Consider the following 128,889-nt stretch of genomic DNA (forward strand, 5'->3'; position numbering starts at 1 on the left):
CAAAATGGACTCAGCTATATTAATGAGTTAATTCTCTTATGAAATAAAGATATACTAGATTTACATATGAAGTTTTTATTTGGCTTTATGTACCCTTTTAACCTTGCTCTTGGCTACACATTTCTCTATAAGAAGCCTCATTCTCTCTGAGTTTGGGCACTATTCTTGCAGTTTGCTCAACATAGGCACATCTGTATGTTTTAGTGAGCACCTGAGAACAAACCTCCTCCCCTGTAAGCACAGGCTTCAATTGTAATTCCTTTCTGCAGTATTTTCATCAGGTTGTGTGGAAAGGAGGGTTGCATGCTCCCTTTACAGCCATTAGCAAATTTTTCTTTTTACATCCTTCGTGTTGGTCTCCTGTCTCTGCTCAGCATATTCATCCTGTCTGACTACAGAGATTTTTTTCTCAGAGCAAGTTCTCAGCCTGAGCCTGAGCAGTGAGTGTTCTGTTTCTTGGCTGGCTAGTACCTGGGTCTCGCAGGGGGTTGCAAGGCTCCCAGTAGCTGCTGATTCAGGAATGCTATATTTTAGGCCCTTTGCATGAGAGCGATTTTTTTTTCCCTGAGGCAAGACGAGTCTCAATTTCTTTAAAACTCAAAGGATCTCATTACCCAGAAGTCTAGCAGATTCCTAATTCCTGTTCTGCCAGTCAGGGGAGGGGCGAGAAAGCCCCGGCAGTGCTCCAAACCCAGCCTGATAGTGTCCCTTGTGGCTCAGTGAGGAACCTCGTACTCTTCCCTGCATTTACAGGCACCTTGTGAAGTGACAAGCGAACAAACACACATCGATGCAGGGAAGCTTCTCTAATACTTCAAAATTTGTCTAAAGTTGTCACTCAGAAGTGTGAGAGGATAGGAACTCTGGGTGTGCAGGATAACCGTAGGAATACCCAAACCTGGATAAATACCTACAAATGAATAATATGAATACCTACAGAATAATCTGTAAAACCGGCATAGCAGAGAAGTAAAATCAAGAATTCCATTGTCTCTCTAATCTCAGAGATTGTTCCAATACAAATTTTGCATGTGCACAAGATGCTTTCCAAACTCGGTCTGCTCATGCAGGGTACATCTACACCTGCAGGACTCCTGTCCCTGCTCTGAGTCATTTTCACACATATTTTTGAAGGAAACAGGCTTTGTCTTTTTTTTGTCTAGAACTTTGACCACATTTTTAAGTTCTGCTTGGCAGGTTTCCAACTTTTATGGGGTTTTTTTGCCAAACAGTAGGAGGAAGGGGTGATTAGGAAAGTGAACTTTTTCTGTGAAATAACAAATCCTAAAATGTTATTATCTGAATAGAAAATCTACTTCTTTTCAGATCTGCATTTCTTGAAGCATAAATAATTCACAGTTTCTTTCAGCTTAGGGAATTAGTAAAAAAGAGTCTCTTTTGATACAGGCATATCCTCGCACACAAGTCACTAATTTGTGCTAATGTTCACACTCCTAATCATATTAATTTAATGAAATAATGAAGTTAAGTAGCATCTAATCTGGAATTTATAAGGTCCTGTTTCCTCTCACACTCCTGATTTCCATGTATAATAGGAGTTGCAGTACATGCGGTGCATTTTAAATTAGGATAAAGAAGAAAAAGTAGCAAGTAACGTGCAGAGCAAAATACTTTCTGTATTAATAAACACTCAAGCAGTGCTGCAAAGTCTAGCTTTACAGTTATCTTTGAAGAAAATAAGTCCAAAATATTTTGTTTTGATCAATCTTTCACACTGAGATATCCACAAGAAACACAGAAAGCAGATAATTCATGTGGTTAATATGGCTTTAGGGTATGCAAAAAAAAATTAAATAAAAAAAATCAAATGCACCATGTTAAGCCATTACAAAACAGAGAAATGTTCTCTTTTTTGAAGCACTTCTTTCCTGATAACTAGTGTCAGATAGTTCGGAAAGCATCCATAACACATTTGGATTCCTCCTATTTGTGTATGTTGCATCACAAAAATCATACCCATGTAATGAATAGAGATCAATTTGTTGCCCACAGTCTATAAGAATGCTGAATGTTTTCCTTCTTGTTCATATGTATGACTAAAAATAGGATTATTAGGAAGTTCTGATTTTTCTACTTTCCAGGGTGACATCTTCCTGCAATTAGTTTATTCCCAAGTAAGGAGAAATTCTTATACTGTGAGCATGTGTTAGTTATTTAAGTCCAACCAATTTGTCCCATATTCTTATGCTGCCGGGAAAAAACCTAACGAGACACTCCTCTTGAATTCTGACTACAGTTTTTTTTCTCAGAGCAACTTCTCAGCCTGAGCCTGAGCAGTGTGTCCTGTTTCTTGACTGGCTAGTACCTGGGTCTCTCAGGGGTTGCAAGACTCCCAATTTGTCCCATATTCTCATACTTCAGGGAAAAAAACCTAACCAGACACTCCTCTTGAATTCTACTTTTGTGATGATTGCTTTGCCTCCAAGAACAAGTTCACATCAATCATCTTTAGTTTTCTTAAACCACATGGGCTGTACAAAATCAGATTTTGAAGGGTTTTGTCACCTACAGATATCCTGCAGAATTTGCAAATGCAGCTTCATAAAGCCAGCTGGATTTAGAGTACAGCATTCCATTTGTCATTTTCTTGCATTTTTCGGTGCCTCTCTGGAAAGCTCTGGCTCAAGTGACCACTATGATCTGCATCACAGATCTGCTTTGAGCACCGGTATTGTGTAGCCATTGGAGTTATGCACTTCAATCCCAGCTGCTCTTCAGTAGTGGGGCAAATGACAATGGCAAATTCTGGCAAAGATGCAGCTGTAACAGCACAGTGTTCTCCACTGATTGCAGATTTTGTCTAGGACCTTGAGTTAGCTTGAACTCAACCAGATAAATGGTGCAAGGAGTCATTTCGGTGCAACCAATTTTCCTTGCTGTTTTTTGGTTTTGGGTTTTTTTTTTTTTTTTTTTTTTTTTTTTTTTCCTGCAGTTACACATTGCAATGTGCAATTAGCTCAGTAGTCTGACCTTCCTGCTCTGAGTTCCAGTGCAACACAGAACCTTTGGGTAGCAACAGGGCCTCCTGCACAGTGAAGAGAAGTTGAGGACTGGTACAGAGGGGTAATGTGATCTCCATTGTCAGAAACTGAGACCTCAAATAGAGAGGGCCCTGAATACCCAGATTTAGACTGGCCCAGGTTTCAGCAAGACAGTGGTCCAGAGACATCTGGAAGTTCCATTCAAACTAAAATGAAGCTGTTCTCCTATCCTGTTCTCAGTTCTTGTGTTTCTGTGCTGCATGAGGCAAGATACAGACCAAAAGGCCTCACTGGCACAACAGGACAATTTTCCATATGAATATGCCTGATTTCTACCCCACTGAGATGCCACTATTCAACCTTAAATTGAAAATGGTTGTCCTATAATGCCACTTACCAACTGTAAGGACAAACAGATTCCTTTGGAGAACCTTAGGGAATGATGGCACTAGATTGTAATTACAGTTAAATATTTGTTTTTTAAAAACGTCATTTTATGATCAGCACAGTATAGAATTTTATGATCACAGTAGCACAGGATTTTTTTGTAAATGGTATCAGTGTAGCATGATTTTATAAGTATTATAACACCAAATTTAAAATCACATCTTAATTGATGTTTCTTAATCGCCTGGGCTCTCTGCAGATCGGGTGGCTGGCTTGCAGTGTAAATAAAACAACCTAATCTGTAGTCAATCTTCAGAGGAAGCAGACAACAGTGGAGGAGTCCCTGACCACTGGGGGATCATGGGTTTTGCTGTCAAAAAGCAGCTGTGGGCCAAGTCCCACTTGGGGCTTGTAACGTCTCAATTTTATAGTTCTCTCTCTGTGTGGTGTTACATTTCATTTTTCTGTGATTGAGTCATTACAATTTCTTTGTCCAGGTGCCTGAGACCTTCAAGGCTGTGAGGAGTGAGAAGGTGGCTTGTGCCCAGGCACACTGAGGATGACATGGAGGTGGATAAGTCTGCGTGGTGTGTGGTATCTTCAAGAGTTGATAAGGGGGAGGAAGGGAGCTGACACGTGACCAATAATCACAGGAACAGCTCTTTGCCATATTAAATGGCATGAGTCATGCTAGCCTTATTGCCATGTGTCAGGAGCACAGGAGTGGGGCACCAGAAATTGTGCAGGGAAAGAACAGACCCCTAGATTCAATAATGAGGGAAAATTTTGATACAGCACAGGAATAGATGAAAGATCCTGCTGACAGTGGTATTGTTGCATTGCTTTAGGTACATTGTTCAGGAACCATAATTTTAAAATCATTACAGTTAAATTCCATAGCCTTCTGGTAACAAAAAATTAAATTAATGTATTAAAAAGTTCCCCTTTGTTCTGAATTTGTTTCTAGTTTCTGAGGACTAAATAGGTTTTCTAATTAGGAAACACATCCGTTTTAAAGGATTTCACATCATATTGTTGGAATCTGTGGAAGCAGCAATTTGGAGACTCACAAAGAGCTTTCAGATTTGCTGAAAAATTCTCCATTCCTTTTAACTCTTGTTCACATCAGGCTTGGAATACCTAATTACTTTTTCAATATGATAATGAAGAAGAAATAGTACTTCAGAGGCATCAACCTGTGTACTTCTCAAGAAAATTATCAGAATAATATCAGAGCATCAGGATAATTCCTCGTCAGGATAATCCTCAACACTTATTAATGACCAACTTTCACTAGTCAAAGATTGGAAAAATTTCTCCATAATAAGCTTCTCAGCAGAGGATTAGAACAGAAGCAGAGACAGTTCTGCATGCTAAAAAAATATTTAACAGCCTTGATCAATTGCAGAGAACTGAGGTATAGCTCAAATACAGAGACTCCGGGAAAATAACACATGCACCCATAAACATTCCTCTGAAAGGCTGAACCAGACAGTGCAGCACAGTGAGTACTCACCAACTGGGCTGTAATCATGCCTCTGAAATACATTAGTGGCGACTACTGTGACAAGAAATGTGAGAAATTTCATAATCTTCTTTTCAAATTGGTCTTTATGAAGCAGGAAAGTAATATTGAACACAGGCTTCCAACAAGCAATCCATACAGCTGATGCAGTAATTGAGTCTGGATGCTATGAAAACACAAAGCATAATTCTGAAATTAAAGGCTAAATCATTGCAACTGCAAATAAGATATTGAATTAAGTTTCTAACATTTCCAAATCTACAGTGCAGACAGAGTATTTCTTATGTTATTGGTTATGTTGTAACATTTCCCTATTTCAAGCAGAACAATGAATTAATGAGTCTCAGAAGTCTTGTCCTACCTCATTTTTATGAGGTTTTCATTATCATAGAAAGAGGAACAGTTCTGCAGTTCAATTTTTCAGATTGGCCATACATGTACCCTAATACTGATATTGGAAGATGGGCCTGCAGATTTTGCTGTTAATTTCTTGCTGTTTATGGATCTAATGAAAAAGAATTCTATTCTTTTATATTCTTTCACAGATAATCTGTGTCAAGTGTTGCTTCAGCCTCTGAGGGCCAGCAACAGTAATTTACAACACGTTTGTCTGTTTTTGTGCTCTTCTGGGCAGTAAACAGTTCCTATTGTCTTTCTCTGGTTCATGAGTTCCCTGATGCACAGTTTTCCTGTCAGGTTCTGAATATCCAACAGGAACACAAACCGTGTTTGTAGCTCCTGATTGCACTGTGTTGACAAAAAGGACTTTGCCTGCCAACACCTGCACTTTCCTATAAGTACATTTTGTAGGTCATTTTTCTTCTGTAGTTTGTACAAAAGAGAAAAATTATCTGTAACCAAACCAAATACTGAGGAGTTTCATAATAATCAAGCTCCTACAGTGGAAGCATACACACAGTAGTTGCTGAAGCCTGAAATTCTGACTCTATAGAGGGAGATAGTTTGGTGACTTGTATACTGGTGCATGCTGCAAGGCAACCAAGAGAGCTCTGATTTTTTAATAAATTACTCCTATGCCTTGAGTCACTGTCCTCTTCTCTGACATTTCATTCCATTGGACTCAATATAAGGTTAATTGCTCCTATTTAATGTCTGCTGGCTTATGGATGTCCAGATGTGGCTATTTTACACAATGAGAGATTTTGCAATTGCCTTGCGAGTAATCCAGATACATATTTGCATTTTAGCATGCATGGAAACCATAAAAGGAGCTTTAAACAGAGTCAAATTGTTTAAATGCAGTCAAATGTCTGACTTCTCAATTAGGATAATGTAACTCACACAAATAATAAAGTTCACCCAAATGCCAGGGACTTCTGCACACACCTGTTACAGCCTTTACACTTGTGTTTGGTCTGGCTGAGGTGGAGTTCGTTTTCCCCCAGCAGCCCCCCAGCTCTGTGCTTGCATTAGTGCAGGAAAGGTGTTGTCAGCACAGCAGTGCCTTGGCTGCTGCTGAGCAGCGCTGGCACAGCCCCGGCCTCTCTCTCCAGCGTTCCATCCCACACAGGCCAGGAGGCTGGGGCGGGCAGGATGCTGGGAGGGCACGGAGCTGGGACAGCCAGCCCAAACTGACCAAAGGGGAATTCCTCATCATGGGATGTCTGTGCAGGTACGAAACCTAAGGGGAAGGAGGAGGAAGGTGTGGCCTTCATTGCTTATGGTGTTCGCCTTCTGGACCATCTGCTCTGTGTGCTGAAGCCTTGCTTCCTGGGAAGTGGCTGAATATCATTCACTGATGGGAAAGAAAGAATAACATCTTTCTGTTTCTCTTCTCCCCTTTGCTTGCACACATGCAACATTTTCTTTTGTTTTATTAAACTGACTTTATCTCAACCCATGTGAGTTTGTTTACCATCTTATTTTCTTTCTGTTCCCATTGTGCAGAGGAGAATCATAGAAAGGCTTGGTGGACTCCTGCGTCCCAGACAAGGTCAATCTACCATATCACTGTTACCTTGAAGCCCCCAGAGTTCACCAAGTTTCCAAATATTCATAGTTTGAACCACAAAGAGACAAGAGGCTGCTGATTATCTACTGAGGACTTAACAGTCCATATTTGGCAAAGAAATATTTATTTTTGAGAAAAAGTGTTGGTGACCCTTGCTATCTCCCTTTAAAACTTTCATTGCAAATTTGAGCGAAGAATGTCTGTCAGCTGGTGTCTATGATCACTTTTAATAAAGAACGGTGAAATGCAGTGGTCTTTTAAATATAAAAAACAGTTCTAGGGTGTTTTATACTTTCACCTCGAAACATAAATGATACCTTGAAAGAATATAGATTAGATGTTGTGTCTTCAACAACACAATGTGAGGTATTGAATAATTTGAATAGTTAAGGTTCGAAGGGGCATTTAAAGGTTATCCAGTCCAGCTCAGCCCTGCAACACATCTGAGCAGCGACATTCTTCAACTAGATGAAGCTGCTCAGAGCTATGTCCAAACTGATCACTTCTGGAATGGACCAAAGCAAAAAAAAACAGTGTTTGCAAAAATTTTCCTGAGGACTGCATCTCTTTAACTATCTCAATCCCCTATAAAATATTATGTGTGGAACAGTAAGCAAGAAGTATTACATCAGCTGTTATAACTTGGCAAAATTCCATCCTGTCAGTGCCAACAGTCACTCACTTTGAAGGAACAGACCTACCAAAACTGGAGTTCTATCTACCTATTGCTAGCCATGAGACATAATGCTCTGTGGACAGAAAGTATGAGATAAGAGTGTACATGCACTCTGCATTGCTCTGAAGCAGCAAATATTTACTCATTCTTAGCTTCTCAAACCATCATTCATCTGGAATGCAGAGAGAAGGTGCAACAGAAGCTTTCAAAGTGAACTGACAGAGAAACTTTCTCTGCAGGCTGTGAATCTCATGGAGCCTTATCTGTGACACTGGTTCTGACATTATTTGACATCTGCTGGCAAAAAGAATTAAAGAATAGACTTTGCTACTATTTCTACATGAACAGACAGAAGAAATGTGCCATTTGTTACCCAGAGGAGACACTGTCACAACTGTGGTCACAATGCAGCTGCCTGGAAGAGGGGATCTCAAGTGTATACAGATGGTTCCTCAGTTTTCAGTAGCCAGTGTGGTGGGTTGAGCCTGGCTTCATGCAGGGTGCCCATCAAAGCCATTCTATCACTTCCCAACTTCTCAGCTGAAAAGAAGAGAGAAAACTAACCAAAGGCTCATGTGTCAAGATAAGGACGGGGAGAGATCACTCACTAATTACTATTAGAAATAAAATCTAATTGGGGAAATTTGTTTAATTTATTTCCAATCAGAGTAAGATAAATACAAAGAAACATACATTTTAAAACACTTTCTCCCATTCTTCCTTCCTTGCTGAGTTTAATTTCACTCCCTATTTTCTCCACCTCCTCTGTTTCCTAGCAGCACAAAAGGACAAGAAATGTGGGCTGAGGTCAGTTCTTCACCCATCTCTTACACTTCTTCATCACAGGAAGGACTCCTCACAGTCCTTCACTGCTCCAGTGTAGAGGCAGAGGAAACAGTTCCTCAGTAATGTTTCACACACTACAGCTCATCATGAGCTGTTTCCTCCCTGGCAGAGGAAACAGTTCCTCAGTAATGTCTCACACACTACAGCTCATCATGAGCTCTTCCAGCCTGGGTCCTTTCACTGGATGCAGTCCTTCAGGAGGAGACTGCCCCAGCATGATTCCACCATGGGGTCACAAGTCCTGCCAGCAAACCTGCTCCAGCATGGGCTCCTCTCTCCACAGGGCCACAGGTCCTGCCTGGAGCCTGCTCCACTGCACATTTTCTGCAGGGTCACAGCCTTCTTCAGACATATCCACCTGCTCCAGCATGGATCTGCTGTACGCCAGCACCAGAGTGAACCAGCACTGCTAAAGAGAAGGCATGTTCTGCACCCACACTGCGCTTTTCCTCTCCTCAACAACACTTCTACTTGCAGGCCACTGGAAAGCTGCCTGACCACGTGCTCAGCAGCACAACAGTGGTGGCTGGGATTATGAATCTGCTTTCTGTCCATCACAAAGGTTTTGGTAGGATTTTAGATTATGTCTGGATTGTGGACCACTACTGTGGTTCCTAGCACAGACTTTCCTACTGCTGAAAAAAGCATCATATGTGCAAGTCTCTGATGACTGAATCCAGCTTTGAGGAATAACTCCTGTCATAAAAATTAACTAGAAAGTACAGATATATTTATTTTTCAAGACTGCAACTTGTAAACTTTAACACATTAACCATTTTGTTTATCACTCTTTCACTCATGAAATTACATTCCCTCATGAGCTTGCCTTTTACACTAACTCAGTAAAACATTATTATTTCAGGTACCAGAGCTTAATATCCTTTTAATTCCTGGCCCTGAGTCCAAACGGTTGTTTTCCAGGAGTTACTCAGTTATGACCATAAACTTACTTAACTCAAGGCATGTAATAGCCTTTATGTCTTTAATTTGTATTATTTCCCAGTCATTCTAATAGAGTCTAAATATTTGTTTTAATTTAATAAAAAACCAAAGACAATCCTGTCTCATTGTAATCTCATATGGTCATCTGCTGCTTTCCCAAATTGTGATGTGGTATTATGAGAGGAAGAAGTATCCTCATATAATTGCACAGCTGCAACAGTATATGTGTGGTTGCAGTCAAAGTAATTGCTGCCTTTCTAGTAATAGAACAGTGAGGAAAAGAGAAGATTTTTTCATAAGAAACAATGACATTTCCTAATTATATAATTGGTGAATCATCATTAAAAGTCAAAGCATTCCTGAAATATCAAAGGTGAAAGATGGGTTATTTACTTTGCCATGCAAGATCCTACACCTGGGTCATGGCAACACCAGCCGCAACTACAGGCTGGATGGAAAAGTGATTGAGAGCAGCTCTGAGGAAAAAGACTTTGGGGGGTGATGGTTGATGAAAAACACAACATGACCCAGCCATGAGCACTCCCAGCCCAGAAAGGTAATGGGATCCTGGGCTGAATCCAAAGCAGTGTGGCCAGCAGGGAAGGGAGGGGATTCTGCCCTCTGCTCTGCTCTGCTGTGTTCTGGGGAGACCCAGAACACTGCGTCCAGCTCTGGGGTCCTCAGAAACGTCTGGAGGAGGGCCATAAAGTATGAAAGAGGACTGGAGCACCTCCCCCAGAAAGACAGGCTGCGAAACATGCACCTGTTCATCCTGGAGAAGGCTGTGTAGACGCCTTATGGCGACCTTCCATTATCTCAAGGGTCCTACATGGAAGCTGGAGAGGGATTCTTCATAAGGTAGTAGAGTGATAAGATATTGGAATATGAATCCCAATATTACCAGTTAGATGGTGCCTCGGCCAGTTCTGACCCTCGCTGCTGGGCCAAAGGCAGCACTGTGGTGTAATTCACCCCAGAGATACCTTGGCTGCTGGAGATTGCAGCAGAGCACTGAACAAGTCCAGGCTTGTCAGGAACTCCGTTTACCTCAGGAGAGAGGGCTTCTGGTGATGGTGAAGAGAAAAAGGAGAGGATTTCACTGGAGGGTTGAATGTCCAGATGTTTATTCCATGGTTACAGAGGTCTGAACCGGGGCAACTGCTCCAACAGAATCCCGGCTGCATGGTCTGATTAACCTTTTAAGCTCGGGAACAGGGGAAGGGGAGGGGACAGGTGAGCTACCAACCAGGTGAAAGGGGCAGGGTCTCAAGGGACTAGGGACACCTATCCAATGTCCCCCAGGAATTGACCAATCACACGACGCTTTGCTGGGATGTCACACTCAGCAAGGGGCGAGGGGGAAGGGAGAAGGGAATATTGGCACACCTGAGGAAGGGACCTGGAAACTAAAAACACACCACAACAATAAGACAAGAAGTAATAGGTACAAACTGAAAGAGGGGAAATTTAGGTTAGATACTATAAAGAAATTCTTTACTGTGAGGAGATGAAACACTGGAACAGGTTACTCAGGGAAGTTGTGGGTGTTCTTGGCACTATTCAAGCTGAGGTTGGATAAGGCCTGGAGCAAACTGGTATATGGGAAGTGTCCCTCCCCATGGCAGCAGGACTTGGGACTAGATGATCTTTAAGGTTGTTTTCAACCTTAACATAACTAGCAACTTAAGTACGTAAATATATTTCATATGGCATAACTGGTGTAAAACTATTTTCAAAGAGTAATAATATTAACTGAAAAAAAATTACAGGGAAAAGAAACAGACTTAATCCATATTTTCCTGCAGAAGTTTTTTCTTCATAGAAATTGAAGAAATTATGTAACATTATTATCTTTTTTAACTAAGAACTGGACTTTGGTGACCTCAGAAACTTGCCACAGTTCACATTTTTATATATATCTGTCTGAATACCACACCTGGCTGGACAACATTTTTTGCCTGGGAGACTGGTAAGAATGAAAAGGTCTAAATGTTAGTAGTATTAATTTGAAGGTTTTTTTGTAATGGATTGACCCTAGCTGGATGCCAGTCACCCACCAATGCTCACTCACTCACTTCTGCAGCTGGACAGGGAGGGAAAATATAACAGAGTTTATTAGTTGAGATAAGGTCTGGGAGAGATCATTCATCAAATACCATCACAAGCAAAACAGAATTGAATTACAGATATTAATTGAATTTATTATTAACAAAATCAGAGCACAATAATGAGAAATAAAAAAAGACCTTAGAAACACTTTCCCTCACTTCCCTCCTTCCCAGCCCTAACTCCTCCCACTCAGAGGCACAAGGAGACAGGGAATGGGTGTTGTGGTCAGTTCACCACATGTTCCTGCTGCTGCTCAGGGACAGGCATCCTTTCCCTTCCCTGCTCTAGTCTGGTGTCCCTCCCAGAGAAGACAGCTCTCCATGAGCTTCTCCAATGTGAGCCCATCCCACAGGCAACAGTTCTCCACAAACCACTGCTCCTGTGATCTCATGTACTGAGAAGCTTTAGCTCACGTGTTAATATGTGCTACCCCAGCTCAGCAGTGAGTGCCATTGCTGGCTAACAATTAGCTTGCTCAGGAAGGACAGACTGCCAGAAAGGCAGAGCAATAAATGTCCGGTGAAATCATCTCTGTCTTGTATATTGGACAGAATTCCATCTGCTTGAACAAATGCAGTATGTGTGTTCATTCAGGTATTGACTTGAACTGGAATCATTAGCTCCTAACATGAAAACTTGGCTGCCTTTTGTATTAGTCAAGTGTAAATGCTATGGAAGATTATTAATGAGTGAAAATATGACCTTGTTATATACATGTGAAATATTTACTTTGCAGATTTAAAATTCTGAGTATTTTCTTTAGTTTTTACAAAATCCATATTATTTTCATGAAAAATCCTACAAAATCATAGACAGTCATCCTGCTGCAAGCTATTTTCTGAATGCAAAGACGAACTTTTATAATGCTTCACCATGAAGTCAATATGAGAGAAAAATATCAAGTACATTAAAGTGCATTAAACAAAATCATAGCAAATATTATGTAAATGGTTGTCACAGACACACTTGACCCTCAACCATGCCTTTGTTCAGACTGACAAAGGAGTGAAGCAAAGTGAAAATTTTCCAGGATAGAAATCCATTTTAATGTAGGTGAAGTGTACATTTTTTGAGTTGAGTCTGTGGTTAGAAATCGTAGTTATTTAGCCAAGCTGCAAGGACTAAGCTCAGTGAAGTTACTTCAGTGAAGGACAGAGATAAAGGGGAGGAGACAGAGGATGATAGAGAGAGACAGGGACTGCTGTAAGGGCAAGTCAGCCTGACCTCAGAATTCTTTCTGATAAAAAGGAACTAGTGCTAAAAGTCACAAGAAACCCATAAAAATGAATGTGTATGAACCTACTGTGAAACTGCATGCATATGTATTTGAGAGGGGGATAAAAGGAGATCTGAAGTTCTCAGAGGTATGCATGCCTTTTTGAGGAGAGTTTTCTCCACATGTGTCCGGCGCCGCCGTAAACAAACATACTGAGCTTTACAACTTTTATAAAGTTGTGAGGCTTCTTCTTTTCTCCGCAAAACAGGAGCAAGAGGCCTCATGCCCTATGGTGAACTTGAATGCTGTTAAGCTCCTGGCCCATGTATAAAGGAGTGAAAATGCCTCATGATGATTTTTCCAGAGATGGTTTCAAACCCCAAAATTACATGACAGCTAAAGCACAGAACAAGATAGTACAGCCAAAATGAAGACACCTGTCTTGTCTTTATTACTGACTAGGAGCCAACTACTTCATTCTGCAAATATCACTGTCAGGATGGGCCCAGTTTGAGCTCTCCCTGAACTGTAGCTGAACTGAATGGCAGGTGACTTCCCTCTTCAGCACAGATGCCTCATGAGGTTTGAAATTCCTTACCTTGGACTAGGATAGCCCTTCCTACCCAAAGTGGAGAGATCCCTTATATTTGACAGATCCTTGGTAAGCAATTGAAATAATGCTGATTTAATAGCAATGAAATGTTGCTAATCCATGTAGCTGACTATTATTATTATTACTATTATTATTATTATTACTAATGTTGCATCGGTTAATTTCATTGCACATAAACCCAACACTAAGATTGGACTTAGCCCTCCCTAGGATTCATAAGGAGTTTAGAAAGGAAGGTGACCTGTTCTGAAACTTGTGACTTAACAAGTGGAATCTCCCTTTTTCTTTGTGTCTCTGGTCTTTGTGTGACTTGGTTCCAACTCAATTCATTTATATTTTAGTTTTGTTTTTTTTTTTTTTTTTTACTTCCTGACAGATGTTCTACCGTAATACTGTATCTTTCTTGTTCCTTCAGCTCAAAAGAGTTAAAAATGCTGGAGATGACTAGTACCAACAAGCAGCCTGTACTTTGAACTGCTCAGTAAGTAGTCCTCAATGGCATATGCTCTCACCCAATTTAAGTGATTTGCAGCTCTTTGAACCTTCAAAGGAAAAATACACTTGCAAATACAGGCTTCTAAAATGATGTCAAATCTCTAAAATCCTGTCAACGTGATAATGCTCTGATTATCACAAATGGTGTTCATCTCCCCAGCGAAACTCTGCGGAAGCTGTAGCTGCTTCTCTTCTCCTTAGATTACCTGTGCCAAGCAATGTAGTGTAATCCAAGTTGCATCAGCCTTCTGGGACAAACAGATAGCTACTGAGCTAGCTACTAGCCAGATTTACTACTGAGAAGTGCTTCTCAATGTGATTCTAGCTTTTTTTTCGAGGTAAGTCAGTTTAATAAACTGCATTTTCATCTTTTTTTCTTTTGCACTTTTAAAAATATCAGTTCATAAGCAAACAGCTGTCAGGACCAAGGATCTGTCTCTATCATAGAGGTAGAGAGAAATAAAATAGAAAGTATGGGTGGTTATCTACTGCAACTGCAGAAGAAACATAAGCATTAAGTAAATATATTCTTCTGGCAAATGAACAAAGAATTAGATAAAGGCAACAGTTTCAACTTAATTTACAGAGAGATTAAACTAATATAGAGTAATTATTCTAATAACAAAAAATTAATTCATTTTACAAAAACTTTGTCTGACAAGTCACTCTTACTGGCTGTCATGGTAAAGAAGTGCTTTTAATTAGAATTATGTTGCTGTATATAAAGGGAAATTAAAAAGAAACTCAATTATGAGAAACACTGCAAGGATACAGTTCCAATATTATAATTATTGCTGAAAAATATTTATATTCATCTTCACACATTTGAATCAGCTTTTTTCTCTGTTAGAACTAATTATACTGGGAGTGCATTTTACTTTTTCTGGGGGTGAGTTCAAAGATGTTTACACACACCAAAAAACCAAAAGCCCAGAATACCACAATTAATCCCATTAAATTTGTGTCTAATTGGAGTATTGGAGCATGACTGGATGATTAGAGGAAAGATGTTTGGATATTTAGCTAATCAAGGGTAACAGTTAAGCACAAATTCTCTATTGGTTCAGTCTTCATCTCTGCAGTATGATGAGCTAGTGTCTTCCAAATGTATTGCCATAGCCAATATTTCCTACTACTGCAGTATGTGTAGCCCTTTTTAAATTATACAGAAAGAAAATTAGTCTTCTGATAATTGTGTTTGTGTTCAGGCTTTACTTTAGAAAACATACATAGCTTTACTTTAGAAAACATACATCACAAAACAGACATGCATATGATCAATAATCACTGTCTTGCACAAGTTTTCTGGAAGCTGAAAAAGTCATGTTTGTATTTATTCCTTTGTTTTCTACACTTATTTATTAAACACTGGAAATGGGCTACCTTTATGGATCATATACTCTGCCAAAGGATTTAAAACCAAATGCAATTTTTACACTAGTGAGCTCTTATTAAAATCAAACTGAATTTCTTATTGAGAAAACTGCCCCAGAATGAGTTATTTTAATCACTATTAAAAAGTTATACAAAACTCAGTAGGTGCTCTGTTGCATGACAGGATAACATCCTCTGTTCTTTGATATAAAACCTATCTCAAGAACGAGGTAGTCAAAAGACATGAGCAGAACTTATAAATTAGAGCCGTAATGGGCTGGAGCATTGCTTTGCAGAAAAACAAGCTTACCTTACTACTGTGATCTTACAAATTTTCACAAGTCACTGGTTAGGAAGATGCACCCTCTCCTCATGCACAGCCTTAGAAGTTAGGATAAGGAAAACTCACAAGTGTGGTTACATATTTTAAAGTCATGGTTTACCTTGTCTACTGTATTTGATAGAAAATGTTCTTCTGGTAGAGGTGCTTGACTAAAGCTGACCCAGATCAGGCACAGATTGACATGTCTTTATTTAGCTGTCTGTAAGCCTCTGGAGAACCACGGATTATGGCTGTAAATCAATGGGATTATCATTAGATATCATCATTAGCAGCATCAGATAGCAAGGCAAAAATCTCATCAGCCTCAGACCAGCTGCTGAATCCAAGTTAAAAACTATTGATACGATGCATATATATTATTTAAGCACCATATCTCAGCAACATCTTGATGGATCAGATGACTCTTTAGATTTACAATGAGTATTATGCGAGTATTTTACAGGCATGTCCTAAACCAGAGAACATGGCTGATCCAAGTTCTACAATTCTCTGTCTCCAGTTATCCTGCTCCCCAGTTTCTGCCCATAGTGATACTACAGAGAGAACAGAGTGGACAGCCTAACACGGACAGAACAAATCATTGGTACCTCTTATTCAGCACAAAGACTGCCTTCTTCAAGCTGAGTTAAATAGCCAATGCAGAAATATCCTAAGACACTTGGATTTTGGACGACTATTGTAACTGCAAAGTAATTAATTAGATAAATTTATCTTTAAATCCATCTAGGAATTCCACATCAGACGTCAAAACACTTTGCCAACTAACATTTTATTGCTAACAGCACATTCTGAGGGAAAATTGCAGTTTGGCAAGCAATACTTCTCCAAATGATATACTGTACTTTAAAAGCTCTCAACTGGTTCTAGGAAGTGCCTGAGTTTTCCTCTCATATTTGGCTATTTATCACTCCCAGTATTTCCAAGCATAAAGGTACAAGACATATGTCAGTGTACCCCAAATTTTTAACAGCTGAAGCCTACAATTTTTTCTGTAGCTTAAATAAATTGTCCATAGGATGAAATATACCAAATAATTGGATCTCAAAAGTAGTTAGGCACATAGAAATATTTCAACATTATCAGGCACATGACACAATAATTTGTTCTAAGAATATTGTACTTCTGGCCTGCAATTCATCAGTCAGCATTTGAAAGGGGGATATTAAAAACCCTGATGTGATATCGTGATGTCACCTCATCTTGCTAGCATAACCTCAGGGTTTTTTTTTAAAGTTTCTTTAATCCAACTTTGTGATGGTATCTTATCACAACTGAATGAAGAAAAAGTTCTGTGCCTTTCCTTGGCATCTGTTTTTTTGGTAGGATGGTATTTTCTGGATGGCATTTTTTGCAATCGAAGTAAAATTTAATAAAACTAAGTATATTCAAATCTCAAACAAATACACACTGTAAAACCAACTAACATCACATATAAAGAGTGTGTGTAAAACCACCTCATCGTACATGGAGAGTTCAGAGCCTAAGAACTTTTTGTCTTTCTACTTGACTTCTTTTTCACTTGGATTTGTAAGAAGCTAAACACCTGTGTTTGCAAGACTTTCGAAGGGGAATCTGGATGAAAGAAAATTCCTTTGTAGTAGACTCCAGTGCCTTCTGAGGAATTTTGTCCAAGGGTTTAATTCAGCTCAGGTGCCACATTAGCGCCATAAAGCTGACTGTCTTGGGGAGGCAGTATGCTCCCACTGCTTCCCAGCCCCAGCCTCGCTTGTTTATGCTCAGCTCAGATTTCTCCTTGTGTGGGTGTGCCCAGAAACCTTTGCCATAGAAAGGGATCATGTGAGGCAATGCTATTATTAGACACCAGCGTCCTTCAGGCTCCCACTCGTCTCACAGTATTTTTTGTTAAATATGGAAGTGACATCTTGTCTGCTGCCTATGGAGGCTTTTTTCTCCTTAGTAGCCTTCTCATATTAATGTGACTCTTTTTGTTTGCAGTTTGTCTTCACATTTGGCAGTTGTAAAGCATTATCTATGTTTGAAACATACTGCTGTGAATCAGAACTTAATGATTCGAGGCAGTTGTTGGATGTTCAGTTCACTACCCTTGACATTGTTATGTGCTGATTATATTGCATATTCCTTGTGTTATATCTCTTCACAGAACACTGCTGTTTCAAAATGCATGCTCTGCATTCCAGACAGACTTTCTATCAAGCATCATCCTGTTCTAATACTGCATGCATCTCCTGCTATTCATGAGGGTTTTGTAAAATTCCCTCCAGACATGCAAAGTACTTTGAAAGTTTCACATACAGCATAGTCTTACAAGCCTTCTTATAGCCTTTACACAGTTCTCCTCCTTCAAGAAACTGGTATTTTTCCAAGGCAGCACTGGTGAGTGCTAAACTTATCAGAACAGCAAGCACAAACAGGCTGCTGCACTTAAAATCCAAGATGTGAATTCCTCAGGAACAGGACTGCAAGATTCTTGGATGTTACTCACAACCATTTATCTTATTTTCAATAGATATGCTCTTCATAAGACTGTTGAAGTGACTATAACCACTATTTGGTCACCGTTGTTGCTGCATCACTGTGGATGACTCGGGGTTAAGTGTGAAAAGCTCAAAGATGTAGGCTTCAAGTGAGATGTTCTCTATACACCATTCTTAGGAGCTTGGTCCAAGGTTTCTGAACAGTAGCTTAGGTTTTCTGTCTAGTTTTCCTATACTCTTGAGGTTAATGAAATGGGTGAAGAGAGTATGATAGAAAGAATGGCATTTTAATTATGATAGGGACTGATAAGTGTAGACATGCCATGGGTATTTTGGAAAACAAGCTAGGATGTTGCAACATCAGGTTAGTAATTGCATAAGTATACTAGCAGTTAGTTGTTCTAGAGAATGATTGCCTTGCTTTGCCTTGCCTTGACTTCTCCTGAGTTGGAAATGTACTGGTGCAATGGACTATCCTAGTTCACCAAACATGACAATTAAAAATACTGTGAAATGTAGAGCTCTGTTTCTCCTCTCCCTGCCTGGCAGCTATCCTGGAGACATGTTATTGCTAGATCATAGTGGTGATGATTCTACACTTACATAGAAATTATCTGAGTGAGAGCTAAGCGTATCTTTCAAGAAGTGTGCAGGTCATATGTTTTATTCCCATGGCTTCATTTTCAGGAATAGCAATTTTCAGGATAGCAATTTTTTTACTCTACCATACCAGTCAATGGGAAAGCTAGTCATCAGTCTGGAAATTATGGAGTTAAATCATTAGCTTTCATAATTAATTGTAAAACTACTGGGGGCCAATTGAGCTACATCACTATACCAAATCATATCATCAGTGTGGCCTGTTAACCCTATAGTATACACACACAGTCTTGAGAACTGCGGTCTATCCAATAAGTTTTCAAAAACTGATATATTTAAAGTATTGCATAAAGGAATAAAAGTAGACAGGACTAGTTAACTCTGAGTGCTTAGGCTGACATTTATTATTATTTGATTCTTAAGTTATGCTCTATTTCTTTCTTGTGGCTTTTTTTTTTTTTTCCCTCTGCAACAATATCTTTTTTTATTGTATGACTCAGTCTTAAAAGAACTACCAGAGTGAAAGATGTCAAGAAAATAAAAGAAGCACCAACCTCTTTATAGTGCATGAGAATTTCAGATAAATCCCCTCAGGAAAGCTGAACTACAAAATTACTTGGTTTTTTAGTTCAAGGGCTTGTCAATACTTGAAAAGTATTCCAGAAAAAATGTCATTATTCAGTACTATGTCTTATGCCCAGAAACAGTTTTGTACATTAATGGTGCTTTCATTATTGGTAATTATTCCCTTTTGGAGCCAGAAGTGGGAGGATTACGAGTTTCTAATCCATATCAAGTTTTTCTAACTGATAGTGGTAGCTGCCCCGTAAATGATGTTACTTTTCAGCTATTTGGATTGTCTATCAGGGCACATCTATATCACCTACTGGGTCAAAGTTAGCCTGACCAAATGGCCAGTTGATTTTAAAAAAATGTTTTGGTACTCTGCCTAGAACTATCATTCCCATCTGCCATCAGCTGTAAATTTCACATACCTGTGTGTGTGAGATCATATTTCTTACCCATGAGGATTCATGCCATTATTTTGTTTCTCAGACTGCATTTACTTTCTCTGCAGAAATCTTGTAAACATACTGCTATGAAAAATCACATGAAATCAGTATTTCTTAATGTGGTTGTGGATAAAATGCATGAACAGAGACTTTTCAAAGGACAGATGCAGACTATAATTTTAATATCAGCAACTATTCTATAACTAGTTTCTCACAATAGCACATAACGTCCATAAAGCAGCAGCACAAAAGCCCCATTAAGTTCAATCTACTGCTTAGAATGGATAACAGGAATAAAAAGGGGCTAAAAGCATTAAGATTTAAGCATTGGCATTAGCATTTAGCATGAAAGCATTACCATTTAAGCATTATTCCTTAAAAGAAAGAAAATAAAAGGATTGTATTAATACTTGAAATTGTTTTCCATTTTTATTTAAAAAGTTAGTAGAGTAATTACAATATTTGATCAAAAGCGAGGATATGTCTCTTCAACACAGTGTTATCAAGTAATTTCCTACCTGCCTTTCTTGAAGATTTGCTCTTAAAGGAACACTGCCAACATGGGGATATACTTACAGTGAAATAGATACACCACTGAAAAATTCACCACAAGCAAATGGAAAGAACTCTAGTTTCTGAATATATACTTGAATTAGAGGTCAAACACATTGGCCAGAATTTTGTTCCTTGTTATCTTGAGATGCTGTAAGTTAGAGTACTGTGGCTTAATAGATGCCCCTGGCATGTGCACCGCGTTTAGCATATGGTATGTTCTCAATCTTTTAACATATGCTATGACTGAAGGCTACATTTTTGTTTCAAGTACAAGCTCTGCAGTTTACTAAATAATTTAAGATTATGAGAGAGTATTTTACTACAGAAGTATTAGTCACACTGTTTTTGCACAGTTTCTTTTTATAATCTTTTTAATGGTTGCAAGGGGTTTTGCCCTCATTGGCCTGAAAGCAAATAGAATCAAATTAGAGGTGTCAACACTGAACACTTCAGAGAGGTATGTGTAATAATACGGATGTTTTGAACTGACCAGTCCACTACACCTTGTGCTTACTTCTGCTTTATGGAAGATTGAGAACACATCAACTAGCTTAGTACCTTATGGAAGGCGTGTTCACCAAACTCAGAGTATCAGGAGCAAAGTTACTTTGGATGGTTCATCAGTCTCATATTTCTCATATTCAGTACTTGCCTGGTTCACTAACTTTGTAGTACCAGACAAAGATTAAAAAATACATTAATAAAAATACATGAAATAGATAGTGCTAGTTTTTCACTGCATCTGATAAGTGCCTGATAATTTCAGATCATAGCTTTTCAGCAGCTCTCCAGTTTGTAAAGGAGAAAGTAGTATTACTCAGTTGCTAAATGGAGTACTTTGGATATGAGTCATGAGCACAGATGACTTCTCAAATTTCAGTGTTATCCTGGTTATAAAAAATGGGATGCTTATGCTTGTATCTTATTTATTAATCATCCTGTTTATATCTTATTCATTAAGAACAGTAATTGAAGCTCTCAAAACTCGATAACCATTGTTGCTTTACTACTGTTTATGTCATTTAGTGTTGATTTCAAGAAGAAATAAGTCTTGTCAATACTAAGTGGTTTTAAAATGCTCAGTGTGGATTTATTCTGGGCAGACTTCCTACTTTATAAAACTTCTGTCTTAGTGAATCAATTTGCTACCATTTTTTCTCAGTCTTGAAGAATGGTTATTTTCAATACTGTATAGCTTCAATTTACAGTGGATAAGAGGAAATTACTGCTTCCTGAGCTGAGCTGAGAATGGAATCACTGGAAAGAGAGTCAAATCTAGGGATGATCTATGGATCAGCTGACGAACAGAGCCTCAAGAGGCAGACTGGCATAGACGGTTTATTAATGGAAGCAAAGGAGAATTCTGAACTGAGGTTGCTTAGCTGCATATTTATGAGCCCTCCTGCTGCTATTGTTATCCAGATACTTTGCAGATTCCAATAAAACTCTGTGACCCAAAATTAAATTATCTACTATTTTGGTGAACTAGTTTTTTGCCAGATTAGGCAGCTGAAAAGTTGAAATCAGCCTGTAGAGGAAGATAAGCATTAGAGTTGGTGTAAGGTAAGCAGTGAAACATGAGGCAAGAACTGAGCAGGGGAAAAGGACTCTGCCATTTTGGGAAGCAGCAAGCTGTTAGATCTGCCTAAATCTTCACACATAACTGTATCCTAAATTCTCCTGTGGAAAAAGCAACTTTTGAATCATGCCCCATAGCATTCCAGCCACAAAAACTGGCAAATTACTTCTGAGCTACCTGGTGGATATGTTTACACTACATGATAGTTTCTAGCTAGTACATGCTTTTTTAAAGAAATGAAACACTAGATGTAAATCTTTAGAACTGAGATATAAACATGCTAACAATATTCCAAGAGAAAGATAAAAATACACTGGCTTAATTTTAGGACCTTAAAGTTCTTACAGTAGGTTATTTATTTTAATGACTTAAACAAAATCAGCAAAGCAAGAAAAGCATTTATGGCAAAGTGACTATACTACAATAAAATGCTCCAGTGTTCTAGCCCTGCTATGACTCTTCCTTACAATAGCTTGTGGGTTTTTATCTGTAATGTACCATTACAGATTCAGAGGCAAGGTAACAGTGTGAACTTAAACACATTCTATTAAGAAGAGAAGCGTACATCTAGGAAGTATTGCTGAAAGGTAGGTTGTAAGACAACACAAAGCAGATAGCAACGACACTTCTGTGGAAGCAGCTGCTTCTCCCAGCAAGAATCTGCAGTGAGTTGAGATATGTGAAAACAACCATGCCTCATTTAGCTCTGCCATTTACAAAATTATTTACTTTAATTATTTAACTGGTTACACCTGTAGAAATAGACAGACACATAGATAAGGATATTTATTTAGCAAACACAGTGCTATGGATTTCTTGGGACAGTACTCTGCAAAAAGTGGTTACAAGTGGCTGTAGTTCCTGCTGACAGGGGATGAGGGTGTCAGGTTTGTTCTTTGGTGTGCACACCAAAGAAACAATTTTGGCTGTAAATACAAAACCTCATATTCAGGAAGAAGTTAACAAATTAATCAGTAGGATTAACCATTTCAGTCAATGAATAGAAAGAACTTCCCTGTTCTTTATCTCTCAGCTCAAGCTTTAGGCACAAGTATTTGTTGGGACAATTTTTTCATCGTATTTTAAGGTTGTCAGACAAATGATTCACCAGTTGTATGCCTAAGTCTGCTACTTCTGACATGTTTTAGCAAGACTGATGAACCCTCTTCTCCTTCCAGCTCCTGGAGGCCGTGCAACTTCTCAGCTACAAAGCTTTACTGTGTGTAGTTGCTTCTGATGTGCAGATCTGGTTGAAAACAATTGAAGACTTTCCACTGGGTCAAAAGAACCTACATGTCTACTGACACTTGTACTGTTCATGAAATCTCTGTGCCTTTCACAAGAAAAATAAACTGCAAAAAGACAGCCTGAGTCATATTTCCAGGTGTCTAAAAGCTGGAAGATCTAAAGCATTCTTTAGAGATGGCTTCTCTTCAAAGTTAAAAAAGGTGCAGGTTTGCTGGCAAACATATTTTAACCAATGGAAAGGACTCATTTAAGATATTGTTGAATGGAAGCTGCCAAACTAATGCACAATACAGGTTATTGCAGATGCTCTAAGGATATACTTAGGGCTTTAAGCAATAACAGAAATGTTTTATTCTGCATATTAAAAAAAAAAGAGAGAGAAATTGTGGTAATAGTTGACTTAAAATCTGAAGAAGAAACAATTTAAAGTTCTTCACTTTTACAAATCACTCACAAGCTATAACTAAAAACTGAATATATTTTATAGTGGAAAGAACCTGTAACCTTTAGGCACTTTTAAGAAACTATTTTTGTAGAAATTCTAGCTTTTTACCAACACAAGATGGACCTTCAAATCCATTAATTTTTTTTCTAAATGATGTTATACAAAACTACAATGAAACCCTTATTCTTCTACTATAGAACAAACAGCGCTACTGTGAAATGAGCTCTATACCTGACTTATTCTGTATGACTAATTCCCATTGTATTATCTTAAAACTTGATGTTAATACGAAAATCTCAATATGGAAATCTCTGCACATGTAATAGAGCATGATCTTATTTTAGCTTTTTAGTTTCCCAAAGATGTATTATACTAATTAAGGCTTTTTGATTGGCAGAAAGGAAGAATGGTGAAAGCATGTGATGAGGTGCTCAAAAAACCACCATTCAGGCCTCTGCAACCTCTGCATGACTCGGTGTAGAAACCCAGCAAAGTTAGCTACATAGGTAATGTTTCTCTAATATATTTAAATATAGGCCAGACAGGGTTAGTGCTTTGAAAAAAAAGATCTAGAGACCTGTCATCCTATTGAAAGAAATAATTTGGTGATTTAATAATTTAAAGAAGTTTTTCTTTAAATTATTTTTTTCTTTTTATGATGGGCTGTTGTGATATGTTAAGAGAATATGTAAATGGTTATTAAAACTCACCTAGCTCTGTGCTTACATTAAAGCCGGTGTTAAACTCCAAGGATTTAGTATGAAACATGACTTTGACCTAGATTGTACTACAAGGTTGTCACCATAACTAAGCCTGTGAAACATGATCATGTGTGAAAAAGGGCACTTCTCGGTTTATGAAACACAGAGAAGAGGTACAGGGCTGCACAGCGCCTGGGCTCTGGGGATCCCTGGACAACTAACCTCAATTTCTTTTCATTTTTAAAATAAATATGGGACATTAAATTTGTGTTCTTTGGGAGTAATCAGTTTCCATTTTCTCCTTTCCCAGAAATCATCCTGTGTTACGAAAAAAACGTGACCAGTCAATTGATAACAGGAGTGTAGCTGTAAGGGAGCAGGGGACAAGCAAGTCAAAAAGGAGGCTAGATATTGAGCACATAATAATTTATGTAAGTTCCTTTTCCAAGTTAAGTATAGATGGCCTGGCCACTTTGATCAACATCAGGAAAATTTTGTCCCAAATTGATATATCACACCATGATTCCTCTGTCATCTCTACATACAATCCCTCCCTAATGCCAAGAGGATCACAGTGTCTTTAGGTTCATGGTGTTCGCCTTCAATCTCATGGCTCTTTGTTGATGTTCAGCCATAATAAGAGATAAGCTTTTGTCTCTCATGACCCTACTCCTCTGAGGTACAGGGCTTGGCAGCAGGTGTTACTGTCACCTATCAATACTTCATTATAGGCATTAATACATACTACAATAAACTCAGTAGTACAAGATGTTATGTAGATATTAACTATTGCATAGATTAAGATGATATAATGGTATATGCTTTACCAGCAAACATGTACACAATGCCCACAGAAGTAAAAAGTGCCCTGAAAACCAAAGCATGGGCAGTCCTCTGTCCTCAAGCTACAGAGACCCAGGGCCTTCGAAAGTTCAGAGTTCCCACATGAGCCAAACAGAAAACCCATAAATACAATATTTGTAACATTTTTTAGTTATAGAATTTGTTCTTGAAGATGTTTATACTTCTGTACTTTTCCCACAGCAGCCACTTCTAATAATGTTTCAATACTTCCATATTTCATGGTGACATCCACCGTGTATGGCTGGTTCTCCTTCACAAATACCAGGTTCACTTTGTATAATTAATTGTTTTGATCTTTTGTGTTTGGTTCCTGGAACACTATCCAGTCTTTCTTTGTAGCATCGTTTGATCACATTTCACACAATCGCTTGTGCCTTTTGATTCTTGTGTCTTGCACAGCAGAACACTAAGGGAATTATTTGTTTAAATAAAAAGTAAGGTTAAATTGCGACGGCAGGCGCACGGCAGGGACACGCAGGCAAAGTCGGCTCCGCAGCAGCGCCACGGCCTTCGCGGCGAGCCCGGTGCGGCAGCGGCCGTGTCACCCACTCGGCGGAGCGGCCCGCGGGACGCCGCGATCCGACACTCGGTCCCTCGGGGTCCGGAGCCCGCCCCGGCATCCCCGGCGTGAGGCGGGCCCATGCGGGGAGGAGGCGGTGCCGCGGGGCCCAGCCAGGGGCGAGGAGGAAGCGAGCGCTGAGGCAGCGGCGGGCGGTGGTTGGTCGGTGCTGCCTCGCCTGAAAAGGCTGCCGAGCGGGGAGGGAGCCGTGGGTTGATAGCTCTGCGGCCCCGGCGGGGCGGTACGGACTGAGCCCGTCCTAGGAGCATGCGGCGGCGGGAGGAGGAGGAGTAAAGAGCCGTGGCAGCGCCTCCGCTGAGAGCGGACTCCGGGAGGAAGATGGAGCCCTTTCCCAGCGGTGAGTACCTGGGCGGCCGTCGGAGTCCGGGACGGGGCCGCGGGGCCTCCCGGCAGAGCCGCGTCCCGAGGAAAACGAGAGGCTTCGTAGTGTTGCTGCCCTCGTTGTTTGCGGCTTGAAAATTGTCTCATGTTAATTAGGAATAGGTGTCTTGAACGATAGAGGGGAAGGGAGCTCCCTCGCCTTTTGGGCGCTGTTGCGCTTCTCACTGCCCGGCCGGGGTCTCACACTGGGAAGCCGGGGCCACTTGAACTCCAGGTGTACGCTCGCCGTGTGTGGCACCACCGAAGGCGCCTTATAGGTGTCTGGAGTTCCAAAGCTATCATGATTCTGATGGGAAGTAGGAACCAGCCCCCCTGTTCATGGCGTTTTCCTGATCGGGGTATTCTCATCAGAACGCACCTCCAACCGCCCGCCCCCCACCCCCCCCAAACCCGAGCGGACGGAGAAATAAAATACAGAAGTATAAGCCGTGTACGAAATAGCATTTCAGGGTGTTCTTGAAACCCAGAAAGCTTTCAGAGCGCCCATGCACTGACAGAAGTGCTTGAAATTCCGACGTGGTTGCATATGCTCAGAGATAGGCATACGGGAGCGTTTGCTGGCCTCGTAATACAGCAGTGTGTGTGCATCCTGTGCTTGTGCCTGAAATGAAGCCATGAAAAGTCTGTATTGCTTGTGCCTCTACTAATAGTAACACATTCTACCCGTCCAGGGCAGAGGAGGAAATGAAGCTCTCAGATCAAACTGAAACTGAAGTATGTTTGGTTAGATTCACAACCATGGCCAAATATGGAATTAGACAGTGGGTAAAACAACAGCCTTCCTGCTGAAAACGCAGCACTTTTGTTACAGGTGGGATTTGGTCTGTTAAATGGCAAGCATGTTGGATAGCCATCGGTAAAGTATCAGGTAGACTTTGCTGCATCGTATTTTAAAAAAAACCCCATGTGCTAAAAAATAAATTTTCTGTCTCATGGCAAAGAGGTTGGCCCTAAATGATCTTTAAGGTTCCTTCTAATCCATTCTAAGGTTCTATAAACCATGTTGTGAATCTATAAATATATCTTCATTGCCTTGCATTTCCCCTTTTTTGAAACACATGAAATATCCCCTGCCATTGGATGCTGCCGTTTAGAATCTGAAAGAAACCGAAAGTCATGAGCTCTGGGCATATTTTGGTGTTGTAACTTGCAAGAGCAACACCCCCCCCCTTTTTTTTCCCCTCTTCATATTGTCATGCTAAAATTACAGTTTTTACAAGCAGTTGATATTTCGGTTCTCTAGTTAATCCTGGCCTTGGTGTAAGGTCTTTCAGCTACAGCCTCTTTCAGTCACAGCGTTGTTTTGTGCGTTCTTGTATGCATCATAAAAAGATCTTGTCTTTAAGAGTAGTGCATTTTGGGGGAGAATTTAATTTTGAAGTCATCTTGCTAAGGCCATTCTTTTTCAAAGAGATGAAATGTTGTTTTAAAGCTCTGTTTGGCATAATGCTATTGCTGCATTGTGCAATAAAACGTTTTAAAAATTCTGCTCCATGCAACTGGAAGAAATGTACCTGCAGGCTTTAGCATGTAGCTTAAGGTGCTGAGAAGCAATATTCATGCACTGAGCTTCCTAATTTTGTTCCCTGAAATGAAAACACTAAAGATCGTGGTAAGACTGGAAGAAAATTTGGAGCTGAAGTTGGTCAATAAGTTTTTTCCTGAGGGCTGGCTCTGCTGGAATAGACGCCGCAGAGAATATGCAAATATTAGAGCAAAAATGTTGCACCTTATTTCTGATGATCTTGGGGCATATTTGGTGCTCAATAGCAGCAGCAAAAAATCTGAAGTGAAGAGGGTGCTTACATTATTGGCTTTTTGAATAGAATTTTTATTTTTATGCCTGGTGGTCTGGAACCATTTGTAGGCATCAAATTTTCCAAATAAACTGGATTTTTGTTTTGCCTTACACAATACTTATGAGTTCTATTTGTGAGTCGTGTTGACTTCCTGTGCAAAGCACTGTTTAAATTGAGAAGACAGCATGCCTATCACAGGAGGCTTACAATATTATACTTGTAGCTCTCTGAGTTCTTTGGGGTTTTTACCCTTGTAAAACGTGGGGAAGAGGGACCAGGCTGGATCTTAAGATTTTGCAAAAGCATTTTAGTTGGATTCAGCACTCTGATACCCATTGGTCAAACTAGCAATGAGACAATTTCTTGTTTTTATTTATGGGAGTAGAGCTGTGTCTGAATGAGTATGTGTCTTAAAATAGACTTTAAGGCAGCAAATGTACTAAAGTGGATACAAATTCCTGCTTTTCTAGTTCAGTATTTGGTTGGAATTCTTTTTCTTAAATAAAAGAAAAAACACAGTCATAATGCATTTCAAAGTTCAAAGAAACCCTTATCCTTTCCTTGAAATCCTAGTGGGTGTGCTGAATTCTTTACTGTTTGAATGGCTTCTCCTGTGGAAATGCTCAGATAAAGTAAATAAACTTGGGATTTTTTTTTTTTTTTTTTTTTTTTTTTACTTCTTCCCCCATCCCTGCACTGTAAACTTAGTTTGGGACCTCTCTGAAGAGATCTAGGCTGTGTCTTCCTCCCTGCTTAGGACTTTGGGTGGAAATGGTGTATGAGGTCTGTAGCTCTGGAAGAGCAGTTAATTGCATATTTAGTTTTAGCTCCTGGAATAACTGAGTTAATCATAGAATATCTCAGGTTGGAAGGGGACTATAAGGATCATTAAGTCCAACTGCCTGATCCTCTCAGGACTACCTAAAACTAAACCATGTAACTAAGAGTGGCATCTAGACATTCTGTGATCTCTGGTAGGCTTGATGCCACAACCTGTTCCAGTGACCAGCCACCCTCTAGTGAATAGAATGACATTTTCCTGATGTCCCATCTGCACTTCTTCTTGAAAGTTATGAATGCTATAAAGTAGTAAATGTTCCAGAAATGGTTACTGGTAGGATTTTTTTTTTGAGATGGATTCCTCTGTTTGCATGACTGCTCTTAATTTGAAATTTTTCCCCCAGAACAAATAATCAAAGTTTAATTAAAAGCTCATAGAAGTTTTGCTTATTTGTTGCACAGAATTTTTCCACCTAAGATGTATGGTTTCCCATTCCTTTGAATTCTGCTTTGAATTCTGCTTTTAATCAATGAGCAGATTTTTTTTTTAATTTTGACTAGTCATTTGTTACTTAAACAGTTTCACTAAAATGTAAAGAAACAAAAAAGCAAGTGAAAGAAGTGAAATACAGATTAAAGGAAATATGTAATGTAATTTTGGACATCTGCATCTTGGACATCAGTACAAATTATTTTGCAAGTCTTTTGCTTGTTTTTTAGATTGTATGTGTTTCTGAGAGGTCATTTCATAATTTCCTGTTTATTACATTAAATATGTCACTTCTCTACTTAGTATGGAAAAAAGAGAAGTGAGCTATTACAGAGTTTCTCATTTAAGACAGGTGGCATGCATGAACTTGCCACTGCAGATGGGATAACTTGTGAGGATCTGAAGTGCAAATAGCACTCACTTTCACTGACATTCCTGAATTATTTTTAACCTTTTCATACGCAACAGATGCAAACTTTGATATTAATTACAGGACTAGATTGATGAGCAAACTAAAAAGACTCTCATGGGAAGAAGTGGGGGGGGTTTTTGGAAAGCAGAAATAAAACAAGTTGGGTAATGTTCTTTACAAAATGAAAATGTTACTTGCAAAGTCTAGTTATTTCAGGTAGTTTTGTCAATTCTAAAATAATTTTGTTCTTTGTGTTAATTTCAGTACGGAAGTGTACTGGAGGTTGCAGGAGCATGTTCTGTGTGCATAGCTTTAATTCTGTCGGGGACAGCAGGCATAGCCTTGACTGCCAATGTTTTACAATGTTGTGTCATGGGGCAGAAGGATTCCTGTTTGTCTTAAACTGTTACTCAGTCCTAGACAGCATATTGGGTAATTTAATTTTTTTTTGTACAGTGGTAGATAGAAAACATCAAAGAAGTCTGTTCTTAATGTCTTCTTTTCTGCCCTGTGGTTTGCCTATCCCATCAATTACTACTGGAAAAAATTCTGATTTAATCTGTTCCTGAGTGTGAGTTTTACATTGTCCAAGTGCATTGTGCTGGCTTGTAGTTTTCCACAAAGCCATGTTATAGTATCTGTGCTTGTGTTCCTGTGTCAGCTGAGCAGAAACCTGTTTTTTCAATGTATTTGATATGTGTTTGCTTTTGCTGATTCTCTGTGAACCCCTGCCAAGCAGTGGATGTTCAGAAGGGGAATTCAATGAGTTAAAGAATGTCTGAAGATGAGAGTATAAGTGCTCATTATTGTCCATTTGTTAGTATTTTTCCATTAAGCAGTTGGTCTTCCACTTGCAGAATGAAACCATGGAGTATCTGTGTGTTTACTTCCTAAGTAAAAAACAACGAAAGCTTGTGCTGACCTCAGTATCTACCTGTAAAAGTATTCCAGGACTGTCTTGCCATCTTTTTTGGGAAGATGATGTAAAGTTGAGCAACCATGTTTCACATTGCTGGGGCTACGTGAATGCTGCATAAAGCTCTGTAACAAATGCCATAAAAATAGTACAAACAAATAAAAGCAAGGATAAAACCACCTCTGTTTGTTTCACTAGTCAGAATTCACTATTTTCATATTAGATGGGCATTGGTGTAACAATTCCGTACAAAGAAGCTGAATTTATCTTTATTTAATGTATCCCCTGATTAAAGTAGTGATGAATTCAGAGAGTTCAAGTTTTTCATCTTTTACTCAGTTATTTAAGAAAGTCCAGTGAAATTCCAGTTCTCCTGCACAATGGTGTTTTTTTTTTTTTCATTGAGTACAAAAGCAAAGATTGTGTAGAAGAGCAAAACCACTGAGATTTCTTTATGTTTGGGAGCAGTATTATTCCTTTGTCTATCAGAGAAATATATGCATGGTAGCTGCTGCTTAGACTTCTGTCCAACAGTACCTTAAAATAAGATCATATTAACTTTTAAAATAAACCAAGATCTTGTGTGATCTGGGTTTTAGTTGCCTCAAAGTATTTTAAAGAGTACATATGTACCTTTTGAAGTTGTGTTTTGACTGTTTATGATACTGCTTTACATAGTGGAAGTATATTAACCTTAAAATGTAATAATCACAAAGAAATCGTGTGCCATCTTGCACACAGAAAAATGGATACTCCTGAAGGAAATTTGGAGTAAGGAAGGGAGGGAACATGTCTGGAGAACTCATCTGGTTGATCAAACGGACAGGAATTTCAGGGTAACGTGGTGTGTTGGGTTCTGTGCAGTTTGTGTCCCTAGGGCACAGCTGGTCCTTTATTGCTTCATGAGTGTTGTCTCAAAATAGATGTTCAAGGAAGACCTTAGAGCCAGCTCTTCTGGGTTATTTAGGGCATGCAGTAGTCTGTTGAAGCAGAAGTCTTCTTTACCGCATCAGGTGGAGAGTGAAAAAGTGGAATCCTGATTTCACTGAAACACAAGATGCTTTCAGTCAGTTGTTTTGTTCTTGTGGAAATAAGGTGAGTTTTGATTTTGGGATTTGTTTTTTATTCCAATCAAAACTACCACCAAGGTGTTTGGAGGAGTGTTTCAGCGTGCTTTACTAAGCATAACTGTGTGCAGAGAGCTTTCCTTTGGTTGTAATTGCTCTGACATTGAAGGAATATTTTCTGTTAACTGGAGTTCTTGTGTAACAGTACTTCTACCACAGTGCCATTGACTTTTATGGGGAATTGATTGTGTTCAAAACTAAGAATGTGCCTAATTCACCTACTGTTCTAGGGCCCAATGGTGATTTTTACTTAAGCCTTTCTGTTGTATATAGTTTCTTCAGTAGCAATGAGCCGGTAGCACATTAGTAGAACCACTTTTACTATTTCTCATGAATGAAAAAGTTCTGACTTCTGTTAGTGGGAGATCAAAATGCTTTGATATGCTTTAGAGGCCTCATAATTCTGACCTGTAAACCATTATAAGAGAACAACAAACAGTAGGTTTTTAGAAAATGTGGCTGTCAATACAACATATATAAACTGTCAGCTGCTGTCCAAATCTGCACTTTTTATCATTGCTGGAGATATTAATGAAGCTTTAGTGTCTCTTTTGGAACGAAGGAATAATCATAATTGTGAATCGTTGAATGATTTCGTTTGCGAGGGACCTTCTGAAAAGTGTCTGATATCTGAGCTTCCCACACCCCTCATGGTGATGGTTGTTATGATGTTAATTTCAAAGCTGATATATGATACCTGGATAGGCTTTTGAAGCAATGTAGATTTCAGTATGTCTTAAGCTACCAGGCAGACACACTGCTACTTCTTTCTTTTATCAATTCTCTTTCTCTTGTTGTATTATGAGACTGAGAAAAATGTAGATAGATGTATTTTTGCTCCATTAAGTTGATACAAAACTTAGTGTGTTAGGCCATAACCTCTAGCCATTATTGCATCTTGCTTTCTGTGAACCGGACTACCAGTTACGGAGCAGTGAACACGTAACGTGTGACTGCAGATAGCTTGGGATGGTTGGAGTTGTCAAGTGGGAATTAACTAACAGTAGTAATCCAGAAGGCATATCGGGTTGCCTCTGTAGAGAGTGTTCAAGACAAGAGAATATGTTTCTATTCATTTATTGCTAAAAGCAAACAAGAGAACGAAAAGATTAGGCAGCCATCAGTTGGTATATAGTCTGTCCGGTTCTATACCTAACAGTTAGATGTTTCAGAAAACTCTCAAAATTTTTTTTACTTCAAAACAACTGGTACCAGCAGAGAGATGTTTTGTATTCTCAGCAGTGATGAACGAGGTATTTATCAGACGTGAAATTAATGGACAGGTGTTGTGAAGAGGATTGTCAGCAGTTCTGAATATAGGAGTTGAGTAGCTCAAGAAATCTGAGACAGAACTTCCTCTGTGTCTCTTAAGATTCAGGACCTTTTCCTGAGGCCCCTGTGGTTAAACGTTTTATGTGATTTTAATTGCAAAATACACCTTTGGTGAGTCTGGAAGCAGGAAACTAAAGCAATCATATTCTGTAATTAAAGCAGAAACTTCTTTCCTATCCCATTTTTTGTTCAACAAGTGGCTGAGGATTGAACACTGCGTCAACCTTGTGGAAGGTTTTCCTTCTCAGAAATATCCAAAGATGAAAATGTAATTTAAAACTATGTCCTCTTTCTTGCCCTCCATTTCCCCTGCATTTTCTCATAGGAAACCTAACTGGTACCAGATTTAAACTTGAAAATCTGTTAATGTGAGCAGACGTGATATTGCATCTCTTGGATATCAAAATCCAGACTAACCTTGGTTTGGTTAGCCTTAAGTTCTCCTCTTATTTCCTCATAGCTCCTCATTGCTAATGGACAACACCTGTCCATTAATTTCATGTCTGATGAATAATTATGACAAAAATAAGTTACAAATTTTTACCAGTTGTTTAGGTGGAGTATTCACTAAATGATCTATTCACTTTTTCCCCTTCTATGATATTTTCTTTTTGTTGATAACATAGAAGGCTCCATAGTATCCTGGCTATTTACATTTAAATCTAATTGGTAAATGGTGAAATGTAATTGATCCATGTAGTTCTTCAATCTGAGGTGCTGACAAAGCAAATGCAATGGTACTTTGCTTAAAAATCAGGAAGAGAACCTTTTAAAAGCACCCAAGACTAATAAATACTGACTTCCTTGAAATTACACTCCTCGCTCATATTTGTTATGGCAACTTCAGATAAGAGAGGGTCTTAAAATGCATAATCACACATAGTTTTAATTTCTGTTATACAGTTAATTGGCAGGGTTTTGTTCCAGTCTATGTACAGAAGCTAGTCACTGCACTGTTTATCTCACATTGATTTTTAAAACCCACATAAACAAGTAAAAAGCAGAAGGAGACCTTGGAGTATACCTTCAAAGGGCAAGTGACCTTGTAAGGCTTGGAGCTTGAGTTCTCTTGTGTAGTTTGGAGTGGAAAGCAAAATGTGTCCCCCTTTGCAATACAGGAAAATCTATTCATTTTCAAGTTAGGAGTTTTTTTTGAGAAAGAAGGGGTTTTTTTCTCCCAAAACCAGCATCTGTTTTGAAGACCTTTTGTCTGTCCATTAGAAGTCATGATATATACTTAACTATACAGAGTCTTCTAAACCTCTACCAGTTAATTGTATCTTGAAATCAGCCCTTACAGAGTGGCATATGTGGCTCAAGTTGTGAGCAGATGTTAGGTACAGTCTGTCTTTTAAAAGTATTTATTAAAGAGTGTAACAGTATTTATTAAAATCATATGGAGTCATCATATCTGTTTGCATGTAGATGTTGATACACAAAAAACAACAAACCCTCTTTTGTTTTACTGGAGTCTGTGTGCCTTTTTTAAAATTTCTTCTTTAATGTTTTTTTAGTTGCATTCAGCATATGAAAGTGTATATATAAATGTGTATGTGTCCAGTTTTGGTCTATTAAAAATATGCAATGCATATATAATCTTGCTGCATAGTGGGAATTAAGAACTTGCTCTTAGCTTACCTGTACCTTCTGTTCTGTCTCTAAAAAGCAGGAAAATCCCATGGATGATTCAGATTCTCATAGCAGTGCTTCATATTGCTTAATACTTCTTCATTTGTTTGGGATTTTTTCCCCATTGGATTATTTCCTTTTCCTGTTTGAATTCAGTAATTTGCAAGAGAAAAATGGTGACATCTATTTTGTAGCAGCCTAGCCTTTCTTTTTCCCCAGAAATATTGTTCTCCTGTAAAGGTTCTTAAAGTAAGGTTTAACAGATTTAAAATAACTGCAGCATGAAAGTTTTTGTTCCTAAATGCAAAGACTTATGTTTTCCTCTGAGTGGCTGTATATTAACCCTTTACACTGACTATACAGTAAGTAAAAATTCTGCTTAAATCTTCTTGTTGTAGGTAAACCATGATAGGCAGCTAATCCCCATGTAGCCAAATGCTTAATTCCATGCAGAAGGATGGGGGAAAGAATCACAAGGGCAAAAAAATGGAAAAGTTGGGAGATGAAGACGAGGAAAGCAAAAGCTGCGTACATGCAAGCAAAAAGAAGCCCCAGCTCCAAAGTTGTAGGTGAAACTGCGGTGAAATGAAGGCACAGGGCTGGCTTTCCACTAGAACTTGTGATTTCTGTGACATTCTGTCGGAGAAGGGAGACCAGGACACCAGTTGGTTCATCATGGCCCGCTTTATTGAAAAAGTATCAAACACTTATACAGCAAATAATGAGCTTCTGAATATTCTGTAAGCCAAGCAATCTGTTTGTTAAACTGTAGCATTAACTCATCCACATTCCTTTGAGACTACGTTCTCTATCTCTCCTGCCTCACTGTCCATTTCTTTATCATGTTTTGCGAGGATCCAGGACACATTATCTCACACCTGCAAGATTTGGAACTAACCATGGTCTTGTACTTTTCCATTCTCTGTCCTGCTACAGACACAAAAAGGCCTCTGCCTGTCTCTGCCCTAGTTAGGACATCTTTCCCAAATTAATTCAGCTGTGTCCTCTCTCCTCAAGCCACTCTGACAAAACTCTCCACAACATTCCAGTGGCTTGCTTTGTCTTTGTTAGCTGAGTAAAGGTTATAACTGTTCTCTTACTGCAGACAGATGCAGGTTTGAAATTACATGAATGACTGTACAGTAGTTGTGTACTGTCCTGCTTTAGTAAGAGCAAATAATTTTTCTGTGTAGAATTGAATTATTTTCTTGCTCGAGAGGAACTTATAATGTATGGAATGATTAGGGAGACATGGTAGAGAAGAAGGAAATCTTTAGTAAGAATCTTAACATAAGTAATGTGTTTGTGGACATGGGCTTTGTTTGCTGAGCAAGCTTATTGGAAGAGATAAGATAAGCTTTTCTTGATTCCCTCCAAACACAGAATTTTTAATGGATGAGTTGAGACAGCCCAGGGCATAACAGTGAAGGAAGTAATTTGCATTATAGAAGGAAGGGCTAAATTGATATGACAAGGAATAATAATAAATAAACAAGTTCTTGAAGCATGCTGAAAATATTGTAAAATTAAAAGGCTGCCTTGTCAAAAGTCACTGCTTATTACAATTCAGTGATTTTTAATGTCTGATGTGATGTATCTGTTGACACTTACCCACAAGATGAAATAGTGTAATGCAATATTTAAGTGTTAATACAGTGACGTTAATCCCTGCTTCTAGACACAATTTTGCTGAAAGTTTTTAAATTATGAAGATTTTTACTTGTTTTATTCTTACGTTTTACTTACACATTTTTCACTAACAAAGTACATTATCTTTCAAAAATTAGATTTCATAAGTAAATCTTCAGGATTTTTTTTTTTTTTTGCCTGTAAATGTGTGAACTCAAATTTGAGCATGTCTTGAATTTGAGGAGTTGTGCTTGTCTCCTGTAAGATCCATGTAGCCAGTCTTTGGAGTTTTTATGTTGAGTTCAGGGTCCAGAAATGCCATGAGTAATTTGCTTTCATGAACACTCTGAATAAATATAACTTTTTGCTTGATGTTCCTCCTTACTCTTCCTTTCCTCTGTGGGAGGGAGGATAGGACTACAAACACCACTGCTTGCCCTGACCCATTAAAGCTTGAGGTTTTAGTTAGCATTTTGGATAGGTTTCCTTTGAATTTCTTTGTCCCAAAGAGTAGGCAGGTGGCAACAGGGATTATTTACTGACTATGCTGTAAAACAGTTGTCTGTGAGAAAAGTTCAGCAAAACTGATATAACTTCTGTGGGGTGATATTTTAGAAGAACAGAAAAGCAATTTTTAAAATTAATATTTGTTAGTTAAGTATTTTTTCCACTTCAAAGTTTTTTTTTCTAATTGCTTCTTCTAAAGTTTTGAGGCATTTCTTTTCAAGCTATGGCCAGACAAGACATATACAGTGGGAGAGCAGGGAGTTAGAAGAGCTAAGCGAGGCTTGTATCTTTGCATGGAAACCAAGGTAAGGAAGGGGGTAGTTAAGAGTTGGTGGCTGTTGCAAGCTTTCAGAATAAGGAACTACACTAATTCCTGTGTTAACTGCTCCTGGAAATAGGCATACAGTCCTACAGTGAGTCAGTGAATGTAGTGCTCACAGGAGAAGTAGGAAGAGCTTTCTTCTTTTTAATTAATTAAATTAAATTAAATAATTTTTAATTATTTAATCTTCTGCTGGATAGCAGCAGTTGGATGTCCAAACCTGTTGTTATGAAAGGAGAAAAAGAGAAAAGAGGAGAATGAAAAACAAAACACTGTCCACATTATCCTCAACACTGGTATCTGAGAAAGGATAGTGGGATGTGCTGAGGGGTTGATGTACCTTCTGTTACAGGAGGTGGTGAGCTGGGTGGGGGAATAGGCCCAGTAATGCTCAGAGGGGTGTTTTGTCAGTTTCAACTGCTAGGAATACAGTATGGCATCAGCAAATAAATTGAGATGGTCTACAAATTGTACAATTTACTTAATTAGATTAGATTTATAGAATTTATACCTAATATTAGAAGTCCCCATGCTAAGCAATTATTTATCAAGTCACAGAATCATTTATTTTGGAAAAGACCTTTAGGATCATGGATTACATCCACTAAGCTAACACTGGCAAGTCTACCACTAAACTATGTTCCTTAGTGCCGCATCCATGTGTCCTTACATACCTCCAAGGGTGATGACTCCATCGCTTCCCTGGCCAGCCTGTTCCAAAGCTTGATAAACCTTTTGATGAGGAAATTTTTCCTAACTTGAGGCCATTTCCTCTTGTGCTGTCATTTGCTACCTGAGAGAAGAGACCAACACCCCACCTCACTAACCACCTTTCAGTAGGTTGGAAAGAAACTAAGTAACGTGGTTAGTGGTTTCATGTGGTTTTTGTTTTTCTCCAGAATATGTTGTTGAAATCTGGTGTAAAAATGGGAATTCTTTATATTGTATGGAAACTAGTGTAAAGTTAAGTAACTTAACTCAGCATTTTGGCTCTAAATTTTCCCTTGTTATTTCAAGTCACTTAGATTTAGAGTAATTTACTCTAGATTTAGAGTAATTGATAGAGTAAATAAAAAAAGAAATATCCTAAACCAGATTTAACTAAATAAGAATTAAATTTCTGGATAGAAGACATTAAATCTCTATACTGACCTCAGTTCCTTCATCATTCAGCACTGGCTCTGTGAGTTGATGAGGTGACTTTAACCAAAGTTCTGCTTCGTTTTTATCCCTATGAAGAGAAACTGCTTACTGATCATCATTTTTTTCCAGAAGTAACAGCAACTGAATGTTTAAGCTATACTTCTTTAGGTGTTTTGACCCCAAGCCCCAACAGTAACTCAGTCTCTCTGAGAACTGGTTATAGAAATGCAAATGGGAAAATTGCCTCCAAATTGTGGGTTTTCTTTTTCAACAAGAAATTAATTTTAGACTTCTGTTTGCTTGTTTGTTTTTTTCTTTTAAATAACCTACTCTTTACCTGTATTTTATGTATTTGAACTGCAGAAATTGTTATGAACACAGCCTGGGTATTTTCACGTAAGTTTTAAATTGGACAGCTACAAAAGCAGAGCAGCTGAAAAGTGGAAATGTCAGTAACAAATAATTTTCTGAGTGTTTTTGTTGCTCTTAGCTGGAGTTGACATATAATGAAATTGGAAAAATGGCTGTATAATGAAATTGGAAAAATGGCTCTAGGAGCCAAGAAAAAACGATCCATAAACACAAGACACTGCATGACTGTTTTGGGAGAAATTTGAGGACATCAAAATAACTGCTACGTAGAGGAGAGCTCAGATGAGATGCTGTTTTCACTTGGACAGCTAAGATTCAAAGTAATTCCTCCCATAAAAGATAATTGTTGAACTATCAAGTAACACCTTTATCTCTTTTTTAAACCTCTGTTTTAAAGAGGAAAAGAGAGGCCTATGTCTTTAAGAGCGGGTATCATTAGGACAGCTGTTGTTAAGCATAGCCTTTGATTTTATTTTTCTATTGTCTGCATCAGTGACTTTCAGCACCAGTGTGAAGATAAATTTGTCGTACTTATTCTACAACTTCAAGACTTGTTGAGCCGCTAGAAGCCTTTTGTGTTCAGTTAACTTTTGCTCAAACCTCTGAGTGCTGCTTCTGGCTTAACAGCTGTCACTGAAGGTGTCTGCTCTCGCTGCAGCCTAAGCTACAGGCCTGCATGCTAAACCTGTAGGCCAAGGGTTGCCTTGCAGCAACTTACTCTAAATGTAGTTAGAATAAGAGCAAATATCTTTAGAGGAATTACATCAGTCCTGAAATAGACAGTTTGTAAACTAGGAAAAGCAATTTTAAATGTGTTAGATATTCATTTTTTATAGAATGCTGCTTGCTCAGACTGTCCTGAAGAGCTTATCAGCAAGCAGTGAATGAAAAATTCAAAACTAAGTTCTTTCAAAAGTAAATACCTCTCAGACAAAATCATATAGCAATTCTCCTAAATGTTTATAAGTACAGGTCTGATCAACTATTACTACCATTTTCTGCTAAATGTATAAAATGCCTGCCTTTTTTTTTGCTTGATTTCAACACTTTTGTTCTTTGTTTTTTTTAATCAATCTATAGCAACCACTGTGCTGATTTTAACTGTGCTGATGTACACAATTTATCAAGTAAAAATAAGACACTAGACCACAGCAATTAACAGTTCATACAAAAGGCAAATTTAATCCTTAAAGAATGGTTGCTAGGTAGTAGCAGGGAGCCGGCAGTACTGGGAATAATTGCATGCTGAGCATGGAATATTGCTACCAAATAAGCTACAGAAACTTTCCAACACTGTCTGTGGCATTACTGATGCTACTGAATGTTTATTTTTCAGTGTGCCTTTTTTTTTATATGCAAAGGTTGTGAGATATGGCGTCAGATTCAGTTTTTTGCTTTTGAGGGGAATGGAATTGCATGTAAAGTCTGTCTGATTGATCATAACTTGTTTGCATGTCTGTGACAAAAACTGTATTACATAGGTCCAGTCTGGGTCCATCAGTACTGTGCTCCTACTGTTAAATTTTCTGATTGAGCAGAGATAGGATGCAATTCTGCTTCTTCTCTTTTTGGAGATGCTTTCAGATGTCAGAAGGTAATGCAGCTTCTGTGTACTTAGTATTCAGGTGGATTGAGAGGCTTCAACCCATAGTTCTGGTCTGGCCATGAACGTTAAGATGACAATCATTTCTGCGTATGAGTACATATGTTTGTTTATCCTTTTGCTTAATTGCCTTTAAAAATTCAGGCTTCATATTAATACTCAATGGTGAGAAGGCCTGTCTTTCCTTTTCCTAGCTGCTGATGCTTCAACAGTGAATTACAGTTTAAAGGTTAAATACCAGTATGGTTGCTTTTAGCCATTTGATTTAGGTGTCTTTTGTATAATTGTTCAGATTTTGAAGCGCTTGCCTGAGCAAGCAACCTGTCATAAACTTTATTGCAGAGCTACAGTTATTTCTGATTTGACCAGGAGGTTTTGAAATTCTGAATCTGCATTCCAAATGTAACAGAAGGCTTTTGATAGCAGGAGGTTTTTTCATTGTAAGCACTTATTTGTAGACTGAGCATTTACTGGCAGATACTGCCAGAGATCAATCAATGTCAATTATTTGTATTCTTTGAGAATTTTGTAATAAAAAATTAGATGTCACCTAGTGATGAGATAATGTCATCTATGTGTTCAAATCCTGTGGCAGATCTCTTACAATACTGCATACAGACGGGACATAATAGATATATATGGATTTGAATAGTGCCTAAATAAATAGGGCAATGTGACTCTGAAAAACAAAAAAACATATTGTATCAGTAATGTGTTGAGGGTTTTATTCTTAAAATATTTTATCTTCCACGAAACTATTGATACAAAATACTGTTAGTTTTCTAAGTGGTCACTTCTGTTTCTTGATCTTTGGTTTTTTTTTCTCATTTCATTTGCTGAAGTAGTTAAGTAGGGTAGAATGTTGCCTCCATCTCTGCTGGAATTTTGAAACTCATTTCTGTCATATTAGATTATGCAATTCATAAACAGCATTAGCTAAAGTTTCCAGCCTTATTTCATCTTTAGGTTTAGAAAGATGAAGTTTATATCTTAAGAAAATGTTAATAATTAATGTTTTAAGTGCCCATTTTCAAAGTCTACCAATTCAGATGTGTAGCTGTCCATTAAACTCACTTCTTTGCTGGCCATTTTGTTCTTCATCTGTTGAAAAAAGAATCTGATAGACAATTGTGTTTTATCTGCACCCCTGGATGTTCCTATTTCTGTTTACTTAAAACTCTAATGCTGATCTGCAGTAATAAAAACCCTTAACAAATGATGTTTGGAACTAGTGATTTTTGGTTTCCATTGAGGAAGTGATTGCACTTTCTGAAATATTTCTCAAGTTTGGATTTCCAGTGTAGTATTTGGAACCAAATTTTCTTCAAAATGCCTTTGTATGCCAGTTTGAGTATCTGTGACAATGAATCTGTTTTGGAACTCTGCTTTGGGCTGTCCATCTCTCTTCTCTCCTCTCAGACAGCTTAGAAACAATAACCAGGACAATAGTTATGGGTGAGGATAGGTTGTAAGATTCGGAGAAAGTCTCAAGCCATGAGTCCAGCGTAAGGTGCACAAGTAACAGTGCATGTTCGTTTCTGTTTTCTGTAAAAACATTAATATTTTGCAGTTTGGAACTGGGGTGATTGATCTGCTTCTTCCTGTAAAGTAGAACTGGTGAACTGCCATAGTAAGAGCAGAGCCCAAGGATATAGTTTTAATTTTTACAATTCTGTTAAAATCATATTTTTACTAAGTAACTCAGCATAAATACATAGATTTAAGTTATATGTGTAAGTTTGGTCTAGGCTGAATTTCATTTAAAAATCCCCCAAACTTAAAAGAGGTGACTGAATACCATATGCTGTGTTGCTTTTCCATAGTGCTTCTATGTACTTGCATGGCACATCAACGCTTCGGAAATTTAGATAGGACAGTTCAGAGATTTGGTGTATTAAATATTTCTCTGTCTCTACCCTCCTCCTGCTTGAGGTAGAAGATGCAGATTTGCATCAGACAGTTCAGGAAGAAAAGTGTAAACCTTTAATAGTGTTTCCATATCCTTAGTGCCTCAGATGTCCTTAAGCACATTTTAGATGACTCTTTAATGTGAAAAATCACAGTTTTGTTTCTACAGTCAAGTCTAGTCTTTCTAGGAAAGAAGGGAGCATTAAGATTTTTTTCTTACAGTGCCAGCCTTAGTTTGTGGATTTAAAATATTGAATAATTTTAAATTTATATAGAAACTAGTAATAGAAACACATAATGTTTCTGAAAGCTTTTTGAATATTCATTGTACTTTCCTCCTATAGCTAGTTTTGTTCCTTCTTGTATGCAAACTGTACAATACTAGTACATCTGGTTTTAACTGAGTCTCATATTTCATCTTGTTCTGGTCGCTAGCTTGACATGACTACAGACATAAGATATGTATGAGAAATTTCACTAAGTAGGTCTATTTTTGGTTTCCTTTCATAAATATAGATGAGTACTGTGCTGTGAATAATGACTTAATCTTTTCCCTAAAATAACAGATTCTGTAGCAGATATACCTATTATTTGCAAACTTTCTGGAGCCATGCCTGCATAAGTCATATTACCTCTTAAAGACAGTGCAATTGTGGCAGAAAACTGTCATGGCTAGTAGGTTCTTCTAAATTTGTGCTGTTTCTAGTTGGTTTTTTTTCGGATACAATGAGAAATTATTATTTCACTAAGCAAAATATAAATTTTAAGTTACAGTGAAAGCATTTTTTTGCTGTCGAATTTTCAACCTTTGTTTTTTCTTCTTTTTCTGGGAAATAATTGTACTAAATTTACTGCTTTTGATGTGGGGGAAGGCAGTGATTCTGTATGCGTCATTATTTCTGCAGAATTCCCTCATTGGCTTTTCCAAGTGACCTACTGTTAGTACTGACAAGGACTAAACAACTTAAAGAGCAGTAGCATTTCTTCAGTTTTGTATCCATGGCTATGTATGAGTGACTTGCTTCAGTCGTAGCTGCCACATTTCTTTCTGCTTGTCCCAAAGACCAAGTAAGGGAGAGAAGGTCAGGTTCCATGCACTCTAACCATTCTTACTATTTTTACTGATGAGTTAAATGTACATGCAAGCATGCATTTCTCTGCTTGGAGCGTGCTTACATGCCATACACAAAATATTTGCAAGTGCTCATAAGTGGTTCAGATAGTTCCTCAGAGTCCTGGAAACAAGGAATTTTATGCTGTTTCCCAAACATTAACAGTGTAGAACTAATTCTCCAATTCCTAAGTATTAGTAGAGCCTTTGTTCTTCTAGTTTTAGACTGTGTCACACAGTATTTGTGCCCAACAGCATCTTCTCCTCCAACTCACTTTGCTGTCCTGGTGGTAAGCTCATTCATGTATTAGGAGTAACATACTCTGGTCGTAGTACCTGTGCTGAAACCTTGCAAGTGTTTCACCATTACTTCTAGCTGAGGTGGCATCTAGACAGATAGGTAAAGATAAAAAATATGTTTAAAGGGAAAAAAATCCATCTTGGAGTTGCTTTTTGCCCTGCTGAATAGCTTTAACCAAAGCAACCAGGCTTTTAATAGGAGCAAATTTATGTGGTTTGTTTATGGAATTTGCTGTTTTGTCAGCAGCTGTTTCTGCAGAAAAAAGGGCCAATGCTTTTAAATTTGAGCATAAAAGTTATCTCTGCAAAACAGTATTATAACTCTTAATAGCCAATGGCATTGTTAAACATCTATTCCTGAAATCATTGAGCAAAATTATTCTTTGACCTACTATCAGTGAGTTGCTTGATAGCAAAACAAGTAACTTGGCTCACGGTTTTTCTGTTTTTCTTTCTTGACCCACAACGCATGGATGTCTTATTTTGGGCAGGCTTAACTCTGCACCTTCTCTTCTATTATTTATATGCAGCTGAAGTAGTTTACATTCAGTGGGAATCAGTTTTTATTCCAGTTTGTTGCCACACTTTATACCCCTTTACAAGTTTGGTCTGGGTTTTGCTACTTCTGCTGGTACATGCTACCCAATAGTTGTTTTGCTCCTATTCCAGAATTACAGAAAGGTTCTTGCTTATTTTCAGTGGGAGTTTGACTGCTATAATGTGTCAGGTGTTACTGTAATTCCTCTAACATTTTTTCAGTTAAAATATTTTATTATAACTTCTCGCTATTTTAAGATTGTATTGTGGTGAATTTCAGTCTCAGAAAGCAGGAACAGTCTGTCTGAATTGAATAGGATGTTTAGCATTTTTTTAGTTTTAGCTTCTTAATCAGAATTGAGAAATTGAAAAATAAAATCCCTTTGAGCATTTTCTGCATATCTTTTAAAAATGAATGAACTCAATTAATAGGTCTCTTAGATCCATGTAAGACATTTGAGTATTGAGATTTCTGCTCTGAGGTAGAATACCCAGACGTGATCGACATAGATAAAAGACTACTGATTGTGTTTTGCAAGGGAAAAGTACATACTTCTAGAACTAAAAAGAGATATCAGTAGCATTACAGGAAGATACTGTCTCTGAAATATAAAGGAATAATTTCTTTCTGTATTCTGCAGAATATTTATAATGTATTCCAAAAACCAAACATCAGGAGATATTTTGTTGTTGCCCACACTAAAATTCAAAACAGTGCATTGTCTATTAAACTTCAGGAAAAAAGCTTACGTTCTTCTCCTTACTGAGATTGGACCTCTTCAGACAGAATGAATGCTGGGAGCAAATGCTAGACTAGTGTTTTACTTCAACACCTGGTTGTTCCTGCAGGATCATGTGACATGCTGAACATGAGTATTGTGGTGAAGTTGCTTCGTAAGTTTGAGGACTGATTTGTGAGAAGTGAAGAGTGTGTGTTTTGCAGGAGCAAGCTGTGTGCTGCCTTTGTGTCCTTAAGTCACTCTTTACCGCCTGGGTCACATTATCAGAGCCTGTGGGGATTACAGTGTCAAAGACCGCAGTACATACAGCAAGCTCGTTGTACTGATGTCTTGGCGCAAACTGCATTTGAAGTTCACATCCTAAGCATTCTGTCCTCTTCAAAGAAAATAATAGACCCAGCTTTTTACCATCCCTGAATATTGTAATGAGGAGATATCTTGCAATAGATTTTTGGGAATCTGTGCTGTAGGAGGCAGCTGTAAAGAAACTTTCAGAACCATCAGTTTTGAGAAAATATCTGCCTGCCTTAATTTTTTCAGCATAAGGAAGATTAGTTTTCTGGATTTGTCAGTCATATAGTAGTTAACCTCACATCTTTTCTCAGAATTGTTTCTAACTGTGAGTATTCATATTATTCACCATTAAATGTGATAATAGATCATGTATTGGGGAAGATGTTTAAAATCTCTTGCTTTCAGAATAAAAATTTGTAGAAGAATTGTGTAAAATTACTTTTGTTTGGGTATATTTAAGCTTTTAGCTGATGTAGCTAAAAGCTTAAGCTTTTCACCTTTAGGTTCCTAGCATTTTATTAGGACTATTTAGAGAACTGCAAGATTCACTTCCAAGATTTTTTTCTTCTACCTCCTTGTTTGCTCTCATACTAGACTTGTGTTTAGCAAAGATTTAGATTCAAGTTGCCATGCTTGATGGCAGTTGGCTTTTGTAGCACATTTTAGCAGCTCAGATCAGTACTTCCATTATTGTGGGCTCATGTGACCACAAATGTCTCTAGTGCACCTGCAGCCTCTGGCATGACAGTGGTAGTTCACTGGAACCCTGCAAGTTCTTTCCAGGTTAATTTTCCTACTCCTGAATTTATAACAATTTATCCTGTGGTATATTTGGAATATGAATTAATTTGCTTGATATGTGTTTTAAAATGGGAATGTTTGTTGCTTGGCCATACATGATATGAGAGATGACCGTGAAATGTGATGCTTGCAATCATGCTCCTCAAGATGCTTCTTATTCCGTGTGGCATGTTTCAGTTTAAGAATACTGTGGCTTTCCTCTTCGTGTGTCTGTTTATCTCATATTGTAACAGCTCATGGGCTAAAATTGAAATATCATAAAAGTTCAGTTCACTCACACTGTCATGTTATCAATGTCAGTGAACCAGCAGGAAGCAAAGAGTTCAGAATTGATCTGAGTGTTAAAGTTTTAAACAAATTTTCTGTGGTTCATCTCCTAAAAATGTGTTCTGTGAATAAAGGATAAAAAGACTTTTATGTCAGCATAAATAGCTCTAGTAACCTTTTGATACTTGGTCTGTGTTCTTTCCAATGGAGAGTAGTTGTCTGGTGATGCTTTTGATATGCAGTAAAGTTTTGATCTTACAGATTTTGATTACTTCCAGTTTGTGCAAATACTTCTGTAGAAATTGCCTGTAACTCTTGTTTTCCTAGAAATTAACGTCTGTAGATATTAAAACTGTGAATTGTCTTGAAGCTAACTTGTAGTTTAACTTTTCTATCGTAGTTTTAGTTTGAGATTTTTTAGTATAATTCTTTTTCACTGAAAAAGTTGTTACTACATGCATGCAACTTTGAAAATACTGTCTTTAGAAGTAATTTACTAGAGAATAAGTTCCTCAAAAAGCAAACTGTACTCTGAACCTCAGAGCTGATGAAACCTACTTTCTGCTAGATTTATGCACTTTATCTTTCTCCTCCTTCCCTCTGCAGTGCCTCCCATGTCTTCTACCTCTTTTGCTGGCCATGCAACTGCACATGCCATGGCTGGGCTTGGAGCTGTGTACTGATTGACTGCTACCTTTTGGAGTGGTTAAGATGTGAGTCTTAATACCTGCCTTTTCTACATAGCAGATATGGATTTGGGTGTCTTCTACCAGCCCCTGGTTGTTTTGGGGTGGGATTTCATTGGGTCTTGAAGAAATTTGGTCTTAAGCCTGTTTTCAAATTTGATTGAAGCTAGTCAGCAGATTTTGAAAGCAGCCAAGAGTAGTCAAGAAATTATGTTAAAAGTTATAGTGAATTTTTGATTAACTGTTCTTGGAAGGAGAGGAATTGTAAAAGAGTTTCTGTTGCACAATACTTTCTTTACGCATTTTTTCCCTCCACTAGTTTGCCTATGTGTTTTCATTTCTAATTTAACTTTAGCTTTCTGTCCTCTCAGTTGTGTGTGGCTCCCAGTCTGACATGCAAGTGCATGTGTTCCAGTGTAGAAGTCATGGTGCTAGAGCACTGAATGCAATCTCAGCCTGAAGGCTGGCTTGTGAGCCCTGTACTGGGAAATGGCATAAGAATAGAAAATTCTGGAAGCTGCTTTTGCCTAGAGGTTGGAACAGATGGCGCCCTGAAATCCCTTCCAGCCTCAGATATCTTGTGACCCTCTGATCATTTTCCTTCTTAGAGAAGGTAGATCCAAGTTTCACCAAACTTCCTGCTTTCATACATTGCTGTATCTCCTGATCAGGTTGAGTAGTACCTTTCTCTTACTGGATTTTCTGGGGAAGGATTTTTTAAATTTTGTTTTTACCTTATTTTAAGGCCTTTTTGTTGCTACAGCTACTGAACTCCAGTTCTTCTGATTTTGTGGCTTTGAAACAGGAAGTCTTGATACATTTAGAGTGAATGTTGAGGAACTTAGTATATTTAGTTTGAAATATTCTTGCCATCTTTTCTTTAAAATGTTTTATTTTCACTTCTGAGGTTTTCAGCCATATAGAAACTTGACTTTCATAAAATGAAAAATAAAATAAATTATACATTGGAGGAACAGTTATATTCTAGGTTGTTGATAGATTGGCAAAATGTGCATTCTAGCCAGAAATTAATACAAGTTAGCCTACTTTATAGTAAGCTTACATGCAGAGCAAAATTCAGCTTTCTTCTTCTGGAAACAAATAATGTGGAAGATAGAGATGTGATGTGAATATTGGTCAGTTGACTGTAGACAGGCGTGTCCAAAAGATATTAGACTAATTTCTGAATCCTTGCAGTTGGGCAAGAGTGTTTTCTAGTCCCTTGGATAGATAGAACTGTGTCTGGAGACTGATTAGCTAAAAGATAACCTTTTGCATAAACAAAGATACAGAAGATACGATCAGAAGTTTGATCAAAATGTAACTCTATATTGTAAAAATGTGATTTTAAAATTTGATATGAATTTCAATTCCTCATTTATATTCACTGGTCCATTATCTATTAGGACAAATTTTATAGAGGCAAACAGTCTGATTGGCACTGATTTGACTTCTTAGGTGGCTGGATTGTTTAAAGGATTATCTTAAATGAAGATGTCAGTTGGAACTCTGACTTTTATACTGCTGTTTTTCTGTGAGAAGTATTTTTATGGTTTTTGCAATGTTTGTGAAAAACTTAAGTTTAAAAATGTCTAATGAGTGTGTTATTTGTGTGGCTGCCCTCACATTGGCAGATTTTCTCCTCTGCTAAAGAACTCAAAAAGTAGCATATTTGAAACACTTCTAGAACTGTATTGGCTGTTGTGCTTTACTGTGCAACATAAGAAATAATCCAACTTGAAGAATTTAGTTGAGTACAAATATAATTTACTGAAGTAGAGGAAATGCAGGCAAGCCAGTGACATCAGTGGACTGGCAGAGCAGTGCAGTGGTCTAGCTGACCTCCAGTTATGGTGTAATATGCTTTTGATTATGCCCAAGGAGAGCATCCTTTTGAAGATACTGAAAGCAAAGTTAGTGTAGGCAGAAAAGCGTAGAAATATTTCCAGGAAACAAACTTAGGAGAGAAAATGGAAGAGATCTTGATGGTATATACTGTAAAGACGTTTCCCATTCTGTAATTCAGTGAAATTTCTTGGAGATGTTAAAATCAAGCCTGTTGTTTATGATTTAATATATGGTCATTTATTTTTCAGATAAAATCCAGTTACCCAGGAATATGATTGAGAATAGCATGTTTGAAGAGGAGCCCGATGTGGTTGACCTGGCAAAAGAGCCTTGTTTACATCCACTGGAGCCTGATGAAGTGGAATATGAACCAAGAAGCTCTCGTCTCTTGGTGCGTGGCCTTGGAGAACATGAAATGGATGATGATGAGGAGGATTATGAGTCATCAGCAAAATTGTTGGGGATGTCCTTCATGAACAGAAGCTCGAGTCTGCAGAATAACATGTCTGCATATAGACAAAATCCAAATGGATCATGCTCAGTTCCCTCTACGAGGACCTTGGTGGTTTGCACAGTTGCTTTTGTGATTGCATTTTCATTAATAATAGTGATTTATCTTCTTCCCAAGTGTACATTTACCAAAGAAGGCTGCCATAAAAAAAATCATACAATGGAACTAATATATCCTTTGGCAACCAATGGAAAACTATTTCCATGGGCAAAAATTAGACTTCCTCCTGATGTTGTACCACTGCACTATGATCTTGTCTTGCAGCCAAATTTAACTACTCTGAAATTTACAGGCTCCGTAAAGATAGTGGTCAACATCCTCCATGTAACTCGGAAGATTGTACTTCACAGCTCAGGACTTAATATCACCAAGGCGACAATTACTTCAGCACAAGGGCAGCAAGCAAAGCCAGTTGAATTCCTGGAATATCCATTGCATGACCAGATTGCACTCATTGCTCCGGAGGCTCTCCTTGCTGGACAGAATTACACTGTCGACATGGAATATTCATCTAATTTATCAGACACCTACTATGGCTTCTACAAAATTTCTTACAAGGATGAGAACTCTAAGCAAAGGTATGCCCACTAATACAGCTTCTCTGTTCTGTCACTTCTAGATTGTGCTTTGATAACAGAAATAAAAAGGTTGCTTTTTTTAATGGACATTTTATGCAACTTATTCCCGTTGAGAAAAACCAGTCTTTTATCTCTTGATTAATCTACCTGAAAAATGTCTTTCATGGATGAGTTCCTTAAGTCAGGGCAGCCTCTCCTACAGTGAAGTGTACTTCAGTGTGGAGGTTGTAGGTGGTTGTAGTGTGGCTTTTTTGGTTTGTTAAATTTTTAATTTCTCTCTTTGGAAATTCTTCCCACATTTCTTGAGCCCTTAAGTCTCAAGGCAGGGACTGAAGAAACAAAGTCCTGTCCTCATAAAAAGATTCCAGGTTCAAGACCACCAGAGGAACCCAGTGGGGCCCAAAGGGATGCACCACACAGTCGTAAGGGAACGGAGAGATGTCAGTGCCAAGACACTCTCAGTCATATGTGAAAAAGTCACAGCAGTCAGGCAGTCTCACACGACTGGAGAAAAGGGAAACATCACACTTACTTTTGCAAAGAGTAAATTAGTGCTTTTTATCAAGATTATTAAAAATTGGCCCTCCCTCCCCACTTTAGATGGGCCTTATGTTGGTCATGTACTTAAGAGTGTTCATGCCTTTGTGGGCAAGTAACTATTTGTGCAGGTCTTCTAGAAACAGTGTGATGCAATAAAAAAGAGACAGGAAGAGCAGTGTGGGTTAGCTAAGCAACTTATTGCAGGCATTAAAAACATGAATTCCCACAAAGCAAGCAGACGTAAGAGTGCAGTGGCAAGTGTAGAAGGCAAACATTACCTAGATGATTGAAGTTCAGTGGATTTTTTTTTCCTATTCCGATGTAGCTGCAGCTTTCTTTTCTGTTTGTATTTACTGTAGTAGAAAGAGAATGCTTAATTGTTCACAGAGGAAAAATACAACCTGTAAGTAGTTTTTTGAGGTTTTGTCCCCCTTCAGTCCAGTGCTACCTGCTTTTGTTCAGGAAAAGGGTGTTTTAACCTGTATGTTGAACGTGTGTTAACCTGTATGTTTTCAGTAAATCCTTTCCAGATAACTCTTCAGTGATTTCATAATTTTCACTGCCTTGCCTGCCTCTTCTTTTTGCAGGGGCATTGTGTCTGTCTGTCTGTTGTCTGTAGTTTTACAAATGCAGACTACTCTGATAAGCTCTGTTGTTACTGTACTTTCTATATAAAACTCAAACTGTCAATCGATTTTGGAAGAAAATATGTTTAGTTTAGTTCTACTTTCTTTTGAATATTTTTTAAATCAACACAAAAATACAAAATTACAAAATGGCAAAATAACTCACTTAGCTTGTTGCCCAAAACAAAACATAAAATAAATAAATAGGGCTTTATTTCTATTTTTATGCAGAATGGTTCTTTATTCTTTGCTTTTTTTCTGCACAATCTTGCAGTGAAACTGCATTAATTTGTCAGAGGTAAGAAAAGAGTAAGAAGTTAAAAGCAGACATCTTGTGAGTTGTCAGCACTGTGTCTTCTCAGAAAAGCTGTATATCCAAAAATGTTTGAATCATAATGCAGAACAAATAAACCACCTAAACATTTCTGGGTAGTCTGGCAGTAGGTTAAAAAATAAAAACAAGAAAGAAAAAAACCAAAAATGTGTACCATCTTCTCCGTGTAGCACCAGTAAGTACTTCAATTAGTAGACTTGCTGAACTCTGTGTTGTCTTGCTGGTGTGAAAGTCAGAGATGCTCTCCATCAAAAGCTGTAATTTCCATGGCTAGTTAGTGTAAAAATAGTGGAGAAGGAAGATAGACTCCTGAGAAGTCGTCTTGCAATATTAATAGCTGTTGTATTAGAGACAAGACAGTACATGAACTTGGACAGAATCCATCTACTAGCCAGCACAGGGAGCAGGCACACAGTTAGATGAACTGTGGGAACATCTGCAGGAAATGGCCTGGCAATTAGATGAAAAGGCTCCCTTGCAGCCCTATCTACTGCTGAGGTTTCCACTCTTATTTAATATTTATGCTTGCTAATTTAATTTTTCAATCTTCTTTTTGCTCCTTCTCTCTGGAAACTGTCTGGCTTATATTTTGGCAATTGTTTTGTAAGTGGGTTATTTCAGATGTTTTCTTCTTCGTTCAGAAAGCAAAAAATAGCCAAGAAGATTACTCCTCAAATAAGTATGTTACTTGGGTTTTAAAGAAAAAATTGTGAATGAAACATTTATTCTGACTGGCCCAGCCAGTCTTCAAAAAGTTATTCCCATAACAAGCTCTTAGAATGTTTGGAAGGGAAATGACTGTTCTATTGTAACTAAACTGACATTTATGCTTTTAGTAATTGTTATTTTGCTCTTCTCCACTCTTACCATTAGGTGGTTTGCAGCAACTCAGTTTGAACCTCTGGCAGCAAGGTCTGCTTTTCCATGCTTTGATGAACCAGCACTTAAAGCTACTTTTTTAATCAAGATCAAAAGGGATGAGAAACTTTCCACTCTGTCAAATATGCTAAAGGTACCTGATTTTGTAGGGCAATTTTAGTAGAGCTGCTGCCTAGGTAATCCATTTCAGTGTTTATTGCATTAATGTCCAAGTGATTTACCTGAGTGGGTAAGCTATAAACTGTATGACTTTATCAACTGTTTTGTTCTTGAAGACTTGAACTTTGCAGAGAAAACACTTGTTCAATGCATTGCACAGTGTAGGATGTTACTGACAGACATTTGAATGACTGAAGGATTCCTGTTGGAAATCAAATGAACTATTTTTTTGCAAAGGCTATGTTGTGGATGATGTTGGTCTCAACAGCCCTTGAGGTTTGCTTTTGAGTTTTCCATGTTTGCTGCTGCTGCACATGTGCAGAGTACTGGAGTACCTCCAGCAGTAGTTTGTGTAATTAGCACCAGTCTATGTGAAAGATGTCTGATCTTGAAGGATGTGCTTCTGTGGCTAAATGAGGGGAGGTGTGGTATTGTCACAGAGTCAGCTCCAGAATGTGAATGAGGAATCTGACATTCCTTCGGCTAGAATTTTTCAGACAAAATCTTTCAGGAGCTTATCTGAATTTTATGGTGATAGTTTATGTCATTATGCCTTTGACAAACTTTTATGGAAGCCTAATTCAGTTAGACAGACGAGAAAGACTGACATTACCTACTTGTGTCTGAACTAGTTTTTCTCTCATCAAAACATTACCACCATTTATCATCCAGCAGAAACTCAATACTGACGTTGGTCTGATCTGTAAATGAGAAAATTAGACCTTTGGTGTTTCTGGTGCATTTATGTACACTGTGCAGCTTGGGTTCCAGGAAGCTGTCTAAAGCTCAGGGTGCTGATGCAGATGCCTTGTTTTTGAAAACCAAGCTAATAACTACAACCTTATGAAACAGGTACCTTTTCACAGTGTACAAGCATTTGTTTGGATTTGTGGTGATTCTTAGCCATACAGGAAGAAATGAACTCGGGTGGACCACTCTTCTGTTTTATGTAAAAAAGAAAGGGTGCTCACTCAGTCTCCTCTGCTAGGAGCTGGGCAAGTGGTTAATGTGCTGGTCAAGCTGGTCAAGATGCTAATAATGCTAAGATTGTGGGTCAGAGCCCTGTATGGGCCATTCACTTGGACTTGGATTCTGTGGTCCTTGTAGGTGCCTTCCAACTCAGAATATTTTGTAATGTGTGCAGCAGACATTGCTGAAATAATCATCTATATCTACGTGACCAAGAGATCTCCGAAGTAGGCCTTGTCAGCTAGTGTGTACATCACTAACTTGGCAACATACAGTGTCTTGACATGGATTAAGGCTAGAAATAAACTCTGTATTTTGGGGCTGTCGAGCTACCTTTGTGGTTTTGTTTGTCCTGGTTTTGGTTTGGGTATGTTGTTTGTTTTTTCGGGGTTTTTTTTTTTTTTTTTTTTTGTTTTGTTTTGTTTTGTTTTGTTTTTAAATGAGGACAACTAATTTTTAAACCAGTTTATCTGCAGCTGCAGCAGATTTTCTTAAACAGACGGTCATCTCCTTATGAAGCAAAAGCTCTGATAAAGGCAGAAATTTATGAATTCACTGGAGAAATTGAAATATGGCATTCTGCTCATGCATAATGGTCAGTTGTAATAGTGGTTATGGCTTCAGGTTTAAAAATCCATTTCTTTTTAAGGCTGACAGTTAAATTTTCAGTGACAATTAAATGTCAAAACGTTTGGTTTCAAATGGTCTTGTTTAAAACTAATATTGTTGTTGTTTTTGAAGTTTGTGGGTTTGGAAAATAAAATCATATATGAAGTTTCAGAATTTATAAACTGCCATCTTTCTTTCCAGATCTTTAGTATTTTGCACTATAGTGGTTTTAAAAATTTTGCTTTGTTCTTTTTGTATTTCATGTTTGTGAAGGAATACATAGAAAAAAGAAATATAGCATGCTTTTCTAGGACTAGTATTAAAGAAAACTGCACAGACAGTAAGTTGGGTACAGTACAGTATCTTATTTCTGTATAGTATTTTACTGTGTGCTCAGAAAACTGGGCAGACGGTCACTTTTGTCAATGTGTTTAAGCTGGGCATCTTTTTGCTTTGAAGTAATTGGTCTTAGGTTTTCCTCAGTTTTTGAAATGCATTCTCTTTTGATTTATAAAAGTGCATCTGATTAATATTTTGTTCAATTTTAAAATAGCAAGTATGTCTGGTTACCTAGTTTTGCTGAGACTTATGGAGAGAGACTGATGTAACACCAATGTTTTCAGTAGGGTATGCTGAAATATGTCCATGGTCTAGCCTAATGCTCCCTTGAATCAATGCTGATCTGTGTGTTGACTTTGGATTATACTGGATTTTAAATGCAATCCATATTAGGTTAGTTTGTCCAACAGAGTAGTAGTTTGGTAATACTACATAATAAAACTTGACAAATAATTTTTGTATATATAAGTGTAAATGTTTCATGTCTTCCTAAACTTGTTACATTGTTGTAAGCATCATCAGTCCCTCTGAAATATAACAAAAGTAAAAAGATATTATGTAAGTGTGCCTATAAACTGTTTGTAGCATGAAATAATTACTTAGCATTGATTTCTTTTATGTCTTAGTGTTCTTTTGTCTGCATTAATAATCATTTCCCCTGCAGAAAGCCACTACACCTGTGACAAATGGAATTGTTCAAGATGAGTTTTTTGTGAGTTTGAAGATGAGCACCTATCTACTAGCTTTTGTTGTTGCAGACTTGAAAAACATCAGCAGGGAAACTAATGGGACTCTGGTATGTGTTTGTTTCACTTTAAGTTCTGCTTCACTCTTCCCAAGCTGATCAGGCTACTAAACGAAACAAAATGATCCCCAAGCAAAAATGCAAACTCTGTCTCTTTTAAATTTATTTATCTTCTTGGTTTCATTATGCTCATCATAGGTAGGGGACAAAAGCCATATGCTGTAAAGTGGACTGAGGTGATACCAGGCTGAATACACTTTTACAACAAGAGACTCTGCGTCAGGTCTTGTTAAAAGTGGGAATTTACAAAATGCAGAATTCTTAAGAACTTTCAGAGCCAGCAGCTTTAAACTCTTCTTTTCGATGCTTCGTCTGTCAACAGTAATGTCATACAAACCAGGAGTTGTTCTGAGAATGTAAAGAAATGTGACAAGTTTCTAGAAACACCTACACATGGTTTCAACCACTGCCACAAAAATTTTCTGTACCTGCCAAGATAACGTATCTGAAAAACTCATGCTCTACAGTAAAGCAAATTTAGGTGGACTTTAAAATCTGCATTTAGTCACTTATATACAATTATTTAATTTTGCTTTTCCAAAAGTTCCAGACATCAAAAAGTAGGTCCTGCTTGAGCTTTATCCTTTGCAAGGGTATGGCCTATTTCTGTAATGTGTGCAGTTAGAGAAACTAAAGAATAAATGTGGTAATATTAGTAGTTGTTCCTTAATCTTATTTTAGAAAGTGCAGAAGCTTCATATAGGCAACGACTTTCATGACTCGTTAGCAGAAACTGCCCCTTTGTGGTGAAATGTCAGAACTGCCTATGTACCAAGAAAATGCCAGAGGGAATAGTGCTAGTAGCATTGTAGAAGGAGAAGCCCTCTCTTTAGTCCCATAAATAAACACAAGTAAAGATGCAAGACAGGCTTTAATTCTGATCTAGACAAGTATTTCTAATGAAAGATGAATAGAAGAGGTTGTTACACTTTTTTTTTTTTTGCCTTTGTGGCTTTTATTCAGGTCTCTATTTGAACTGTATACTGCTGAAACCATACAGTCAGCTCTTTGAGGCAGATAACTTTTTAACTTAATAAGAATACTTCTTATTTATATTTATTATTTTTAATTTCTTCTTTTTTTAAAAAATGTATTAGTGTTTTAATCTTTTTAAGAATACTTGCCACCATGAAGGGAGAAAGCATAAGAATACCAAGTAAAGTCAGAGTTTTAGTAGGTCTGAAGTAGTCTCATGAGTGTCCAGCAGGCCAAGGAAGTCAGTAAAAAGGAAGCATATATTGGCATTTCCCAGGAAATAGAGACCCAGAATGCTTTCAGCTGTTTGTGGTTGGGAGATGCAAAGAATTTGAGCTTCACACAGAAGAAGTTTATTGTCATGAAAGCTTTAAGATAGTGCAGAGTTGAAGTAAAGTTGCTTCATAAGATAGTGCAGAGTTGAAGTAAAGTTGCTTCATGCTTATACTTTTGTACTCCAGGAGCACTGGACTGGATTCTTATTCATATGTGCTTCATTCAGACTCTAAAATTAAAAAGTGACCTTTTCCATCTGTTTGACATGTCATTTGTTGAATTAATTTATAGCACAGGAAGAGCGGCTCCTTTTTTATAGAACTGGAATATGATTGTCCACTTACTTCTTTGTTTGTGTACAGAAGGGTGTCCTAAACATGAATGTACCTGTAACCTAATCAAACATGTTTTCTTGATACATAAGGGGGAGATTGTAACCTCTCAAATTTTTATATAAATGCTTCTTACATCATGTCTAATGTGGCCATAGGGATGAGCTTTATGCCAACTTTTTTTTTGAGAGAGAATTTCTTGCAGATTAGACTACTACTATCATACTGTATATAAATGCTGTCATAGACTAAAGATTGGTTGAGGCATACAGGGAAGGTCACTTAATAACTTATGAGGGATTTTAAAATTTGTGTCATGTAGATCCTTCTTGGACACATTCCTTAAAGCTCTCATCCTTGTATTGTTCTTGCATACACACAGGACAATGTCCCTGTATTTTGACCTGTTAATAGGCTCTAATAAGAAAAATCAGCTTTTTATGAGCAAGTTCATAACTACTCTATGTAATTTGTGTATGTACTTTCAATGTGTCTTACCTGTTTCAGGAACTTCTGCCATGTCCTCCTTCACTTCTAAATCTTTTGTAGCTGTAAGTTTCAAAATATTTTTTCTTCTCTGTTTGGACTAGGTATCTGTCTATGCCATACCGCAGCATCTAAACCAAGTTGGGTATGCCCTAGACACAGCAGTGAAGCTTCTGGAATTTTACCAAAAATACTTTTTTATGAAATACCCTCTTGAAAAATTAGGTAAGTTCTTTAAGACTTTTTTTTTTTTAATTAAAAAAAATAGAAGAAGCTCTGAAGTGAGAAATGTATGGGAATTTTCATATTTTAAAAAAGTATTACAATTATAAGATAAATAAAAAACCTAAATATATGTTTGTCTGGCTGCAAGTATTAAGTGATTCCCAGGCTGGAAAGCTTTTGTGAGCATTTGAAAACAAATTGCTTATATTTTTACATAAATTTACACAGAAGAATTTCTTTGGTGTTACTCAACTTAGTAGTGAGGAAATTCTCAATCTGTGTACCATTTTCACAACTGCAGGACCTGCAGCCCGACTCCTCTACATGCATTAGTTTGCCTGGAAAGATAGTGAAATGCAGTCTTTTAAGACACTACTTTTCAGTAGTGTACTTTCAGGCCATCTCATTTCTATGCTACTTTTGCTCATGCAGGATCCATAGGCAGGGTCTTGGTAAGTTATGTCAGAGTACTGCTAGAGAAACATCATTATAAATCTATGTGGCATCTGTACTTGGGATTTGAGTGTATGTCCACACTGCAGTGTTTAAATAATTAAAATAGGTAGTCTTGAAAGATAGCATTGGTTTAACTAGCAATTTTCAAAATCTTTTGTCAAATCTTTTCCAGATCTGGTAGCAATTCCTGATTTTCAATCTGGTGCAATGGAAAATTGGGGCTTGATCACCTTCCGAGAAACAACACTCTTATTTGACAATAGCACTTCTTCAGCAAGGGATAAAAAGCTAATAACTGCAGTGATAGCACATGAGCTTGCCCATCAGGTAATAGTCTGGGAAGTTGTTTGTTTTTTCTTTTTTAATTTCTTTGCTTTTTAAGTGCAGTTCTGTCCTTAAATTCACCCCTCCCCTCACTGTGACTGGGTAGTGCATTGTGTCTGTTTAGAAAACCTGCAGGTGTATTTTCTACAGCACAGCAGGCAGAGTTCAACTCTCATGCCATGCTTAAGGAGATGTTGCTGCAAAGGCTTCACTGTGGTTTTGACTGACCTTCATTTTGCCTTACCTTCATTTTAGATAAGGCAGAGGATTGATGGAGTACTTCTTATTTGATTTTAATTCTAAAAAAATAATGACGTTTTTGGTCTTTCTTAGTGGTTTGGCAATCTAGTAACTATGGAATGGTGGAATGATCTCTGGCTGAATGAGGGATTTGCCACATTCATGGAATACTTTGCCATGGAGGAGGTTTTTCCAGAATTACGTTCAGTAAGTAATTTCTATAGTCACATTTTCAGTACCTTCACTATTAGCTGTTTTTAAGTGCTGCCTAAAAATGATTGATACTTATAAACTGATATTAAAATTTATTTTGGGCACCATTGAGATCAAGCATCTCTGCTTTTGCATTTTATCATATTGGAAGTGATGAAAGGATTAAAAAAAAAGTGATAAAGGCTTTGAGAAAGGTACATTGTTCCTGTGGGTTGTAAATTTTTTTAGGTTTTTTTTTGATAGTAACCTACAGGCAGTCTGCTGTGTTTTGTGAAGGTTAAAGTGTTCTGTGTAAAATAGCAGGTGTTAAAACATGTATATGTCTGTGTATCAAATTATAACTTAAAATCTTTTTAGAAGTGCAGACATGCTGTTGAACAAGTTTGTCTACTTCTGCTTTTCCTAATAGACCTAGGAAGCATTAGGTTATTAAATATGCCTGAGGTTGCAATCACATGAAAGGAGCACAGTTGCCAGTCATGGTATAACCACATTTATTAAAAATGTACATAGCTTTTATAATATTTTCACCATTGGATCAGAACAGTGTGAGCCTGGAAAGCCAATAGTATAATTGTTAATAAATTTGCTAACAATTATTCAGTTCCCTAATAGCAAAATCAGACTTTTCTCTTAAAGATAAATGTTTATATAGTAGTTCTTTCTGCAAACTAGTGTGCATCTGCTGCTTGTTACATTTTTTAAAACTTTTATATCTCTTCTGCCGTGACTGAATAGTCTTTTCTTTCTCACTAAATGCTCTTTGTTATAAATTCCCTTTGTTTTCTTTCCCTACATGAAGTAACTCCTGTCTTCCCATCATTGTGGTACTTGCTTGTGTCTGAATCAGTTTGAATTTCACAAATGACCAGACCTGGCATAAAAATACCAAATGGTCCACCATCGAGGATTCTGGGTTACACTTAATACAAAGCACTACACCCACAAGCACTTCTGTTTACAAATATGGCTGAAGGATAGAATCTTTCTGATATAATAATGTAGTGATTACTTACTAACTCACTCAGGTGCTAAGTGACCTAGCTTTTCAGACACTGGAAAACCTGATGGATTCAAATTTGGTCTCTCTTTTCCAATGGAAAGGTATCAACTGCTGCTGTAAAACTTTCTTGTCAGTGAGAATGACAGGCAGATAAACAAAGGTTAGTGGAATTAAATGTAGAGGGTAGTGGAGAGACTAATTTTTCATTCTGGGTAGAGATAGCTCCAAGTAAAGGACATACCTGAGCCCTGAAATCAACCTCTAGGAGTGTTTACGAGATTTGCCTTAGTCATGGGATTAAACACCTGATTTGTACTGAGTGTTTCCTGCCTGGTAGGTATCATCGTCTTCTCAGCATTCTGGAGAAGTGTGAGTTTGAGTTCTTAAATCACTCTTATTAGTATTAAGAAACTTGAGTTGCTAACCTAGTAGAATTATTTTACAGCACTGGATGTTTCAAAACTTCTTCATTTGGTCTAGCTTGGTTGTTTAGTTGGATTGTCACCAAAAGTATGCAGCCATTCTGCTTGTTGGGGGCATATGTGCTGAGGGTGGGACAAAAAAGTAGTGTTCTTTTTTAACAAGGTGTCATGGTTTGAGCCTGGCACAAAGCCAGTGCCCCCCATGAAAATGCCCTCACCCTGGTGTCTGCTGTGAGATGTGACCAGGAATAAGCAAAACAGGCTCCAACTTAAACATAAAGAACACTTTATTACCTAAACTACAGGAAAATAGGGAAAGACCATAAGGAAAAAGAAAAAAAGAATTGAAAACCTTACAAAAAAAACCACTTTCCTCCTCCCCACTACCTGACTTTCCCAATCCGATACATTCTCCCAAAACACCAACTGCCCAGCCCGGCACGACACTTTAGTATACTCAAACTTCAGTTCATGAAGAGGAAAGGAGTCCTTCTTGTTCCATAGGCTTCTCCTGGAAACACACTGAAACCTCGTGTGCTTCTCTGTCACTTCGGCACCGCCCGGAAAAAAAAGTCCTTTTGCCGCTTGTGACATCTTCCTTCCATGCCCAGTGCTCTCACCACCGTGCATGGACCAGAGCTGCTTTTAGGGTTGTCTTTCAAGGATGCCTTGTCTCACTCCAAAAAGGCACAGTCTCTGCTTTGGGACATCTGTCCCCCCCATATTTTTCCAACCCCCTGGGGCCGGGGGGTCCTCACGAATGAACCCTCCTGGTTTTGAGCCACTGCTTCCCCCTAAATGCAGTCTCTGTGTCACAGGAACAACTGAGTCCATGGCCACAAGAAAAGTCCAGCCAAAAGGCCACTCCAAATCATCTCTCCCCATTCAATCATCTCCACGTTCTTCGGGCCAGGTCCTTGTCTCATCTCATCTCTCATCTCCCTTCTCATTCAGCTTCGAGGAGGATTAGCATTTTTTGCAAGGCCCCAATCATGAAAGAAAGGGGTTAAAACTTTCAGTCTCTGTCTGTCCCGGAACGATGATACTCCCACACGTGCTGCTGCTGCGGCCGGCCGGGCTGCACCCTTCCCCCCCGCTTCCTCCTCCTGGGCTGGCTGCGATCACATTCCGTCTCGCCGACTCTCCCTCTCTCTCCCTCCTGGGGGGGGGAATGGCTGCCCGATGTCTCTTGGGGCTCCTCCACCCTTCCATCCTTGAGAGCTTTCTCACCCCCATCTCTGTCCAGGCCCCGGGCCTACCGCATGGCTGCCCCTCCCCCGCCCAGCAGCAAGGCTGGACAGGGGAGGGTGATCTGACCTCTTCGCCGCGACGTCCCAAGAGAGCCTCCCAAGGGCAGTGCCCTGCTTTTTAACCCCTGTGTATTCTCGGAAGTGTGTCCAAACTTCACTGGCTACACCAGGTGTCAGTATGAAACTCAGAACATCCATTGGTTTGACCACAGCATCCCAGAATTCCCACTCCTTCCTGGTCAAACCACCACAAAGGACACATCTAACATCTATGTACTTCATTCCAAATGCTCTCTGACAAGCTGCCTTTACGAATATCTCTTTTCGTTGTTTGATGATCCTAGAATGTGTTTTGGTGAAAATAAAAGACATTACCCAGAACTTCTCCATTCAAGAAGAGTAGCCTTAACATTTTAAACTTTAACAGTTATTTTCATTGTATTTAACAGAGGGTTTTTGTGGGTTTGTTTGTTGTTATTGTTGGGGTTTTTGTTGTTTTTTTAACTCTCTACTGTACAGACAATTGTTTGCTTGCTTTGATGAAATGAAATGGACACATACCAATATGATGAACTTCTTTTCACTGTTTGGGGTCTTCTTGTTCTGGTACCAATCTGTTAAATTCTAATATCCCCATTCTAGAAGAAAAGAAGTAAAGATATTTTGGTAATCACCAAATTTATCAGCAGATAAACAGCTGCTTATATTTTCCGAAACATTATTATAATGAATTATTTCTCTAAACTTCATGACATGAAAGTCATCTTTTTGTACTCCCTACCTCCTGGAAATGAACTGAAAACAGTGGTGAAATTTGACACACACTTATTTAGAAGGTGCATTTTTGTCTAGTGCCATTGACACACTTGCCTGAGACAGGGGCTTAAAGGTCTGCATAATGATGCAAACTCAGAAGTGAGAATCCATTGCTAAAATGTGGCAGGGAAATAGCTTTTAGAAAAGGTATCCTGACAATTCTTTTTCTGCCTGGACAATGGAGGAGCAAAGCAGGGACAACTTTTACTTTTCTGCTTAACATGTACATTTCAGCTCCCTAAACAGCTAAAAATGTTTCCCTTCCAGGATGAAGATTTCCTTACTTTAATTTTCAAGGCTATGATGAAGGATGCCTTGAATTCTTCACATCCAGTCTCTTCTTCTGTTCAGTCTTCAGAGCAAATTGAGGAAATGTTTGATGCTCTTTCTTACATCAAGGTAACTGTAAAAATATTCCAAAATATTTGGAAAGTGACACATTAGCTATTGAAAATATTAATGTGGAATCACAAGTAAATAGGCATATGCTGACAGACCTTTGGTTATTTACACCCAACTCAAACAATGCAGGATTTCTCAATAGTGTTTTTGAGATCTGTGTAGCATTTAATTAGGAATTTATTATGTATATGTATTTGTTGCTTTACTTAACATCTTGTTCAGTGCTTGAGCACTAAATACAATACTCATGAAGATGTAAGAGGGGAACCAATAGATGAAGCAACATAACTGGTTAGGCATATATTCTTTTGGTAGCAGAATGTAACAAGTGGTTAAAAAAAGAGTGAAAACAAAACACCAAAGTAGTCACTCAATCTTATACTCTCTCTGGTTTAAAAAACCTCCAGGATTTTAGAGATAGCCTGAACTGGACGCTTGCCTCTGAATGCAAATTATTTTACTGCATATCCTGATTGTCTGAAATGCAGTTATTTATAATGTCTAGTGAGAGTTGTGTGTGAGGTAATGTTGTTATTAAAGCATCTTGGTGCCTTGCTTAAAAATGCATGAGAGAAGTACCTGTATTTGCAAAATTTTTATTCACATTATCTCAGATTTTAGATACCAGATTTTGGTAGTGTTGGAGGAAAGCCCTTTCTTTGTTCATTTTAGATTATCTGGCATTTTTTTCCATCACCATCATCTAATTAGAAGTCATGGGGACAGCTGTTTTCTGCTGAAAAATAGTCAAATACTGCATCTTCCTCTGCTCAGTGGAATGCAGTTCCCATGACAGTCTTGGTTTGTTTCCTTTTGCAAGTCTCAGCTGGTCAACACGTCTTGTCTGGCATCCTTGAATAGTCTGGGATGCCACATAGGCTTACGGTGGTGATGTGCTTCCATTTATTTTGGACTCTGCTCTCTCAGCTGCAAGAACAGATATTTGTGATTTTCAGGTTACCTTGGTTGCCAGATGAATTTGGATTCTCTCCTTTTATCAAAAGGCATGGCTGTTGTTTCATGCTTCAGAGGTGCTGTCTAAAGTAATTCCCTTTTTGGTGAGCTTCTGGAAGCTATGCATTTGGCAGAATCATGTCTGTAGCCAACTAACTTTAGAGATACAAATTATGACAGTCTTGGACTGATTGAAACTTCTCTATATAATTTTAATGGAAAAGTTTCCTAAGTGATTGGATTGGAGTTGCAGTCAATTAGTATAACATTATATTGGGAGAATTATTTTATTACTTCATTGCTACTGATAAGTATGTGCACATTTTGAATAGAATTGTACTAACCTACACCTTTAAGAGCTGATCAAAAGAGGTTTTGCACATCGTCAGAAATAGTGTTTTCACAGCTGCTTTCTGTGTTTCAGAGGATTTCATTGCATAGCTTTTCATTCATGCATGAAGTTCCTGTGTTATACTATTCTTGTCCTTATAGCTTAGGTAGAGTTCTTGGCAATTCATGTGAGAAGACACTTGTAATGTAGTCCCTGATAGGCAAAGGATTGTCTGTTACTGAATTGTACAATGTAATTTGTTTTACTGAACTACCAATTGACACAGATTAGGAGGTGACCTCTGCATTGTACTGTCTTGAACAGAAATAATTGTGCAATATTATTTTTAGTCCGACTGTTTTGCTGACTGTCAGTAAACCTAACACCCATGTGTGGGACAAGATCCACCTGGAAGGATATGACAGTAGGAAAAACAAGGAAGCAGAGCTGTAGGTCTAGTATAGATGCATACAGGAGGAGAAATAGTGGCCATATTATTAAAAACTGTAGTAAGGGCTATTCCTGACATTTGATGAGTAATAAATAACCAGGCTGCCTTCAGTTTCAGATAAGATGTTACTCACATTCCAGAACGTGCAACTGGAATGTGTGAGAACAATGCATTATCTCTATAAAATCTTCTCCTACTTGTTTCTTTCCTACAAATAGTACCAAAAATATAAAGTGTACCTTTAAACTGTTCTTGATCTATGTCTGCTCCTCTGTGTTCAGTTTTACAATATGGAGGTCCTCAGGCAAATTACTTATTGGTGGCTATGGAGGTCCTCAGGCAAATTACTTATTGGTGGCTTTCACACAGAAACATTCACAGCCCTTTTGATACTAAAACTATACTTTCTTTTTTTTCTTTACAAGATGTTGCTGTATTTAAACACATCAAAACATACTTGTTCTTCTGCAGTCAATTCCAGCCTACCAAGTGTATCTTACATTTTTAATGTATTTTTAGGTTTTTGATTCAAATGAACATCATATGACTGTTAAACACTTACTCACAAGTGCAGTTCTGTACCATACATATGAGTATTACTAAGGAAAAATGGCAGCCAGCAGACACATATCAGTAAGAAGGCAATATTTTTCAGATTATATTGATTGGAAAAAATGTCAAATTCTACTAGTCCATTTTGTAATTTAGTTTGAGCCTTTAAAATATTTTTCCCAAAGCAGTTGGGAAAAATTTTCAAACTACATTAGTGTTTTCTGTAACTGTATTTGGAGTTTGTGAAATAGTAAAAGAATATTTTCCCAAGGAAACTGAGTTTAAAGGTAGATATTTGAAGGTTATTATTTGGAATAAAATCTGCTAGCTTCTGATTTACTCCTGTGAAAGACCTATAATATGCATATGCTTTTAAAAGTTCTGTAACTTGAATTTACTGATAATTTTTTTTTTTTCTACCTAAAGGGGGCTTCACTTCTTTTGATGCTGAAGCATTATCTCACTAAGGATGTTTTCCAAGCTGGCATTGAGGTATACTTGCGTAATCACAGCTATGGAACTGCCCAGAGTGATGACCTATGGGACAGCATGAATGAGGTATCCATCTTGGACACACTGTTCTTTTTTTTTTCCCCTCAACTTCTCTAAAGAGTATCATAGGTTTTATTTATTTCCTTGTTGATTAAAAAGATAGGATAATAAACTGGAGGTAAGCACTCTGAATTTTTTGCTCATTTTATTCCAAAATTCTTTCATATAGGTAGGGAGAAGTTTACTGAAGCTTCTAGGACTACATTGCATACCATCCCAAAAAAGCACTATGAGTGAATATGTACTGCCCTGCATGTCCATCCAGAATGGACGTATCCTCTCTAGAATTACATGGGTAGTGTGTTAAGACCAGAATGAAAGTAATAAAATACAGGATAAGATTTGCTTTCAAGGAATAGCTATATCCAGCCTCACAGAGGTCTTGTATTGTGTTGTGTCTTGGATTACTCTCTACTAATGTAACTTTGTGATATCTTCTGTTTTAAAAAGTGTGATGAAATTTTAGGAAAGCAGACTGTACAGGCAGCTCTCAAATTATAAGGCAGGTATAAGGCTGTGTCTAATTTTAAAACTAGAGTAAAGGGGTCAGTAAAGCAAGGGCTTGGGTAGAAGAGAGTGAGGACTAGAGTCAGCAAGGCTGTGGGAATCAGAGAGGCCAAGGTAGGGAGAGTGGAGAGAAGTCAAGAAGGACAAGGGAAGGACTGAGGGTCTGGGGAGCTACAGATTATTGGCGGGAACTGAGTGCCAAGGAAGGTCATGGACTGGATCGTCTTTAGTACCATTATAGGGCACATACAGGACAACCAGGGAACCAGGCCCAGCCAGCATGGATTTAGGAGGGACAGGTCCTGCCTGACCAACCTGGTCTCCTTTTATGACCAGGTGACCCACCTGGTGGATGGCGGAAAGGCTGTGGATGTTGTCTACCTGACCTTCAGCAAAGCCTTTGATATTGTCTCCCACAGCATTTCCCTAGAAAAGCTGGCAGCTCATGGCCCGGGCAGGTGCACTCTTTATTGGGTTAAGAACTGTCTGGATGGCTGGGGCTCAAAGTGGAGGGAAATTTTCAAGTTCACTGTCAAAGTAGATTGTTTCCAGGTGCAAAATCATGCAACCACTTACTTGGTAATTTAAGAAGAAAATTAAGTGTTCTCCATTTGCTTTTTATGTTATGATTCTTTTTACAGATTACCAGTGGAACACTAGATGTAAAAAAAATGATGAAGACTTGGATTGTGCATAAAGGATTTCCTTTAGTCACAGTTGTCCGAAAGGGAAAGAATATTTCAGTACAACAGGAGAAATTCTTGTATCGTGTGGAACCGGAAAATTGGACATCAGATGCAAGGTTATTACCTTCTTAATACCTTTTATCCATTAAAAGTAAGCTGCTGTCTTAAGTTTGTACATCTTTCTGTCTTGTATTCAGGCATTTTAGTGTTTCCTTTGTAGGCAGGTAGTAACAGAGATTCATCTAGTATCTGCCTGAAGGTGCATGTCTATTTCCACTGAAACAACTGGTAAAAATCAGGGACACCCTTTGTAATCTGAATTACATGCATCCTTCTCCTGAAGCTTTTAAGCTTGACATCATGAGTTGGTTTTCAATACCAAAAGGCAGATCTCATAAGTAAAGGTTTCTTTACACTTGAGAAAGTTTTGTGTGTTTAACAAGACTCTAAAGAAAGGCTGGCTGCAGAAGTTTCACAGAAGTTAGACATGCATGTATCCTTCTTTAGAGCCTCTGCTTCTAACTTCCAAAATTCAGTTGTATGCTTTGGGCTTTGCTACAACAATGTAGAGAAAGTAGAATCAATGCTTTCTTGGCTTTGAAATTTTAAGATGACACTACTACATGACAACAAATGACTGAATGTACAACAGAGGCAATATCTATTGTACCAAAACCTAAAGGGAAATACATACACTGATACTGAAGAAGCAAAGATATGGCAGTTGGTAGTTTTAAAATTTTGTTTACTGCAAATGTAACTTACCGTATGACCCTTGACAGTGTCTTCTAACAAAAAATGTAAGTGTGAATTCTTTTGATATTTTGCTGGTTTTATTCAGTTTTTTAGATTTAACAGGAGCTAAGTCCATTGCATCACCTTGCAGAAAAATATGTCTGTGAAAGAAATTTGTCTCTTGAAATGTAGGAATTTAGAGGGCTCTGTTTTATTTTTGTTATGCAGAGAAAGAAAAGCAATGTGGAGTTGAAAGGTAAGGGAAGAAGGGAAGGATTTTTAAGCTAAGTAATTTCTGCTTCTAGTTTATGTAAATTTGGGACATGTATGAAAAGGTTCAGAAAAGGAATAGTTTATGTGAGTCATACATAGAGAGGACCCCTGTCAAAATCAGATTAATATGTGCAGCTTCTTTCATCCCACTTAGATTTATGTTTTTCTCTAAATAGCCAAGTCCTTATCATCGTTATGAGCCTCCTTAGCATTTTTCTTCCAGCTTGCAGTTCACTTAAGAAAGTCTTTGTGCTGTGCAATGATTTGAGTCTTGTACTTGGATAATTTTTTAAATTTTAGTTAAAACTTGTAAAAGATCAGAAAAACAACGTTAGACTCAGGATGAATAAAAATCATACTGGATGAATTTCTGATGCAGCCAGAGATTTACTGTCTGTATGATTTTGGACTAACCACCTAGTATGCTGGAACTGGGAAAGAAGTACTAGGAAAAGTGGAATGCATCAGGGACTAGTGCAGTTTCAGATCTTACCGGTGATGTATACAGTGGGATCAAGTGCTCCCACAGAGAATTTGTAGGTAACGCCAAGCCGAGTGGTCCAACAGCCAAGGAGTTGGTGTGGCGGGGAGAAGGGATACCATCCAGAGGAATCTGGACAGGTTTGAGCACTGGGTCCTTGGTCAGGCCAACCTCTGGTATCAACACAGGCTTGGGGATGAACAAATCAAGAGCAGCGTTGCAGTGGAGGACTTGGGGGAGTCATGGTACTGGGCACAGGCCAGCAGCGTGCATTCACAGCCCAGAATTCCAGATGTATCTTGTGCTGCATCCAAAGCCATATGAGCAGCAGGGGAGGGAGGGGATTCTGCCTCTTTACTCTGTTCTGGTGAGAGCCCACTTGGAGCCCTGCAGCCAGGTCAGGAAGGACATGGACCTGTTGGAGTGAGTCCAGAGTCGATTTACAAAAACAGTCAGATGGACATAACACCTCTCCTATATAAGGACATTCAGACAATTTGGGCTGTTCGCCCTGGAGAACAAAAGGATCTGGGGAAACCTCACTGCATTCTTTCAGGTACTTAAAGGAAAGATGGGAACAGACTTTTTATCAGGTCCTGTCATGATAGGACAAAGAATAATGGTTTTAAAATAAAAAAGGGTAGGTTTAGACTAGATACAAGGAATAGTATTTTTATGATAAGGGTGGTAGAACAGTGGCACTGGTGACTCAGAGGGGTGGTCGATGCCCCATCCCTGAAAACATTCAGGGCCAGGTTGAATGGGACTCTGAGCAACATGATCTAGTTGAAGGTGTTCCTACTTATTGCAGGGGACCTGAACTAGATGACCTTAAAAGGTCTCTTTGAATCTAGTCTGTTCTATAAAATTTACTCATTTTTTCAACATGGTGGGATTTAAAAAATAATTTCTGTACATGCTGTGTATTTATTGTTTCATCATATTCTGATTAGGTAAGGGAGATTTATACTTCATTGTACCCAGCATTCAGTGATGCTAGTATTATTAGTATACAAAATTATATACATTAAATTATATTACAGCAAATTAAATTGAAACAAACCATTCAAGGGAGAGAATATGTATCTAACTTGTCAGTAAACATTTTTTTTCCTTTGCAGTTACCTGTGGCATATTCCTCTCACTTACATAACAAATAGGTGCAACTTCACCCATTGCACTAATGCATATTTACTGGATCAGAAGTCAGGTATGTGACTAAAAGCTTTGGTAGTAAGTTAATTTTGTGTTACAGGTACATGATTTTTCTGAGAGCACCCTTGAGTATGATGTGAAGCTGAAGGCATACAGAGTACAAAATAATTTCAGAGATCTGGAGCAGAGCACTGCTGATGTTGTCATCATCAGAGAGCTGGTTGCCTGTAGCATTCTGTGTATAAATACATGACAGCAACTGGAACAGAATCATAGGTTTGAAATTTGTAAAAGCCTGTGCTTTTCATCACAATGCATACACACAGTCTCTCAAACTCTCAAAAGTTCTTTAGAGAGCGAGTTATGTGAAAGTTAATCTGCCAGGTTGCTGAAATGTTAGGAAGTAACTTTCCACTGAAATGTTTATTTTATTTAACTGTGTAGGAAAATACTGTATTTGGAACTGTCGGTGGGGCTGTTTGAAAGAACAGCTGGACAAAATGAGAAAAATTAACTGCTGCAACTTGGGGTGGACTGTGATAATGCTCATTCAGTCAGGTGTAGGAAGAGGGATGAGGAAGTACAGCCTGGAATTTTTAAACTGTCTTTCAAAACCTTCTTACTGGCTTTTCCTTTGTCATTATAGGGGAAAATAGTGGGAAATTGCTGTCTCTCTGGTACTAGTCTACTTCATAGACTTTGATTTGGACAAACAGTTGTTAAATGTTTGTTTCAGCTGATAACATATTGTCTGTCTACTAGCTGTCATTGAACTTCCAGAAGAGGTGGAATGGATAAAATTCAATGTGGACATGAATGGCTATTACATAGTACACTATGCTGAAGACTGGAAAACACTGATTGATCTCTTGAAAAAAAACCACACTGCTCTGAGTCCTAAAGACAGAGCAAATTTGATCAACAATATCTTCAACCTTGCACGGTAAGACTTTGGCATTGGAAGAGGTATTTAATATGTGTTTCAAGTTTTTTCCAAGTCAGTGAAGATCAGATTTAGTTTCTAGAGACAGCTCCTTTAGAGGAAGTTTAACTCAGTCTTCAATAGCCTTGTTGGAACTGTTCACTGATGCTCTAGATGTTATCTCCCTCTTCTTTATAGCATCATCTGTTTGTTTGGATCACAGAGAGTCACATGATAGTTTCCATTTGTGGAAGATACTGTTTTCTTTAGTGTCCAGTAATCTGCCTGCTAACTGTTTTCCTGTACTCTAGTGCTTCACTTTAGAAAAGTAAGCTATTTCCCTCTTAAATTTTTACTGGTGCCCTCTCATGTGTTTCACCACCACTATCAGAAGCAGGTGAGGTGGAACATACTGGATTGTCTTTTTGGAAACTGCTATTCTATCTGAATACCCTTATTTGTGGTAAATATTTTCAGACATCCTTGCCACACTTCCTTACCCATTTCCAATTTTTAACTGGAGGCATGTTAGTGGCCATTGTTGCTTTGTTGTAATCTTGCTGAAGTTAACATGTGAATATTTCTACATCTAAGTTATTTCTTATGTCACCCCCTCTATTCACTTCTCTCTCTGTTAGTGTAATAGAAAGCATCACTTCTGATTTGTTTCAGGAAGTGCTTCTTTTTTTTGTAATCCATTTTAATGTTTGTGTTCATTGACCCATAGTCTAGGAAGAGAGTCTCTGGAAAAGGCCTTTGAGTTGATTGATTACCTCAACAAAGAGAACAGCACTGCACCACTTACTCAAGCTTTGTTCCAGCTGAGTTTTATATACAGCCTTGTAGACAAAAAAGGTGAACAACAACTGGCAGCACGAGTCATGGTATGTCTTAGGTTTTCATAAATGATAATTCTAAGTAATTAGCTGTAATGTTCTTTATAGTTACATTCTCTTTTTACATGTTGACTGCTGAACATATTCATTAATTTTACTAAGTTGAATGGGGATTCTGGAGAGTTGCCAGTCTTGCCAGCTTTTTCTAATGGTCTCTTACCAGAATGCTACATTTTTTGCACCAGCTTATTACTCTCTCCTACCCCTGTTTCCGTACCGTACACACATGCCCCAAAATGTTTTGTAGGGAGTGTGTGCTTTGTAGAGAGACAAGATAAAAAACTGGAACTGTTTTCTGTAGAAATAGAAACACAAGGATGGTTGTCATTGTCCTGTTCCAGTGGTGTAAAGAAATAATGCAATGTAATTCTACAGACTTGACAGTGAAATCAATATTGTAGGTTCAGTTCTTGATGAGTATATATCTTTCATTTCTCTGTATACCTTCTTATTATGGAGCTTCTTGTCCATATTCATCTACTGGTTTAAAATGACCTTTGCTGCTTTGCAGTATAAAACATCAGTAAAGTGAGTCTATAAGAAAATTATTAAATTATTAGATAAAATAGCAGACATTTTTTTCTTTATGCTAGGAAGGGATAATTAATGAGTGCTTAAGGAAACATAAGGAAAAAAGCAATGTTTTAATTTACCTAAAGTTGTTAAGAATCTGCTATAAACAGCCCAAGCTCTGGGTTGCAATGCAGTGTCTATACAGTTTTATTTAAGTTCAAAATTTTCAGCTGAAATATGGTGGCTGATCACACATCTGGCTGTGGTTTTGGCAAGCTACAGAACTACAAAACTGAAGGGTGTTTGGCCTATAGACATACAAAAGTTGTTTCTTTGTCCTAAATGAAGGAGTATTTACTGTGACTTGGTGAAGTTAAAAGCAGTTGAACATACAGAAGTTGTAGTGCTTGTAATTGTAAGCTGACTACAGGAGGCTCAGAGAGGAGTCTTCAGTTTCCATGTGCAGTTTAACATGTAATCTGGCCCATCTTTCAGATTTATGTGATATCTGATACTCATTCCTACAGTTAAGAAATAGCATGTGTAAGTTGTAGTATATAGATGAAAAACTACCATATTTAGCTTCCACAGTTCAAAAGCTCAACCTTTTAATTTTTATTTTTTCTTACTTTAAACTAATTTTCTATATAGAAAGTCCTCTTGGAAGGGATTAGCTATTGCTAGTAACTTTTTCCTCCTTTAGCACAGGATAGAGCACTTGCTTGGAGATAAAATGGATCAACAGCACTGGACAGATGATGGGACCCTGTCGGAACGAGAGCTCCGGTCAACACTGCTGGCTTTTGCCTGCACCCATGATATAAGAAACTGTAGAACAACTGCTGCTAGGATGTTTGAGACTTGGATGGAGTCTAATGGAACAGTAAGGTACCACAAAAACTGAGCTTCTACTTCTTTTTCCCATCTCCTTTCTTGTTACATTGCCACCATTGTACTTGGGAAAAGCACCCCAACAGCAAACAGAACAATCAAAAAAAAACCCCACCACACCACTACAACCAACTTAGTATTGATGAAGACTGTGATTCTGTCTTAAACTGTTCCATGTGTAGAAGTAATAGCTGTTTCACAATGAGAGAGTGACTGTGCTAGACTTGTCTCCATTCTCATTTAAACTGCAAAACCAGCCATAAATATTTTTTCATCTGCATTTCCTGAGCTGCATGCTGAAAGAACATTAGTGGCAAAGCCAAAGCACACGTTTTTATCATGCAGAATTCCTTCTGCTGTGGATCCATGTGCATTTTTAACTGTAGAAAATTCTCAATTTTGTGTACAATTTACTTTGTTTTCATTCACTTGTAGCTAAATGATTTGCTTTTTCCTAGTGACTGAAAGTATTAGATTGGCATGAATTCAGTAATGCCAAATCTTAACAATTGCTACAGAATCAAGTTGCTCCAAAGAGAGGCATCTCCTTCAAGTTAATATTTTAATTTTGTGACTTCTTTCTTCTTTCCTCAGGTGAGCATTTTTGTACCCCCTATGTTTATTTCTTTTGTTGTTTTTGTTTTTCCCTGTAGTCTGCCTAGTGATGTTATGAAAGCCATATTTGCAGTTGGTGCCAAGTCTGATGATGGCTGGGAATTCCTCCTGAAGATGTATTTCTCTTCAGTTTCTGAAGCAGAGAAAAGCAAAATGATTGAAGCCTTGGCCAGCACAGAAGATGCCAGAAAGCTGATCTGGTATGAAGGAGCCAAAAAGTTGTATGCTGTGTAAATTACAAGTGATAAAATCTTCCAGGAAAAGTGCATTTCCTTTTTTCTATTGTTGAAAAAATTTCTGGTTGCTAAAGAAGATCCATCCAAATGTTTTGCACAGGCTTCCATAAACACAAAGAACCTTGTATTTTTCACTTAAAAATAACTTATGTAACAGAGCAACACAAAAAATGAATATGCATAAAGAAAAAAAGAATTTAACTTACAGGCTTTGCACTACTGGTAACACAGAATTTCAGATTTTGCAGTGCAGGTAGCAAAATTGCAGACTGCTCTATAGAGCCTTAAAAGATGGATAAATATTTATAATCAAAATAATAACTAGTTGAGGTATATTTGTTGTTTGGGTTTTTTTGCTCTTCTTTTTTCCATTTCTTTATTTGAGTGAAAATTTGACTTTACATTATGTTCCTCTTTGTAGACTAAATCTTAATGCAGCATGGACAATGCAGACTTGTCTGCTAATTTCATCTTCAGCTTCCCTCTCTTACATCTTCAGTGTGTTGTTTTTCTTTTACAAGTTATTAGAATTTACTTCATCTTTTCCAAGCCCAGTGAAAATTCAGGTACTTGCTAAGGTCATTCTGACTTCTGGAAATTAAATTTACTTCTTAAGTAAATAGAGTTGTTGTAATAAAATGTAACATTGATTTCTTCCAGGTGCTAGAATTTCCTTGCTTGATGTGTTATATCATTTTTCCATCTAAATGAGGACTTTTGGGAAACCCATGTGAACATATGAATCATGGGGATTTTTCCTGTCTCTTTGCATATGCTTTGTCTCCTAGGCTAATGCAGAACAGTCTTGAAGGAGAAATCATCAGGTCACAGGAGCTTTCACATATCATATCAACCGTTAGCCAGAGTTTGCCTGGATATTTGCTGGCCTGGGACTTCGTCAAAGAGAACTGGGAAAAGCTTACACGAAAGTAAGGCTTTTCATGCAGCTGAAACTTTCAACCTCACAGTGGCAAAAGCACATGTTTCTTTGTTTCAAACAAGACCATAAATATGAGTGTTCATATAAGAATGTTCATATTAAAATTCTAAACCATGTTTTAAAATCAGAGTTTGCAAATATAACTTGCTATATTAAATTTGAACTCCCAACAATCATCCTAGAGCCTCACAGTAATTCTGAACAATCTTGATCCTAATTTGTCTTGAAAGGTTGCTGTCTCTAAAATGATTGGTTCAGTTGAAAGATATTTATGTGGATCAAACAGATTCAAATGGATTCCAGGGAAATAATTCCGCATTTATATTTTCTGAATTGCCACTCCTAAAACCAAGTAACCAAAATATCCCACTTGCTTCAGAAATATGTTGTCTTTCATTGTCCTTGAAGGATACTCAGCAGGAAAGCTGGCCCCCCAAGTCTTCAGAAAGCCAACAATACTAGAAACGTCCGTTTCTAAATCCCAGATTTGATTTTAAATAGTTTCATTCTGATTGAACAGTTTCTCCTCTATGAAAACTTCTGCTCTAGCAAGCTCTTTATAACCAATATTACAGTTATTTTGCTTGAAGGAAAACCTGGTTCCAAGTTCAATTCTGGTAGAGCTTTAGAACATATACGTACCACAAATACAGATCTTGATATTCACTGTGTGGTGTCCTCAGTTCTTTACTATTTGATCTGTTATTGATAGAAGTTTGAAAATTTTCCATGGCTCTTGCTCTGATGTTACATTTTTGAGGGAATAGGGAGCTAGAGGCTTGTATTTCTAAGAACATTTATTTCTTTTGAAAAATAAGGTATGTAATTGTAATGTAAGGTATTGTATTTAGGTGCTTTTAATATTTTTGAACTACTAAACAAAAAAGTAGAAAAAGTAGAAAAGAATGCATACATAAGACAAAACTGCATCTTAAAGTGTCTCCTGGCTGAAAATATTTGTTTGTCTTACAGATTTCACCTAGGCTCATATACTATCCAGAATATTATTACCTGGTCAACTTCTCAGTTTGCAACAAAGGCACATCTGCTTGAGGTTGGTGGCACAATCTACCAGAAAGGGTTATTTTCTAGTGCAAATGCTGTTTTCATTTAGTTGAAGGATGAGGAAAACACATGTTCGCATTTTATTTATATCCTTGACATACTGTTGAGAGTATTTATATCAGTTTCTTTCCCTATCAGTTGCTTTCCCTATTTCACATATGGTAAATATATGCATAGACACTGGGAGACCATATACTGAGTCTGTGACAGAGTTGCATTACAGAGTTGAACCCAGTTACTGGTTTATACTGCTCTGTTTTCCTGTACACTGGAACACACTGTCTCACAAAGTAATGACTTGATCTATATGTAATTTTGGTCTAGATTTTGTAGACAAGATTTGCTTTCTGTATCTCTGAAATGTGATACTGTGCCATAAAAACTGGTTTTTGCTTTTTTTTTCCATCATCAGTCCCAAAGAGTTATTGTGGAAGTTGAGTATCAGTCAGGAGTTGTTTAATAGCTTTCAGAAGGTTCTGTTGTCTTCCCTAAGAAGGCCTTGAAGTTAATGTATCAAGAATTGTTTATGGTTTAGTCTAATGTTTTCATTCAGATAATTTGGTAGAGATTGGTGTTAATGGTTTGATCCATAATATTTTAGGTGTTAGCATTGATAGTTATAATGATGATTGGGTGTGGGGGCTGTTCCAGAATGCTGGAGAGGGTTGCTTACAACAACCAATTCTTTGTCACAGAATAGCACTCCTTTTTCAGAACTCTGCATACTTTCTGTTGGCTTTGTGATATGATAAATGAATATCTGTTTATTGATGAAATGACCTATTGAAACCAAATGAGTTATTGGTGCTGTATGTGTGAAAAATGCTTTCCTTGCATTTTGGGAAATCCTTTGAGAGGTTTGCTTAATGCATAGATACAAACAATTCTCAAAAACAGATTTGCTGCAACATGTGTGTATAGCCTTTGCTACAGAACTTATTTATCTGGCTAATATTGATTTTAATTAAGATTTTCTTTTTCTTTCCTTATTCTTGCTATGCAGGTCAAGTCATTTTTTGAGTCAAAATCAGAAGAGAGTTCTCAACTGCATTGTGTAAAAGAGGCAATTGACACAATTCAGCTCAATATCCAGTGGATGGAGAGAAACTTGGCAAAGCTACAAGAGCTGCTGTAGTGCATATAGTACTGTGCTGTGTCAGCCATTTAGGAGCTCTGTGAGCAGTTATTGTGTTTCATTTGCAAAAGCCAGAGTGAAACGAGGATCACTGCAACATTGCACTATTAAGGAATCTAGATCGCTCAGGGCATGTCTCAGATAAATTTTTATTTTCCTTGAAGCATTTTGAGCAATATATAAGTACTTACCCTAAAACTGTTTTCATCTGTTGACCAAACATCTGCACAAATGATTAAATATAATTTTGTATGTGAAACTTATGCCCTTTCCTTTGAAGTTGTGTTATAGTTTCTTGGCAGAGGGTTAATACTGACAGGTAAGAAAGAAAGAGTTACCATGACTTCTTTGCAGGCTGCTCCATTGAGCAGTGGATTTTTTCTTAATGCAAAACTGTATGTGGTTTCCACATTTGTAGATATAGAAGCTGTTGTGAAACAGAATTATATTTCAGATATGTAAGTAGTAGTGAATGTTATAAAGTTTAAGAGGCGAAATAAATACAATTCCAATTCAATTTAAGTTTGGATTTTTTATTTTCATGGTGTTCTTTAGGAATTACACACTAAAAAAAAAATCTTATACTAATAATATACAATTTGATATGTAGAAGTGGCTGGATGGTAATATGGAAAAGAAGAAACAGCAAAGCCAAGCATTTTAGAGATGAGATTTCCAGAAACAGTGTCTGAATTGATCAGATAGTTTTGAGAATCTCATCATTAATTGTTGAACTTTAACTGATTTTGCAGTATTGGTCTCTGACCAGCTGCACAGAGTTGTATTTTTTCAGGTTAGTTCATCTGTTAGACTGATACTGATTTGTGCCCTTTTCACTACTGACTTTCAATTTCACCACTTGATGCAGAGCATTTGCAGTTGATAGATTAGTCAGTCACTTCATTTTTGTAAGCTTCTGGTCTTTCATTGCCTGAGAACTTGGAAATCACAGTGTAATTTGTCATCATTGTTCTCTCTTCATGGCCTTAGTTTTAGGAAGGCTTCTAATTTAGATCCTAACAATTTGTTTCTCTACTATTGTAAAAAATCTTGCGAGACAAATCCTCAAAATCTTTTAAAGAATAGGAGCTAAAACCCTAATGTGCAACACTATAAAGATGCAATACCTGCAGTGCAATCTGTGTCTTTCAGAAGTGATGAAAAAAGCCATTTTGGAGTTACAGTGTATATATATACTCAATACATGCAAGAATAAACATACTTTTTATCTTTTCATTTCACTACCGTTGTATCTTTTGTGGTTTCATGCTAGCCGATTTTTAACTGTTAAATTATGGAATGAGAATTGCAATCAAGTATATTCTTGGAATTTTTATACTCCGTGTGTTAATACTTTGATTCCTTCTGTATTTTAAATCTTTCAAATTCTACAGAAATACTATTTCCATCTTTGAATATTTGTGTATATTATGTGTGTGTTTGTATGTATGTATACATATATATGCCATCTTTTTCTTCCTAGTCACTTCTTAAATTAGAAGTCAGTTGTAAACTTCCACTTTTCTATCTCTGCTGCCCCCTCACATGTGTTTTATTTCATTCCTGGCCACAGTATTGAGTCTTTAAAAATTTAAAATCAAAACTGTGGAAGAGGATCCCATCTTCCTCCTGATTTCTGCGCTGGAATCCTAAACATTGTCACTCTTCTATTGATATGCTTTAGTGACAACTATGAAGCAGTAACATGGAGCTGAGTTTTTCAGACAAGAAAGTGTACAAATAAAATCTGGAAAATTGGGGAGGTTTTTTCATTTTACCATTTGTAGCATATGCATACTTTTGTTATGTCAGTTGTAGAGGTTTTAAAATTGTTTTTCTGTTAGGGAGTCTCCAGTCCTATTAATAAGTTGTATTGGAGTCAGTTCCTCCTTCCATGAGAAATGCTTAAATACAATTCTGCTTTTTTGAGTGCATTGGGAATTGATGAAGACTGAAATATCAAAGGGCTGGTGCAAGGCAGACTGCCTTTGCTGGCAAAGTTCCTGTTGGATATGGCTTAGGGCAGGGTGAGGGTCAGGAAAAGGGTGAGATGTCAGTGCAGGTCAGAGAGCAGAAACCCAGTGTTAGGAGGACTGGGAAAAAGCCTCCAAGGGAAGGCGAGGACTGCCACTCCACCCTGAGAGCCAGAGAGAGTTGGATGTCCCATTACCTGGATTCTGGTTAGAGGTAGTGTGAGTAAGGCTAATGAAGCTTAGCCATAGGTGTGCAGTTCAAAAACTTGAACTGTTCAAGGTAACCCAGGTAATGCAGGATTGTGGAATTCTCAGTATAGATAAGTAGTACTTAGTAAGTGAGATTACCACATGTAGGACACCACCTATTAGGGGCTGTACAAAATGCAGACTAATAGGCTGAAGTGTAGTAAGCAAATATTTCCTTAGATGCCTTAGCAATTTACTTAATGAGCCAGCCGTAGCCATGCTAGAGGGATAACTACAGAATTTGAAGATCCAGCAGGACTTCCAAAAAAGGTTGTGGCATTGGGGCAGGGTTGATTTGGGAGAGAAGGGCTGTGTGACAAACCAAGCTTGGCCACTCCCAGAGGAATATGGCTTGCACGTTACCTTCAGTGCCTTTGATATTATTGACACAGCAGCACCCTTTCATTGGTGGTGCATCTCCTCAACTCAGAGGCTGAGCAAGGACAGAGAGGCCTCACAGGGCTTGATCCTGCACTTGATACTGTCTTTTATTTCCTCTTCAGCTCCAGATCTCCAACTCCATTGCTAAATTTCAGTGGTGGCAAGAGCAGAAGGCAGAGCCCAAGGATACTGCCATTGTGGGCACTTCTCTCCCATCACAGCCAGCAGCAGGGATTTACCTTGCCATTTCTTTCCACTCAGCATCTTCAGCCTCTCTCATACAGCTTTCATCCAGCTCAGAGAACAAGTCATGAGGGATGTGCTGCTCATCCTACTTGGTCCTGAGGATGAACTGTACCACTGGAATGGGGTGCCTGGGGACAGAAGACAAAGCTCCATCCTGTTACTGTGGCTATTGTGCTCACATTCACAGTGGGCATCAGATGTGCACCAGTTTAGCCATTATTACTGGGCTAGGTCCTTACCCCTAGGTCTGTGCAGATTTGGCCAGAGCCATGGAGGAGAAACATCTGTTTCATCTCTGCATAAGGATAGATTGCTTTCTTCCCCACACTTCCATTTTTAAAGGCAGGATCCCTCTAAGGAAGCTGTGTTTAGTTAAAATACGTGCTTAAACTGCCCTAAGTGTAAAAAAAAAGTCTGGGAAAAGGTCCCTCACAAGAACAACTAGCCACATGGACCTGCCTGCAGAAGGCTCACATAGTGCCCACATAGCTCCCACGAGATTAGTGAGTGATGTGGATTGTTGCAGTAGTCCTGCTCTGTTGGAGCAAATGCCTCCTCTTTCTGATGCTTTCAGTTGTGGGGTTCATGATGCCAGTGGTTGTGTCTGATCAGTGGTATCTGCACATCCTTGCACAGGATTCAGAGGTCTGCAAAAAAGTGGCATCTGCTCTCGATACTGGGGAGCCAGCTGATGCAGAAACCGCAGTTAAATCAGTGCATCCTTCCAAGGAAGAAATACCAACTTCTCTTGATTTCATATTCATTGTATCCCTTAATGATGCAGTCCTGTTCTTTCTTTGAAGTCCAGTTTGCTCCAGCTTTGCAACAAGCGCAGGCAGCAAGTGTTCCTGAAATTAAACCTCTTCTCAAATTTCAGCTTTGGCTGAACAACTCCAATTTGTTCATGACTCATTAAATAAAAAACTCAGGTTTTTTTTTAAAAATCTTTGCATGGCACAAAGTGGCGAAATCAAATCAGCCCCATGATGATCAGCTCAAGAATAAAAAAAAATCACAGAACAATGTCTGCACCCCATCACATCATTCTTCTGACCTCTCCAAGTTAGGAGCAGCCTCTGTGAGAAATCCACCTATGAGTTGTCCAGCCCTGTGGTGAAGGCTCACACTAGAGCTTCTGGGAAGGCTTTCTCCCTTGGTTTAAAAGCTCTAATATTTTTTAGAGACTGTGGAAATAACTGTTTATTAATGTAGCATCACAGCGTATTTTGCTGCACATGCTGTAACACTGCAGCAGGTGTAGGGACTTTGTGCAATGGACAGACCCACAACACTGATGGCCCTTCTACTGATGGCCCTTAGCAGACACCCCCTTCTGACTTCTCATACTGAGTGCTGACAGCATTGCTCATCATTCCCCAGTTAGTTGCTGCCTCTTCGTCTGTATAGCAGGGGGAAGGTACAAGCTGGGGCTGGGGATGTACAGCTCTCTTATGTCCTCCCAGGCATCATCCTGCCTCCATGCAATCCATGACCATAACGTGCAATCCACACCTCGGTATGGCTTCTCCATGCGCAGTTCTAAAAACACAGGCTTGTAGTTTTTCCCATACCCATATAAAACACCCTGTACTATCGCCTATGTTGAATGCAGTAGTAACCTGAAAGTATTTATTACAGAGAGAGAGCCTGAGAGTTTCAGACCAAAAATAAATTTCCTGCCCTGTTCCTAAGGGGGAAAAAAACCAGGGGAGCAGGGGAGGAGGGGGAATTTCTAAACTGGGGGAAATATCAAAGCAAAACCAAAACCCTGCAGTTTTGACCACAGCAACTTTCAATGTGCAAAGATGACAGCTGCAGACCTCCTTAGATCACACTTGGCCATGGGATGTGGCCATGAACAACAAAGGTCCTCAAGAACCTGTAAGGGTGAAATTTGTGAAATGTACCACATGATGTTCAGGCTTCCCTTGATTCAAACACATTTTCCAGGGAAAACCTTTATCCTATTTTCCTCCTTTTTTCTCCTTTTTTCTCTGTATCTTTTTTTTTCCTCTTTTTTCTCTCTTTTCTCTTTCATTTTTTCCCCCTCTTTTTCTCCTTTTCCTTTGCAAAAGCCAAAGGTATCAAACTCATGCCCACTTTGCCCAAAATACCACTGTTGGCATGGCATGAAGAGCATTTCTGCCTTAAAAGCCAAATAAATGCAGCAACAAACCAAAATAAATATTTTTGTTTCCCTTTTGCCCTGTAACCAAGGCAGGGGAAGGGCTTTGTCAGATTTACTGAGTTCAAAGACACAAAAGCCCAGCCTCATCTCGGGCTTAAGTCAAACTGCAGCTAGAAGGCAGGCAGCCTGGAGCCTAAGGCATGCTAGGGAGGGATTGATGGCTTGCAATTCAGACTGCAGTGGACCACAACCCTTTCCTTCTGAGGCCTGCTGATCCAAAGGTTGCCTCAGTGGCAAAGGCCCACTGTGTCCTGCCCACACTCCTCCTCCACATGTGTGTAATGGGCCAATGGTGACTTAGTTGCTGTAGAAATAAAGTGGCCTATTTTCACAGATAGCCATGTGTGCAGTCCCACTCATTCTCCTGTGTGATCCAAGGCCTCCCTGAGCTGGGATTTGCAAAACGCAGCTGTGGGCAGGCAAGTCATGCCCAAAGGGAAAGGGTCCCTCCAAAGGGCTGGAACTGCCCACTCAGAAAGGAGGGCAAGGGTGCAGTGTAATAAGGGAATGCAGATCCTAGGGGTTTTCAAGTCTTGGAGACAGCAGCTGGAAATGCAGTGTCTTAGGCTTCTGACATCTGATCCTTCTGTGTGTGTGCTGTGCAGCACACCAGGGAACTTGAAACTGGACTCTGGCTATCTGGGCAGGAACCTTCCATCTTTTTGGTCCTCCCTGAACTTCATCAAAGAAAGCTAAGAAAATTGGAGTTTGGTAATCAAAGAGAGGAATTTGTTGGCAGTAACTGAAATGGCAATCAAATGCACAGCCTCTGCTGTACCTCTTGAAATAGAGGTAAGCTGTTCAGCAGTCCAATGGAAACAACTAAATGAACAGGCTCAACTGTAAAGGTGCTCTGGCTTCTTGAAGGAAAATGACTTTTAATTAGAATTCTTCACAGTTACTTTCTAAACAATACCAAAAGAGTTTAGGCATTGAGACTTTCTTTTCCTTGAGGCCTCAAGTTGCATTTGTTTAGTTGATTTTTCTGTCTCAAGTAAAGCAAATGAAAACAATTTCACAAATTGTTTTTAAAAATCCAAATGTGTGTTGCTTTTAATTGTTGTTGCTGCAAATTCTGCAGGATTTTTGGATGACAAGTAAAATCTTGTATCATTGTCACAGTGCTGGCACAGGTTGCCTGTCCAAAGAAGCTATGGATGCCCCATTCCTGTTACCATTTGAGGCCAGCTTGGATAGGACTCTGTGCAGCCTGGTGTAGTGGAAGGCATCCATGTGCATGGCTGGGGTTTGAAACTAGTGGATCCTTAAGGTACTTTCCAATCCAGACCTTTTTTTTGTTCTATGGCTGTACGTTGCCCTTCCCCCCACCACCTCCAGAGGCCAGCACCATGCCCAGAACATGGAACCAGTCCCTCTGTGACATCAGCTCCGGGGCCAAGGGCACTGCGGCTGTGCCAATTCTGTGGGCACTGCGTTGGCAGCAGCACTGGAGGTGACAAGACCTCTCTCCTTGCAGCGGACTTGTGTCTCTGACCACAATGATTCTGCTGTGCGTCCTCATCCTACTGGCTCTGTGCGGGCCTGCTCATGGCGCCTGTGGGTAAGTAGCCTCAGGCTTGACCTGAGGAGACCCAGGCAAAGGCTGAGGGGGCTCCCTCAGGATGCTTGCTTGCCACCAGTGGCCATACCAGTTTCCAAAACCCTGGGCAGAAGCCTCAGTTTATCACCAGCGCCCAGGCTGCTGGCGCCGCTTGTCTACAGGGCTCAAGCAGAAACGGGCCGACATATGCCCAGGCCCACCCACCTCTGGCCCTGCTGGCTTTGCAACCAAACCTTGTGCAAGCCTTCTCACAGGACGGTAATGACTTTCTGCTTACAGAGACACCTGTGGTCTCCGGCCCATGGGTAGTACCCTCGGCTCCACACGCGTTGTGGGTGGCTCAGATGTCCTGCCAGGGACTGGGGCCTGGGCAGGAATTGCCAGTGTCCGTTGCTACTGGAACCCACCTGTGTCTATCCATGTCTGTGGAGGGACTCTCATCAGCTCACAGTGGCTCCTCACAGCTGCCCACTGCTTTATCAACCGTACCAAGTAAGGAGGACCAGGGTAGAGGGATATCCCCACACCACCAGTGCATGCTATTCCCATCCCATTTCCTTGCAGTGTGCCTAGCACCAGGCCATTGCAGGGCCCAGCTAAGAGACTGCTCAGGCAGAAGACTGGGCTCATGCCACTGCTTCCTAGCAGCCTCCAGCTTAACATATCTTGAGTCTACTTTCACTGTCTGTAGTTCTGTCTTTCCTCTCTGCCTCAGGAAGCAGAAGGCAGGGAAGTGCTGGGCTGTCACAGCACATGATTCTACATCCCCTCACCCCTCTCTCCATCTGCCTTCCAGCGACCTCAGCGAGTGGGCCATCGTGCTTGGGGCCACCTCATTGGCCGAAACAGGCCCTAATGTGGAAGTGCGCCGGATTAAGCGACTGATCATGCACGAAGACTATGTTCCTCGTCTTGAGTTCCATGACATGGCCTTGGTGGAATTGGACATGCCAGTCCGGTGCAGGTCCAATATTCAGACCGCCTGCCTACCTGCACCTTCGGTGAAATTGTCAAACATGAACAACTGCTACGTTGCTGGCTGGGGTGACAGAATTGTAAAATGTGAGTTCCCATAAAGGACCTGTGCACTGAGGGCATGGCTGGCACAGCAGGGAGGGATGGCTGGGGCTTCCTGACAGCAGAGGCCAAAATGAGAGTTGGGCTGTGGGACATATGCCTCTGGAGAGATGGGCCTGACCTGCTGCCCAATGCCAGACAGCAGTGACACAGCACTCCAACAGCTCTCTAGAGGCAGAACCAAGCCGTAGGGAACGATTTCAACACACAGGCCAGGAGAATGGGCAAGGAGCTGCTGGGAACTCATTCCTTTCTCTGCTCACAGCATCAGGTAGAGATATCCTGCAGCAGGCCAAGGTTCATTACATCAGTAACCAGCTATGCAACAGTAGCGAGTGGCTCAGTGGGCACATCAACGACTTCAACGTGTGTGCTGGGCAGGGCGGTGTTGGCACCTGCCAGGTAGGAGCATGCTATAGTCCCCCAGTCCCAGCAGTGTGGGCAGCCCCATCACACCACCCAAGCACAGCCTAGCACCTGCTTTCCCTGGCCAGTTGCTCTCCCAGTCCCAGCTCTGCACCACCACTGGAGCTTCTGTCCTCTTTCCCATCCGTGGGTCCTTGCTCAGTGAGGGTCCAGAATCCTGAAACATCCAAGCACAGGGGAGACAGAAAGCCCCCATTACAGGGGGCCCCCATCCTGCTCCCAAGGGAGTCAAGGTTCTGCAGGTCCCACCACTTGAGCAGAGCCTTGCTCTGCCAGGAATGCAGTTCTGGCAGGGGCTGGGAGAGTAAAGGAGCCAGCTCTAACTGCTTTCAGGGTCACGCAAAAGCACCTTAATCCTCTCTGCTCTGCTACAGGGTGACAGTGGGGGGCCTCTTGTCTGCGAAGACAAGCGCATTGGCGCCTTCTGGCAAATTGGTGTGACCAGCTGGGGAATAGGCTGTGCCAGACCCAAACGGCCTTCAGTCTTCGGCTCCACTCAGTACTACTACAACTGGATCTGGAAAATGTCGGGAAGGAAGCCAGTTACTCCAGCAATTCCTGCAGCACCAGCGCCAACCTACACCGCAGCCCCCCCGGTGGCAGTTACAGAGCCAGCACAACCCTGTCCATTTCCACGTGAAAAGCTGAAGCAATTCTTTATTATGCTGAAGGATATCTTGCAGTACTTAAAGGGAAAACTGTTCTGAACTGCAGAATGGATCACCTGCAGTTCAGGCTATAAGGACCACAACCCTTTCCGTCAGAGTTATATTAATTTGAATTTCATTAAACTGAATTAAATGTTAAATTGTAAGCAAAAAAAAAGGATACCTGTATTTTCTACTCTGAGAATACTCTCCATCCAAATTTTATAAAATCCTACTGGCTTGATCATTTCCCAACAGCCCTTAACTCAGGGAACCCTTCACCCTCATCTAGGAAAAATAGGATTTCACACTCCCTTCTGAACAGTTCAATGCCTTCCCTACAGATATTAATATATCTACAGTGGAAAAGTAGCATCTGCCACCTTAAGTCTGCAACTACAAGTGCAAGAAACACAACACTAGGGAAATAAGAGAAAGGGAAAAAAATGGTGCAGATGGTGCCCTGTCATTAAGAACGTGAAGTCCTCCTCTCCCCTAAGGATTATTTTTGTCCCCATCAGATAGTAACTGGGTTTTTTAACCAATGTAGAAACCTAAGCAGAAAAGAGTTAATGCATTGCTATGCCCTAAACACCAATAGCCATGAAGCGGGCAAGTTATAACAAGATGCGCCTGGAAAGGGGAGCCGTATGAAGGTAAGGCAGCACCATTCTGGAGCTGAATTTGCTGTTCGAGTCCATGGTGACCACACAACATAAAGAACAACTTCCGTGCAGGAGAGGGGTTAAGGAGCAAGCAAGATCAATAGAGGGAGAATCAAGACCACAAAAAAACCCACAAAGCCCCTCAGCCCATTTCCAGAAAAGTCCAGAATACTGGGCTGTACATACTACCTCATTTGTATGAAGAGTGAGGAACCTAATCCCAGAATGGGGAAAACTTATCTATAGTTATCTATATAAAACTTATCTAACTTATCCATGTAACTTTCACCAGAGAGGCTGGGAGGCATTCTCTCAGGACCTGGGACACCTGTTGGCTGGATCAATGCTGGACCCAGGACCGTGAACTTCTTTCCTCTCCTACCTGATTTCTTTTTCCCTTCTTCTTCCCTCTATTATTTTATTCTTTTGTTTCTCTTACTATTAGAAGATAGTGGCAAAACATATACCAATTGCCATGCTGAATGTGTAGTTTGTTAATAAGAGTTTGTGAGGTTTTTCTGGATCCTTTTGGTTTTTGCCATTCCTTTTCATCTGTGAACATCTACAAATCTTGTCCCCTTCCACATAGAAGTGGGATGTAACACCAATGCACAAACACTCCAGGAGCTGCACCTGCCTTCTCCAGTGCCAATCCCTGGGCTACGGATCAGCTGCACATCTCACCCTCTCTCAGCAGCAGTCTTTTGTGTCAGCATGTCTGTTATGATCCAACTACTGACAGACACCTCCACCTGAAGCGCAGACACCACCAAAGTCAATAGTATGGATTTTATTTAACAGTCAATGTGCAGTAGAGAGACACACAGAAATATCAGAGAGGAGGGCCAGAGGGAGAGAAACAATGAGACAGCTTAACTAAAAGGCTATCACCGCACTTGGATCCAGGAAGCATCCTGTTGCATCTTTCCTCACACTGGTCTTCTTGCTGATGTGGTTCCCAAGGTGTTCAAAACTTCTCGCTATCTATACATTTTAGCAAACAAAGGAATTAATGCTTATTGACTGCACTCAGAGTTGATTTTCAGCACAGTTGCTGGGTTGACTTTCTGTGTGGATTTTTTCTGTTCAGTATCAGTGCTCCTCCAGTATCTGTTTTTCTCCTGCTAGTCGGAGATAACACCCAGACAATCTTATCTCATGTTCCTCTCAGGTGGGTTAACTTACAGCCCGGATTTCACAGAGGCGTGTTCAGGGAGGGGGAACTTCAGTCATCACAGATGAGCAGCTGCTTCTTTGGAGAGTTTGCCATAATGAGAAAAGTCCTTCAGTGATCTTAACACATCTTGGAGGGGCAAGAAACCTCCATTCTTTATTATACAAGGCGGGGAATATAGTTACCAAAGATGAGGAAAAGACTGACTGATTCTTTGCTTCAGTTTTCAACAATAAAGACAGCTTGTCCTCAGGACAAAAGGCCTCCTGAGCTGGTAGGTGGGGACAGGGAACAGAATAGCTTCCCCTGTCATCCAGGAGAAAGAAGTTTGTGACCTGCTGAGCCACTTAGATGCTTACAAATCTAGGAGACCACACAGGATCCATCTTAGGTTGATGAGGGAGATGGCAGAAGACCTTGCCAAGATGCTTTCCATCATTTACCATCAGTCCTGAGTAACCAGGGAGGTGCCTGATGACTGGGTTGGCCAATGTGATCCTCAGCCATAAGAAGGGCCATAAGGAGCACATGGGAAACTACAGGCCTATCAGCCTGACCTTGGTGCCAAGTAAGGCTATGGCACAGATCATCTTGAGTGAGGTGACTCAACACCTACAGGACAGCTGAGGGATCAGACCCAGCCAGCATGGATTTAGGAGGAACAGATTGTTCTTGACCAGCCTGATCTCCTTCATGACCAGGTGATCCAACTGGTGGATGAGGGGAAGGCTGTGGATGTGTCTACCTGACCTTCAGCAATGCCTTTGACACCATCTCCCCATAGCACACTCTTGGAAAAGCTGGCATCCCAGAGCTTGGACAGGAGCACTCTTTGCTAGGTTCAGAACAGGCTGCACAGCCAAGCCTGGTGTGGAGGTGAACAGTACTGCATCTAGAGATGGGGGCTGATTACCAATGGAGCCTCCCAGGGATCAATTCTGGGGCCAGTCCTGCTGGATACCTTTATTAATAGTCTGGATGAAGGGATTGAGTCCACCATTAGCAAATTTGAGATGATGCCAAATTTGGTGCAAATATTGATCTCTTAGAGGGTAGGAGGGCTCTGCAGAGGGAACTGGACAGGCTGGATAGGTGGACTGAATCCAACAGTAAGAGGTTTAACAAGACCAAGTGCTAGGTCCTTCCCTTGAGTCACAACAACCCCCTGCAGCACACAGGCTGGGGATGGTGTGGCTGGACAGGGCCCAGGCAGAAAGGGACCTGGGGGTGCTGGTCCACAGCCGGCTGGACATGAGCCAGCAGTGTGCCCTGGGGGCCAAGAAGGCCAATGGCACCCTGGCCTGTGTCAGGAATAGAGCGGCCAGCAGGAGCAGGGAGGTCATTCTGCCCCTGTGCTCAGCACTGGTGAGGGCACACCTCAAGTGCTGTGTCCAGTTCTGGGCCCCCCAGTACAGGAAGGACACTGAGATGCTCAAATGTGTCCAGAGGAGGGCAACAAGGCTGGGGAATGGTCTGGGTAATAGGTTCTATGAGGAGCAGCTGAGGGAGCTGGGATTGTTTAGCCTGGAGAAGGTTCAGGGTTGACCTTATCAACCTCTATAACTCCCTAAAAGGAGTTACAGCCACGTGGGGGTCGGTCTTTTCTCCCAGGCAACCAGCAAAAGAAGAAGAAAAACTCTTAAACTGTACCAGGGGAGGCTGAGGCCAGACATTAGGAAAAATTATTCACAGAAAGGGTGATTTTGGGCATGGGAATGGGCTTCCCAGGGAGGTGGGGGAGTCAATGTCCCTGGAGGTGTTTACGGAAAGACTGGACATGGCTGTTATTGCTGTGGTCTGGTTGCTGTGTTTGATCACAGGTTGGACGCAATGGTCTCAGAAGTTTTTTCCAACCTAGTTGATTCTGTGATTTTGCGATTAGTGTTTAAGGCAACTGTGATCTTTAAGTTTCCTACAATATTTTTTGCAGCTCTGCTCATCAAGGGTGCACACATTCTCAGAGTTCCTGAGACCTGTCAGCAGGGAGCAAAGCCTGCATCTCGTCTTCAATAGAGATCGCCTGCACAGGTGATGCTTGACCAGCGTACCCAGCTGATGTGCACAGTGCCTGATAAGGCCACATTGGAATTTCGTCTACAGTGTTACTTTGTAAGAAGAGAACATCTCCCTTATAAAAACTGCATTAAATTAATGACATTTTCTGATTCAAGTGTGAACTTAAAACAAACAAACAAACAAAATAGAAAGCAAGAAAAAAATCCAGCCTCCAGCCCTGAGATTTAATTGAAAATCCAGGACCTCAAAGATATTGAACCCCTTAATTCCCAATATCTGTTTATCACAGACAGGCATCTCAGCTCTACATATTTTCAGCTGCCAGAGACCATCTTCCCAGGCTCTCAGAAAAGTCACAGCTTGTTAAGCATGCCTGTAAGATCTGGAAAGCTGAGTCCCTCCAGGATGGTAGTGAGAAGAACACTAGAGCTTGAGGTGTCAGGAAGGTATCCTTTTACAGGGGCTTGGGCATTTCTTCATCTCCTGCTTGGGAAAACAAGGGACCAAAGTTTCTCCATTTTTTTGCAGTGTGTGGGATACTTTTGTAGTGCCAGTGATGGGGAGCAAATTCTCAGGACTCCCTGAATTACCATGGAGAACAGACAAAGCCCTGGGGGCAGAGTGGAGCTGCCCCATTTGCCATGATGAGCAAGAGGGTGTCGCTTATGTGACGCCCTGTGGCCATGAGTTCTGCATGGGCTGCATTTTGCGTTGGGCAGAGAAGAAACCAGAGTGCCCACTCTGCAGAAGGTTGATAGAGTCTGTCAGATTTTCTCTGCAGGAGCAAAAATACCTAGAGTGTGTCATCACACCCCAGGGAGAATCACCAGACACCGGCAGCCAGGTCGGATGCAGGGCTGGATCCAGACAGGAGCTCTTGGCCTCCTGGATAGAGGCAGCTTGCAGTTGTTCCTCAATCTTTGCAAGGGACACTCTCCTCAGCTAAGCAGGAGCCTGCAGCATCCTCATGGTGGCTGGCAGTGAGAACAGACTTGTATGCCCTGTGCCTCTGTGGTCCAGATGAGTGTAGCAGAGCATCTCACCCCAAAAGAGCTTATCTGCTGCTTTCAGATGGTGGAATGACAGAGCACCTTGCCCCGGAACTTACCTGTTTTGTGCTAATTGGCGGAAAAATGCAAACATGACAAGCTGTTCTTGTAGTGAGTTATTTTTGTGCCATGGGAGTAACTCTCCCACCTGATAGCAAACATCTTGCCCTGGAAGTGACATCTGGAAAGATAAATTGGAATTTCTGACTGATAGACACCTCACCTTACAAACTATAAAAGCTACACCAAATTTTCACAAAGCAGGGAATCTTCTGCACATTCCCTGGAAATGTGTGGGATTTCCCCCCAAAGCAGGGGCAGCTGATAATGTCACTCCTCCGAGGCTGAGTGAAGGGATTTAGTGTACACTATCATCATTTCAGTGGTAAATTACATCTGACTCCTAATCTATACTATTGCTTTTGCTAGTTTTAATATAGGTACAATAATATTGTTTTATGTAATGTACTAGATGAGCTTTTTGGTTTATACCATGTAGTAAGTAACTCAGATTAAGGCCTTGTTTTGATTATTTGTTCAGTAAATAACTCATTTTATAAATAGACCTGACCTGCCATGCTTAGAACTTGCAGGCTAGAGTGATTATATGTGTGGGTGACCTAAATTTAAGGTGTTGCCAAAAATCTGAATTTAAGGCAGGACTTGCCTGATGCTTCCACTTGATCCATGACCAGGGGGAGGTCATGGTCCCGATGCTGCAGCCTCTCCTGGAGGAATACACCGAACAGCTCGTTGATGCCACTGTCAATTTCATTGTGGGCCAATGCAGTGAGGAGGCCCACAGGCTGCTGCGCTCCCATGCTGCTGGGAAGGAGGGCAACAGCCCTGAGGCCAGTTCCTGCTCCACCAGCTCCCAGGGAGAGACTCCCACCTGGCATCCAAGCCCAGCCAGCAGCCTGGCAAGCTCTGACATGGAGGATCAACCCAGCACATCAGAAGCTGCCCTCTGTGCCCTCCGCATGCTCCAGCCATCTGTGCAGATTGGTAGAGAGCAGGTGCAGCCCCAGAAAGAGCAGAGGGAGGTGATGCTGCCAAGTTCCTCTGCCCAGGGTGTTGCCTAATGTCAAGAAAGGAAACTCTTGCAAAACTCTTGAAATAGTCAAAAAGCCCCCACGTCTTTGTTGGAAGCTTCCAGGTGCCCCTACGGCCATGGAGCACACCTGGCAGTAGATTTCTACAATTTTTTTAAGTTTAACAAATTAGCGTATCTAACAAATATTGTCCAATTAGAAGACTAGTTAGTTAGGTAATTTCCCCCTGGGTTCTGCCCCACTAGAGTGGTTCCAGGGGCTTTCTTGTTATGCCTTCCAAGTTCTAGTAGAAAACACAGTGTCCTTGCTAGCCTAAAAAGCACGACTAAACAGTGTTTCAGGAATGTGTTAGGAGGTTAGCTTACCGTTCTGAAAGGTAGGCAGAAAGGGTCCCATGGTTCCTTGTCAGGGCTAGGAACACTGTCACAGGGGGCACTGGCATCCCCAAAAGAGGAGGGCTGCCGGCTCCAGGATTCCATCCAGCAAGCAACCCACTTTGCTGACAGAACTAGCAGGGCTTCAGCACACCTTTCCCCTTCCCCTGGTGCCCCACTGTGGTTGGCATTTACCTGTTACGGAGGTAGGCTATTGAGGAAGTTGCAATTGCAATGAGAGCTGCGGGCTGAGCTCTGGATGGGAGCCCGAGGCAAGAGGCCCTGAACTGCCAACCCTTGGCACAGGAAGGGGCACAGGGACTGGTGGCACCAGCCTGGGGACTGGACACCGAGACACAGAAGCAGCTGAGACCCCCAGACTTTGGTGCTGTGAGGGTATGAGAGCCCAGAGGTTCCTTTGTTCCGGGCCCCTTCTCAGAGGCACCAGCTGGAGCTGTTATTTAGTTACTGCACCACGATTAAGCTGTTTGAAAGACCTGGATGTCTGAGATTCTGCTAGGGGGTTGAGCTGGTAAGGAATCCTGGGCTTAATGTGAGTGTGAGGGGTGTAGGTGTGAAGGGGCTTCATTCTCTGCTCAGGTGGTGGGAATGCGGCTGCCAGAGTGGCTCCTGGATGGCCAGACAGGGAAGCTTCCCCAACAGCAGGGTTCAGGGCTAGATCCAGATGAGAGCAGGCTGTGTAAGGCCCTGTGGGTCTTCAGAAGCAGCCAGCTGGATAGAAGTCTCATGGAGAGAGCAGCAGGGAGGGTGGCATGGCCTGGCTGGAAGGTGCCTGGGCCTTACTATTGCTGGCCAGGGGTCCATGTGCAAATCACAAATGAGACAGGACTGCTGAGGAATGTGAATCAAGCTGTTTATTTTCCAGCATCAATCTCATTACATGGTTATGACAATGGAAAGATGCCAGCAGCTCACACCCAGGCAGCAGACCAAGAACTTAATGTTACAACTTACTTTAAAAGTATTTTGACCAATCCCACAAAGCAAAAGCATATTGACAGTAGTTCTATCCAACCACTATAAGCCCAAGTACCCTTGGGTAAAACAATGCCTGCTTATTTCAAATACAATACCTGCTTGTAAGCCCTAAGATACAATGCATAGAGCTCCATTATTAAGCTTAGAACTTTCTAATATCTCACTAGATATACTTTTCTGCTGCTTAGGGAGTTATTCTAGACAAGCATTAATACACAGGCCATTGTTCTATCTGTCCTTACTTTTCTACTTCTTATATAATTTTTCTGCTGACAAATCTTAGGGCTACTGCTTAGCTCTAATCACAGTTCTGCTGTATCTGAGGCCTGCCTTTTGCAGCTTTCCCAAAACCCTCTGATTTAAAGGATTCCTACAATTCCCCACCTCTGTTCAACTAAAAAGACCTTCATAATCATGTCATTTATTAACTACCTTGCGTTTCATAGCTTTACTATAATATATCTGCTTATTACTTCCTTAAGGCATATTTTTTGCTTGCATTAAGCACTGCTATATTACAACACAGCAATTTTAATGCTGTGAAAGTCCAGGCAATTCAACAGGCCTAAGTCATGTATGATATCAATTATGATTCATTATTCAGAGTCTCGCCTGTTCCAGGGTCTTAAATCAAAATCTTCCTCCATGCCTACACCTTGATCCTCTATCTCTCTAAGATTTCAAGAGCTCTCTGTGAATCCATTTCCTACCTCTCTCTCGTGTATGATAAAAACTTCTTTGATAGTTTTGTCCATCATTCATCACACACACCAAAATAAGCAAGGTATTACTACTAATATCACCTCTAAAATACCCAACACATATAAACCTATTTTATAAAGTTCCCTTAGCCAAGGTGCAAAGCTCCATTCTTGGAATAAATCATCTAACCATAACCCACTGTCTTCTTTAATTTGAGCTGTCAAATCTTTCAGCTTTTGTATGCTTTTGTGGATGGATTCAGAACGATCTGACAGGTTCATACAACACAGTCCTTCAAATTTCTCACAACCATGTCCATGTACCAGTAAAAGAAAATCAATTGCTGCTCTATTTTGAAAGGTAGCATGTCTAACACTGTTAACATCAGCCAGCATGTCACTGATTGCAGTGAATTTGGCATTAGTTTGTTTACTCAGTCAACATCCAACCCAATCTAATTATTTCAATGTCAGTGCTGAAGCCAGTTGGGGTAAAAACAAACCTGCTGAAACCATTTTTGCAACATTCCAAGGCATGAAATCACTCTTACAATTCTCATCATAGTGATGAGCAGATCTTGTTTCCCTATGTTTCTTCTTAATGACTGCTTTAACAGCGGGTGCTATCACAGTGAGCCTTCCATGTAGGTGAGCCCCTACATGGGCCACCTTCAAGGTGTGATGGAATGCCCTGCCAAGCCCTATTTCCAGAAATGAACCAATATCCTTTTCGTAGTTGTTGTGGATATTGGTCAGCCTCGGAAAGCACATCCCAACTGTCTGAAAAATTACACCAAAAAACTTGAATTTCTGTATGCAAAATAATGGGGAGTAACATTGTACTTTGGAGGATCACCTCACCAATCATTAGCTGTAAACATAAAGCAAAAATCCATTGTTAAAGAACCAAGAATTTCTAATTCTTGGGGTTCAGATACTGCTTTGGAAAGTTCTTTGGCCCACATGTTCCAATCCAATACAGGAATCGCTCCCATTGTCAATTTGACCAAGCTTACTACTGAATTGCTTTTTCATCATGGGCAAATCCTTTTCTTGCACAGAGACTAGACAGGTTGAGAAAGGCTTTTTCTGGTTCCGAATTAGGCAAACATATGGTATCTGAGCCTGCTGCCTTGGCTAAGGTCACTCAAACATCTGGTTTTGGTTGCTCCACAGGCAAATCTGCACTACAAGAAACAATTAAAACCAACCAACACTAGCGTATAATTCGATTTCACTCCATTCTTTTTCTGAGCCAGTTTTTGGCAGAAGGTCCTCCCATATATATAAATTTAAAAACTTTGCTTTTGACCCTTAAAAAAATCTCCTTTGAAAATCAAATAGATGGGGTCTATGACATAATGAAACAAAAACCACGCTTTTGCCAAAAAAGTTTCTACAAAACCAACAATTAACACATGTATAAATAGCATAAAATTAGAATTTGCAGGTTCCACTGATGCACAAGGAATGTCAGGTGTGACCCGGGATCCCTCTGCTTGGCTCACGTCTGTGTACTTGCTTCTACAGTCTTGGACTCACCAACACATTCTGGGGTGTGATATGGTTTGGTGTTTTTGGCTGGGACCCACTTAATTCCTGCACCTGTAGAGACAGAAGCATCCCCTTTGCCCCAAGTGATTAATTGAAAAGGACCTTCAATTTCTCCTGTCTCAGGGTTTCTAATTAAAACGGGGATTTTCTTTCAGTTTCGCCTGTGTGTCATTTGAAAAATGCCTAAAAATTGGTGGATCAGGTTCTGCAGCAGAGCTGTTTAAAAAATTAAAAACATACAAAGCTTTGTTCAACCTCATCTGTGGTGTGACCTCTACTCCCCCCTTCTGTTGATCAAGAATGTTTTTTAATGTCTGATCTGTCCTCTCAACAATTGCTTGACTTGTGGGAGAATGAGGAATACTAAAGATACAATGAACACTCCAATCCTTTAAAAATGTGGCCAATATTTGAGATATATACACGGGACCATTGTCAGTTTTTACTTCTTGGGGCACACCCAATGAAGCAAAAGCTTGCAAAAAATGTTGACAGGCAAGATTACCTGTTTCACCTGTGTGAAGAGAAGCAAAAACTGCACCAGAGAATGTGTCCACTGAAACAAGAATATTTTAAAATTTACCAAAGGAAGGGTATCTAGTCATATCCATTTGCCATACCTGCAGGCTTTGCAAACCTTGAGGGTTGACCATACCTGTAGAAACAGGAGGCTGCACAAGCTGACAGTCAGGACAAGTACTAATGACAGCCTTAGCTTGACTTTTTGAAATTTGAAACATTCACACAAGTGCTTGTGCATTTTGGTGAAAAAAGGCGTGACTCAGTTTTGGTTGCTCAAAAATGTTTGGCAAAGTGTTTGAAATAAACATTGTCAGTTTATCTGCTGTCATGTTTCCTTCCATTAAAAATCCAGGAAGTGAATGAGCCCTGATGTGAAAAACAAAATATGGATTAGTTCTATATTGCAAAGTTGGAAAAAGACATGAAAGCCAATAATAAAAAGTGTCACCACCAACATCCTTTAAAACTGATCCTTCTATTCTTTTAACCATATTAGCAACATAAGCAGAATGTGTAACTAAATTGAAAGGTTGTGGAAAGAGCTGAAATGCCTGAATCATAGCAGCAAGCTCAACAATCTGAGGAGATCCTTCTATTACTTGAATATCTGATTCCCAAGTTTTATTTGTTTGGTTCAAAAAGTTACGACTCATTTGTGACTTTTGCCAGATCCATCAGTGAAGAGAGTAATTGCATTTAAATGTTCTTCAATTAACACAGGTTTCTCTGTGTTAAAACTCTATTTTGCCTGCAATAATTTGTGAGCTGGGTAATGAAGAGAACAAATACTTGGGAAGTCTAACAATGCATATTGCAAATTATCAAAATTTTGCATTGCTCAATCAAGTTAATCTTTTTTCAATGGTAAATAGATAACTGCAAATTCTTGACCTGCTAAACTTAATAATCTTGTTCTGGCCTTAATTACGATTTGTGCTATCATCTCTAAAACTTTAGAAACCTGTAGGGAAGAAGAATCCATTCTATTATCAACAAAGGATCTCTCTCAGAAAGGTCCCATTGAAAAATGAGACCACAAAGTTGCATTTTTTTTCCTAAAATTTCAAAAAATAAAGGCTGTTCTGGAACACAGTGATGAGCTTGTCTTTGAAGAGCTTCCATGACCTTGCCAAGGAGTGCATGAGCTTCAGGTGCTGGAGTTCTAGGAGAACTGATATCACAGCTTCCTCTCAATCAATCAAAAAGTGGGCCCGGTTCATTGTTGGCAATTCCCCAAACAGGTCTGATCCAATTAATTTCTCCCAGAAGCTGTTGTAAATCTTGTAGGTTGCTGACACTGATCTGGAGCTGTATCTTCTTGCGTTGTAATTGTTTTTTTAGTCATCCTACATCCCAGATACTTTCAAGGTGGAACTTCTTGGATTTTTGTTGTAGAAATTTCAAGTCCAGCATTTTGGATTTCAGCAACAACACTAGCATGGGTTTGCTCCATCTCTGTCTGTGGTGGAGCTGCGATGGGAAAATCATCCATGTGTAGAATCAGATGCTTCTGTCAAACTGGAGACAAAACTTGTGCAACAAAATATTGGCAAATTATAGGCGAATTCTCCATTCTTTGAGGCAACGATTTCCAGTGCTATTTCTGCATGGGTTCTCTTTGATTCATGACTGGAACTGAAAATACAAGTCTTGGAGCATCATCGGGATGAAGTGGGATATGGGAAAAAACAGTCCTTTAAATCAATAGCAATGAGAGGCCAGTATTTTGGGATCACTGATAAAGAAGGAAGTCCAGGCTGAAGAGGTTCCATGTCCTCAAGGACTCCACTGATCTTCATTAGGTCATGAAGCAACCTCCAGGAGTCCAATGTCTTCTTATGGATGATGAATACTGGTGAATTCCAGGGACTATCTGTGCTGTGATGTGACCTTGCTGTAATTGCTCCTTTACCAATCATTTAAGGATATTTAATTTTTTCTCTGTTAAAGGCCATTGATCAATACATATAGGATGATCAGTTATCCAGTTTAGCTTTAAAGTGGTTTCCATCACAGGCCCACTTCCAGTTTTGCTCCCCATTGGGACAGGACGTCTCTCCCCCAGATGGTGAGAGGCTTCTGAACAACAAAAGGATTCACTGCCACTGTCTTTCCTTCAGGACCTGTAATGTTAATCATGGATGCACTTTGCAAACACACAGTAGCACCTCCAACCCCTTTGAGGGGACCTGTAGGAGCTACCAAATCCCAATCGCTGGGCCAAAACATGTGAGAAATTACAGTGACATCTGCATCAGTATCCAGCATGCCTGTAATGTAAATTGTTTTACCACAGTGAGTCAGGCTGCAAGGCAATTTTTGTTGGCTGCGGTCTAAACATTGCACCCAGAAGACCACAGGACCTGAGGTTCCAAATGGCACTGACATAATTCTCTGGAAAGTTGTTTTGCTTGGGTATATTCATGGGTAAAAGAAATGCAATAGCTTTAGGTGTTTTTCGGTGGAATTACCATAGGAACGTCAAATGCAAGAGCTAAAATTATTAGCTCTGAGTTACAATTTACTGGAACAACAGCTGGAAGGACTGAAAGTTCAAAAATTTTGTTGCTGTCTTTGCCTATAATTAAATGATCTTGTCTTTGTTGAAAAAAACTGATACTTCCAGTATAAATACTTTCATAACAAAAATGATTTAAAATTTGTATCAGTTTTCAGGAGGCCAATTCAAACCTTGTACCTGAGGGTATTGAGCTGGGAACATTTGAGGAATGGTTGATTGAGGGAAAAATGATTGAGGTACCAATGCCATTTGACTGGGTAATTGACTGTAAGGAAGTACTGCTACTTGTGCCAAGGCCCGGTGGTAATCCGTGCTCTTTTTTGAGTTTAATGACAAAGGTTTGCCATCAATGTCAAATTGAGAAGGACAGTACTTAGCAAGATGCTTCCCTTTCCGACATCGAGGGCAAAGAGAACGTTTTTTAGGTTGGATTGCTGTTGTAGGACAATCCCTTTTCATATGTCCTGGTTTACCACAAGCAAAACAACAAGCCTTTTTATCAGAGTCCAACTGTACTGTACCAAAAGATTTTTCAAAAAATTTTGTTTGTGCTTCTAGGACTTTTACAAGCTTTTCCATTTGTTGTCCCAAAATTTCTCCCAATGTTTTCCCAAACCTTTCTTGAGATTCTGCAATCAGCTTTCCAAAAGCATTGACTTGTACATTAGCAAGATGTTGTGGAGAGGTGAGCTTACTGCAAGCTGTTAGCATCTGTGTTACAGTTGGAGGCTGATCAGGTAAAGTTAAAATAATTTTTCTACATTCTTCATTAGCCTTGAGGAAAGCAAGGTTTTGAATAATACAGGAATGAGCTTGTTCATATGGACATTGTTTTTCGACAGCTTGGGTTAATCTATCTAGGAAAGAACCAAAGGGTTCCAAATCACCTTGTCTGATAGTAGTGTAAGAATCTGCATGGGTACCAGCTGGCTCAACTGAAAGTAAAACTTTTCTAGCAGCGTTTTTAATATCCGTGAGTACAGGCCGAGGCAATCCCACTGCCTGATTTTCTGGTCTATGGAAAGGTGGATCACCTGCTAGTTGGGTAATATCTATATTCTCATAAGGTGTATTTTTATATTTTTCAACCAATTTATTAAGAAGTTTTTTCCATTGTAATTCCCATAGAAGATATTGTGAATTGGTTAAGATCAGGGAAGCCACATTTCGACAACCAGCAGGGACTAAGTCATAAGAATTAAATATACTTTTCAACACATTATTAAAATAAGGAGAAGAGAACCCACTTTCTTTCAAAGCTTGACGGAGTTCCTTTATATCATGGTGATAAAGAGTTTCATATTGTGGATTTACATCATTATGACCATGTCTTACAGGTAAGGAAAGGAGTTGTTTATTTGAATCCAAATTTTTTTCTAAATTTTGAATAATATTAGACCAATTAGGTAGTTGCAATGGAAGGTTCACCTCTGATTTAGACTGTGTTTTGTTTTTCCCTCTCATCACTCCCGTATCTGATACAGATGAACAGGTAGTGTTGTCACAGCAATCAGCTGTCCCAGGAACCCTGCCAAGGAGCTCCAAGTTCTTGGCAGTAGTGTCTCCGCAGCAACAAGCCTTCCCGGGAGCCCTGCCAGGAAGGGTGGAGGAGGAGAGCTCCACATTCCTAACAACCCCCCGGCTGCTGGAGGTACTGGCTGAGGAATGTGTTGTATTGGTTACAGGAAAAAAGCCAGAGCTTGCTAAATCATGTCTCAATTCAATAAATTGATTTCTTTCAGATGCATAAAAATTGGGCTACTCTCGAGCTGCAGATCCCGAATTTGACGCCCTTTCCTGAAGCCTCGCCCGCGGGGACTCAGCTGGAAAACCGTCAGCTCCAAGATGCAATCTCGGCATGCTTTTTTCCCCCGCAGCAGCAAATGAGACAGGTTTCAAGGCTTCTAAATGAACTGTCTGTGTCTGTACAGAAGCTTTCCTGAGCTCTCCCGCCTCCACCCCATCCATCTCTTTGGGCAGAGCCATCCTGGCCCCTCCCGGCCTCTGGCTGCTGCCCTCCACCTCTGCCCGCCCCCCTGCCCGCTCCTCTGGAGGCAGAGCCAAATGCAAAGCACGCCCAACAGCTGTAACCGGAGGCTGGGGTGCTAAAACCAGCGAAAATCCTGGAAGAGGCTTGGGGAAGGAATTTATACCAAAGGAGTCCTCAGAACTGCAAAGCAATTTGCCCGCCTGAGCCCGGTCCTGGAAGGTAACTTCCCGGGAAGGGGAAACCGTGGCTGGGGTGACCCCCGCCGCCCCTCGGCCAGGCAGAGCAGATCCAGAGCCCCCCTCGGCAGACCCCGCTTGCACAAGTTCAACACAAGATGCGGCTGCAACTTGTTTGGAAGAGGAGCAGGGCACGAAAACAGCAGCTCCTGTTTTGCAAAGCTTCCCCAAATTCTCATCTCCCTGAGCTGTTCGACTCCCAGCCTCCCCAGAACACAACTCCTGACCCCCCAAATTCTCAGAACACAACGAAAATCCCCAACTCTTTCCTGGGAACTCCACAGGTGGATGATTTCCCGGAGGAATGGGAGGACGCTCCGTCGCAGCATCAGTGACGCAGGGAATCCCGAGAGAAACAGAGGGCATGACCAAAGCTGGAAGCTGATCTGATTCCCCCTTCTCAGGGATTGGGGTGCTGTTCACATTGCCTGGGGAAACCCTGGACATGCCAGGAGAAGGGAAGGAACCCTGAACAAAACCCAAGATTCCCCCAGAGGAGGACGAAGAGCCAGCACCACTCCAAATTAAAGTCTCAGAACCAGGTGTTTTGTTTTGGTGTTCAAGAAAGTCTCTATTATGATCATTCTGTTTAAAGCTCTCCATTAAAGCTCTGGAGACAGGCATTAGTTTGACCAAAGTCTCTTCCTTCTTGAGAGAGACTAGATTGTAAATTTTCCAGTTTATCTGGTCCCAGAAATCAAAGGTAAAGGCAGATTTCAAGTCTATATATTGAGTATTTGTTTTTGCCCAGATTAATAAGTCTTTAAGTTCATGTTTTGAGATGTCTGAACGTCCTTTATCCTGTAAAATTGTCTCAAGCCGATAAAAGATGTCCCATTCTGTTTTAGATAGATGGTTTCCCATATTGTTGCCCAGGAGCCCCTAGAGCTGCTCCTTATTACTTACAAGAATATCAGCTACAGACGATGAAGGGGATGATCCATTCCTCCTTTTAACAGCCTGGGCCTCCAGCAATAGCACTGTCCGTGGTCTTCTTTTCTATTTTTTTATATTCTTCTAGTCTAAAAATCTTCCTCAATGAGAAGCACCATTTATTGCCAGCCGGGGGTCTATGTAAGAATCACAAATGGGACGGGATTGCTGAGGAATGCATCTCAAGCTGTTTATTTTCCAACATCAGTCCCATTACATGGTTATGACAATGGAAAGATGCCAGCAGCTCACACCCAGGCAGCAGACCAAGAACTTAATGTTACAACTTTGAAAGCATTTTGACCAATCCCACAAAGCAAAAGCATATTGACAGTAGTTCTATCCAACCACTATAAGCACAAGTACCCTTGGGTAAAACAATGCCTGCTTATTTCAAATACAATACCTGCTTGTAAGCCCTAAGATACAATGCACAGAGCTCCATTATTAAGCTTAGAACTTCCTAATATCTCACTAGATATACTTTTCTGCTGCTTAGGGAGTTATTCTAGACAAGCATTAATACACAGGCCATTGTTCTATCTGTCCTTACTTTTCTACTTCTTATATAATTTTTCTGCTGACAAATCTTAGGGCTACTGCTTAGCTCTAATCACAGTTCTGCTGTATCTGAGGCCTGCCTTTTGCAGCTTTCCCAAAATCCTCTGATTTTAAGGATTCCCATACCTTACCTCCCATTTGGAAATGTCAGCCAGCCTATGACTCAGATTCCTGATGCTCCCTCAGACCCTCTTCTGCAAAGCAGTGGTTTCAGAGCTGGTGAAGTCCAGCAGCACCTGGGAAAAGTGAAGCTGTAAATAAGCACTAGGAGCAAACACCTGCTCCAGCAGGAGCAGTGTGACTCTATCCCTGAGCAAGACTTGCATGGTCCCTCAAGGTTTCCCCTGACCTTGAGCAAAATCTTGGTGGCTCCTACTCCAAGAATCCCTTGCAGGCCTGGGACAACGGCTCCAGGCCAACCCTCCTGCAAGGCAGATACCATCTTCTGCAGCCACTGTACTCTAAAAGAGCTTGGTGCCAGCCCCTGATGCTCCCCCAGGGGAATCGAGCACCCTCCCCACAGCATACTGACCAGCACACTGGGCTGGGGACCACTCACCCTCCTACCTAGAGTGAGGAACAGCCCTGTGATGTCCACTCTTTTCCCAGGCTAGAAGCTAAAGATGTAATGCAGCGCTTCATTGACTCTGGAGGCAGGAGAGGTGAGCACCATTGCTTCCAGCATGGCATCCACAGCTCTCAGGGTCTGCAAAGATGACAGAGAGTGATGGCAGTGATTCTGCTGCTCCTCCTCACCCTGGTAGACTCATCTGAACTCTCAGGGACAAGACATGATGCACATGCTGTGCGGGAGAGAGACATAAGCAGAGAGTCTGCTGACTACACATAAATATACAAATATCAATTTCAGTTAAAGATTTTAATTTTTTGCGGATTTCTACAACTGTACTGCCTATATGTAAGCATGCAAATATCAGTATATCTATCTAAATATCCACATACCTCTGTGCAAGTATAACAACATAAAACACATCTTTAACTATATAGAGAGGGATCCCAGGTAGTTCATTTTCACAGGCTTTCCCTCGGTAGCTTCCTCCCATGCAGAGCAGCCCTTCTGGAAAGGTACAGCAGATGGACATCTTGGAATCAAAAGGAATATTGAGTCAACACTGGACCTAGTTTGTGTCTCCCTTGGCAGCACACCTAACAATTTTACCAGAGACTGTAAAACATGGCCTGAAAGGCAGGTTCTCCCCTGGGAATTTGAGGCCTTCTGTTTAAAGAATAGGAATTCTTCCAAGATTTCAAAATGTTAAAGTTTTGAAGTACCCTGATAAAAGCTGCAACACTAGCACTGTAAATGGCACCCACAAGAACTTTGAACAGAGACATTCACATCTCATGAAAAGAACTCCAGCCTTGTTTCTTCTCTGTACCGACAAAGAGACCTCAGGCCTTACTTACATGGTAGAAACTAATGGGTGTTGTGAGATGAGTTATTAACTAACATTGTTACCTGGGACCTAGAAACTACCTTTTGAAGTCAGTAACCGCTCCTTCAACTCTACCTCAGCTCTTGGATCAATTACTCTGATGTCCTTGTTCTGTAGAAGTCAGGCTCAGAGTAGCTGTCTCAGTCATCTCTAAAAACATGTAGACTCTCTTTTTACCAGGATCCTTTGGCTCAAGGGAACTGTTCCCACAGCTTGTGTGTTGTCAAGTGAAGCTCTCTCTTCCACCACCATGTTCAGAGGCTCAGTTCCTGAAGACTCACACTGACCCAAAATATTCTTCTTAAAAGAATAAAAAACAAAAATAAAAAAGAAGCAAACCCAAAGATCAGTTGTTATTTTCTTGTAATCATTTTTGGGACACAATTATAACTGTTCTTCCCCACCCTGGAAGGACATGTAACACAAAGTTAACACTGTTAACATGGTTAACATAGCAAGCCTTTTAAATTCAGATGTTTGACAAATGGAAACTCAAACTCTTACAAAATACCTATAAATCAAAACACAAAATAAAAAAACCTACCAGAATACAGCAAGTGAGAATACATGCCCTCACAGTCTGAACTATGCCCTTGCTTATGGCACTAGCTATAGGAAACAAGAAGAAACCCAGAGGGAGAAATCAAGGTACCTTCCTAGTTACCACTAGACTTACAGGTGTATTATTACTTTTGAGAGATCTCGCTCAAACCACTGCACAGTCTGTGTGGTGCAAAACTACATTCATGAGCCATACATTTCTGGCTGTGACTCTCACCCCACCTCATCCAATTACTAAATCTAATTACCAATTAAAAATTACATTTAATAATTATTAAATTATAACAGTTGCTTGCCTTTTGGAGCTCTTCTCTCTTGCTCCATGTGTATTTTGTAGGCAACCGTTTACTTTTTGGGTAAGTTTCCATTATTATGTGGCAAAAATCTATAGGGTTAAAAAACCTCATAAAGCTAGACAACCTAGTTAGGTTTCTGTTCCACTGAGGAAGTAAAGACCTGAAGTTAAGTACCTGGAATTTATCTTTAGACAGAAAGATATTCTCATAATCACCTGTTATAGAATATAAGTCTCTTCTGCAAACTGGCTAGTCATCAGTACCTTGAAGATGAATGATTGTTTAGAGCCTGCAACATTTCCTTCTATTAAGGAAAAGAAGGCTTCTGAAAACTGGTACATGTGAGTTTACAGAAGACAAAAGGGCATCACACTGAGTAACAGCATATGGATAGTTCCAAAAGATCACACTCCCCACCTTTAGTCTGCTCTTACTCAGATATTTAAAGGGCAATGCCTGTGTATATTAATAGAAATAGCCTTTTTTTGATGAAGCTGTATAAAAAGATGAAAAAAGGCTGGGTCAATACAAGACCTAAACACCCAGGGAAGTCTGGGAAGGGCCAAGAGTTAAGAAAGGACATTTTTAATCAAAAGGGGGAAGCTGTCAAACCAAAGACCTAGTAGTCCCTGAACTACTCAACACAGAATAAGCCACAAATCTTAAAGCACTTCACATCCAGGAACAACAATAATCTTCTCATCACATACTCATGAAGGCTCAAAATCAAAACACCTGTTCCCCTGCAACTCCTTGACTCACAGACTTAATCCCTCTATTCCTAAGGATGACATCTGGGCTCTAATTCACAAAACCTTCAACAATGGAAAATAGACACTTCTAAAAACATTGTTCAAAAGCTGTCAAAACTGACAAAGTTCAAAGTGTCAGCAAGACAATTCACTTAGTGGGCACTAAGGAAGGAGCCTTGCCACCTCTGTGTACCCTGGCACAAGGACAGGCTCCTCTCTACCCAGCACTGAACAGAGCTGTCTAGGCCAGGCTGGAGCTTTTTAAGGGATTCATCAGAATATACATCTTTCTTAAAGACACCCAAGAGAAAGATGAAAATTGTTGCAACACAGAGAGCACCAGTGGCAATTTTGCACCAGCTGAAGATTTCCCATGTAGAAACTTAACTGAAGGCACCAGAATATTGAGAGAACAAAATAAAGAAATAGTAGCTTCAACGCATACACAAACATGGCATTTCAAGTGGCTACACACTAGCTAAGTCTCATGCAGCAGCAAGAAATGCAGCTAACCTTCTTCTTTTCCTTTGTGTTCAAAACCAAAAGGAGAGACTGCTTTTGGTGCTATAACAGAATGACCTCTCCCATGCCCCTCTCTGCACGAGACATACTGTTTTCTATACAAGAAGCACCAGCCAGCTAAAGGTAGAACAAAGGACGCTCACACCTTGTCAGGTGCCATAAAGTATGGACATGCTTTGTAACAACCAAATGTTTATAAATTGTGTTTTCCATAGAAGACATAAAATTAGTGACTCCATCTAACCATTTCCCTGAGTTTTCAACAAAAAATGTTTGTTTTCTGTGGCAATTCTCAAAATACTGTTTAGCATCAAAGACATAACCTAAAAAGCTTCCTGATGAATGAATCTACAATGTGAATTTTTCCCTTGAAAATGAGCACCTGAATCTGGCCAACACAAGCAGTGGCCTCATGTTCCGGAATGCAGGATAGTTTTGACTCACTTTTCTTTTTTAAATTTTGCTTTTAAACAAGCAGTTAAGATTCTTTTACTTCTCAGGCACGTGACAGCACTGAAAGCTCTCAGGGGACACCCCAGCATCGCCATCGAGCAGAGTCGCCTCTAAAGAGGAGGCCAGCTCAGGGTGGGACAAGGGAACATTTTCCCTGAGGGCCTGAAGCACAGCCTTGATTGAGGTCGGCCGGGTCGGGGCTCCGCCATCGCGCGCGGCCGGCGACAGTCGCGACACACGGGGGCGCCCAAGGGCCGCGGCGCGAGGGCCGCGCCGGCCCCTGCGCCCGGCACGCGCCCGGGTAACGGCTCGGGCCGGCGGGGGGCGCTGTGCTCCGCCGTCCCTCAGGCGCTCGGGGCCGCCGTGCAGTGAACCTCTGGAACATCGATGAGGTCACCAGTCACGGAAAATTTAGAACTGAATCGTTCAGGCTGCACGTCACCTCACAAGGTCTCCCCTTCAGCCTCCTGCTCAAAGCACAGTCATTCATCGGGTCAGATCGGGCTGCCTGGGGCTTTACCAGTTAAAGGATGCAAAGCCTCTCTGGGCCCTCACTCCACCACATTGTGCTAAGTTTTTCCCTTATCTCCAGCCCAAGCCTCTGAAGCTTCAGCTGGTGCCACTTTCTCTTTTCTCCTACCAGGCACCTCTATGAAGAGAGTGGCCTCAGCCCCTTGATCCCATCCTATAGCCTCAAGGTGCTTTCAGATTCCTTACAACTGTCTCTGCTCCAGAACAAACCAGTCCTGGACCCATGGCCTCACCTATCTATCAGTCAATGCCTCGGCCCCTTACTCATGGTGGCCTTCCCTGAATTAGTCCTATTTTGCCAATTTCCATCTTAATTTGAGGATCAGGACCTGGATGCAGGATCCATTTGTGGTCTGGCACGGGCCGAGCAGAAGTGATAATCCCTTTTGTCTTTGCTGAGTTTGATGGAATTCCTTTTAGCTCATTCTTCTGCCCAGTTCTGGTACCTGTGGATGGCAGCCCTGCTCTTGTGCATATTCAGAGCCCCTTCCTCCTCTTCCCTAGAATTTTTTATAATCATCTGCCAGTGTCACGATGGCTCTCCTTTGCTTTGCCCATTGCCCCCAAGTTAAAAGGAAACATCCCAGATTAGACCCCCTGCTGGATCGCACTTGTTGCTAGATATTTCCTTCATTGTTTTGCTGTCAGGAATCATTCTTGGCGTATGCATTTCTGCTGCAGCTGGGAAAGCAACACCTCACCCTGCAGGAAATGGTAAAGTTTAAATAATTCAATTTGTACTTATAACAAGGTTTTTGGTTTACAGTTGGACTTGATCTTAAGGGTCTTTTCCAATGCAATTTGTTCAATACTGCCATATCCTGGAGTGAGGAATGTCAAGTGTTTTATTCAGGGTGATGAGCAGCTCTTGCCTTTGTGCCATGTTATAAAGTATGCTTGCACAAATCCTTGTCTGTCTATTGAATACAATCACAATTCTGCACATTGTTTTAGCATGTGTTTGATAGCAAACATTTGAATGCTCATTCCATTGACTTTTCTGCTGTAGGCTGCAGATTGATAGCTCTCTTTGTATCTAAAAGTCCTAGCAGATGGGCATTGGATTCAACTGACTTTCTTGTGTTTGTACCATGATGAATATCCACACCTGGCAACACTGAGTTGGTATCTGTTGTAATATTCATATGTAAGAAAAGAGGCACACTGAGAGAGCTTGTATTACATGTGAAATTGCATGTGACACAGAAAATTAGGAGTCATTTACTAATTAACAAAAAGCAAACTCATATTTCACTAGGCATGCCTAGAATAGCGCTGGAGAAGACATAAGACATATTTATTTGAATTTTTCATTCTGTAATACTCTTTACCACTTATTTTTTAATTGAGAGAGAAGGATACTACCAGCAAATAAAATTGGTAATAGAGAAAAATGTCCCTTTTAAGCTTCTTATTACAGATGAACTAGTTGCCATCAGTTTTCTCAGGGAACATCCTACTGACATTCTGCAGAGCATGATGTTGGATTACGGTTTGCTTCTAGTGAATAAGGAAAGTTAATCTAGAAATCCTAGACAGAGCTGTGTCAAATTTTTTTATGGCTTACAGATATTTTTTTCCCCAATATTTTGTGACTTCCTTCCCTACACTACTAAATAAATAACAAAGTGTGATTTAAATCTGATCTTCCAGCAATTTCTCACAAAACACAGATATATACACTGAGGACATGAAAACCTGGAGGATAAATTATGTATCTCCTGCTAGTCTGGTGGGGCAAGTGTTAAGTGGTATCTCAATCTGTTTGTGTTAATCACTTCCAACATGTTGATTGCCCACAGCAATAAGTCCAGTTGTGTGAAGAAACAGATACTACAAGGGTCAAAGCCAAACTGCTGATGCTTTGCTAGCGTGACCAGTGCCTCTGCCTTATTTTATCAGAGACTCTGATTGTTTACAGTCATCAAAGCTCAGATGAAAAATTTTTATACTTCTGTTTTGGTTATTGCAATCCAAAAGACCGTGAAAGTGGCAAGATTGCTAAGAAAGTTCTGTCTTCACAGAATCATTTGCAGTAATTTTCGGCTTGGACAATATCCCTATGCATGTGGGTGTGCATGCACAAAAACTCCAAGGAAACAATTCCCCCCTCACTTACTTGAAGCAAGGATTTTTTTTTCCCATTCCTCTTACATTCCTACAGAGACATGAAATTCAAGGACTTTTGACCCCATTTTGAGCCTAACAATCCATTTTATACATTGAACTTGCTAATCATTGCTTCAATACACCTCTGCCACATGCTATTGAGTTTACTGCTACCATTGCTGTTCTTTCAAGTGATGAATCTTGTTTCACAAGGCTGGCTAGGAAGATGAAAATCCATTTCAGAGTCTCTGACAGGGAGTCAAGTCATCATTACTTCAGTAAGCACTCTTAGCTGCATAGTGCATTAATTCTCTTTCTTAGTCCTCCATATCAAAGGTGTGGGGCCTTTCCTGAAATACTGCTTATTTGATTAAATACTGCTAATTTTCCTCATGATGAAGGGCAACTGGGATGTTATTGCCCAGCTTTTATGCTTTTCCTTTTAGATCTAGCCACTGGATCCTGTCAATTACATATACAACTAATATATGTATTTATTTATTTACATTTCTAATGGCCAAGCATCCTAGGGTTAATACAAAATTGTACTAAATTTGTATGTAACATAGTTTGAAACTTAACAAAATGCACCTTTTATATATGTCCACGTATCTGTCCAATTATCTAGCTACCTACCTACCCACCTACTCACCTACCTTTCTACCCAACTCTCTCTACATCTGAGAACAGTTTTTGTAGTAATCATCTCCCTTTACACTAATTTTCAGATGTAAACCCAAGCATGCATTTACTGGAAAACACCTGTTGAGCACTAATTTATACTGTCCACCTGGTCCAGTTGAATTGTGAGCTGAAAAAAAATCTGCAGCCTAAAAGGGGAGAACATTGAAGCAGAGCAAGAGACCTATTTTGTTGTGGGGTTTCCTTTATCAGAAAAGGTAAATTTAAAATTTGTTCTTGTTGTTCTACTTCTCCTCTTCAAATGAAAGTGGAGAACAAAGGAAGTGGAAGAGATACACCCAAAGACCCATCCTTCTAATGTGGAAATGAGTTTAGAATGGTTTGGCAAAGATCTTTGTGAATGGAGCCAGGTTGTGGATCTGACTGTCCAGTTGAGTATCTGTTCTTTCAGGTCATTATTTTTGTGGGGTTTGACCTGGTCTCTCCTCTTAAAAGGACGCTGTTGCTTCCACCTTGTACAACTTTTAACTACTTCATTCCAGAAACTACTGTGGCCTTGATAGAGTGCTGAAATGCTGGGTAGGAAAAGTGAGAAGTGAAATTGAGTGTGGATCAGATCCATAAGCATAAATCCTGCTCAAAATAAGGAATTAAATTTCACCTAAAAAATTCACAGGAATGTCCACAGAAATGCCGTGAAGAACTGATACTAAAACTGGAGACATGGCCAAGGCCTTGGTGACTGGCATTTAACTGTGATGGTGAGCCAAAGACATGGGTGAGAAGAGAGAGGGTAACACAGAGCTGCAGTAGCCCTGGATGTATGTGTAGAGGCACAAGGAAATGCAGGGACCAGGTCTCTTGTTGTAACATCACAGGGTGGGAGGAACACCACCAGGAGAGGGATTGTAACCTAACATCCCTCACTGCTTATATTCAGGGGCCAGACATCCTTTGACTGTGACATCACTGGGTGGTGGAGAACAACATCGCCAGGAGATGGACTGTGATATCACATCCCTTGCTGGTTATATGTGTGCCCTGCAGAGCCTGGCTGGCCCAGTTTAGCTCAAGCCTGGACTTCTACTGAGTGTGCCTGCAAGTGGGAGCTCCTTCTGGCCCTCGGTTCTCCCCAGCCTGCTGCAGCAACAAGACATGGCCACGGAGACAGACTGGAGCTGCCCCATCTGCCACAACACTCGGAGTGATGTGGCTTCTGCTCTGCCTTGTAATGACCAGTTCTGCCTGGGCTGCATCCTGCGGTTGGCAAAGACAAATCCAGCGTGCCCACTCTGCAGCAGACCTGTGGAAATTGTCAGGTTTTCTGAGCGGAGTGAATGGGACTACCTACAGTTTGCCATCACAGCCTCAGAAGAGTTGGCAGAGGACAGCAGCCAGGCAGGGAGCGCTCCATTCCTCCTGACCCAAAACAGCCCCCATCAACCTGGGGTATCCCCTCCACCTTCTCTACAAAGGATGCTGTCTCCAGATGAGCAGGGGGCTACAGAGCCAGAGTTCATAGGTGGCCTCCCACCTGAGGTCTGGGCAGAACTTTTCCAAAGGCAACAGCAACTGCTGGACCCTGTGCTTCCCTGGCTCCGCTGGAGGCTGGCAGCAGTCTATCAGGACCAGTGGTGGCGAGCAGAGGCTGCAGAGGGCTCTATCCTGCATGGCCTCTGTGTCTGTGGTCTGAATGCAGAGACCTTGGTCGAGCTGCTGGAGCCTCTCCTCAATGGGCACACAGCATCACTGGTCTATGGCATCATCAATGTCATTGCAGGCCAGTGCAGGGATGAAGCCCAGAGGCTGCTGTGCTTCCATCATGCCAGGACCAACTCCAGTAGCCCCAGCTACACTAGCTCCCAGGAGGTGATGCTTGCCAGTGAACCCACAGGCTCCGAGGCAGAGGAGGAAGCTGGTACACAAGAAACTGGTCTCCAACAGAGTCCCAGCCACCCCTCATCTATGACCAGCTGCTCAGAGCAGGACCAGCCCCAAGAAGAGCAGAGGCAGACAGTGACAGCAGCAGGTCCATCTGCTCAGGGCTGTAGCCCCTCTTCTCCTGACCAGAGCAGGGACCACTCTTCTGGAGACCCCCGGCATGCCCGGAGGAAGAGAACCCCCAGCCTCCAGGATTCTCCCAGACCCAAGAAGAGGCCACCTCACCAGCAGCACTAGCACATGTCAAGGAACTCTTCAGCCAAGAAAAAAAGAAATAAATAAACGGTAATTTCCCTGACAAAGTCTCTGAGTGCTGCTTTCTCCCTGTTCTGGTGCCTTTCTCTGCACCTCATGCTCTACAATCAGCAAGAGCCCAAGAGCTCCCAGGACGTTAGGGCCATTTCAGCAGAGACTCCTCACACAGGAAATCCTGCTGCAACCATGATGATTGAAAAGCTTTTGAACAAACACCAGGCTGTGCTACAGAGGTATCAGCAGTAGAAGACTGACCAGGCATTCATCACATGAGAAGAGGAAAATTTTGATAATGCCTAAGAGCATTTCTGCCTAAGACATTACTGGAAAATGTACAGTTTGATGACATACAGCCAAAGGACTGGTACAGCCTGAAGATACAACCAATGAGAGTTCATTCAATCAGTGGGAGGGAAAAGACCTATGCATTAATGTAGAATGCATTCTAATCTGTATTAGTGTAGAGGACTATAAAAAGAGACTTATTCAAAGGCTAAGAACAAAGGGAAGCTTCCAGTACAGTCAAGGTGTTATTTATGACAGTATTTATTTTGACTACCAGTCTCAACACACTACAAACTACAAACTACAAACTACGAGCTATAAACTACAAACTACAAACAATAACAATGGCCTCTTCCAGGGCTAGTATCTCCTGTTGCCCATAAACTGCTGCGTGGCCATGATGAGAGGTGTCAGGTCAGAGGTTGGCTTGGCTGATGTTACGAACGGATGCTGCCCAAAGAGAAAAAGAAAACATGAACTTGACCTTTCCTCACAGGCTGAAACAGGCTTTCTCTGGCTACCAGAAAGATACAGAAAGCAGAAAGGAGGGCATTCTGGGCACCTCTGTCTCCACATCCAGGACCTCGCTACATGAGGCAAACATGGCTCCCAATCCCACAAATCCATGAATCCAGATGAGGGGATTTGGTCTAGGTGACCTTGAAAGGCTCCTTCCAAGGCATCCTAGGCCAGGATTCTCCTTTGTTTTCCTTTGCAAGCCCCCAGACTGGAGATACTTAGGAGCGGGGCCCATCGGACGCCTTGGACTTGAGCAGATGAGGAGCCCCTGGCAGCGGGCAGCTGGCGCAGCCTGCAGCCGCTTTGCCTTTTACCTGCAGCAGTTCCTGGGCAGACCAGCGCCTGTCCTCGTCCCTCTCCAGGCAGCAGTGCAGAAAGTCTCGCAACCACGCCGACTGTTGCCTGGGCTTCTGCAGCTTCGGCCTGCCCCCGCTGCTGATCAGCTCTTGAACCTAGAGAAGAAGGAAGGAAATGCCACACTCTACCTGTCTCCTTCGCACCCCAAACTGCTCACACACACCCCCCTGGACAGCCTCCACTCTCCAGTGGCACTTCACTCCCTGCTACATCCTGGCAGATACATTTCCAGCCCCTGCTGAAAGGACCCAAAGCAGCCCTAGCCAGTCCAATACGCAAAGGCTCTTGCCTTCACCCCTGATTTCACTGGCTGATGAAATTAGGAGCAACTCCATCAGCAAAAGCACACTTGGCTTCTCTGAGAACTGACACCAGCTCTACAGGCTGGTGGATTTGGAGGATGAACTTTGGTCTAATTCTACTGTTTCCAAGGATTATTCCATACAATGCAGCTCAGCACTGCTCACTGCTCCCTTAGGCAAAGCTTCCGTCAAGCAAAAGGCATCACGATTCTTTGTGCTGTTCCTGCACTGAATTGGCAGAGGGGATGATCTGGACAAGGAGCACGAGACACTATGCAGCCTGGAACCTCTCATTTGCAGGTGTTCTAGCAAGCTTGCCAGGCAGAGCAATGGGAGCAGATTTTGTTTGGGTGACAGCAGAATCGGAGAGCAGTTGCAGCGCACCGTGCGGGAGGTTTCATTCCAGTAAGGAGGCGCCCCTTCCACCATCTCGATCGCCACAATGCCAAAGGACCAGATGTCCACTTTGGGGCCATAGAGCTTCCTGGTGAAGATTTCAGGCGCCATCCAGTAAGTGGTCCCGACAGCTGATCTCCGTTTGTTCTGCTCAGCACTGAGCTCAGCAGCAAGGCCAAAATCAGCTGAGGAGAAAAAAGGAGGCAGCGTGAGTGAGGAAAGCAAACAAAAGGAGTCCCCACTGTACCCATGTCCAAGAAGGCAGCGTGGAACCCAGCTGCCATAAAGGGGCCATGCTGCCATTCCTTGGGCCTGCTGCAAAAGAAATGCAGAATTGGCCACTTAGCAAAAGCCCCCAGTTTCAGACAGTGGCTTTTAGTGCCCTGAAGCTGTTAGAACGTGAGTGCCTTGCTTGGGAAGGGACACATCCACAAGCCAAAGGCACTCCTGAGCCCTTGTTCCCAGCAACACCTCCCTGCACCTTGTGGCTGTGCTCTGCGCTTGCAGCAGGGCAGCCTGCACTGCCACAGGCACCGTGCAGGGAACCGGCAGTCACCCAAAGGCAGCCCCACACCACAGCCTGCCACGGCTCAGCCTGGCCAGCAAGACCCACCCAACTTGACAGATCCGTCCAGACTCAGGAGAATGTTGTGGCTTTTGACGTCCCGGTGGATCACTTGCTTGGAGTGAAGGAAATCCAGGCCTTGCAGGCACTGAGAGAGGAAAAAGAAACACCAGCCTAAGTGGATTTCATCCCACAAGCAGGGAAGTGGCACATCTGCAACAATGCCACATTCCTGGGCCATGCTGAGCCATGGCAGGACAGGCTGCTGGCAAAGGGCAAGAGCTTGCAGCTCCAACACGAGGACAGCAGTGCCTTTCTAAGTGAGGGTGCGTTTGCTTCTGAAAGAGAAAGGGCAATTGTTCCTCTGGCCACTGCCCTGCAACCACAGACGGAAGGAGCGCTGCTGCAGTGGCTGTGCTCTCTCCGGCCAGGCAACAGTGGATGCTTTTGCAAACAGCACTTTGGGTGCAAGGCTCTCCTTTGAGGCTCAGCTCTCTGAGAGTCCTGCAAGTATCTCTTTGTCTTTGCCACTTGTTTGACGTTGCACCACCAGCACCTTTGCCCTTCAGGGATGCAGCAATGCAGCACACACAGGCTCCAGGCAAGTGTTTAGAGAGGCAAATACAAACACACTAGAAGAAGGGCAGGGACACTGGCAGGCACTTCAGATGCTCTTGCTACTGCCAGTCATAAGAGAAAGGCAGCAAGGAGGCTCCGGAGATGAAATCTCTCCTCTCCTTTTCACCCGTTTGGAAGGACCATCGCGACCAAGCCATGGGAAGCACAAGCACCGTCCCTGACCTCCCGAGAGACAGCTGCTATCTCTCCTTCTGCCAGACGAGTCTCACTGATGACATCGTGTAAGGAACCTCCATCCATGTATTCCATCACCAGCCAGAGTTGCTCGTCCAGCAGGTAGCTGAAAGGAGGAAACAACAGCCTGGAGATGAATGTGCGCACTCGCACCACCCGATGCATTCTTGTTTCTGCGTCTCTCTCAGAGCAAGACAGGAGGAAGTGAGGAGTCATGCACTATGCTCTACAGGCCTTGAACTCTGGGCAGTCTAAAAGACTGCTTGATATCCACACCAACACAACAGGCCAAGGGAAATAGAATCTACAGTGCTTTGTCAGCACTTCAGACCCATGGGGGAAAAATCAAACCCCAAACCAAAGAAAACCATGGGCAGAGAGCACAGGAACTTTGAGGCTGTTGGCTCGGTAAGATGGAGCCAAGTCCGGCCTTTCAAGGCGCCCTTCAAACTCGGTATGCCAGGAAAGATTAACACAGCCCCAGTGCAATCTCCTCCCAAGATGCTGTAGATCAGCCCAGAAACAGGAATGAACAGCTCCATCCTCTGCCAGCCACCAAAGGAGTGCTTGAACCTCTGGCTTGCAGGATGTGAATGACCTCTCGCGGCAGAACAGCAGAACCACTCACCTGTCTACATAGCTGACAAGGTTGGCATGCTTATTGCCACGCATGACCTGGATTTCATTCAGGCACAGTTCGCTGCCGCTCTCTTGCAAGAGACTAATTTTCTTTATGGCCACCTAAAACGACATAGAAAGCCATGAACCAAAGAAGTCTGTGGCACAGGACCACAAGGGCAACATGGAGACACTGATTATGGGATGATAGTGCTGGGCTGGGCCAAGCTGCCTTGTGACAGGACATCAGAGCACCTGCTTGGGCACCTCCCAGGACACAGAGCCACATACCCTTTGCCTTGGAAACCTGGGAGAAACACGCTCTAAGCTCTCCACCTCCAAGCTCTAACAACACTCCCTCTGCCCCAGGGCCAGTCTTCCCCCAAGGTATTACTTTATCATCGCCATGCTCATTCACACACCTCTTGCAAGCAGGATGCCATTTTCTGCTGGTAAAAATGGAGCAAAACTGCTGGGAAACCTTTGGCACTTCTAGGGTGTTTGGTCATTCCTCCAGCAACCACTGGCATTCTCTACTGCACAACAACAAAGCCAACTCTTACAGACACGACAGAAAAAATGCTGTCCTAAAAGCATTCTGAGGCTTCTTCCCTTTAAGAAATACAACCCCAATACTACATACTTCACGGAGAAAATGCCTCCAACAAAGACAATCCTAGCACTTCCTCACTTCAGGAAGTTTTATTTTGCTCCACTAAAATATCTTCCTTCACACCACTGACATTTGCAATTACTGCCTGACTGCTAAAAGACATAAGTCCTGCCTTGATCTCCTAGGCATATACACTGGGCTCCGAGCAGGGCTTAGGCCCTTGAGAGACTCCTTGCAGACCACTCTCTCTGAGCACACTTCCACGGGCAGCACTGCAGGTGCCTACAGAACTACCAGCACGATTCCCATGTACTTGCTGACAGCCAGAAATGAGAACTCAGCAACCCTGCAGCCCCAAAGAGCAGTGCCATGCTCTGAGACACCAGCTGGGCGCTAAGACCCAGGCAGCGTGTCCTCCTCTGACAGATACCGCCTGGCCTGCTTGCATTCCCTGGGGCAGCTGAGGAGGACAAAATCTGTCCCCACTCTATTTGGCAGGCGGACGCTGCTCTGCACTTCATTTCCCTTTGCAGCAAAGCTCTACTGGCCACCCAAAGCTCAGCCACAGCTCACAGCAGAGGGAACGGCACTCGAGAGCTGCAGAAGCTGTGGCCCTGCTTGACGCTTACCTCTTCTCCTGTGGCAGTCTCCACTGCCATGCACACCAGGCCAAAACCCCTAGAAACAAAACAGCAGCGGAGAAAGAAGAAGTCCTTTAGTCCCTGCAAGGGCAAGACACTGCCGTCCAATGGGAAAAAAACCCCTGGGCAAACAGGAAATGGAACAGGACAGATTCTCATGTGGGTCTTTTCCCCCTTTTCTCTTTCTGGAGCTGTACATGTGTGGGGTTTTTCCAGGAACTTGCTGGTTGGGCCTTCTCCCATCTCTCCTTGGAGTCTGTCTGCCAAACTCAAGCACCACCACTCAGGCCTTCTGAGAAGCCTGAAGCCATGTAACAGCCATGGAGGAAAGCCTCTAGACACAGATTCCTTCTTCAGCTTGCTAGGAAATTAGTGTCCAGCAACAGCCAGAGCAGGCAAAGGCTTCCATTGCTGCACACACAAATGGAGAAGTCCTCAAAACACAGGATCCCTGGACAGCTGCGTTCTGGGTCCAGAGCATTTGGCAGCTGCTTCTCTTCAATGCATCAGGCACAGGGAGGACTCGACTTTTCTGCAGACTTCTTCTACATTTGGCTTCTCACTGAGGAAATGTTGCAAATCGGTCCCATTTCCAGGCAGCAGAGCCGGCTTTCAAAGGGAACGGCTTGGTGGATTCTTTGCAGGAAAGGCCTAAACCCGACAGGATGCACCAGGGGTCTGCCATCAGCCAGATGATGCCTTTTCCTCTGGAGTGCATTGGCACTGGGCATTGCCCTGAAGCTTTGTCTTTTGCCACCTCAGCTACAAAAGACAGCTGCTTCTTTCATGTTGGCTTTTGCCTTGTAGACTAGGCGGTGGCCATCCTGACCACTGAACCCTGTTTTCAGCAAACTACTGGAAAGAAATGTTACCGAGAGCTGTTCCCCGACAGCTGTCAGCTGCTAACTTGACCTTTGAGGCAACAAAGTTTCTCCTCTTTTCATGCCCATGCATTCTGTGTTCTTTTAAACCATGAAAAATTATTTCTGCTGGGAAAAGCGGCAAACAGGTGCAACACACTTGAGGGGCAGGAGATCTGCCAGGTGCTGCTCTTTGCTGCAGAAAAGACATTGCCAGCATCCAGGTGTCTTTGCCATGCCTTCGAACCACAGCTATAAATGCTGACCAGTACTGAGAGATCATCAGGCATCATCTTAACACAGTGTCTGAACAGCTTTGGAGCTTGCCTGACGTCGCTCTGGGGAGATGTGACACCAGCAAAATGCACAGGCCCTCCCTCTGAAGAAGGAGCTGTGGCTGCACTCACCCTTTGCCAATAGTTTCCGCTTCTGTGTATACAGCCTCAGGATCTCCCTCGCTCACCAGCATCTCTGTAAAAATCCCAAGGAAAGATGCTCACTTCAAAAGAGATCCCACCCTGCAGCAGATCAGAAAGGCAGCCCCACTCTCTGCCACACCGTGCCCTTTCAACTCAGGCAGGCGGGAAACAACAACACCACGGCACCACCAGCACCTCAAAAACAACAGCAGCAAGACAAGCAGCCCTGCAGCACAGATGGCCTGCACCAAACTAAAAGGCTAAACTAAAACCAAAGCACATGCAGAAAGAGACAGAGGAGACGGGGATCAGAAACCTGTAGCCAAGGGAGGTCATTGTTGTCTGGAAACATTAAGGGCAGCAGGAAAAATAAAACCTTCCTGTTCTTGGTAATCAACACTCTGTGACATTCAGCCAAACATCAAAGGCATCTTGGCTCCTGGCATCATTGTTATCAACAGCTGCCCTTTGCAGCACAGCAAGAATATTGCAAAGTGCTTCCAGCAGAAGCGCCATCTCCAGCTTTAAGCAGGACAATTTTGCCTAAACAATGGCCTTCTGCCTTTCAGGAGCAGCAGCTCATGTTCCAACCTAGTGTGATGGGCCTTAGGAATGAGGTGCCTCAGCCTTTAGGACAGGCTGAGTTCTGAAGACGACCTTGGCCGTGCCCCACAGGAGCTCCTTGAGGCCTGAGACCCACTGGCTGGGTCACGGCCTCCTGCTCAGCCAGAAACAATCTCTGGTTTGCCTTTTGCCTCCAGGGAAGCTCAGGCAAAGCCAAGCCAGGCTGAGCTGCTCTCAGAGGCAGGAGCAACAGCCCGGTGACCCCTCACCACCTCAAAGCACAACAACAGGTCCTGTGTGGAGGCCTCAGCACCTGGCACTCAGCCGGGGAGGAACAGGAGCTGGCGCAGCTCATGCCGACACACGCACACACAGGGCGCTGCTCCAGCAGACAAGGATCACAAAGGACCTACTCAGCATGGCCAGGCACTTGTCCTCTCTCCTCTCTCCCAGCTGCTCTCTGCAGCCAGAGGAGCTACTCGTGCTCCAGATGCACGAGCTGCTCACACTTGACTTGCCAGCTTGGGGACTGGAGGCTCCTTCAGAGCCTTCTGCTGCAGCTCCTGCAGGTGCCAGGACAGAGGAGGTGGAGCTCTGGGACAAGACATGAATGAGGGTCACAAATGTTCCTTGGCAGAGATGCCCCTCCCATCCCATTTCAAATGCAAGCCCCTAGGAAGATGCTGCTGGCCACATCCAGGGCTCTTCACCTCTCAGCTTTTGCAGCCCACTTCTCCAGCTCAAGGCCCATTATCCAAAGGCTGCTTTTACACCACACACAAAATGACACCACAGACACTGCTAAGCAAAGCAGGCACTTACTGATGATCTTTGCTCTGGCCCTGGGCTGACAGCAGGGGCAGGTTCATCGGCACCTTCCTCCTCTTCAGCCTCTTCCTCGGCTACAGAGGCAGCCAGAGCAGGTGCTGAAGCTGCCCTTCTGCTCTGTGGACACACAGCAGCATAAGGGACAGGAAAGAACCTGTCATTCACAACCTCACCTATATTCTGCTACAGGCCCCGCTGCATCTCAGCTGACCCTTTAGCTACTGACAGCTGCTCTCTGTGCAGGGCCAGGTCCCTCCTGGGGACAGTGTCTCCAAATATCCTGCAAGCTTCTGAACTGCACCTTTGCACTGCTCTCTTCACTGGGGACAGGGAGCCTGCACAGCCCCTGGGCACCAAGGGCCTCACTTGTAGCCCAGGAGCATCCAGAGACATCCTAATGCTACCTCTTTTCTCTTGCTAAGAAAAAATCACAGCCCCTTTCAGAACAGTAGGAAGGTGATGCCTAAACATCCAAGTTGCACACCCCTTTTCCAGGCCTCACAGCCTGGGGAAGGGCAGGAAAGATTCCAGCCCTCAGCATCTTCAGCCAGGCACGGGAGGTGCTGTCTGATCAAAAACTTGCAGCTATGCTTTGCTCCAGCCACAGGAATACTCAGAGCTGCCACTTACTGATGCTGGATGCTCAGGCCCTGCAGTGGCAGCAGGGGCACTTTGCTGGGCATCTTCCTTCCCTGTGGCCTCGTCTTCAGGAAGACACGCAGCCACAGGAGGCTCCGAGGTTCCTTTTGGGCTCTGCAGACAGACAGCAGTGTCAGGGACACGTAACCTTCTTTATATTCAGCTCTAGAGCCAGATGCACTAAGGAGAAAGCATCTGCAGAGCAATGGGATTCTAAGCTGCTCAAACTCAAGTAAAACGGGCCAATTTGATGGGACTGCACTCTCTTGCACAGGAGAAATTCCATCATGGCTTAAAGCACCCAGCAGCCCAGCTTTCAGCCGCTTGAAAGCTCTGGAAAGGAACTGGAGAAAACAGCCTGGGGTTCTCCAGTTCCTGCTGCTGCTGCCTCTGCTGCAAAGGGCCTGGACTGTACTTTCATTCATCCAGCCAGGCTGGCACTGGACTGCAACAGGCCCAGCTCACAGCTTGCTCCACAAGTGTCAAATGTCGCCAACGCCAGAGGCTCCTTTGCCACTCACCCACAGACCGGATTCTCTCCAGGCAAGGCTGATGTGACCTGCAACACACAAAGGAAAAAGAACCAGAAAAAGCTGTAAGAAAACTGCCTGTGCTGGCCAAGCCCACCAAAAAGTCAACCCAAAGACAGATGTAGTGATGCTTTCACTACATCCCTCCAACAGCATCCCTTGTGGCACACAGCAAGCAAGACAACAGCAGCACAAAATACTGCCTGCCTGGTGTCTACCTTTTGTCCTCTTTGGCCACTCAACCCATAGAAACTTGAGACTGAGAAAATCTCCAAGTGGTTCTCTAACAGTCAGTACTTCTGCCCCACCCCAGCCTGCAGCAGCTACAGCTCCTCTCTTTCCTGTACTTCAGTTTTCTCAAGACATTGCATGCAGCAATTGCCATGAGCTTACTGGAAACCTTTCCCCAGGGAGGCTTAACCCATGTCCCCCTGAGCCATGGTGGCAGCTCTATGGTGACACAGCAGCGGAACAGCTCCTGTGTCTGGGAGCATACAAGAACTCCTCTAAAATGTCTATCTCAGAGGCCTTTTCCAAGCGTGTTCTGTAATTTCATCACAGAACGAACGGCTCTTTTAGCGTGCAGGCACATGCTGGGATGAGGGAATGCAGACAAGAAGACTTCAACTGAGGGACTTTCCCTCAGTCCTGGAGAGCAGTGCACAGCTTTTACAAGGACTCCTGCCAAGCTCTCCCAGTCTTCCCATCCTGGAAGTTGTCTTGCTGGAGCCACCAGACTGAGGAGACTCCAGACTCCATTGCCTATGGAGGCCATGGCACGGCAGGAGCGGAACCCCTGCAGGCTACATTACAAATGCTGCCCACGCCCCATTGGCGAGAGACACCCCCTTCTTAGCTGGAGCTCGCGGCAGGGGCGTTATCCAGCTGAAGGCCTCTTTGTGGCATTTGGGTTCCCATATCCTGCACTGAACAAAAACGTCTACTTACGTGCCAGGTGGGTGAAAAAGTACCCGGAATAAGCCACAGTAAAGGCCGTGAAAGCTGCAGCACACACTCCCTCCATGGCTTGAGCGGCGCCAGTCAAGTCTGCACCAGACAAGGCCTGTAGGGAGAAAACAAAAATATTCAGAGTCGTGCCGCCAGAGACCTCGTCACTGAGCAGGTTCCCCTGCAGTGAGCGTGCACAGAGCTGCTCTGCACACTGAGCCCTGCCGGGCCTCGGCACAGCAACTCTGCCTGACAACGCTGCCATGCGGCCCCTGACATCACAACAGCAGTGCCCTGGGCTGCTTTGTGAGTTCATGCCCAGAACCGCACCTTCTCTACAGAGAATGCCAAAAATACCCTGCAGAGATCTCCTCTGCTACAAAGCAACACAAAAAGCCCTCCTAGTCCATAACCTCTTGCTCAAGGCATCTAAAATTACAATCACACTAAGCCCCTCTAGCCCAAACTGAGAAGATGAGCACTGAGAAGGGACCAGGATGTGAGGAACAACATAAATGCTCTTTGGCCATTATTGCTTCTGAGCAAAAACCAGAAGGCTTCTTCCAGCTGGACCTTCCTTAGTTCTAGAAAGCAGGAGAAGCACTACTTCAATTACATTTAGAGGTCTCTCCCAGGTGCAGTGCTGAAGCCGTTTTGAAAAACTAAGGAGACTTCCACTTGAGGCAATGTGAAAACCCTTGTATTTAGGGTGAGTCAGAACACCCACCCATGATCCTCTTGTTCAATTATTCAAATTATTACTAGAAAGTTCTGATTTCTCTGCATTACCATTGGATAATTATTACTGCATTACTTGTAAAATTTCTAATCATTCCTTCTTGTTGGATCCATTCTCCAAAGCCCACCTTAACCCCTCCCCTTTTGGGAATGTAGAAGTATCGCTGCAGACCCTAGACCCCGGCTTTTTCGGCTTCGTTCTTTGTACTGTGCACACTGTTTAGTTTGTTGTTTTGCTAGTACAATTAAGTTGCTTTTGTGAACAACTGGATCAAGCAGTGTCTCTCATCAAAGTTGCCAGGGCCGTTTCTCAGGAAAGCCACTGGCCAACTACCCAGGAAAGGACCAGAGGGCTTCAGTACAGAGGCAAGGCCATGCATCTTTCAGCACTATTTATTCAAAGCATTTTACACCACAGCCATGGGCGTGATTTCAGCAGGGAAATGCCATGACATGAAATGCAAGGAGGATTCTTCTCTCTGACTCACTCTAGCAGAGAGGCCTTGGCACCAACACAGCACCACCATGTTTTCCCCCACTTTTGTCCTTCCACAGTAAATTTTAGGACACGGGGCTGAAATGGGTGGCACTGAAGTGGCAGCTCTGACACACAGCTGAAACCATCAGGGCCAGGGTGGCATGTGGGACTGTTTTTCTGCTCCAGCAGAACAAGGCAACCCAGAGTGGTGACACTGATACCAAGTGAGTTCAGCCAAGCCCAAAGGGAGTCCAGCCAAGCCAAGTGCAGCCCAGAAGGGTGGCAGGACGAGGCAGCGAAGCGGCAGATCCCATTCCCACACACAAGCCCAGCGTGGCGGACTGATGGCAGCAGCAGTGCCAAACAGAGCTCCACAGCGAGAGAGAGACACCCATCACCATCGCCACTGCCACCACCACTGCCGCAGAGAGGGAGCAGCAAGCGGCCACTGCAGCTCCAGAGCTGCTCCAGGCAGCACCAGCAGCGCCAATCTACCAGCAGAACCATTCTGGAAGCCCTGGCCATCCTGTCTTTGCTCCAGGGGCCCCATGTGACACTTCACCTTGCTTGGTGAAGCCATTACCTCTTTTGCACAATTTTCTTCTTCTTCTTGTCTACTGCTTTTTGTTGTTTTTTTTCCTCATTACATTGCAACTCTAACAATCTCAGAGTCTCATAGATTGTTTTTTCGATTGTCCCCATCCATTGTCATGGAGAAGGTGAGAGGGGACTGGCTTGACAAGAACTATCTCAAGAAGAGGACAAAGAAAGGAAGGAAGGAAGGAAGGAAGGCCTCAGAAAGGAAAAACAACCCTCATGCTGCCTCTTTTAGAAGGAGTAAAAGTGAAAGTTTCTTAATATCCCTCCGCAAGTCTCTGGAGTCCTGACAGCCAAGAAGCACAGGAACCTGGAAACCTTGTTGTGAGACACTAGAGGACATTGCTGCCTCAAAACCTTTCAGGCGCTTGTAGGTGGGGAAAGGGGCAGGTCAAGCCTTGCTCTGCTGAGGCGATGCCCTACTCTGCACGCCCCACACCCCCAGGCCCGCATCCCAGCCCAGCTGTGGCCGCTGATCCCTGGCACACCGGAGACAATGCTCCACACCTGTGTCTGGAGCCCCTAACCCAGCTCCTAAATGGCCAGGTGAGTGGGAGCCCCATGTGGGGCAAGGCCCCAGGAAAGCCAAAGGCTATTTACCTCGGGATGTGTGGCCACCACATCTCTTGACACCACCTCCTCTTGGAATTTCTATCGGCTGAACAGCACTGGAACCTCGAGTGGTAGCTCTGTTGGTTCTTTTTGGTCATTTTCTCTTTCTTCTCCCAGTTCCATCCTCTCAGATTTTTGAGAAATATAAAATCTAACAGACTCGGAGTTTGTTAAGTTGAATGGGCTAAGTTAATGCTTCAGGGAATGTTTTAAATCTTGATCAAATTTTTTTTTTTCCATTAAAATTCTCTGATTTTCAAAAGATACCAGGGAAGGGTTTTCTGTTGTTCCAACCCCTTGAGAACATCGCTTCAGTATCTCTCCTGCTTTTCTAGCTCAGAATGCATGAACAAGTTTAAATCCTTTTAAAGCCCCTCATAGAGCAACATTTTGGGGCCTTTCATCTTAACTGGCACAGCAAGCAGGGTACTCTTGAGGTGACATGCGCCTTTCATATACAGCAGGAACTGCTCATGACATAATAAAGGAGAAATAAGTTTTCAGTCAATGCTGCTTTTTTCTGGCAGAAAAGTAATGGAATCCCTCCCAGAAACTGATCTGAACTTTTCTCCACTGACAGACTTGCTAAAAGCTTCCACAGAAAGCTTGTCCAGCCCTAAAGAGAGACGGTGACTGAGGGAAACTGGCACCATCCCAGTTACTTGTGCAGAAAATATGACCTTTGGTAGAAGAAAATTAAACATTCCCAGGAAAGGACCATGCCTGGTGCCCATAGGCATGGAGGTTTGACTCAGAGAGCTGGTTGCAGCTAGAAACGGAGCTGTACCAGTTGCAAATTGCCTCAGGGCATGAAACAACAGGCGACCTCAGGCCAGAGCAGGAACTGAATGCCTGGATGAAGGCAGCCCCCAAAACATGAGAAACCACTGAAACACGCTGGTGCAAAGCCAAAGAGCTTTAGAGCTGCAATTGAACACTGCCGGGGAAGGCCTGGAAGCAGCGTTTTCCACCCGCCAGCAACAGCTGGGCCGCCCTGACTGCAAGGCCAGCCCCGCGGCCCCTGGCAGGCCTTTAACGCCTCGGAGTCCAAGCCCGGCCCTCAGCCTCAACTGCGCCCGCCCCTCACAAACACAGAGGCGGGACGGCCCCAAGGGGATGTCGCCTTCCTCCGCTCCCTGCAGGACACGTTCCACTCTGCACAGCCAATCTTCTTGCCTCCTTCTCATCCCAAGCCCTGCCCGCGGATAAAGGAGGAATTCCCTTATCAGCAGGCAGCGTCCGGTAGTGGTACCTCAGTCTGCCACAGAAGTGGTTGAATTACACGGGAAAATCAGCAACGATCCCAAAGAAAGTGAAATGGAGAGTGTTTTGACAATTTCGCTATTGGGAGGAATGAAATGAATCTTTTGGAGAAGGGCAACAACCTGTGGTTTGCAAAGTTTGGACCCCTTGGAGAGGGGAGAACCGGCAAGCAACGCATGAGAAACAGCTGATGTCCCATACACCTCCTTCTGTGTTATTGATCAAATTTATGGATGAAGGCTGAGAAAACAAAATCTCAGCACCACCTCCACAAAGTGAGTTGCGAGAGGGTGGGTGGTGAATTCAAATATGCCAAGACGCTCTCTGGAAAGAAAATGGGGAATAAATGGGAACTCCGTTTCCCTGGATTCTCAATGAAGCTTTGCAAACTGCTCCTTCTGTGCCTCCTCCTGGCAGCCGTGGGCATTGAGCCTTGTCTGCCTCCAGCGGCTGGAGGCCGAAATGCTGCTGCTAGAGAATCTGTAACCCTTAGGAGCAAATGCTTTCATCAAGGTGCAAGTTTGTTGTTTTGGTCTCACTAATGTGATAAATGGATGTGATTTTGCTAACAAAATTGCAAGTATATCAATAGTTTTGGAAAATAATGGGGAAAAGTATATGTGATCAGTATTATGGAGCAGAAGGGTTGTTTTAGCTGATACATCTACAAGGAAACGGGATAGAGGGATTGGATTTGACCTTGGGAATGGACTAGGTCAGGAACTGACTCCCAAACCAAAATTGGCAGCAACTGAAGTTAAGACAACTTCCCGAGCATGACCAGCCTTGGATATGAATAAAGTGGAGGCAATTCCAGATGGGGAGTCTAAAATAGTGGTCTTATCTATGAAATAAATAAGAGTTAATTGGAACATAATGCTTACTTCTATAACACCAAGCTTAATCTGCATGCACCACCTGCCACGTTATCCAGAGGACATGTGAGGAAGACCTTCAGCCTTCCACCAAGAAGACCCCAAAGAGACCAGAAGGCCCCAGAGCAACACTGGGAGCATGCGCTGTGCAGGAGAGTGACATAGATTTCATGAATGGAAAATAGGAGGAGATTTATGGGAAACTACTGATGAATATGTATTAGCATACTGTATGTAAGTTGTGTCTGGATCCTTTTGCCTTCGTACGTGAGGCAGGGTGGGAAACCCTTCCCGTAGCCCAATCAATCGGTTTTTGCTTATGCTTTGTCCGAAGCACTACCAAATTTCTGTAACTACTGAATTATACCTGATTGTATTATTTCATCTCAGTTAAAATTGCTGACCTCAATTAAAACTGCTGCTAAATTTTAAGTTTGTGGTTTATTGAATTGGACATATGGGACCTCGTTCTTAACACTAATAACCCTGAATGTTCAAGTGTATCCTCACCAGTCAGGAGACTGGGTGTATGTCCAGACCTGGAATCAAGAGCCACTTAAGCAGAAGTGGAGATGATCCCATGGCTCCACTTTTGATCCCATGGCTGTGAGATTTACAGCGGGAGACTCCTAAATGATGTGACTCAAGTTAGCTCTGGACACTCGGAACTGTATTGGACAGTACAGGAAACGTGACCCCGCTGCAGATAAAGCTGCAATGCAACATTTCTAAAGTGAAACACATCAAATGGTTTATCTTTCTGCTCATTTCCACAGCAATGTCCCTAGTATGGCAGCATGGCTGTTTGTTCCTAAATTAGTCAACCATCCTAGCAGGACCTTGGACCTAAGGACTACAATAGCAAGTGTGGCTTTGAGTGCCAGAGGGTGGAAGAGACCAAGAAAGAAAAGAGAGCCATGTCCTTCTCCCTAGGGACCTCTCTAACATCACATGCACAGAAAAAATCCTACCTGACCTTTGGAAAAGAAAGTTGCGTTTCTAGACTTCAGTCCAAATTTGCAAACTAGAATGGAACAGAATGTGTAGATCCAACAAAAAACCCAAGTTACCTAAATGTGAAAAGGTCTCAGAAGGACGGTTGCCTACTTCAGCTTAAGTTTGCCTACATGGTGCTAAGAACCCTCATCAGTATTGAAAAGGTACTGGAAAATTAAAATAAGATAACTCTTGCCAAATAAGGTTTTTCTCGATTGTCACTTTCTTGAGGTCTTCTAAGTTTCTTTTTACAGACTTTTACTGTTGGTTTGATTAAAGCATTACCAAAACTTTCTCAGGCAGAGAACACAAAAGAATACCAAGTGGATAGTTCCTCTGTACGAAGTAGGTCCAAGTGGGACTGAGTTTTCTTCTTCGAGAGGTGTTTCCTGGAAAGATGAAGTGTTGACAGGACTGAAGAATTGCTGTTCTTCACTGCATTGAGTGTTTACATGTCTTTATCTTGCTAAGTTTTAAGACATTCATGTTCATATGTTTTATAGAAGTTTGTTGCGCGCAATATTGAGAAATTTTTGTGTTTTCTCTCTGGTAGCCACAGTGGGTGGGGAAGATTCCTCCCTAAACTTATCTTAGGAAAGTTTTTAGACCTCTTGCCATCTCCTCAGAGCAAAGCAGAAAATCACTCCAGCAGGGCAAGTATGTGTAGTAAAGGTAGGGGATGTGTAGAGCATGATTGTGCAGAAGAAAGGCATGTGGAACTGTTGGTGGTCCCTGGAAGCAGGGAGAAAATGGGGCTGACAGAGGAGCAGAGGTGGCAGCTGCAAAGCTCTCTCCAGCTGTAGATAAAGAAGGCAGAAGTGGTTAAGCTGACTGAAGAGAAGAAGAAAGATTTTGGGTTTGAGAAGCACTGAAGGGTTAGGTAAAGTCAGGAAAGGTATTTGGTCTGAACCCAGTACCTTGAGTGAAATGATATGCTGAGGAGGTTGGAGTCTCTTGAGTTTTGTGATGTCTTTGAGCCCCCACCCCGAGGCAATCCAGCCTGTTACGACTATGAAGTCATTTCAGATGACTTTCCTGAGAAAGGCTGCTGTGCTGTCATTTTCTGAAACACAGTGAGAGGATCCCTCTCTGGGTGCCTGTTCCCTTCTCTGGCCCACATGACAGCCAAAGTGAGTCCATTGCCAGCAGGAGGGGTGTGCAAATGGGGGATGTCCTGGGGACAGCTGGCCAGCATGGAGCACTGCTATTGGCATGCCAACATTGTGGTGGGGAGAAAGCTTCTTGTGTCTCATTTGCAAGCTGAGCTCCCTTTCAAGCCCTTTCACAGTCTAGTGCTCTGTCAACAGTACCTGAGTTCCATGATGGGAATTCTCAAGTCCTTTCAAAGAAGCCTTGCCTGAAAGAGAACAGGTCTGGCTTGCAGAGCATTGCTCTATAGGCCTTAGGAAGTCGCTTTGCCAGCCCTTACCCACCTACTGCTCAAAAAGCACATGTGAAAGAACGAAGCTTTGCCAGCTGGGAGAGTGCCCCAAAGAGAAGGCAGTTAAGGGCAAAAGAATAAGAATTATTTTGGTGTTGGCACGTCAGGTGCCAGGTGGATGAAAAAAGCCCTCTGTAAATAGTTTAGCGGACAATCAGGGAGGGGAAGGTGCAAAGAAAGGAGGAGGTAGAAATATCAAAGGAATGAGAGGACTATGTACAGAAGTTGAAGGTAGCAAAGAGAAAACAAAAAAGTGTAATTGGATAAAATACGGAAAAAATGAAGCAAGTCTTCTCCTGGTGCTGGATGGTGCACTGGGGAATAGTGTTGGCAGATTTGCGTGCCCATCCCAAAGCCATCACCCGTTTTCCTTCTGCCCTGACCAGTGTTGTCACACAGGGGTCACAATAAATTATAAACCTTTAATTATCTTTTTTTCACGATTAAGAGATTGACGTCAACTTCCCTGGAGAAGCATCCTCTAGGGAACACAAAATGCATTTTTAATCCAGTTTGAAGACATAATTGGTCATTGCTTGAAAAACTCTCCTAAGATAATTTTGGTACTTCACTGAATTCTCTTACCGCTCTGCCAAGATTTAATTTTAAGAGTTTAAAGAATCTGTTTTTTTAAAATGGATTAATTACATGTCTAATTACCTGCAAGCCTAGACTCTACTGCTATCAGGATCACCTGTCAGCTTCAAAATATGTCTAAAGAATCACTTTCTGAAGGGAATGCCATACGTTTTGAAGCTGTATGTTTGTTTGCTGTTTTGTTTTGTTTGAACCAAAAGAAATATGCAACCTTAGAAGTATTATGAGACAAATTAAACTTAATTTAATCATGGTGGGAGTAAAAGACCTATCTGTTAATGTAAAATTGAGTGCAACAAAGATTGATATCCCTGGGTTTTGGCGCATCCTCAGGCAGCAGTCAGGACACACACAGAAGCTGACCTTCAATGTGCTGTATTGGTTCAAGTGTCCCGTCCCAATGAGCTGGACATCCCATTGTGATGTCACATATACAGTCACCTGGCAGTGAACTGTGATGTCTCCAGGGTTAGACTGCGACCTCATATCCCTTGGGACTTTAATTCAGGCAGAGAAAACCTGACTAAGGCTGACTCAGGTCTGATTTCCTGCCATGTGTGTCCACAAGGTCTGGAGGACTGAGCACAGGAACAGCAAGGGACCACGGTTTCTGTTTTGTTGCAGTTTGTGAGATTCTTTGGTAGTTC

At 41.4% G+C, this 128,889-nt stretch overlaps 2 protein-coding genes across 3 annotated transcripts; both read left to right on the top strand.

The window, feature by feature from the left end:
* Nucleotides 1–25,661: 25,661 nt before the first annotated feature.
* Nucleotides 25,662–77,370, top strand: LNPEP (leucyl and cystinyl aminopeptidase). Of its 2 annotated transcripts, XM_064736159.1 has the most exons (19): nt 25,662–25,878; nt 46,548–46,654; nt 48,724–49,564; nt 51,938–52,076; nt 54,684–54,815; nt 56,998–57,118; nt 57,747–57,901; nt 58,232–58,345; nt 62,110–62,241; nt 64,959–65,090; nt 66,233–66,393; nt 68,888–68,976; nt 69,684–69,864; nt 70,571–70,727; nt 71,956–72,140; nt 72,797–72,958; nt 73,783–73,923; nt 74,907–74,988; nt 76,003–77,370. In XM_064736159.1, the coding sequence occupies exons 3-19, from the start codon at nt 48,747–48,749 to the stop codon at nt 76,132–76,134; spliced, it is 3,033 nt and encodes a 1,010-aa protein (XP_064592229.1). In that variant the 5' UTR covers nt 25,662–25,878; nt 46,548–46,654; nt 48,724–48,746; the 3' UTR covers nt 76,135–77,370. The 2 variants fall into 2 exon arrangements, with proteins under 2 accessions (XP_064592229.1, XP_064592228.1); XM_064736158.1 differs by lacking the exon at nt 46,548–46,654.
* Nucleotides 77,371–82,588: 5,218 nt separating this feature from the next.
* LOC135459828 (acrosin-like) lies at nt 82,589–85,047 on the top strand. The gene is made up of 5 exons (XM_064736234.1): nt 82,589–82,732; nt 83,012–83,224; nt 83,529–83,794; nt 84,075–84,211; nt 84,610–85,047. The coding sequence occupies exons 1-5, from the start codon at nt 82,671–82,673 to the stop codon at nt 84,940–84,942; spliced, it is 1,011 nt and encodes a 336-aa protein (XP_064592304.1). The 5' UTR covers nt 82,589–82,670; the 3' UTR covers nt 84,943–85,047.
* The last annotated feature ends 43,842 nt before the right edge of the window (nt 85,048–128,889 follow it).

The sequence above is a fragment of the Zonotrichia leucophrys genome, chromosome Z (assembly GCF_028769735.1).
Source record: "Zonotrichia leucophrys gambelii isolate GWCS_2022_RI chromosome Z, RI_Zleu_2.0, whole genome shotgun sequence".
NCBI classification, from domain to species: Eukaryota; Metazoa; Chordata; class Aves; order Passeriformes; family Passerellidae; genus Zonotrichia; species Zonotrichia leucophrys.

Excerpts from the sequence above, each read along its gene's own strand:
- LNPEP (XM_064736158.1), top strand. Across the intron at positions 69,865-70,570 it reads AATATCTTCAACCTTGCACG|TCTAGGAAGAGAGTCTCTGG; the intron begins GTAAGACTTTGG and ends ATTGACCCATAG. Across the intron at positions 72,141-72,796 it reads GAGTCTAATGGAACAGTAAG|TCTGCCTAGTGATGTTATGA; the intron begins GTACCACAAAAA and ends TTTTCCCTGTAG.
- LOC135459828 (XM_064736234.1), top strand. The coding sequence starts at position 82,671 with ATGATTCTGCTGTGCGTCCTCATCCTACTGGCTCTGTGCGGGCCTGCT. Across the intron at positions 83,225-83,528 it reads TGCTTTATCAACCGTACCAA|CGACCTCAGCGAGTGGGCCA; the intron begins GTAAGGAGGACC and ends TCTGCCTTCCAG. Across the intron at positions 84,212-84,609 it reads GCGGTGTTGGCACCTGCCAG|GGTGACAGTGGGGGGCCTCT; the intron begins GTAGGAGCATGC and ends GCTCTGCTACAG.